The 144,179-nt window shown below is 41.1% G+C and overlaps 1 protein-coding gene and 2 pseudogenes across 4 annotated transcripts; 2 read left to right on the top strand and 1 right to left on the bottom strand.

Annotated features, from left to right (window-relative positions):
- The first annotated feature begins 28,046 nt into the window (after nucleotides 1-28,046).
- LOC100294792 (chromobox protein homolog 3-like) lies at nucleotides 28,047-29,830 on the top strand (annotated as a pseudogene).
- A 7,995-nt stretch (nucleotides 29,831-37,825) lies between these two features.
- Nucleotides 37,826-41,268, bottom strand: LOC100847585 (small ribosomal subunit protein uS5-like; annotated as a pseudogene).
- A 20,028-nt stretch (nucleotides 41,269-61,296) lies between these two features.
- AASS (aminoadipate-semialdehyde synthase) lies at nucleotides 61,297-143,412 on the top strand. Of its 4 annotated transcripts, none has more exons than XM_024990698.2 (24): nucleotides 61,297-61,381; nucleotides 69,074-69,298; nucleotides 73,761-73,937; nucleotides 76,686-76,770; nucleotides 79,892-79,959; nucleotides 80,070-80,216; nucleotides 81,994-82,072; nucleotides 82,206-82,333; nucleotides 83,710-83,858; nucleotides 87,199-87,321; nucleotides 87,711-87,822; nucleotides 97,380-97,439; nucleotides 97,621-97,688; nucleotides 108,421-108,542; nucleotides 108,730-108,856; nucleotides 114,259-114,369; nucleotides 114,458-114,566; nucleotides 116,990-117,130; nucleotides 126,055-126,222; nucleotides 133,182-133,277; nucleotides 135,446-135,561; nucleotides 136,196-136,284; nucleotides 136,809-136,985; nucleotides 138,561-143,412. In XM_024990698.2, exons 2-24 carry the CDS (start codon nucleotides 69,089-69,091, stop codon nucleotides 138,677-138,679), a joined length of 2,781 nt encoding a protein of 926 aa, XP_024846466.1. In that variant the 5' UTR covers nucleotides 61,297-61,381; nucleotides 69,074-69,088; the 3' UTR covers nucleotides 138,680-143,412. The 4 variants fall into 4 exon arrangements, with proteins under 4 accessions (XP_024846466.1, XP_059741589.1, NP_001103267.1 ...); XM_059885606.1 differs by having other exon boundaries at nucleotides 61,297-62,232; NM_001109797.1 differs by lacking the exon at nucleotides 61,297-61,381 and adding an exon at nucleotides 66,993-67,234 and having other exon boundaries at nucleotides 138,561-139,050.
- The last annotated feature ends 767 nt before the right edge of the window (nucleotides 143,413-144,179 follow it).

Raw genomic sequence — 144,179 nt, 5'->3', positions numbered from 1 at the left:
ATATGGTAGTTCTATCTGTGGTTTTTAAGGACCCTCCATACTGTTCTCCTTAGTGGCTGTATCAATTTACATTCCCACCAAAGGTACAGAAGGGTTCCCTTTTCTCCACACCCTCTCCAGCATTTATTGTTTGTAGATTTTTTCATGATGGCCATTCTCACTGGTAAGAGTTGATACCTCATTGTGATTTTGATTTGCATTTTTCTAACAATTACTACAGGGAGGCCTGGCATGCTGCAATTCATGGGGTCGCAAAGAGTTGGACACACTAAGCACTGAACTGAACTGAACCGAATAATTAGTGTTGTTGAGCATCTTTTCAACTGCCTCTTGGCCATCCTTTTCATTGTTTTAATTTCGTGGGTTTGTTTGTTCATTTTGGGAGCAGAAGGATGTCACCATCTTTTGATAAAGGCACTTTTTTTTTAAACTTTTCAATATTGTATTGGTTTTGCCATATATTATAAAGGCACCTTTTAATCCATTGTATTCAGGCAGCTAGATACTTGGTAAATAAAATTCCATTTATGAGCTCTCATGTATAGCACTGTTTTGAGTTCTACCTGGGGAATACAAATAATCATAGGATGTAGTCATTGCTCAATAAGCTTATGGTCTGATTAAGACACAGACACAGAAGGCATAGGAAACTTCATCCAACGTCTTTTCTTACTCTTCGAGGACTTGACTACCTGACTTTCAATTCATGTGTTGGCTTGGGGTTTATCTAGAAGTAGGAATATATGTCCCAGGCTTGGTCTTTGGGAGAGTTTCATTTTCCAACTACTATGATGGCTTCAAAACTGGGCTTGGAACCCAGGTTAGTTAGGTGAATTTTGAGACTTTTGAAAAGTAATTTTATTTATTAACTAATTTATTTCAATTTTTATTTTTGGCTGTGCAGGGTCTTCATTGCTGCACAGGCTTTTCTCTAGTTATGATGAGATGGGGCTGCTCTTTAGTTGCAGTTTGTGGGCTTCTCATTGCAGTGTCTTCTCTTGTTGCAGGCTCTTGGTGCCCATAGGCTTCAGTAGTTGATGTTCCTGGGCTCAATAGTTGTGGCTCACGGGCTGATCTTCCTGGACCAGGGATCAAACCTGTGTCTCCTGCATTAGCAAGAGGATTCTTTACCACAGAGGCACCAAGGAAGGCTGAATTCTGAGACTTTTGCTAGAGTTATTGCAAAAGAAAACCTTTGAATGAATTTTATATTAGCAAAATTTAAACCTGAGGCTGCCAATGGGTCATCTCATAGAAAGCAAACAAAAATTGCCTGAGAAGAAAGCCAGGGTAGAAGGTAGCAAAACTGAGAGATGGAGGGAAGAGACCAAGGTTGATGCCATCACTGGAGCCTCTGAATTTAGCTTTGTCTGTGTGTTCATCACTTGAACTTCCTAGTTATCTTTTTGGCTTGTGCTAGTTTGAGTTTTTTTTTTTTCTATTCATTTCAACTAAGATTTGTAACCATATAGGAATATTATACAGACATGGAAAACATGCAAGGAAGCTTACCAAGTAAAATAAACTATCAGCCAATTTATTGGGAAATCAAAAAGTCCATTCCTCTTTCTAGGCCTAACTGTTCCAGGTTTGATTCATGCAAACTAGGGAGGAGTTTGGGGAGGAAATGGTAGCCATTGGGATAAGTTTTAAAAGTATCCTTAGAAATTTAGGTTTCATTGTTGATAGTGGAGCCCAAGATTCAATGTGAAGAAATTTTCTTTCTTATGACAAACTTTATTGTGGATCTAGAGTTTCAGCATATTTCCTTGGGGAGAAGTCCTGAAAAGGACAACAAAAATAGAAAGAGAGAGAATTGGTTTATTGGAAGGATTGAGGCCTAGGTGGATAATGTTTAGGCATGTCAGGCCCTGGAGTAGAAAATAGCAGCCCACTCCAGTGTTCTTGCCTGGAAAATTCCATGGAAGAAGAGTCTGGAGGGCTATTGTCCATGGGGTTGCAAAGAATGGGACACAACTGAGCATGTAGGCACAGGCATGACAGGAAGTGCTCTGGAGTAGGATGGATCCACAGTGGAGGCTTCCTTCTGGTGCCCCCTGATGCTCCCTCCCTTTCACTGGGAATATCTTTTGGGCAAATCTAGAAATCTCTGCCTGCCCAGAATCTCCTTCCAGAGAGCTCAGCAACTCTTGCTTCAAGAAATAACATCTTTGAATTAAGGCAATTACATTAAGACATACTATTGTGTTTATTTTGTATTTTTAGGTCATGTCATTTTGAATATTATGGTCATGACATTTTATTTTATTTTGCTGCACCACACAGCATGTGGGATCTTAGCTCCCTAACAAGGAATCAAAACTGTGCCCCTGCAGTAGAAGTGTGGCGTCTTAACCGCTGGACCACCAGGGAAGTCCCTATAATAGTTTTTAAAATAGACACTAGAATCCATAAACCAAGAGCATTTTTGCCCTTGAGATTGGTTAATAAAATTTTCCAACCAAGATCTAAGGCACAGAACTGGCAAGTTCTAATCTGAGTAAAGTAGAAGGGGTGATGGAATGTGGAATCCAGAGGAGGATCAGTTATGGTGGCCTCTGGCTTGCTGCGACTACATAGGAGGCCTGTGAGAACAAGGGCGTGAAGAACCTGTCTGATCAACGTTTGAGTTGTGGCCCTATCGCTTCCCTTGGCAGTTCCTAGGAGCTCAGTGTCCTTTTCCTTAAGAAAGGGTAATAAAAATATCTACCTCCAATGACATTAAGAACATTTGATAAAAATGGGCCATAGACCATGGAGCCTGAGCGTATGCATAGATGCTCAATGTATGTTTGTTATTATCATGTCATCTTCACCACCATTGCTGTTGACTGGTTTTATTACAACAGGAAAGACAGATGCTTTAAGGAAGGTAGCATGACTTAATTCCCAGGTTTGCTTCAGGCAAGTATATTCTGTTAGAGCTGCACTGTCCACTGGAGAACCTGATGGGGACTTGACGAGGAATGGAAAAGCTACGTATGCTCTGGACCTCAGTAAGTCTAGAGAAGAGTAAAATGAGAGAATTGTACCAAAGGGAAACAGACATCTGCTACTGAAACGTGTTCCATACAATTCAAGGAAATTACCCACCTCATTCTTTTTTCCTTATCACTACAAGCATATACTGGTTTATAAATATCAATAATATCTGAGTGCTTTATCAGGTCCAAATAAATGAATGCTTTTATTGATAGCAGTTTTCCTCATTCCTTGAATCAGAAATGCTAAAATCATCAGAGCATCTCACTTTGAACACTGTATGTGCTTAATTGGATTCTGTTGGTCTCTATAGCCCCTAAATACCCAGACAAAATATAAAACATCCAGTCCATGTTGTAGTATTACCAAAACCCATGTCCAGAGAGCCGGAAGCATGGATGTGTGGTCCTGTGGAGTCAGAACATTTTGATGCCACATAATGTTTGATGAGTGGGGATTTCCCCCTCTCTTGCTGCTCAGAAAACAACACAGATCCAACCAGGGTCAAGATCCTGAGTCCTAGAAAATCCACTTAGCTTCCATATTCAGAATTTTTTGTATTTGTGTCAGGGTGCAGTATAGGAAAATGAACACAGCTTTGGAGTCATGCAGACTTAGGTTTGACTTTCATTTTATGTACTTACTAAACCTGTGGAATCTTATTAGAGCTCTTTGAGACTCATTTCTCGCATTTGCAAGGTGGAAATGATCATCTGTTCTGTGGCCAGGGGACATGAGGGTCATATCAAGGTACTGTGATCTCCATGTAGACCCCAAGAGAACTGGGGTTCTCCTAGAAGAAGCTCCTAGGAGCTTTTCCTCCTAGGAAAAGGTATATAGGGAAGTAGCAACTATGAGAAGCAAAGCTCTGACACCAATTTATGTCTCTCACACCCTGAAAGTGTGGAAGTGTTAGTTGCTCAGTCATGTCTGACTCTTTGTGACCCCATGGACTGTAGCCCACCAGGGTTCTCTGTCCATGGGATCCTCCAGGCAAGAATACTGGAGTGGGTAGCCATTCCCTACTCCAGGAGATCTTCCCAACCCAGGCGTCAAATCCAGGTCTCTTGCATTGCAGTCTTTACCATTTGAACCACCAGGGAAGCCCCTCTTCTACCCTATGACTCAGTAATTCCATTTCTAGGTCCTCTCTGGGTTGCACACTTCTCACTGTATCTTCACATGGCAGAATAAGTTAGGGAGCTTTGTGGATTTTGTTTTATTTCATGCATTTATTTTTTAAATATTTATTTATTCATTTGACTGCATTGGGTCTCAGTTGAACAGTATGTAGGATCTAGTTTCCTGATCAAGCATAGAGACCAGGCCCCCTGCACTGAGAATCTTAGCCACTGGCCCACCAGGAAAGTCTTTGTCTGATTTATAAAAGCACCGGTCCCATTCATAAGGGCTCTGCCCTCATGACTTCAGCACTTTTCTAAGACCCCACCTCCTAATATCATCACAACGGACATTTCAACATACAGATTTTAGGGAGACACAAACATTCAGACCACAGCAGACTTGTATGTGTTTTGAAGGTAGAGAATTGAATACACATTCAATGAGAAAAAGAGAGGAGTCAAGGATAATTCCAAGTATTTCTGGTTTGAGCAACTGGAAGGAAGGAATTGTCCTATAAGACTTTTTTCTTGTCTTTCAAGCACCATCCTTTTCTGGTTTTCCTCTTTCTTCTGTGCATATTATTTTCTTGGCGGTATGTGGGCATCTGCTTATGATATGCCCAATCAGTCAGTAGATAAAGTACCTTTTCCCCCCTGGCTTTCTTGAGCTATAATTAACATATAATACTGTGGAATTTTAAGGCATGATTTGATATTAATACATATTGCAAAGGGGCTTCCCAGGTGGCTCAGTGAGAAAGAATCTGCCTGCCAATGCAGAAGACACAAGAAATGTGAGTTTGATCTCTGGGTCAGGAAGATCCCCTGGAGGAGGAAATGGCAACCCACTCCAGTATCCTTGCCTGGGAAATCTCATGAACAGAGGAGCCTGGCAGCTACAGTCCATGGAGTAGCAAAGAGTAGGATACCACTGAGCATGCACGCACACACATGTGCATACATAGAAAAATGATTAAAGTACCATTGTGGATTAGATGTGTAAATTACCGTCAGAGGAAATTGGAAACATGAACCAAGAGCAACTTGAAGGTTCACTGCCTTTAAGAGAAGGTCACTTTGATGGGGACATCAAAGGATGACTTCATAGACCACAGCAAGATTGAGAAAATCCACCAAAGGAACGAAACACTGGAGTAAGCTCCTAGAGCAGACTGTTGGGAAAAATAGGTGGTTATCATAAGCTTTGGGTATTTCCCAACCTGAATTCTTGTTTCTGGAGCATATTTGCATTGCTTTCTGTGTCTGTATTGCAAGTTTCTTCAAGTTTGCTGTGACCTAGCTTGTTTGAACAGTTTTCTTTGGATTAATGTAATAGCAAGTTTAAACCCTCACTGGTGCTGTTACATACAATTTGCTTTGAGTCACCAAGTTTAAATTGTTATGTTCATTTGTACACGTATTTTGTTTCTTCAGTTACAAACATGTGGTGCAGAAATGTTAGTTTGTAGTGTTGACTAGAGGATTAGGGTATGATTTTACTTGATTGAAGTATTTAGTTTTTGATGAATATTTAAGTTCTGCAACTTAAATATTTACTGCTTGTGCATCAATTTCAACGGGAAAAAAAAGCAACTTTAAAAGATAAAATTTGGTGCCATCCAGTGGCAAAATTGTGAATTGCCACGTAAGAGCAATTGTGAGGAGAATTTCATGGTGAAACTAAATTGGTTCCTTAGTATATCCTGTAACCCACAGAGACATCAGCAACTATAAAAGAAAAACATGGCATAAGTTTGGAAGTACATTTAACTGCAATATGGCATAATATAGAAAAAACATTGAATTAAGAGAAGGTAAACATGTTCTGGAGTTGCTTCATTTATAAAATGGGAATATGTTCCTACACTATGGCTAAGAGCTGGAAAGCTTACATTTTTCAAAGATTTAACTTGCATATTATACTTTGGCACCAACTGTATTAGACAAATAAGATTTTTATATTGCACTGTTAAATAAAATCTTTATATTTGTGAATTTGAAAATCTTTCTAAAATGTTTAGTTCAAGTTACACGAGCCTTGCAGAAATCTGAAATTTTCGGTCATCCATAGGAAAAATATGAAACCCCTCTCCCCGGGTGCCAAAAATAAGAGTGAAAGTCCTCATCGTGTAGGAGACTCTGCCTGCTGACACGTGCATTCTGTTGAAGTACCAGGACCCGTTGAGTTATAGCCATATGTATTAAAAATCCTTTTTTTCAATGAGACATTCATTTATAGTACAATGACCTGGTTAGGACTTGTATTGTAGGTTCAGCTGTTGAAAAACATTCAGTAATAACTAGTTTAAACAAGACAGAGATACAGATCTCTCTCATGTTAAAGTCTGAGTAGGCATTTTAGAGCAGTCATTCTACAATCATCCAGGATCCTGACTCCATCTATCTCTGGCCTTAAACATGCAGCTTCCATCTCATAGTCTCTGATGGCTGCCCTTCTCCTCTTCTCATCCCTAGCTTTCTCTGCACTTGACCTTTGAAAGCAAATGAAGCAAACGAGGTAAATGGGTCTTACTCTGCTTCTGACTCTCTTATCTACTGAAAGTTCCGTTCCTGACGAAACATCTGGTGCAAAAATAATACCAATATACTCTTCTATAAACGGAACATACACAGTAAAATGAACTACCATTTTACACCTTTGGTTTCACATATATCCTAACAGTTTTCATTGTTAGCTGTCTTTCAATAACTTGGTTACATTGAAATGCCCAAACGTTTGCTTTTGTCATTTGAAGGTCTCAGGCAGAGACTGTTTTATTGTTGGACAGAAATCATAACTTCTTTCCTACCGTGGCCAACAGCTAGTATATTCTGGGCTGACTGGAAGTTCTATGTCCTCCCAAAGGGATTCTTTTCACCACTCACATTTGGAGGCAGCAGAAACAGATTTTATTTTCTTGGGCTCCAAAATCACTGTGGACAGTGACTGCAGCCATGAAATTAAAAGACACTTGCTCCTTGGAAGAAAGGCTGCAACAAACCCAGACAGTGTATTAAAAAAGCAGAGACATCACTTTGCTGACAAAGCTGCGTATAGGCAAAGCTATGGCTTTTCCAATAGTCACGTATGGATGTGAGAGTTGGACCACAAAGAAGGCAGAGCACCGAAGAATTGATGCTTTCAAACTATGGTGCTGGAGAACACTCTTGAGAATCCCTTGGACAGCAAGGAGGTCAAACCAGTCAATCCTAAAGGAAATCAACCCTGAATATTCACTGGAAGGACTGTTACTGAAGCTGAAGCTCCAATACTTTGACCACCTGATGCGAAGAGCTGACTCCTTGGGAAAGACCTTGATGCTGGGAAAGTTTGAAGGCAGGAGGAAAAGGGGACGATGGAGGATGAGATGGTTGGTTGGCATCACAGACTCACTGGACATGGATTTGAGCAAACTCCAGGAGGTAGTTGAGGACAGGGAAGCCTGGCGTGCTGCAGTCCATGGGGCTGCAAATAGTCGGACATGACTGAGTAACTGAACAAAACAGTAACAAATTCTTAATCCATTTTGGAATTGAATCTGCTTATCTCTGCCCTGTCACATTCTCTCTTTTTTAGATCTGCTTGTGCAAAAAGGAGCTGTGTCTTGGTCTTCTATCCACAGGGCGGCACACTAAGATCAACACTGTCCTTCACTTAGATCTGCTAAGCTCCAGTGCTTCCCAGTGTATAATCATAAGGGATTTGATTTAGGGCATACCTGAATGGTCTAATGGTTTTCCCTACTGCTGCTGCTACCCCATTTTCTTCAATTTAAGTCTGAATTTGGCAGTAAGGAGTTCATGATCTGAGCCACAGTCAGCTCCCAGTCTTGTTTTTGCTGACTGTATAGAGCTTCTCCATCTTTGGCTGCAGAGAATATAATCAGTCTGATTTCAGTATTGACCTCTGGTGATGTCCATATAGAGAGTCTTCTCTTGTGTTGTTGGAAGAGGGTGTTTGCTATGACTAGTGTGTTCTCTTGGCAAAAGTCTGTAAGTCCGTTAGCCTTTGACCTGCTTAATTTTGTACTCCAAGGTCAAATTTGCCTGTTACTCCAGGTATCTCTTGACTTCCTACTTTTGCATGCCAGTCCCCTATAATGAAAAAGACATCTTTTTGGGGTGTTAGTTCTAGAAGGTCTTGTAGGTTTTCATTAGAACCATTCAATTTTAGCTTCTTCAGCATTACAGGTCGGGGCATAGACTTGGATTACTGTGATATTGAATGGCTTGCCTTGGAAACAAACAGAGATCATTCTGTCATTTTTGAGATTGCATCCAGGTACTGCATTTCGGACTCTATTGTTGATTATGATGGCTACTCCATTTCTTCTAAGGGATTCTTGCCCATGGTAGTAGATATCATGGTCATCTGAGTTAAATTCACTCATTCCAGTTCATTTTAGTTCACTGATTCCTAAAGTGTCTATGTTCAGTCTTGCCATCTCCTGTTTGATTACTTCCAATTTGCCTTGATTCAAGGACCTAACATTCCAGGTTCTTATGCAATATCGCCCTTTACTGCATTGGACTTTACTTCTATCATCTGTTATATCCACACCTGGCTGTTGGTTTTGCTTTGGCTCTGTCTCTTCATTCTTTCTGGAGTTATTTCTCCACTGATCTCCAGTAACATACTGGGCACCTAGGGAATTCATTTTTCAGTGTCATATCTTTTTTGCCTTTTCATACTGTTCATGGGGTTCTCAAGGCAAGAACACTGAAGTGGTTTGCCATTGCCGTCTCCAGCAGACCACATTTTGTCAGAACTCTCCACTATGATGTGTCTGTCTTGAGTGGCCCCATACAGCATGCTTCATAGTTTGACTGAGTTAGACAAGGCTGTGGTTCATGTGATCAGTTTGGTTAGTTTTCTGTGATGGTGGTTTTCATTCTGTCTGCCCTCTGATGGATAAGCATAAAAGGCTTATCAAAGCTTTCTGATGGGAGAGACTGACTGAGGGGGAAACTGGGTCTTCTTCTGATGGGCAGGGCCATGCTCAGTAAATATTTAATCCAATTTTTTGTTGATGGGTGGGGCTGTGTTCCCTTCCTGTTGTTTGACCTGAGACCAAACTATGGTGGAGGTAATGAAGACAATGGTGATCTCCTTCAAAAGGTCCTGTGCACACACTGCTGCACTCAGTGCTCCCGACCCTGCAGCAGGCCACCGCTGACCCACGCCTCCACTGGAGACTCCTGGACACTCAAAGGCAAGTCTGCGTCAGTCTCTTGTGGGGTCACTGCTCCTTTCTCCTGGGTCCTGGTGTGCACAAGGTTTTTGTTTGTGCCCTCCAAGAGTCTGTTTCCCCAGTCCTATGTGGCTGGTGGCTCTATGGTGGGGTTAACGGCAACCTCCTCCAAGAGGGCTCATGGCATACCCAGGTCTTCCACAATTGAAGCAAGTAGGGAAAACCACAAGATAATTCAGCTATGACCTAAATCAAATTTCTTACTTTACAGTGGAAGTAACAAATAGATTCAAAGGATTAGATCTGATAGAGAGAGTGCCTGAAGAACTATGGACGGAGGCTCATGACATTGTACAGTAAGCAGTGATCAAGACCATCCCCAAGAAGAAGAAATGCAAAAAAGCAAAATGGTTGTCTGAGGAGGCCTTACAAATAGCTGAGAAAAGAAGAGAAGCAAAAGGCAAAGGAGAAAAGGAAAGATATACCCATTGGAATACAGAGTCCCAAAGAATAGCAAGGAGAGATAAACAAGACTGCCTCAGTGATCAGCACAAATAAATAGAGGAAAATAATATCATGGGAAAGACTAGAGATCTCTTTAAGAAAATTAGAGATACCAAGGGAACATTTCGTGCAAAGATGGGCACAATAAAGGACAGAAATGGTATGGACCTAACAGAAGCAGAAGATATTAATTAAGAAGAGGTGGCAACAATACACAAAAGAACTATACAAAAAATATCTTCATGATCCAGACAATCACAATGGTGTGATCACTCACCTAGAGCCAGACATCTTGGAATACGAAGTAAAGAGGGCCTTAGGAAGCATCACTATGAACAAAGCTAGTGGAGGTGATGGAATTCTAATTGAGATATTTCAAATCCTAAAAGATGATGCTGTGAAAGTGCTGTACAAAATATACCAGAAAACTTGGAAAACTCAGCAGTGGTCACTGGCCTGAAATGGTCAGTTTTCATTCCAATTCAAATAAAGGCAATGCCAAGTAATGTTCAAACTACTGCACAATTGTACTTATCTCACACGGTAGTAAAGTAATGCTCAAAATTCTCCAAGCCAGGCTTCAACAGTATGTGAACCATGAACTTCCAGATGTTCAAGCTGGATTTAGAAAGGCAGAGGAACCAGAGATCAAATTGCCAACATCCGTTGAATTATCAAGAAAGCAAGAGAGTTCCAGAAAAACATCTACTTCTGCTTTATTGACTATGCCAAAGCCTTTGACTGTGTAGATCACAACAAACTGGAAAATTCTTAAAGAGACCTACCTCCCGAGAAATCTGTATACAGGTAAAGAGGCAACAGTTGGAACTGGACATAGAAAGACAGACTGGCTCCAAATCGGGAAAGGAGTATGTCAAGGCTGTATATTGTCACCCTGCTTATTTAACTTATATGCAGAGTACATCATGAGAAACGCTGGGCAGGATGAAGCACAAGCTGGAATCAAGATTGCCGGGAGAAATATCAATATCCTCAAATATGCAGATGACACCACCCTTATGGCAGAAAGCAAAGAAGAACTAAAGAGCCTTTTGATGAAAGTGAAAGAGGAGAGTGAAAACCCAGCTTAAAACTCAGCATTCAGAAAATGAAGATCATGGCATCTGGTCCCATCACTTCATGGCAAATAAATGGGGAAACAATGGAAACAGCGAGAGACTTTATTTGTTTGGGCTCCCAAATCACTGCAGATGGTGACTACAGCCATGAAACTAAAGACACTTGCTCCTTGGAAGAAAAGCTATGACCCACATAGACAGCATATTAAAAAGCAGAGACATTACTTTGCCAACAAAGGTCCATCTAGTCAAAGCCATGGTTTTTCGAGCAGTCATGTATGGATGTGAGAGTTAACCTATAAATAAAGCTGAGCACCGAAGAATTGATGCTTTTGAACTGTGGTGTTGGAGAAGACTCTTGAGAGTCCCTTGGACTGCAAGGAGATCCAACTAGTTCATCCTAAAGGAAGTCAGCCCTGAATGTTCATTGGAAGGACTGAGGCTGAAGCTGAAGTTCTAATCCTTTGGCCACCTGAGGTGAAGAACTGACTTATTGGAAAAGACCCTGATGCTGGGAAAGATTGAAGACAGGAGGAGAAGGAGACAACAGAGGATGAGATGGTTGGATGGCATCACTGATTCAATGGACATGAGTTTGAGTAAACTCTGGGAGTTGGTGATGGACAGGGAGGCCTGGCATGCTGCAGTCCATGGGATCCCAGAGAGTGGGACATGACTGAGCGACTGAACTGACTGACCTGAGTGCTTCCCAGTGATTCTACCACATTTCTCTAGTCCTGTCACACTTCTACTCATTGGTGAACACTTCATTCTTCTCTATTATCAAATTTCCAAACTTTCCCTCCCCAAACTACATGATCAGTTAATGACCCTGCTTTATTCCTTGCTAAGAAAATGAGGTAATTAACAAAGGATTTACACAGGATCCCACTATCTAATCTACTAAAGCATCAATACCCAAACTCATGTGACTTTCTTCTACCCCTTGAAGGAGATGAACAGCTTATGGTCCCATTTGAGTCCATCTCTCCTCTTGTATCCTGAATTCCATTTCTTCTCACTTTCCCAAGGATATCACTATAGCAAGTCTCCCCTTCTCTTTTCATAATTATTATTCACATCAGTATATAACATATGGTAATATTTCTCATCTAAAATAAGTTTCTCTGGATCTCACATCTTCCACTGGCTTCTGCCATGTCTCTGCTCCTGTTGATAACAACATTTCTCGGAAAGGTAGTGAAACTGAGCAGGATGCTGTGGGCTCCGGGGTTCCAAAATCTTCCTGCATCCCCCATTTCTTGTCTGCAGGAAAAGGTTTTTACCTCCTAGACCTTCCCTGAGTTACAAAGGGCAGATTCAAACAGTTACTAATTAGGGAAGGGCCCTCCCTAAACAGAAACAAAGGAGGAACATTCAAGAGCAACAGTGCAGAGACAAAGCAGGGTCTTGGTTCCTCCTCAAGAGATATACCTTAACAATATATCATTGAGTTCCTTTGCAGAAACTAAGGCCCCCACCTGGGTGGAGGATGGTAACTTCAGGCAGAGCACAAGATTTCTGGAGTGCCACCCTGTTACCTCACCACCAACCAATCAGGAAAAAATTACACATCTTGCAGCCCTCACCTCAAATTTGCCTATAAAAACAGTTCCCCTAAAAACATTTAAGAATTTGTATTTCTTGAGCATGAGCTGCCCATTCTCTTTGTACGGCCCTTCAATAAACTTTTCTCTCCTCCAAACTCTGATGTTTGGTTTGTTTGGCTTCACTGTGTACCAGGCATGTGAACCTGTGCTTAATAGCCTTTACACTTACTTCCCCTCCTCCCATTCTCCCATGAATCTGTTCAAGGAGGAGACTCTTGAGATTCCCTTGGACAGTAAGGAGATCAAACCAATCAGTCTTAAAGGAAATCAATCCTGAATATTCCTTGGAAGGACTGATGCTGAAGCTGAAGCTCCAATACTTTGGCCACTTGATACAAAGAGCTGACTCACTAGAAAAGACCCTGATGCTAGAAAAGATTGAAGGCAGGAGGAGAAGGGGATGACAGAGGATGAGATGGTTGGATAGCATCACAGGCTCAGTAGACATGAGTTTGAGCAATCTCCAGGAGTTGGTGATGGACAGGGAAGCCTGATGTGCTACAGTCCATGGGGTCACAAAGAGTCAGACACGACTGAGCGAATGAACAACGATAACAGACTTTCATTCCCATCACTGTACTCAGAGTTGTTCCACTCAAAGTTAGAAATGATCCCCCCATTCCTAAATCTTTGTGCTGTGCCTAGTCTCTCAGTTGTGTCTGACTCTGTGACCCCAGGGATTGTAGTCCACCAGGCTCCTTTGTCCACGGGATTTCCCAGGCAAGAATGCTGGAATGGGTTGCTATTTCCTACTCCAGGGGATCTTCCCAACCTAGGGATCAAACCCAGGTCTCCCGCATTGCAGGCAAATTCTTTACTTCCTGAGCCACCAGGGAAACCCAAAAATACTGGATGGGTAGTCTATCCCTTCTCCAGAGGATCTTCCTGATCCAGGAATTGAGCAGCAGTCTCCTGCCTTCTTTACCAGCTGAGCTACCAGGGAAGAAGCATTCCTAAATCCTGTGGAATATTTAGGTCTTCATTTATCTTGATCTATCAGAAGCATTTGCCATCACTTTCTCTACCTCATTGGTTGCTCCTTCTTAATTTCCTTTGGTGGATCCTCTTCATTTTTCCAACTCTTTTTCCTCTGTCATTTTCCCATTCCCACATCACCTTTCTTCTTTAAATCCACTCCCTAGGTGTTTTTATCCATTTGCATGGGTTAAGTAATCTATGGTACTTAAAAACTGGATGACTTCCCAAAGAATTTTGTCTTCAGTGAAGCCCTCTTATCTCAGGGCTTCTCACCACTTCAGACTTGTAAATCCAGATGGTCACCTGACACTTCCATCTAGCTATCTAGAAGGCATTTCAAAAATAACATCACTAGAAACATAGTCTTGATTTTCTCCCTTAGGTCTGTTCAGTCTCAGCCTTCTCTTCCATAGTAACTGGCAGCTCCATTCTAAATTTCTGAGACCAAAACTTAGGAACCATTCCTGTTTCCTCTCTTCCTCTTGTAGTCTAAGCTCAGTATGTTCAGAAAATTCTGTTGATTCCATTGTTGAAATGTATCAGGATTCAGTTAGAAAGGCAGAACCCTACAAGGTCTGTATCTATACCTAAGAAGGATTTGTTGCAAGGAAGTGGCCTTATAAAACAATTGTGGAGCTGGTTAAGCAGTGTATACAAAATCATTGTCATCACATTTGATACAGAATCTGGAAGCCCACAGCTCAGGCAGTCAGGATGAGAAGATCTGTATCTATATTTATATATAGATTTATTTATAATAAATAACCATATACATATTTAAAGATTATATTTATAGATATCCATATACAGATAGATATATACATATATCATTCTGCTCTCATGTCTCTCACAGACTCTATTGGGACCCACCCTAATCAAAAACTTACACAAAAAAGAATTCTGGGATATATTATTCAACCTACCTAAGTGAACAAACCACCACAGTCCAATCCCTGTTTACTTGCATGCAAATACATTTCTTAAAGCAAAGTTAATCTCAAACTGTGACAATAAGAAAGTCATATTTCCACCTCACTTGCTGCAACTCTATCACATATAACCGAAAAACCATCTAACCCTTTTCTGAGGAGAGGCTGCAAGTCTCTTTTTTGTCTTTGGATCTTTATCCTTCTCCTATCTGATTTACACTCCCTCTTTCATAGCCTGTTAACTTAAACACTTAGTTTTCTACTATTCATACAACTTATGTTAGATAATAAAGGGTGAAAGAGGTAAGAAAACAAAAATATTCACATAAAAATAAGTAAAAACACTCATAGCTATTGTAGTCCTCTTTTCTGCAACAGGTCACATGATTGTAGCTAATATTTATGGTGACATCCATGCAGTACCCCTTCCATATTTCGTTTGTCCTGAGAATTTATCTTAACTTGTCATGAATCTTTGCCTGGTGAGGTGACCCCAAATTGCATTTCTGAGGGGTTTGAATCATTACAAGTTCTGCTTGAATTGATAGTTGCTGTTTTCCATGGACTTTACTTACAAGGTGTGTGCGTGTTCAGTGGCTCAGTCGTGTCTGGCTCTTTGTGGCCAGGCTCCTCTGCCCATGGGATTCTCCAGGCAAGAATACTGGAGTGGGTTCCCATTTCTACTCCAGGGGATGTTCCCAACCCAGGGATTAAACTTGTGTCTTCCTCATTGGCAGGCAGATTCTTTACCACTGAGCCACCTGGGAAGCCCCTTTTATTCACAGGATATGACAAAATAAAGAGGTGACTAGAGGATTTTGGCACCCCACTCCAGTACTCTTGCCGGAAAATCCCATGGATGGAGGAGCCTGGTGGGCTGCAGTCCATGGGGTGGCTGAGGGTCAGACACGACTGAGCGGCTTCACTTTCACTTTTTACTTTCATGCATTGGAGAAGGAAATGGCAACCCACTCCAGTGTTCTTGCCTGGAGAATCCCAGGGACAGGGGAGCCTGGTGGGCTGCCGTCTATGGGGTTGTACAGAGTCAGACACTACTGAAGCGACTCAGCTGCAGAGGATTTTTTCTCTCACTGTGTACTAATAATTTCAATTTCCCCCTCTTCTCTCAGCATGCATCAGCCTTTAGCACTACTTGCTGGAGTACCTTCTAGTCTTCTTGTTCTGCCTGTTGATTCAGTGTCATGAGGTGCTCAAAGTGTCCAGGTGCAGTCTCACCTCTCAGTACAATGGATCCTTTGTTGTGCTCTAGAGAATATCTTAAAAAAAAAAAAAAAAATTGGAGTAGAATTGGTTTAGAACATTCTATAAGTTTCATGTGTTCAACACTATATTTCTGCTTCCGTATACACTACAGTAGTCTTGAAGGAGGAAGCAGACAGAATAGGCTCCATCTTGAAAGCAGGACTCCATCTTGGGCCAAACTGTGGACTTTGAGCTATATGCCCAGTATCTATGAAAATGACATACCAACTGGAAAACCAGACCCCCCTGGATAGAAGAGCCCCAGGGCTCATACCTAGACTCTCTGTTGCCTAAAAGAATATCCTAATTATCTGTGTAACCGAATAGAATCATAAATTCTATTATGCTTATTGGGGTATGACCACAGGCCTATTGATAATTGTCCACTGTTAGCTACCAAGGCTTAAGGCATATGCATCATGGGTTAATTTTGATTGTATCTTTCTTTTCCTTTGTTCAGACTAGATTCAGGGAATTTGGGGAGGTGGGTTTGGGCACGTACACTTAGGGTATATAAGGTTTTCAGGAAAACTGGTCAGGGTCCTTGGCTAAGAGGAGACTCTGCCTTGGGCCCGCCAGTGTAATAAACTGCACTCCACTATCTGCATTGTCCTTCTGAGTGGGTTTGTTTCCCAGAACGAGTGGCTACAGCATTTGGTGCATGGGCGGGGAAACTCCTCACTTTGAGGAGACAAGTCCCATTTCGGACTACTCCGAGGCCTTGCAGCTTGAATCTCCTAGAGGGGGGAAGGCGCCTCACCCTTCTGGAAGGATTCTGCTTCTCAATGCCCGGACCTTTCATGTTAGCAGGTAGTGGACGGTAGCAGGGGAACTGAGTGCTCAGGTGAGGAGGAACCCACCCGGTAGGGTGGAAGAGGGGACCTGATCAGCCCCCTGGGAGTGATTAGAAGGGGCACAGACCCACAGGAGCCTGGAATAGACAGGTGGCAACAATCGCTTGGTACATAGGTTGACAAGCGTGTTAGGGCTTAGGAAGGAAATTTGTGAAGGTCATTTAGGAGGTGGTGTCCATGCCATCTTGGGGAAAATTATTACCAAGCAATTGCTACAGGATTTTTAGGAGAAGAAACTTGTGTTTTTTTTTTTGTGCTTGTATTCTGCCGTCCCCAAGGAGGTGTCCCGTCTGCTATGAAATTCTTGACCCCCTCGGAACTGTCAGGCTAGAAGGAGGGGGATACATAAATGAGTACGAATGGGCTTTTCTGGAGACAGCTGGGACGTGGGATATTTAACCCATCTGTATTTTCATCCACACCTGATCAAGCCCACCAAGGCAGAATGGACTTTAAAAGTTAAGGGAGAAACAGTCTTGGATCACGTGGTGTTCTGGTTCGGCTGTGCTGACGGGCAAGTGAAGACACGCTGACCCCCCTTATCCCTCTGGGATCTGGCAGGTAAGGCTCTTCTCACCCCAATTAGGAAGGAGGCAGAATGGCAATTTAAGTGTCATTGAGTGGAAATATCAGAAGTACATAGGGTACTGAGAACTTTGTAGACAGAACGAAAAGGAAAAGTAGAAGAAGGTCCGAGAAGGTAAGCAAGATGGGCGGAAGTGAATCTAAGGCAACTGTATTGGAGTGCATGATTAAACATTTAAAGAAGGGATTTGGAGGAGACTATGGGGTGAAGATGAAGTCTAACTGCCTCCACATACTCTGTGAGGTTGAATGGCCCCCTGTGGAAGTAGGATGGCCACCAGAGAACACCATGAACTTAAAAATAGTGGAAGCAGTCTAGACAGTAGTCACAGGAGAGCCAGGACACTTGGATCAATATCCATATATTGACTCATGGCTAGGGTTAGCTCAAGACCCTCCCACTTGGACAAGGTTCTTTATTCAGAAGAGAAAGAGAAAAATATTAATGGCACAAAAGTTGACTGATGATAAAAAGGGAAATTCTACAAGATTTGGACGGGGATGACCTGACCCCTCCCCCATACTGGATAATGATGCGCCTGCCTCCCAGTGATCCACCAGGACAGGAGGCCACCTTACTGCCCAATCCAGGGCCAGGTGAAGTTCCTGCAGCAGCCAATGCTCTTCCATCAGCTCTCCCAGAGTTCGTAGAGCTGCCGTTTCGGTAGTCTCCAATCCCAGCAGTGGAGACCTCTGGTCAATGTCCCCAGAATTCCACCTCAGCTGGACCTCCTAGATTGTATCCACCTCTCCCAGTGAGTACTGACGGGAAGGGGGAAGAAAACACAGCAGTTAGAGGCTGCGCTCTGCCAAGGAACAGGGGGAAAGAACCCCACAACAGATGCCCCTCAGAGAGCTACAACAGCCTCCAGTTCAGGACGCATGGGGCACTACCATCAGTCCCCTGTAGCCTGTTATTACCAGCCATTTTCCTCTATGGATATATTAAACTGGCAGAGACACCCTCCACCATACTCGGGGGAGCCACAAGCCATGATTAGGCTAATGGAGACTATTTTTCGAGCCTACCGCCCTACATAGGATGACATAATCCAACTACTAGTCTCCCTTCTCAGCACTGAGGAAAGACACAGGATCCTAACTGAGGCCAGAAAATGGTTAAGAGAAATGGCACCTGAGGGTACTACAAACCCGCAGCGGTGGGTAGAACTAGCCACCCCCAATGAGAGGCCCAGCTGGGACTGTAACGCAGAGGAAGGGAGGGGCCACCTGGAGAGATATCGGGTGACTATTTTACAAGGTCTCAAGAAGGGGGCCCGCAAACCTATGAGTATTGCAAAACCCTCCTAAGTGATTCAAAGGGAAAGCGAATCACCCTCTGAGTTCTGCGAAAGACTGTGCGAGGCCTATAGACTTTATACGCCAATAGACCCAGCCAGAGGCTGCTGGGTCTCAAATGGTGATAAATGCAGCCTTTGTGTCTCTAGCCTACCCTGAAAATGTCAGATGGGGGGACACCAAGTGACTCATGAATTTTTATACATCCCTGAATGCCCAGTACCTTTCTTAGGAAGAGACTTGCTGTCTAAATTGGGGTCACAAGTGACCTTTCCCCCCACGAAAGGCCCACTGTTCGTGTGGGCTCAACCACCTATTTACTCTTCCTCTCAGTAACCCCTCAAGATGAATGGAGGTTGCACAATCTCCCGGAAAGGAAACCAGACAGGCTAAACAGTCAAGAGAGAGAGTTAAGTCAACAATTCCCTGAGGTCTGGGCGGAAGACAACCACCCCCAGGCTTGCAAAACAAGTCCCACTGGTAATAGAACTCAAACCCGGTACAAGTATGTCAGCACCCACCTTGGGCCTGCCAGACCTTGCTTAGCTGTTTGCTCTTTATGTGACTGAAAAGAACAAGGTGGCTATGGGAGTGTTGTCCCAGACTATGGGGAGATGGGACAGACCAGTGACTTATCTCTAATCAGCTGGACAGTGTTGCCACTGGGTGGCTGGGATACTTACGGGCAGTTGCTGCAGTTGTCTTACTGGTCCGGGAGGCAACCAAGCTGACTGGGCCAAGATTTGTTCGTAAAAGTCCCGCATCAGATCAATACTCTCCTGCGAGGGGACCCCCATAAATGGCTGTCAACATCCCGGATTACTCAATACCAGGGACTGTTATGTGAGAACCCCCATGTTACTACTGAGCCTTGTCAGGCCCTGAATCTGGCCACTCTCTTTCTTGTGGGAGAAGGTGGGCCCTCACATTATTGCAAGATAATATGCCAGCAGACCTGACTTGAGAGACCAGCCAATCCCGGACCCAGATTTGCTCCTGTATACCAACGGCACCAGCCTGGTGAAACAAGGACAATGACTGTCGGGATATGCAGTAGTCATGGAAGAAACCATCGTTGAGGCTAGCTCCACTCAATGGCCGAACTATATGCTCTAACCCAGGCCCTCCAGCTGTCAAAAGGTAAGAAGACAAACATTTACACAGACTCCAGGTATGCTTTTGCCACACTACAGGGCTCTGTATAAGGAGAGAGGCCTTTGGCAGCTAGTGAAAAAGATATTAAAAATAAAGAAGAAATTAAGACCCTGTTAGATGCTGTCTGGTAACCAGAAAGGGTTGTAGTCATACACTCCTGAGGACATCAAAAAGAGGATTCCCCCCCACCCCTCCTGGGCTCAGGGAACAGACAGGCAGATAAGACTGCTAAACAAGCAGCTGAGGGCTTGGGGGTGACAAGTGAAGCCCCTGTTCAAGCTCTCATATTGGTGGAGCTACCTGAGCTAATGCTAGACTCTCCAAAATACACTGAAGCCCCAAACCAACTAGCCGAAGCAGAAGGGGCCATCCAGACTGAAAAGGGATGGTGGGAATTGCCAAGTGGCAAATTATTGGTACCAGAGGAGCTGGCATCCACTCTGGTAAGCCAAACACACCAAGTGACCCATCTAGGCCATGATAAACTGGAAGAGCTAATTTGAAAATATTTCTTGGTTCCCCACCTCTCTTCCCTAATGCAGGACAGAATTTCAGAACTGCACTGTCTGCTCACAGGTCAATACTGCCTCTCAGCACAGACAGAAAACTCCAGGGATTCAGGTAAAAGACAGGCTGCCCTTTGAACACCTGGAAGTGGACTTCACTGAAATGAAACCTCACCGACACTACCATTACCTGCTGGTCATAGTATGTACGTTCTCGGGATGGGTAGAAGCTTTTCCTACCCGGACTGAAAGAGCATCAGAAGTAGCCTGGTGCCTGCTTAGGGAGATAGTTCCCAGATTTGGATTTCCTACCAGCAGTGGATCAGACAATGGCCCAGCTTTTGTAGCTGATTTAGTACAACAAGTAAGCAAAACTTTAAACATCAAGTGGAAATTACATGCAACATATAGGCCCCAGAGTTCTGGGATGGTGGAAGGAACCAATCAGACACTTAAAAAGACATTCTCCAAGTGGAGCTTAGAGACTGACTGTTCCTGGGTAGACTTGTTTCCGATGGTTCTGCTCAGACTCAGGATGACCCCACAGTCCCATGGCTCTTCTCCATACAAAATTGTGTATGGGAGGCCTCCTCCCATAATAAAACAGGTGTCAACAAATTTGCCTCAGGTAAGGGGAGATGAGATTTCACAGCATATGGAACAACTGGGTAAGGTAATAAATCAGGTAACTAAGTTTGTACAAGAAAGGGTGCCATTCCCCTTTGGGGAACAGATTCATGAATTTGTGCCCAGGGATCAGGTGTGGTCAAGGCCATCACGACTCCTTGGCCCCTCATGGGAAGGGTCCATATACTGTTGTTCTAACCAGCCCTATGGCAGTTAAAGTTGCAAGTGTCACTCCCTGGATCCTCCACATGAGGGTGAAGAGGGTATACCATGCAGACCCAGGGGACGCTGAGCAGACTACATAAAAGGACCCCACTGATCCCTGTGAAACCAAGATCATCTTAAAGAAGAAAAAGAGATGAAGCTCTACAATCAACTGCTGCTTCAAGGACTTGTTGGTATCATCTTGCGACTAACCATAGTTTCAGTACAAAGAGGGACCTGTGCTGTAATTAAAGTTGAATGTTGTGTATATATTCCTGATTTATCTGGCTATATATCAGCCACCCTAGATGACATGAAAGGTCAGGTAAAAGTTATGTCTGAGGATAATCTTCCTTTTTGGACTTTGGTCCTATCTTGGGTGAGGGGTGATTGGTGGAAAACTACATTTACCATTGTTATAGTTGCCTTGCTAGTTCTGCTTTGTGGACCCTTTATTTTACAATGTATTATGAACTTTGTAACCCAAAGGTTGATGTCGTTCTCCCAAATTGGATGTCGGAGAGTCAGGGTGCAATAAATCCCTATGAATGATGCTCATACTATGAATTAACTATGGTGTTTCCAGTAGTCGTGTATGGATGTGAGAGTTGGACTGTGAAGAAAGCTGAGCACCGAAGAATTGATGCTTTTAAACTGTGGTGTTGGAGAAGACTCTTGAGAGTCCCTTGGACTGCAAGGAGATCCAACCAGTCAATCCTAAAGGAAATCAGTCCTGGGTGTTCTTTGGAAGGAATGATGCTAAAGCTGAAACTCCAGTACTTTGGCCACCTCATGCGAAGAGTTGACTCATTGGAAAAGATTCTGATGATGGGAGGGATTGGGGGCCGGAGGAGAAGGGGACGACAGAGGATGAGATGGCTGGATGGCATCACCAACTCGATGGACGTGAGTTTGAGTGAACTCCGGGAGTTGGTAATGGACAGGGAGGCCTGGTGTGCTGCAGTTCATGGGGTCGCAAAGAGTCGGACAGGACTGAGTGACTGAACTGAACTGAATGAGTTAAGAGCATCAAGAGGAGGGAATGAAGGAGGAAACAGACAGAACAGGCTCCATCTTGAAAGCAGGACTCCATCTTGGACCGAACTGTGGACTTTGAGCTATATGCCCAGTACTATGGAAATGACATACCAAATGGAAAACCAGGCCCCCTGGATAGAAGAGCCCCAGGGCTCATACCTAGACTTTCTGTTGCCTAAAAGAATACCCTAATTATGTGTGTAACCGAATAGAATCATAAATTCTATTATGCTTATTGGGGTGTGATCACAGGCCTATTGATAATTGTTCACTGTTAACTATGGAGGCTTAAGTCATATGAATCACGGGTTAACTTTGATTGTATCTTTCTTTTCCTTTGTTCAGACTAGATTCAGGGAATTTGGGGAGGTGGGTTTGGGCACGTACACTTAGGGTATATAAGGTTTTCAGGAAAACTGGTCAGGGTCCTTGGCTAAGAGGAGACTCTGCCTTGGGCCTGCCAGTGTAATAAACTGCACTCCACTATCTGCATTGTCCTTTTGAGTGAGTTTGTTTCCCAGAATGCGTGGCTACAACAGTCTCACCACCAAAAATTTAGTTTTGTGAAATGAAATTCACATTTTATGGCAAGACAAGAAAAATTTAAGCAAAACATTTTTTTCCTGCTCTTTGGCCTCTTCTCTCCCCTCTACCATGCACTGTGTATCTGCATTATACATCAACCAAACCTCCCCATCGGCAGAAATACCTGATCAACCATAAAGAGCGACATTCTCCGAGCATCAACAAGGTAACTCCTTAGAAGATAACATTCCTTCTTGATCTTGTAAGGAGTCACAGTGACCCACCACTTCATATTTACAGATCTGGGATTATGTAAACTTTCAAAAACACATCATTTAAAGTATAGCTCTCTGTCTTAAAAAACTTATATAAATGACTCTTGACTGCTAACGGGTGGGACAGTCCTCAGAACTTTCTGGGAGGCCATTTTCAGGTTATAACCCTCAGTTTGGCTTGAGTAACATTTCTCATTTCTTTCTTAGACTGACTGATTAATTTTTCTATTGACAGTTTCCACCCATCACCACAGAGGGTCTAAATTTAACATAGTGACAAAGCGTAAGGAAATGAATTGAGGTCGAACATTTAAGCCACATCCTCCTTCTTTTTTTTTTTTTTTTTTACATCCTCCTTCTATCTTTTATTGATAATAAGGATCATGGTTTGGTCTCTGTTAGATTGCTGCATCTCTTGGGGTAGGGAAGAGTGGAGTGATATTTTTTGGCTCTCTTAAGCTACAATCACAAGGCCTAGAGCATTGAAATAAATGTAAGTATTTCATTTTTAAGATTATATCCAATCCAGCCAGTGTAGACATTTAGGGAGCTGTCCTTTCAGAACTTATGCTGAACTCACTGAAGCTCTCAGTTTATAGGAACTGATTTGCACATGCCCATGTTTTACATTGAGAGGGTAACAGGCAGGAAGGCCTGGGGTCTCCAAATGGAAGAAATAGGCTGCAAGTGTCAGACTTTCTTTTATCTCTCTCTTAAGTGGAAACAAACTACAAGTGCCAGATTTTTCCCCCCTTCTCTGTACAAAGTTAAAAGGAGGTTTCCTTTAAAATTCTGTGTTGCCATGACAACACCTGGTTCCACCTGAACTTAACTTTTCTCAAACCTTGAGCTAACCAGTGTGGTTTTTCTTATGGAAGTGTCTTTCTTAAGCTATGTTAATGTATTTGCTTAGAAACCTGACTTTCTTCAAGATTCATGTCATTTGTTTCGTGGCCTGGAATGACTCACCTTGTGCCCATGTTATCTCAAAATGCATCTTGTGGGTGAGGGGTGTGGTGCCACTCTCTGAGTTTTGAGACATTTCCTTTCTCTAATTAGAAGCCTGCTAGCAGGTATATTGGAGAAGGAAATGGCAACCCACTCCAGTGTTCTTGCCTGGAGAATCCCAGGGATGGGGAAGCCTGGTGGGCTGCCGTCTATGGGGTCGCACAGAGTCGGACACGACTGAAGCAACTTAGCAGCAGCAGCAGTAGGTATATAGCTTCCTGCTAAAAACTAGCAGGGGGAGCACTCTTTCTGCCCCCTTCTGATGTCTATGTCAGAAGCTTTCTCTATCTCTTACACACTTCAATAAAACTTTATCACAGAAAAGCTCTGTGCAATCAAGCCTCGTCACTGGCCCCGGATTGAATTCCTCTCCTCCAGAGGCCAAGAATCCCCGTGTTGTTCAAGGCTCAGCAACAACTTTTCAATATGAGGTGTTCAGCTGGACTCTTACAAAGATATCGATGCTGAACCCTGGGAATCTCAGACCCTCAAAATTGCCAGAACTTAAGTTGCAATTGTTGTTCAGTTGCTAAGTTGTGTCCGACTCTTTGTGACTCCATGGACTGCAGCATGCCACGCTTCCCTGTCCTTCACCATCTTCTAGAGTTAGCTCAAATTCATGTCCATTGAGTCAATGATGCCATCCAACCATCTCATCCTCTGTCGTCCCCTTCTCCTCCTGACCTCAATCTTTCCCAGCATCAGGGTCTTTTCCAATGAGTCAGCTCTTTGCATCAGGTGGCCAAAATATTGGAGCTTCAGCTTCAGCATCAGCATTAGTCCTTCCAATAAATATTCAGGTTGATTTCCTTTAGGATTGACTGGTTTGATCTTCTTGCAGTTCAGGGGACTCTTAAGAGTCTCCTTCAGCACCAAAGTTCAAAAGCATCAATTCTTTGATGCTCAGCTTCTTTATGATCCAACTCTCACATGGTACATGGTATAACTCTCACATTGGTACATGACTGCTGGAAAAACGGTAGCTTTGACTGTAAAGACCTTTGTCAGCAAAGTGATGTCTCTGCTTTTTAATACACTGTCTAGATTTGTTATAGCTTTTCTTCCAAAGAAGAATAAACGTCTTGATTTCATCACTGCTGTCACTGTCAGAAGTGATTTTGGAGTGCAAGAAAATAAAATCTGTCACTGTTTCCATTTCCCCCCATCTATTTGCCGTGAAATGATTGTACCAGATACCATAATCTTCATTTTCTGAATGTTGAATTCTAAGCCAACTTTTTCACTTCCCTCTTTCACCTTCATCAAGAGGCTCTTTTGTTCCTCTTTGCTGTCTGCCCTATTCAATTTTCTCATGGTTGATAGGTATGCTGCTGCTGCTAAGTCGCTTCAGTCGTGTCCGACTCTGTGTGACCCCATAGATGACAGCCCACCAGGCTTCCCCATCCCTGGGATTCTCCAGGCAAGAACACTGGAGTGGGTTGCCATTTCCTTCTCCAATGCATGAAAGTGAAAAGTGAAAGTGAAAGTGAAGTTGTGTCAGACTCTTAGCGACCCCATGGACTGCAGCCTACCAGGCTCATCCATCCATGGGATTTTCCAGGCAAGAGCAGTGGATTGGGTGATAGGTAGAGTCTTTCCAAATTTTAATAGCTTATTGTAAAGTGTTTTCTGGTTTCACACAGTACAAAGGAGGTTGTCCCTGAAATACATTGTGCATAGAGAAAAGGGGATTGGTTTAAAAAAAAAAAAAAGTGCAGCAACAGTAGTCCTTTGAATTAAGCCGGTAAGACATTTATTATGTCTGAAATGTTTTGTACTTTTTTCCCAGATATGCACATTCTTTCTGCTTTCAGAATACTTTGACAGTTGTAACCAGAGAAACAGAAAGGATGGAAGTTTTAGAGTAAAACTGCATTTATAAAGCATTTGTATCACAATATAATAAATCTTCTTCAAAGTCACTTATCACCTACATTTTTCAAAACTAACTGCATAGTTAACTGCTAATAACATGCTATACAGCTGAAAAAAAAAATCACCTAATCCAATCTAAATCCCTTTCCAAGAGAATCACTCAGTGGTATTGTTAAAAAAAAAAAATGGAATAAAAAACACTGTTCACCTTGTAACCATTATTGCATGTTCATTGCTGAGACTTCTGGTTTGGTTGCCATTGAGGGATTTTTCTTTGAAAATGTGAAAATCAAGGTAACAGTTTATTTTCAGACTTTTGTTACTATGGAGGTATTCATTATCGTGGAACACTTAATGCAAAGGAAACAAATAGAATTATGGGAGGCATAAATGGATGTGAACTTGTGACCGCCTCCTCTGAAGCTAGAGCAAGTCTTTTTCCTTACCTTTCTCAATAGATGGTTTGAAACAGATCTGTGAGAATATGGGGAGGCTACAGAGGGAGTCCATTAAGCAAAGTCTGGGGGAGTTAACTAGGGCCCTACTACCATTAATGCTAATACAGGGTTTCACCTTAGGGAGTGGGGAGGCATAGAAACAAAACAGGTGAAAAGTTAGGGTGTTTTGCATGGCGTGGTTGATATGACGAGCTCAGCCACCGTGTCTTCAGGACTTCAAGTGGATGTCTAAGCCCCAGTTTTGGTCGTTTTCTAGGTTCTTTAAATGGATCAAGGCAACAAATGAGACGTATCATGAATGGAAGCCTGGTGGCTCTCTTTAGGGACTATCTCCTAAGTAATTCAGACAGCATCTTGTTCTTGCCTTCTATCTAACCAGAGGTTATCTCATCAATGACTCTGGGTCCTTGGCTCTCAATACCAAACTCACTACATCTTAGGTCTCATCTTTACTCCATACTTAGACTTCCCAGGAAGTTTGAAGTGAGTCCTCTGGCCTTTTTTTCCACCCCATAAGCATTCCTCTCCATAGTGGTGGTAGCGGTGGTAATGGTGCTAGGGCAGGGGCAGGTGGGGGTGGGGGTGGAAGGCTGATTTAGTGGAGCCTGAGTCACTGTGCTAAATTAATGCCCTTTGGTGGCACAGACTCAGCTTTCTGACACTCTGTTCAAAGAAAGTGAAAGTTTTAAGTCAATCGTGTCTGACTCTTTGTGACCCCATGGACTGTCCATGGAATTCTTCAGGCAACAATACTGGAGTGGGAAGCCACTCACTTCTCCAGGGGATCTTTTTGACTCAGGGATGGAACCTGGGTCTCCTAAATTGCAGGCTAATTCTTTACTGTCTGAGCTACTAGTTAAGCTTGATATGCTGTTGGATTTAAACAAAAATTAGATAAATTGGAGTGTCTTCACAACAAGCAGAAGACTGGGTAAATGAGGTAGGGCCACTTCTTCTCATCCATGCTGCTGGCTGTTCGATGGTCAGATGTATGCTCTGCACAACCACCCACCTTCTACCTGCCTTTTCTTCCCTTAACGTCCTCTCATGTAGAAGATCTCAAATCAACTTAAAGCTAAACTGGACTTTCTCATCCATCTTTTACCATGGAGATACAGAATACTTGCCCTCCTGTTAACAAAACTGGCAATAAATTCTTGCTTAGCTATTTGATTTTTCATAATGTCATCTCTCACCAGGCAGCCCCAGAAGGGAGGAGGGGCCAATTACAGGAACTAAAATGCTGCTGAAAACCCTCTAGTTTAGTTTTCACCACTTTGTCATCCTTATCCAGTTCAGTTTAATTGTTCTTGTGCCTCCTTCTCAGGCCTCCTTGAACTTCCCCCTGACAACAGCTCCTCTCTTCCTTTCAACTGATATTCTGTTGTCAACAAGCTCAGAAATACTCCAGACAATCCCTTTACCTCCCTTCTCAGCAAAATCTTGACTTTTGTCTGATGAAAGCACAGTTATGTTTTACAATACCCCAAGTGGAGACCATTTTAACCCGTTGTTATTGTTATTTAGTCACTTCAGTCATGTCCGATTCTTTGGCGACCCCATGCTCTGCAGGCTGTCAGGCTCCCCCGTCCATGGGATTCTCCAGGCAAGAATACTGCTGGAGTGGGTTGCCATTTTAACCTGAACATCACGGTATATGGAAAAAAGACTGTTACAAGTGTTTAGTAGTAAACCTTGGAAAAGTCTTCATGACTGGGGTTAAACAAAGAGTTCTGGACAAGGTATCAAAAGCACAGTCCACAAAAGAAAAATATTAACACATTAGACTTCATAAAAATTAAAACCTTTTTCTCTGTGGTAGACATTTTTCAGGAAAAAAAAAGAGAAGTTATAGATTTAAAGAAAATATTTGCACTCCAGATATTCTATAGAGGGCTTATAACCAGAATACATAAAGTATCTCAAAAGTGAAGAGAAAACAACCCAATTAAAAATGTGGAAATGCCCTCCCCCTCGGATGTGACTGGAGCTTGAGGCGCGCAGGGCCGGAGACGTCGCAGACCCGGGACCCGGAGCAGCTCAGAGGCCGTGAATAATAGCTCTTCAAGTCTGCAATAAAAAATGGCCTCCAATAAAACTACATTGCAAAAAATGGGAAAGAAGCAAAATGGAAAGAGTAAAAAAGTTGAAGAGGCAGAACCTGAAGAACGTGTAGTAGAAAAAGTGCTGGACCGCCGTGTAGTGAACGGGAAAGTGGAGTATTTCCTGAAGTGGAAGGGATTTACAGATGCAGACAATACTTGGGAACCTGAAGAAAATTTAGATTGTCCAGAGTTAATTGAAGCATTTCTTAATTCTCAAAAAGCTGGTAAAGAAAAAGATGGAACAAAAAGAAAATCTTTGTCTGACAGTGAATCTGATGATAGCAAATCAAAGAAGAAAAGAGATGCTGCTGATAAACCGAGAGGTTTTGCCCAGAGGTCTTGATCCAGAACGAATAATTGGTGCCACAGACAGCAGTGGAGAATTAATGTTCCTCATGAAATGGAAAGATTCTGATGAGGCAGACTTGGTACTGGCAAAAGAGGCAAATATGAAGTGTCCTCAAATTGTAATTGCTTTTTATGAAGAGAGACTAACTTGGCATTCTTGTCCGGAAGATGAGGCTCAATAATTGTTTGCATTGCCTTTTATATATATTTATATATATATATATAAAACATGGGTCTTGGTTTTTTGATTTATTAGTGTGAAGAAATAACTACATTCTAATGAAAATCAGGTTTGATTTGTTTGTTTTGAAGTAATATTGGGAAAGTTACATTGGGTTTTTTGTTTTTTTTTTCCATCTGTAGCACTGGTTACTTTGAACAAATAAAAAGCTTTCTGTAGTTGCCTTCTTCAGTAGGAAATAATTTGATACCATGGTATATTATTTCCTCAGCATTAGAGAACAGTTTTTCTAAATGTTGGAGGAAATCTCCATAGTCATTACTCAATCAGAATTTAGAATTTGCATTTAACTCATATATGCCTGAGGACCATTCTAAGTTTTTTATATGTATACATAAAAGACATATGTAAATGCTTTGGAAGTTAACTTTATTTGTTGTAGTTTTTGTTTTGGTAAATATATTTAAATCACAGCCTTTCATAACCATGGATAAGCCCATGTTCTGGAATTACATCATTTTGAGCAATATAAGAAATAACTTCAACTTAGACTAAAAATTTAAGTCTTAACCTTTCAAATTAAATAATTTTGTAATTAGACACATTAAGGAATTTAAATTGGGTAATTTTTTAAAGCATCCCTATCAGAATCTGCATATAAATGCAGTTTTATATGTAGAAACCCTGGAAGGAAAATTTTTATCACTATCAACCACCTTCCCAATCAAATGAAAAAAGTAGAAAAATTCTGGTATGTTTTAATATAGCAAAGCAAAACTTAATTAAATGGACACTTGATGATTCCTTCTGGTGAACCATTGTTTTACAAGAAATTGAAGTCTCTGTGCTGTATTTAGGAAAGGTTGTGATACATGGGATGTCTCAGATTTGTTCATGGAAACCTAATCAGATAGTTTTTAAATATTGGCAGTTTACAATCTACAGGAATAAATGAGTGAACAAACTTTTCTAATCTACGCTTGACCTACATGTATTTTCAGACTTGACTCCAATCCATTCCTTACATGAAGGCTCAATTTTCTCAGTATTTTGGGTTACTAGTTCAGCAGAAGCCAAGAAAAACAATAACTTTGTAGTAATCAGAATGTTATTCAACTGTATATTGTTTACTTTATTGTAAATACTGGTGAACAGTGGTCAATAAATAGTTTTATATTCCTTTAAAAAAATAAATAAAAATGTGGAAATGCTTGAAAAGACACTTCACTAAAGAGCTTATGTAGAAGGCAAGTAAATAGCACATAAAAAGATATCCAACACCATTTGCCACTAGAAAAACACAAATTAATACCATAATTTTAATACCACTATAGTATCTCAATCAGAATACCTAAAATTAAGATAAGTAAATATACCAAGTCCTAATGCTGATGCAGAGTAACTGGAACTCTTCTGGACTCCTGGTGATAATAAAACACAGTAGAGCCATTCTGGAAAACAGATGATCAGTTTCTTTTTTTTTTTTTCTTATTAAATTAAAAATTTTTTGTTTATTTTTCTTTCTGCTGGGTCTTTGCTGCTGCATGCAGGCTTTCTCTAGTTGCAGTAAACGGTGGCTACTCTGCATTTGCAGTTGATAGCTTCTCTTTGCGACGGCTTCTCTTGTTTCGAGCACAGGCTCTAGGGCACACAGGCTTCAGCAGCTGCAGCACTGGAGCTTCGTAGGTGCAGTGCACGTGCTTAGTTGCCCCACGGTATATGGAATCTTCCTGGACCAGGAATCAAAGACATATCCCCTACATTAGCTGGCAGATTCTTAATCACGAGACCACTAGGGAAGTCCTGGTAGTTTCTTAAAAAGTTAAATTTCCCTAAAACCTAGCAATCCCACTCCTAGGTAGTAAAATGAGAACATAAAAACCTCTACAGATATTTGCAACTCTATTCAAAATTGCCAGGAGTCAAAACACTAAAGTGGTCTTTAGTGAGTGAATGGATAAAGTGTAGTACATACATACCATGGAATATTATGCAACAATAAGATGGAATGAACTATTGATATACTCTACAACTTAGATGTTTTCTGAATATATAATGCTGACTAGAAGAAGGTTATCGCAAAATTGCATACAATATGATTCCATTTGTATGTCTTTTTTTGTTTTTGTTTTTTGCTACATTGCACAGCATGTGGGATCTTAGTTCCTCAACCAGGGATGGAACCCACACCTCCTGCATTGGAAGGGCAGAGTCTTAACTATTGGACTACTGGGGAAGACATTCTTGCAAAGATAAAAAAATAGCAACACAGAGCAAATCAGTGATTGCCTGGAGTTAGACACAGGAGCACAATGTTACTACAAAGGATGTTATGAACATGGAGGAAGTTCTGAGGATGATATAACTATTCTCTATACAACATGTATCCTCTCATTTTTGCTGTCTATATTTCAGTTCAGTTCAGTCACTCAGTTATGTCCAAATATGTTCAACTCTTTGCGACCTCATGAACTGTAGCAGACCAGGCCTCCCTGTCCATCACCAACTCCCGGAGCCTACTCAAACTCATTTCCATTGAGTCTGTGATGCCATCCTACCAACTCATCCTCTCTTGTCCCCTTCTCCTCCTGCCCTCAATCTTTCCCAGCATCAGGGTCTTTTCAAATGAGTCAGCTCTTTGCATCAGGTGACCAAAGGATTGGAGTTTCAGCTTCAACATCAGTCCTTTCAGTGAACATCCTGGACTGATCTCCTTTATGATGGACTGGTTGGATCTCCTTGCAGTCCAAGGGACTCTCAAGAGTCTTCTCCAACACCACGGTTCAAAAGCATCAATTCTTCAAGCGCTCAGCTTTCTTTAGAGTCCAACTCTCACATCCATACATGACTGCTGGAAAAACCATAGCTTTGACTAGATGGACCTTTGTTGACTAAGTAATGTCTCTGCTTTTGAATATGCTATCTAGGTTGGTCATAACTTTCCTTTCAAGGAGTAAGCGTCTTTTAATTTCATGGCTGCAATCACCATCTGCAGTGATTTTGGAGCCCCCCCAAAATAAAGTCAGCCACTGTTTTCACATCTATTTGCCAAGAAGTGCCAGGACCAGATGCCATGATCTTAATTTTCTGAATGTTGAGCTTTAAGCCAACTGTTTCTCCCTTCTCTTTCACTTTCATCAAGAGGCTTTTGAGTTCCTCTTCACTTTCTGCCATAAGGGTGGTGTCATCTGCATATCTGAGGTTATTGATATTTCTCCTGGCAATCTTGATTCCAGCTTGTGCTTCTTCCAGCCCAGCATTTCTCATGATGTACTCTGCATATAAGTTAAATAAGCAGGGTGACAATATACAGCCTTGACGTACTCCTTTTCCTATTTGGAACCAGTCTGTTGTTCCATGTCCAGTTCTAATTGTTGCTTCCTGACCTGCATATAGGTTTCTCAAGAGGCAGTTCAGGTGGTCTGGTATTCCCATCTCTTTCAGAATTTTCCACAGTTTATTGTGATCCACACAGTCCAAGGCTCTGGCATAGTCAATCAAACAGAAGTAGATGTTTTTCTGGAACTCTCTTGCTTTTTTGATGATCCAGTGAATGTTGGCAATTTGATCTCAGGTTCCTCTGCCTTTTCTAAAACCAGCTTGAACATCTGGAAGTTAACAGTTCACGTATTGCTGAAGCCTGGCTTGGAGAATTTTGAGCATTACTTTACTAGTGTGTGAGCTGAGTGCAATTGTGCAGTAGTTTGAGCATTCTTTGGCATTGCCTTTCTTTGGGATTGGAATGAAAACTGACCTTTTCCAGTCCTGTGGCCACTGCTGAGTTTTCCAAATTTGCTGGCATATTGAGTGCAGCACTTTCACAGCATCATTTTTCAGGATTTGAAATAGTTCCACTGGAATTCCATCACCTCCACTAGCTTTGTTCGTAGTGATGCTTTCTAAGGCCTACTTGACTTCACATTCCAAGATATCTGGCTCTAGGTCAGTGATCACACCATCCTGATTATCTGGGTTGTGAAGATCTTTTTGTTCAGTTCTTCTGTGTATTCTTGCCACCTCTTCTTAATACCTTCTGCTTCTGATAGGTCCATACCATTTCTGTCCTTTATCGAGCCCATCTTTGCATGAAATGTTCCCTTGGTATATCTAATTTTCTTGAAGAGATCTCTTGTCTTTCCCATTCTATTGTTTTCCTCTATTTCTTGCATTGATCACTGAAGAAGGTTTTCTTATCTTTCCTTGCTATTCTTTGGAACTCTGCATTCAAATGGGTATATCTTTCCTTTTCTCCTTTGCTTTTTGCTTCTCTTCTTTTAACAGCTATTTGTAATGCCTCCTCAGACAGCCATTTTGCTTTTTTGTCTTTCTTTTTCTTAGGGATGGTCTTGATCCCTGTCTCCTGTACAATGTCATGTACCTCTATTCATAGTTCATCAGGCACTCTGTCTATCAGATCTAGTCCCTTAAATCTATTTCTCACTTCCACTGTATAATCATAAGGGGTTTGATTTAGGTCATACCTGAATGGTTTAGTGGTTTCCCTCACTGTTTATACTTACTAATACCAAATCCTGTCTGAGCTTTAACCTAGTCTTTAACAACTCTAGTCTCTAACACGGAGAAGGCAATGGCACCCCACTCCAGTACTCCTGCCTGGAAAATCCCATGGATTGAGGAGCCTGGTAGGCTGCAGTCCATGGGGTCACTAGGAGTCAGACAGGACTGAGCAACTTCACTTTCACTTTTCACTTTCATGCGTTGGAGAAGGAAATGGCAACCCACTCCAGTGTTCTTGCCTAGAGAATCCCAGGGATGGGGGAGCCTGGTGGGCTGCCATCTCTGGGGTTGCACAGAGTCGGACACAACTGAAGTGACTTAGCAGCAGCAGCAGCAGCAGGCTCTAACAACTCTAGTCTTTAATTTCTAAGTTCCTACTATACACTGTCATTTAGAGATCTTGCTGGAATATTGCATTCAATTTATCTAACCCAACACTTCAACTCCACCTACTCTGTGTTAGTTACTATCCTTCTATTCTACTGTTTCCAGTTCTGCCATTTCTGGCTCCTCTCTTTTCCAAGCATTTTCAATGTTCTATTGATTCTACCTCTATACTATCTTTCTCATCAATGTAATCGTCCTTTCCATGTCTATGTACTTTTCTTCTGCTTCTGAAATGCCCCAGGTACATCCATGCTGGTGGTCATGAGAACTGAAAGAATACCTTTTCAGCTGTCTGTGTTTTGATTTGGAAACTTCTTCAGGCTCACTCTTACTTATCTTACTTCAAGCCTCCTCTTGTATTGGCTCCTATTAGTTTCAGATCACATGCTGCCCCTTTTTTCTTCTCTACTAGTCCAAGTGCCTCCCCCAGGGTTCTCTACCATCTACACGGTCAGAGTCTCATGCCAATAATTTTATGACTAGATGATTTCTGATAGGTATCAACATATCCCAAGAGAGTTCAGAAATTATATATTGTCACTAGCTACTTCATCACAAACTTTAACAATAACAAAAAAAACTTCTGTCAGTTAACTCTGAAAGTTTGCCAAGGAGGAGAAGGAAAGGAGATGTAACTATAGCCTGGCATTGAAACTGAGTTCCTCTGCCAACTTTATAATTAAACTCTCTGTCCAAAACATTATTTTCTTTCTTGTCTAATACCTGTTTCCCTCAAGACTGAGGATTATGAAAGAAAAGGAGGGACTGAAACTAAGTCAGACCCTGTGAGACCCTCCCAGGTACAAAAGCCTTCCGTGTCCACCATTTTTAGTTCATAGGAAAAAAGCTTCAGCCTCCCAGATCTTCCTTGAGTTCTAAAGGGCAGGTTCCAAAAGTTACTAATTAGGGAAGGGAGGAAATGGAAAAATGAAGAAGAAATGGTCAAGAAATAATAGTGTGGAAACAAACAACTCTCACCCCAAATTTTGTCTATAAAAACACCCCTTTGAAAACCAGTGTAGAGTTTGGGTTTTGTTTTGAGCACAAGCTACTCATTGTCATTGCTTGGCCCTGAAGTAAATCTTTCTCTGCTCCAAACTCGGACATTTAGATTTGTTTGGCCTCACGGTGTTGGGCTCACCAACTTACATTCTGTACAACTGACGTTACATTAAAAATATACCATCTTGTAGAGATTACTGGTGATAGAAGCAAGGTCCGATGCTGTAGAGAACAATATTGCATAGGAACCTGGAATGTTAGGTCCATGAATCAAGGCAAATTGGAAGTGGTCAAACAGCAAATGGCAAGAGTGAAGGTCGACATTCTAGGAATCAGTGAACTAAAATGGACTGGAATGGGTGAATTTAACTCAGATGACCATTATATCTACTACTGTGGGCAGGAATCTCTTAGAAGAAATGGAGTAGCCTTCATGGTCAACAAAAGAGTCCGAAATGCAGTACTTGGATGCAATCTCAAAAATGACAGAATGATCTCTGTTCGTTTCCAAGGCAAACCATTCAATATCACAGTAATCCAAGCCTATGCCCCAACGAGTAATGCTGAAGAAGCTGAAGTTGAACAGTTCTATGAAGACCTACAAGACCTTTTAGAACTAACACCCAAAAGAGATGTCCTTTTCATTATAGGGGACTGGAATGCAAAAGTAGGAAGTCAAGAAACACCTGGAGTAACAGGCAAATTTGGCCTTGGAGTACAGAATGAAGCAGGACAAAAGCTAATAGAGTTTTGCTAAAAGAACACACTCGTCGTAGCAAACACCCTCTTCCAACAACACAAGAGAAGACTCCACACATGGACATCACAAGATGGTCAACACCGAAATCAGATTGATTATATTCTTTGAGCCAAAGATGGAGAAGCTCTATACAGTCAGCAAAAACAAGACCAGGAGCTGACTGTGGCTCAGATTATGAACTCTTTATTGCCAAATTCAGACTTAAATTGAAGAAAGTAGGGAAAACCACTAGACCATTCAGGTATGACCTAAATCAAATCCCTTATGATTATACAGTGCAAGTGAGAAATAGATTTAAGGGCCTAGATCTGATAGAGAGAGTGCCTGATGAACTATGGAATGAGGTTCGTGACATTGTACAGGAGACAGGGATCAAGACCATTCCCATAGAAAAGAAATGCAAAAAAGCAAAATGGCTGTCTGAGGAGGCCTTACAAATAGCTGTGAAAAGAAAAGAAGTGAAAAGCAAAGAAGAAAAGGAAAGATATAAGCCTCTGAATGCAGAATTCCAAAGAATACCAGAGAGAGGTAAGAAAGCCTTCCTTAGGGATCAATGCAAAGAAATAGAGGAAAACAACAGAATGGGGAAGACTAGAGATCTCTCCAAGTAAATTAGAGATACCAAGGGAACATTTCATGCAAAGATGGGCTCAATAAAGGACAGAAATGGTATGGACCTAACAGAAGCAGAAGATATAAAGAAGAGGTGGCAAGAATACACAGAAGAACTGAACAAAAAAGATCTCCACAACCCAGATAATCAGGATGGTGGGATCACTGACCTAGAGCCAGACATCCTGGAATGTGAAGTCAAGTGGGCCTTAGAAAGCATCACTACGAACAAAGCTAGTGGAGGTGATGGAATTCCAGTTGAGCTATTTCAAATCCTGAAAGATGATGCTGTGAAAGTGCTGCACTCAATTTGCCAGCAAATATGGAAAACTCAGCAGTGGCCACAGGACTGGAAAAGGTCAGTTTTCATTCCAATCCCAAAGAAAGGCAATGCCAAAGAATGCTCAAACTACTGCACAATTGCACTCAGCTCACACACTAGTAAAGTAATGCTCAAAATTCTCCAAGCCAGGCTTTAGCAATATGTGAACCATGAATTTCCAGATGTTCAAGCTGGTTTTAGAAAAGGCAGAGGAACCAGAGGTCAAATTGTCAACATCCACTGGATCATTGAAAAAGCAAGACAATTCCAGAAAAACGTCTATTTCTGCTTTATTTCTATGCCAGAGCCTTGGACTGTGTGGATCACAATAAACTGTGGAAAATTCTTCAAGAGATGGGCATACCAGACCACCTGACCTGCCTCTTGAGAAACCTATATGCAGGTCAGGAAGCAACAGTTAGAACTGGACATGGAATAACAGACTGGTTCCAAATAGGAAAAGGAGTATGTCAAGACTGTATATTGTCACCCTGCTTATTTAACTTATATGCAGAGTACATCATGAGAAACGCCGGGCTAGAGGAAGCACAAGCTGGAATCAAGATTGCCAGGAGAAATATCAATAACCTCAGATATGCAGATAACACCACCCTTATGGCAGAAAGTGAAGAGGAACTCAAAAGCCTCTTGATGAAAGTGAAAGAGGAGAGTGAAAAAGTTGGCTTAAAGCTCAACATTCAGAAAACTAAGATCATGACATCTGATCCCATCACTTCATGGGAAATAGATGGGGAAACAGTGGCTGACTTTATTTTTGGGGGGCTCCAAAATCACTGCAGATGGTGATTGCAGCCATGAAATTAAAAGACACTTACTCCTTGGAAAGAAAGTTATGACCAACCTAGATAGCATATTCAAAAGCAGAGACATTACTTTGCCAATAAAGATCTGTCTAGTCAAGGTTATGGTTTTTCCTTTTCCATACATGACCGCATGACCATACATGTGGTCATGTATGGATGTGAGATTTGGACTGTGAAGAAAGTTGAGCACCAAAGAGTTGATACTTTTGAACTGTGGTGTTGGAGAACACTCCTTAGAGTCCCTTGGACTGCAAGGATATCCAATCAGTCCATTCTAAAGGAGATCAATCCTGGGGGTTCACTGGAAGGAATGATGCTAAAGCTGAAACTCCAATACTTTGGCCACCTCATGTGAAGAGTCGACTCATTGGAAAAGACTCTGATGCTGGGAGGGATTGGGGGCAGAAGGAGAAGGGGACGACAGAGGATGAGATGGCTGGATAACATCACTGTCTCGATGGATATGAGTTTGAGTAAACTCCAAGAGTTGGTGATGGACAGGAAGGCCTGGCGTGCTGCGATTCATGGGGTCGTCAGGAGTTAGACAGAACTGAGCGACTGAACTGAACTGGGAGGTTACTTTGTTCCCCCCTCAAAATTCATGTTGAAGCCCTTAACCCTTAAACTTCAGATGTGTCTAACTTTAAAGATTATTCAAAATGATAATTAAGTTAAAACGAGCTTGTGAAGTGGACCCTAATCTGAGGACGTGGTGAGAAGCTGGCCGTCTGGAAACCAAGGAAAGAGGCCTCAGGAGAAATCAAATGGGCTGACATTTTGATCTGGGATTTTCAGCCTCTAGAATTGTGAGAAAATTAATTTCTGGTTAAAATACCCAGTTTGTGTTGGTGGGAATGCAAACTAGTACAGCCACTGTGGAGAACAGTGTGGAGATTCCTTAAAAAACTGGAAATAGAACTGCCTTATGATCCAGCAATCCCACTGCTGGGCATACACACTGAGGAAACCAGAAGGGAAAGAGACACGTGTACCCCAATGTTCATCGCAACACTGTTTATAATAGCCAGGACATGGAAGCAACCTAGATGTCCATCGGCAGACGAATGGATAAGAAAGCTGTGGTACATATACACAATGGAGTATTACTCAGCCATTAAAAAGAATACATTTGAATCAGTTCTAATGAGGTGGATGAAACTGGAGCCTATTATACAGAGTGAAGTAAGCCAGAAGGAAAAACACCAATACAGTATACTAATGCATATATATGGAATTTAGAAATATGGTAACAATAACCCGGTGTACGAGACAGCAAAAGAGACACTGATGTATAGAACAGTCTTATGGACTCTGTGGGAGAGGGAGAGGGTGGGAAGATTTGGGAGAATGACATTGAAACATGTAAAATATCATGTAAGAAACGAGTTGCCAGTCCAGGTTCGATGCACGATACTGGATGCTTGGGGCTAGTGCACTGGGACGACCCAGAGGGATGGTATGGGGAGGGAGGAGGGAGGAGGGTTCAGGATGGGGAACACATGTATACCTGTGGCAGATTCATTTTGATATTTGGCAAAACTAATACAATTATGTAAAGTTTAAAAATAAAATAAAATTAAAAAAAAATACCCAGTTTGTGGTATTTTGTTATGGAAGCCCTAGCAAACTAGTACACCATCCACAAAGGCAGTGGAATGCATTCATTGTGTGAGCTGTAAACTAGTATAAGGGTTTCCTTGGTAGCTCAGCTGGTATAGAATCCGCCTGCAATGCAGGAAACCCTGATTCAATCCTTGGGTTGGGAAGATCCCCTAAAGGAGGAAATGGCAACCCACTCCAATATTCTTGCCTGGAGAATCTTTATGGACAGAGGGTCCTGGTGGGCTACAGTCCATGGGATCTCAGCGTTGGACATGACTGAGTGACTAAGCAGAGCACAGCACACACAAACTAGTATAAATACTAATGATCAGGCCTCAAGGGAAACATCAGGCCCTGGACAAATTGGATAATCATAATAAAGTAGAGCAAAAAGGAAATTCCATTTCTCCACTTTCATCTCTTTTTTCCCCCCATTTTTTGAGCTAATAATACATGTAATAGTTAGGCCATCTAATGTCATTTTAAATATACATATGTTGAAACGAATCTATCTATCTTTGTAGCAGCAGCAGTAGCCAGAACACAGGCCACCTCTTTCCTGCTTCCTCTCATTGATTCAGAATGGACAGTTATGGGGAACCAGAGAATTGATGCTTTGAAACTGTGGTGCTGAAGAAGACTCTTGAGAGTCCCTTGGACAGCAAGGAGATCAAACCAGTGAATCCTAAAGGAAGTCAATCCTGAATATTCTTTGGAAGGACTGATGCTGAAGCTGAAGCTCCAATACTTTGGCCACCTGATATGAAGAGCTGACTCACTAGGAAAGACCCTGATGCTGAGAAAGATTGAAGGCAGGAGGAGAAGGGGACGACATAGGGTGAGATGGTTGGATGGCATCACAGACTCAATGGATGTAAGTTTGAGCAAACTCTGGGAGAATGTGAAGGACAGGGAAGCCTGGCATGCTGCAGTCCATGGGATCGCAAAGAGTCAGACAAGACTGAGTGACTGAACAACAGGAATGGGCAACAGTAGAGATGCAAGAGATGAAGCATTTGCCCACTATTCTTCACATTCTTCTCTGGCTCTGTGAGATGGATATGAATGGCTGGGAAGAAAACCATCCTTGCTGAGTGATGGGACTCCTCTGCAAATCCCTCAAAATGATTTTTAATGCTTTCAGGTTAAATGTGTGAGAACCTGGCAGCCAAGAGCTACAACATACCTTGGGATGACTTGTCCCATCCTTTATTTCTGAACTGTCTCAATCAAACCTCTGAATTTGAATCTAGTGATGTTTCTTTTCCTTTTTCTTCTCCTCCTTCCCCCTTTCCCCTTTCTATTTTGATAAGTGCTGCAGATACTCCTTCTGATGGGGATGTCAGATTTGGCGGGGGTGAAGGGGTATGGAGAAGTCCATGAGCAGTGAGTACTTTATTCTATTTTACACACATCTCATCTTGATTATGTTCATTTAGGCAAAATTAAAGTATTGGTTTGCTTTTGCCCAACTTCTCCAACCACTTTACTGCTCCCCAATCTCCTTCTTCTCAAGTATTTCATCTCTTCACCATTTCATATTTGATCTGTCTGAAGTATGACCCAAACTGTTACTTGATCTGAGCTTTACGATCCACCTCCCCACCCCTTTTGCCTCTTAAAACTCTAATTTTACTTTCATTTGTGCACTACTGGCAATCTTCAAATCTCTTTCTCTCTCTCTCTCTCTATTTTCTTACAAGCTTCATTCACTTTATTTTTTTTTCCATTTACTTATTTTTTTAAAATTTTAATTGGAGGCTAATTACTTTACAATATTGTATTGCTTTTGCCATACATCAACATGAATCCGCCACGGGTGTACACTTTATTTTTCTCATAGAAAAGTATGCGGTGGCTACAGTTGGAGCCTGGGTCCTCTGCATGGAAACTCTGGTGGAGGTCTCTGCAAGATGGTCAGTGAATTCCTAATACCAAGACTGGGTGAACACTGTCTCTTTCCAGAGATAGAAGTGAGATAACTATAGATCGGAAATGGCATCAAAAGTGGCCTTGGCCAAGTTTCCCAGAATGGTGGAGCAGCCCCTGTCAAAGGTATAGCACTCTGTCAATTCCGACCATCAGTAGAAGCTTTTTGGGCACAGGGGCTGAGACCAGGCCGGAGCCCCTGGACGCAGGCAGGGAGTGGGTGCTCCAGCACACAGCTCCAGTGACCAGTTACCTTGGAAGGGACAATATGGGGCTTGCAGATCTTATTCCCCAGTAACCTCATCGCACACTGACAATGGAGAACTTGGCCAGAATGCTGACCCCACAGATGTTAGTGGTTACCTCCTTGGGAACTTGACACCAAACCTGACATGTCCCTTGTAATTCCCGATGGCAACAAATGCCTTGAACTTGGTCTACTGGCTAGCATAGGGCTGCTTTTGCACAGGCATATTCTTCAAAACCTTCTTCTTGAGGGATGTCCTGGGGAAAAAAGTCAGTGATCTCAGATCCCTTGATCGGCAGAGAGAAGAGATAGATCTCCTCCAGGGACTTGATCTTCATGTCGTGACCAGGTGGCCCAGCTTGGTGACGTGGCAGGAGGGGGGTGGCTGGGTGAGGGAGTGGGTGGGTGTGGGGAGCGGCAAGGCCAGTCCATGTCCTTGGCCTTGCTTCTGCCAGCTTTGCAGCGTTGGCCTCAGCTGTGACCCAGGCATGGACACAGGTGCCCAAGCCTCCCAGAAGCCACTACAGGAGGGTTTAAAACACACACTGTGCACACCACACTGTGTAAAAGACAGGAATGTGCTCTAGGGCCCTGGGGCTTCCAGGTACTGCCGTGGCATCAGGGGCGTCATCCGCCATTTGCTGTTTTTACACAGAAGAAGCCAAACACCTCTGCTTTTTTCCCTACATTTTCTCCAAAGATCCTTACTGACAACACTGAATTTCTCTGTTGGTCCATCTATAAATAATTCCTTGAGGCTATTGCAAACACAGCTTCTTCTTCTCCCCTACCCTGTATCTATCCATTTCTTTCCGTTCAGACACCATGACGTCTAGAGCCTTGGAAATAAATAGATCATCTTGTATAGTCAGATTATATTTTCTATTGATTTTGAAGGTGAGAGAGGCTGCCACCCAGAGAAGATAAAAGCTTTCATGCTTCAGGACCTTATAGCAGGCAAGTTCTGGGATAGAAAATTGTATAGAAAGGCAGTCATCTTACTAAAATTAATCACTAATCCAGGTTCAAATTCACAAATTATTCTTTCTGAAAATAACAGCATCGTGGTTAAGAGCTTGAGCTTTGGAGTCCGCCAGGAAATGAACCTAAGCTTAGTTTCTCAGCAGGGATCTGTGTGTCTTCATTTAACTTTTCTGAGTCTCAGTTTTCTCAAATTGATTGTGACTATTAATATCTACCTCACGGGATAGTGTATGGCTTGCATGGGCTGTCATAGATTTAACACTTTTCACAATATCTGGCATGTAGGTGTTCAAAGATGGTACTTTTCTGATTACCATTTTATTACCATATAATTACCACATTGTTTGCATTTTACCCCTGTATACATTTGTATTTTAAATGTATTTCTTGTGTCAATAAAAATTTAATTGGTTGATCTAAAAAAGAAGAGGAAAATTTTATTCGAGCCAAATTGAAGATTATAACCCAGGAACTGTGGGAAGCCCCAGTGATTCAAGAGCTAAAGAATCTGCCTGCAGTGCAAGAGAAATGGATTTGATCCTGGTATCCAGAAGATCCCTAGAGAAGGAAATGGCAATCCAGTCCAGTATTCTTGCCTGGAAAACCCCATGGACAGAGGAGGCTGGTGGGCTATAGTTCATAATGTTGCAAGGAGTTGGACAGAACAGAGCACAAACTCAGGTACAGCATCAGAGCACTCTGAGAACTGTCCTGTCCATTAGAGGTCAAAGCACAGTAATATAAGTTTTTTGAGAAGAGAGCTGTATTTTAAATGGTATATTCTTGACAGCTGACACAATCCTAGATCTGTAAGTACACAGTGGTGGGTCATTGTGACCCCTTATAAGATGAAGAAGGAATGTTATCTTTTAAGGGATCATCTTATTGGTGCTAGGAGAATGCTGCTGTTCATGGTTGAGCAGGTATTTCTGCCTTTGGGGAGGTTTTGCTGATGTGTAACGGAGATACAGTGCACAGTAGATGCGGGGAGAGGAGGCCAATGGACCAAGAAAAAATTTTTATGTTCAAATTTTTCTTGTCATAAAATATGACTTGTATTTCTCTTTTAAGACTTTCTAAAATATATATTATATTCTTAGATTCTGACCTCTACTTTCACTACTCTGTTGTTCATATTTGTTTTTTTTTTTTTTTTTGATGGAAACCTTTCAGGTTATGGTTTTCATGTACTTTAGGATCATTTGCTGCATATTTTTCACTGATATCCTATAGAAAATATTTAGGAACTCATTGATTTCATGTAAGAATTAACTATCTGTGTTTATGTAAATAGTTTTCTTATATTCCTGCTTTAAATACATCAGCACAGGAATCAGTCTTCTCCACGGAATGAAAGTAACATAAGCCAACCATCAAAATATTGTTAGGAATACTATGACAGGAATTAAAGTAAAAGAGCTCAAATCCCTAGAAGTTTATATTGGGGTATTTATACAAATCTACATGCTTTCCATTATATCTGAGTCTGGAGATCTTAAGGTTAAACCAAGTTCACATTCGATTATACAGATAAAATCATTTCAATGGAAACGATGGTTCTTCAGCCAGGATGCTGAGACTTTTTTTTTTAATTCCCGATTTCATTATTTATTTCTTTTTGGCTCTGCTGGGTCTTTTTTGCTGTGAGAGTTTTCCCTCCAGTTGCTGCAAGTGGGGGCCACTTTCTTGTTTAGTGTGGGGGCTTTTTATTGCTGCGGCTTCCCTTGTTGTAGAGCACAGGATTTATGGTGTGTGGGCTTCAGTAGCTGCAACACGTGGGCTCAGTAATTACGGCTCTCAGGCTTTAGAGCACAGGTTCAGTAGTCATGCATGGGCTTACTTGCTCTGTAGAATCTGGGATCTTCCTGACCCAGGGATTGAACTTGTGTATCCTGCATCGGCAGGCAGACCCTTTACCACTGAGCCACCAGGGGAGCCTGATGCTGAGTCTTAATAAGATTTTATTCTGGTGATTCTTTAGCTCCTCCAATTACATATCTTTCTCCTTTCCCAATATTACTTTTTCCAATCTCTCTACTTCCCCACTTCTCTGCTCCATTTTAAGGCTAAGTATAATCAGTACTGTTAAACTGAATTTCCATTCATCAGTAACAGAGCTCTACAAATTCTCCAACTGAAACTCATTAGCAACTGTGAATATTCCTTAGTGTTTACATTACACTGTATTGTAACCTTATTTACATGGATAACTCACACCTATCATTCCCAACTTTATAAGCCATCATAACAGGTCACACGGAGAAGGCAATGGCACCCCACTTTGGTACTCTTGCCTGGGAAAATCCCATGGACGGAGGAGCCAGGAAGGCTGCAGTCCGTCAGGTCGCTGAGGGTCAGACACGACTGAGCGACTTCACTTTCCCTTTTCACTTTCATGCATTGGAGAAGGAAATGGCAACCCACTCCAGCGTTCTTGCCTGGAGAATCCCAGGGACAGGGGAGCCTGGTGGGCTGCCCTCTCTGGGGTAGCACAGAGTCAGACACGACTGAAGCGACTTAGCAGCAGCAGCAGCAGCAGCAGCAGCAGCAGCAGCAACAGGTCACAAAAATTCAACAAAGAGAATGTCAGTTCCAAGGACTGTTAGTATCATAAGGATAAGAGTTGAATATTCATTAGTGCCAGGAAATTTTAAAAAATGTCCAGATATACTCTGGTAATTTTGTTTGCTCCAAATGACATTGGCAAACATGTAGAGTATTATTGAAGAATATTTCCAGTTATAATTATATCAAATATAATTTTAATAAATTATTTCTAAAATTGATAGATTCTAACAAAATTGCATCAGCATGTTATTCAAAGTCATTAAACCTCAAAAGGAAAATATAATCAAAGCAAAATAATTATAAGACACGTTGGGATTTGCTAAGTAATCTTTCCATTTAGAAGTGGATTTAGACAGTAGGGTACCAAGCCTCTATAACAGAGAGTCTTACATACACACGTTCATTTAGTCTTTCATGTTAATTGATTTAGAGGGACAAATATTGATGTTTGCTTCATAAAGAAGCTTTAAAAACTCTTCTCAACCTTAAATTTTATAATTCAAGTGTTATAACTTAAAAAAATGGTTTTTTTTTCTTTTTAATGTCGATGTGACCAAGATGCTGATTATTATCTGAGTGCTACATCACATCCATTCTCCAGGTTTCTAACTTGATCTGGGCCCAGGAGGCTGACCTCTATGGATTTCATTCCCAGGGTTTGCCCTAAGATCTCCTGTTGAGTTGGGTTGATGAGCTGCTCTGGCCAAAGTTTGGAGTACAGGAAAAATATGGCAAGGGACTATGAGTTAGAGTCCCTGGCTGAGACCCTGACTTATGTTGGTCTCAAGAGTGATCCTCAAAATGGAATTCTCAGGTTGCAACATTCACATACTTGAATGCATAGATATCCTCGTTGGGAGGACACGGGATACAATAACATCACATTACTCAAATTATCATTAAAGGTGGCATGGGATGGAATATGGAGCTTCACCAGTGGCTCAGCAGTAAAGAATCAGTCTGCAATGCAGGAGACTTAGAAGACTCTGGTTCGATCCCTGGGTTGGGAAGATACCCTGGAAGAGGGCATGGCAACCCACTCCAGTATTCTTGCCTGGAGAATCCCATGGACAGGGGAGACTGGCCAGCTACAGTTAATGGGGTCACAAAGAGAAGAACATGACTGAAGTAACTTAGCACACATGTATGTAACAGAGTACAGGGAGTGAACAAAGTAGTGAGGGACCAAATAGTCTTCCACTTAGTTGATATGGTAACCATGGGGTGGATTGTGGAATGGACTGGACAATTCTGGGTACTCTGGAGAGTGTACATTAAAAGATAAAGTCTAGAATTCCCAGTTCAAAACACTAATCGGTGGAAAATTCCAATAGCTCAATAAACCTGAAACACCAAGGACTCAGATTTTGCAGGCAAAAATGTTTGGGTAACTCCACCAGATAAAGAATTCTGTTCAGCCAAGATGCTGGTAGAAAGTAGAGGAATGAGTGGTAAAATACATAAGCTGTTGTTATTGGTTTTGTAGCCAACTACAAAAAGCTTTCCCAGCAGTTTTAAATGAATCGCTGTCCTCTTTTTCCTTCTTACATTTTATGAAGAGTGTCAGTGGTGGCTAACATCACAGTCTAGACTCCAGGGGTGGGAAGTATGACAGAACTGATATCACTCAACCACGACACTACGGCTGATGAGATTTTGTGTTTCTCCTGTGCAGGGTTCACAAGGTCTTCATTTAGGCAAAGGTCAAGGGTAAAAGCTGAGCAGCAAAATGAATGGACCGTATGCTTTATTCTCTGTTTGCATACCCCCACCTCACACTTTGATCCATACCATGCTCTTTACCCTCTGTGTGTCAGACACTGACCTCTATTGGATTCCATTATCAGGCTTTCCTTGTCCTTTGACCTCTATCTGGATTTGGCCAAAGGGAGACAATAATAGGGTATTGGGAGGTGAAAGGGAAAGCATGTTGGGTTACTTATCCCCTTTGCACCTTCACTTTTGCTTGGCCAAAGTTGTGGCAGTGGCTGTGTTCTACAGCTACAGCTTTGGTCCTTCAGTTCCTCTTCTACGGTCCCAAATATTTTCTAGGTTATGGAGACACTATTCCCATTCTTGTCCCTTTGGTTGTGAAGTAGCAATGATCTGCCACTCTTGCTGATGATCCCTGAGTGTTTCAGTAAGCCTTGCCCATACTTCTTTCATGGAACTCTTTCAGTTACAGTCTTTGTGTTTGCCATTTCTTTCCTGCTAGTACAGCAATATCGGAGAAGGCAATGGCACCCCACTCCAGTACTCTTGCCTGGAAAATCCCATGGATGGAGGAGCGTGGTTGGCTCCAGTCCATGGGGTCGCTAAGAGTCGGGCACGACTGAGCGACTTCACTTTCACTTTTCACTTTCATGCATTGGAGAAGGAAATGGCAACCCACTCCAGCGTTCTTGCCTGGAGAATCCCAGGGACGGGGGGACCCTAGTGGGCTGCCCTCTATGGGGTCGCACAGAGTCGGACACGACTGAGGCGACTTAGCAGCAGCAGCAGCAGTACAACAATATACCATTGAAGGAAGAAAAAAAATTGAGAGGGACTTGATAAGGATAGCCATTGGCAGTGGGATACATCTACAAGTGATGGAGAAAATGTGTCTAGGAGAGCAGAGCTGAGAACGCAGAGAATATGGACACAGACAACAGTCGGTATTCTAGATGAATAGCAGTCAGCATTATAGATCATAGCAATAAGTAGTGGTGTTAACTGATAGGCATGTGGGGTAAAGGAGGTGAGAATCCAAGTGAAGTTAGTCTCTGGAAGAACCTGCTAGCCAAGTGGACAAAGTAAATGAATCAGGATTTTCAGGTGTCAGGGCTTCAGGCATCAGAATTCTCATTTCTGTTTGGGACTTGGCAAGTGCACAGAAAAGCTTTGGTTTTGATGACAGTTTTTGACAGATTACCAAACACTGTTCATTTACTTCATACACTAGCTTGTTTTTTCATCCATTCATCAAATATGTATTGAATTCCTTTTATACTGCAGGTCCTGAGTTGGACACCAAGGCTATAAATAAATGTGTGTAAGATATATTATCTTACTTCATGGGATTCACAACTTACCAGGAGCTGAAGACATGTATGAATGTAACTAGTACTTGGTTACTAAACTTCTTTTTCTGGGTATATCCTGTAGGTACCTCATACTAGATATGCATTCAACCTTACTCCCTATTTTCTAAAAAGCACAACTCTCTTCCACTCTCCATTTCATGAACGGCAGCATGGCTATGACCTTGTTTCAGAGTTGACCCCTTGGCCCATTGGAGTCAGTCATTCTTTTTTTTCCTAAAATCTGTTTTGTATACATTCTTATTAGAGGATTTTTCTTATTTATGCATCTGATGAGCAGCCAAGGTTGAGAAACTACTGTATTAGGTATAAATTCTTCCTAAACTGCGCTCATAATTGGTCCATAGAGAAAGGAGTCAGCTGTATCTTGTGGGGGGAGTGTATGTGTGTTTGTGTATATCCAGGAAGGAGAAGAGTCCAGTATTTCTTGCTAAGTTGTATATATAGAGCTGGTGGTGCTTGTTGGAGATGTCAGACACATAGTGTGTGATTAGTTGCTCAACCACGGATTCTCAGGATGATATTATTTGTAAGAATCTCCACATTCAAGCCGTCATCATTGTTATCAGCACTCTGGGATCTTAGGGACTGACTCGTACAGATTGAACTCTAAAGCCAAAAATGTCAATTTATTATTATTTTTTTATAAGATACACATGTCATTGCCTGACAGTGTATTCTGTCCTGTGCAGGGAAGTCTGATTATAGCTGGACACAACCCTCTCTACAGAATTGAATGTAGCATAAAGAAAATAGGTTTCAGCTTCGGCCCCTCCCTTACTTGAGCCCTGTGAGTGCTGGGCTTGACTGGGAACTGTAGATTATTCCCAGTAGAGAAGGGAAGCCAGAGTTGAAACCAGGAAGTATTTCTATGTAAACATTTTTGGTACATTGCCTGAAGAAATCTCAGAAGAATGGGACCTGAATTTTCAAGCCCCTAATAATTCATCATGAATTCTTTTCTTAGTATAAATAAGAATTCATTATTGTACTTAATTTTAAATTTATAATTTTGTCTTTTTTATTGAAGAAGTTCCAACAGATGGTATCTCAGGTTTCCCTCAAATCTGGATCTGTCCCTGTGTCTCTAACACGGGGATCTGGGCACTGCTGGCCTGACCAGATGATTATCTTTCATGGGCAAGATTCTGTTTACCTTTTTGATTCCATGCATCTCACAGTTCTGGGGTTATCGTTTCATTGCTTCAGGCAGAAAACAAGCAATTAAGTTACAGCTTGTTTACATGATTGTATCCCATAGAGATCTTGAGAGGAAAACAGGTTCTCCTGAAAGGGACCTGGAAAATCCCTTCAGTGATTCATTTAAAAACAGTTCCTACGCCTTAGCTGGTGGTCTTGTAGTTAAGAATTTACCTGTCAAAGTAGGGGACATGGGTTCGATCCTGGTCCAGGAATATTCCACATTCCCAGGAGCCACTAGGCCCAGGCGCCACAACTACTGAGCCAGAGCGCCTAGGGCATGTGCTCCACAAGAGCAGCCACCACAGTGAGAAGCGCACGTCCTGCAATGAAGACCTCCATTTTGGTGCTAGTCATCTGTTTCATTGGAGGGTGATACTTGTCTTTTTATTCACGTTGTCAGGCTAGTGTGCCCAGTATACCATATGTAATAATAGCAACATTACCATTTTCAAGATAGTACTCACCAGTGAAAACTTTGATATGCTTTTTGTCAATCTACCTCATGAAGAAGCATGGGTTACAGAAGACTTGTCAGAGATGAGTGATTAAAAATGTTTGTTTCCACCATTCTCTTTTTGTAAGGAGCTGCATCAGGCATTACTGACAAAATAGAGGCATGGCCCTAAACCCCCTCCCTTTGTTCCGTAGGCATGGACCGGACCTGGAATGAAGGAGTTAGTCTTTGTGATTCTGACTTGTTTTTCCCTTTCCTCGGGCTGAGTTGACTGAAGAGAATATTAAGGTGCTTATTGTTTTTGAGAGGAGCATGAGAAGGCATAAAGCCTTCTGCAGCTGTGCTCAAAGAATAATTCATAAAGTTAATCACTGACATTTGTTCAAGGACTTTTACAAAAAAGTGTTCCAGGGTGAGCACACAGGCCACAGCTTGAGGCCATGGGAGGGATTGCTATCTGAAGCCCATTTGTGAGAAAAGTTTATGGCAAAGGAATTTGCTGAAGTTAGGGCTTAGGAATAATTAAAATAGTTAGGAGCTAAAGATTTAAGGATTGCTGTAATGTTAGCATATTCTACTATAGCTTATAAAAATTAGGGACTTTAGAGATATTATTAGGTAGAAGCCCTTTCTAAGAAATAGTGAGCTTGGGATACAAGGGCAAACAGGACTTAGAAAGATAAGAATTAAACTGAGGAATGTGGTAGGCAGCCCAGACATTAGCATGAGTTACAGTGTATTCACAAGGACACATGAGAAAAAGTAGATAAGAGAATCACTGAGGAAGGAACTCGTTTTGAGGGGCAACAATGATTTTTGGAGAAAAATAAATCTGGGTCCATGGGAACTAAAAATATCAAACCTCTGACCTAATGCTTTTGTAAAAGTATAAAAGAGAATCATAAGCTTGAAATAAACAGGCAGTCCAAGAAAACTGAGAGGCTGCCTCAGTTTCTCTCTCGCCGACACCACTCACCCCTTCAGGTTGAATCCCTGGCTGCAGGAGCTGGACTCCGGCATCTTTTCATATAGGCATTTTTGTAAGCAAAATACTTTTGCTAATGAGTCTGTAGAAAATGCAGGTATAAGGGCGTTTCTTCAAAATCCATAGGCGTAGGTCTTCTAAAAGTAGAATCAACCAGTCTCAGTGTACCTGTATTTCAGGTTGATTTTAGAGCTCACAATGAAGCTGTAGCTCAATTTCATTTTCTTTAGATATTTAGAGCAAACAACCTTTGAAAGATCAATCTAAAGAAGTGATCTTGATTTAAATTCCTGCCGATACAGTTACTGTATGTTTCCATCTTCTTCATTCATTGCATGATTTTACTTTTTTGTGTGGGTCCTCAGTGATACATGAGCAATCACCATAATATTGGGGGACAATCTGGCTGTTTGATGAATTAAGTCTGTGCTAGGTTCCCAAGGCCCTCTGTAACAGAGTGGCAATGACTAGGGTTGTTGTTGTTCAGTCACTAAGTCGTGTCTGTTTGTGACCCATGAACTACAGTGTGCCAGGCTTCCCTGTCCTTCACTATCTCCCTGAGTTTGCTCAAGCTCATGTCCATCGAGTTGATGATGCTATCCAACCATCTAATCCTCTGTCGCCCCCTTCTCCTCTTGCCCTCAATCTTTTCCAGCATCAGGGTCTTTTCCAATGAGTCAGTTCTTCACATCAGGTGGCCAAAGTATTGGAGTTTCAGCTTCAGCATCAGTCCTTCCAATGAATATTCAAAGTTGATTTCCTTTAGGATTGACTGGTTTGATCTCCTTGCTGACCAAGAGACTCTCAAGAGTCTTCTCCAACACCACAGTTCAAAAGCATCAATTCTTCGGTGTGCAGCCTTCTTTATGGTTCAACTCTCACATCTGTACATGACTATTGGAAAATTATAGCTTTGCCTATACAGATCTTTGTTGGCAAAGTAATGTCTCTGCTTTTTAATACGTTGTCTAGATTTCTTATAGCTTTCCTTCCAAGGAGCAAGCATCTTTTAATTTCATGGCTGCAGTCACTAGCCACAGTGATTTTGGAGCCCCCAAAAATAAGATCTGCCACTGTTTCCACATTTTCCCCAACTATTTGCCATGTAGTGATGGGACAAGGGGACTTAGAGCAACATAAATTTATTGCTTCACAGCTCTAGAGACCGGAAGTCTGCTATCAAGGTGTTGACCAGGCTGTGGTCCCTCTGTAGGCACTATGGGAGAATCCTTCCTTGCTTCTTCAAGTTCCTGGTAGTTTCTGGGGTTCCTTGGCTTGCAGTACTAGAACTTCACCTCTGTTTGTCATGGCTTCTTCCCTTAGTGTGTCCTTTTTTTCTTTTTAATTTCTTTGGTTGTTCCAGGTCTTAGTTGTGGCACATGAGGTTTTTTTTAAGTTGTGAGATGTGAGATCTAGTTTCCTGACCAGGGATCAAACTTGGGCCTCCTTGCATTGGGAGCCAGAGTCTTAGCCACTAGACCACCAGGAAAGTCCCCTGTGCCCTTTTCTTTTAAAGGCATATTGTGATGGATTTAAGCCATCTGAATCAGGTATGATCTTGTTTTGATTCTTTCCTTCTTTTTATCTGTAAAGACTCTATTTCCAGATAAGGTCACATTTCAAGGTTCTGGGTGGACATAAATTTTGGGGCAGGAGGGTGCCATTCAATCCACTAGAAATCCTCTGAATTCCATTAGGTGCTAGGAATGCAGTTCCCTCCCTGACAAGAGAGACGGTATTTCCCTGTTGTGGGATCAGCAGGTGGCACAGCCAGGCATCTGCTAGCCATGGAGCTTTCATGGCAGCCAAGAAGCTGAGTATGTAAGCAGGCCAGGTAGCCTGTGCCCTAGACAGAGGCAGGAAAAAGCAGAAGTGGTTTCTAGTAGTGAAAGTTTTCTTGAACTTAATTCCTTCTTAAAATTCAACAGAGGTGTTCTAAGATGTGGGTATCATCCCCCAGCCTTTGCTATCTTTGTTGTTCCTGAAACCCCTTTCTTTTCTGTTCTCTATGGCAACTCATTCTCTGGTCTCCCTCACATTGGACTTGTGCCCAATGAGTAAATTTTGCCTTAAGCCTTCTGCTCCTGGGTCTCACTTTCTACCCACTTCATTCTTTATCCTTATTTTCTCCACTCTTCCTCATTTTGTTCCTATTTCATCCTTGGTCTAAATCTATTTCTTTCACAAAACTACACAGATCCCTCAGACCCAAGTGGGTGTAGAGCCGGCAGTGGACACCAGAAGTTTCCAAAGACAGAGCACAGGTCTTAGACTCCTAAGAGTTTATTCATTCCTGTGGTATTTGTCTTGACACAACTTCGACACTGGGCATTTAGCCTCTTAGGGTAGGGATTGTGTTTATTTAAACTATGTTTACAAAATAGCTAAGAAATATTTGGAGTTAGCCCGCATATATGGGCCCAGGAAATAATCTCTTTATGGAGCAAATTCTTGTCTTTCACGCTTTTGCCTTGGTTTTGTTTTAGGTCGTTCAATGATAAATGAGAATGATGGACAAGCCTGTGCCTATCATGGGCAATGTCCACATTACACCATTCAATGACAGCACCTTCCTTTGATGTTCTTTCTTCTTTTCAAATTTTATTGTGTTTGTTTCTGGGGAGCTATACAGATGGCAATGATCATGAGAGTCAGTTCAATGTCAGGGATACATTCTCCACCTGACTTCCTGCTTCCTGATGTGACCTTGTCTATGCTGAGTTTCTTTTTCCTAGCTGCTGCTTCTTACACTGCAGAAAACAATATGTATATTCTTGTCTTCTTCCTGTCTCTAGAGTGAGATGACTACAGTAAAGGATTGGTTTCATTCTTTCCCTAACCCAAACCAGGACTAGAATGAGAAAACCTTCACCCTCTTACCTTCTCATCTTGGCCTTCTGTTTATCTCCAGCTCAATTACACTGACGATGACTCCAGAAAAACTGCACTTGTATTTTATTTTTGCTTTAAATTCTTCCTCCTTTCTCCAATCTTTTCTCAGTCCTTTAAGAGATCTTCTCTTCAGAGATTTTCATCCAAACAAGGCTGAGAGGAGGAACACTGGTTTTTCTTCCTTGATTTGAATATGTTTTAGTTACATTTGAATATATTAGATTCATTATTTTCCAAGGAGATATATTCCAAAATATATTCCAAAATTTGCATTTCCCCGATTTGCTTGTATTCAGTTCAGTTCAGTTCAGTCGCTCAGTCGTGTCCAACTCTTTGCAACCACATGAATCGCAGTACACCAGGCCTACCTGTCCATCACCAACTCCTGGAGTTCACTCAGACTCACGTCCATCGAGTCAGTGATGCCATCCAGCCATCTCATCCTCTGTCGTCCCCTTCTCTGCCTGCCCCCAATCCCTCCCAGCATCAGAGTCTTTTCCAATGAGTCAACTCTTCCCATCAGGTGGCCAAAGTTCTGGAGTTTCAGCTTTAGCATCATTCCTTCCAAAGAAATCCCAGGGCTGATCTCCTTCAGAATGCACTGGTTGGATCTTCTTGCAGTCCAAGGGACTCTCAAGAGTCTTCTCCAACACCACAGTTCAAAAGCATCAATTCTTCAGCACTCAGCCTTCTTCACAGTCCAACTTTCACATCCATACATGACCACAGGAAAAACCATAGCCTTGACTAGACGGACCTTTGTTTGCAAAGTAATGTCTCTGCTTTTTATGCTATCTAGGATGGTCATAACTTTCCTTCCAAGGAGTAAGCATCTTTTAATTTTATGGCTGCAGTCATCATCTGCAGTGATTTTGGAGCCCCCAAAAATAAAGTTTGACACTGTTTCCACTGTTTCCCCATCTATTTCCCATAAAGTGATGGGACCAGATGCCATGATCTTCGTTTTCTGAATGTTGAACTTTAAGCCAACTTTTTCACTCTCCACTTTCACTTTCATCAAGAGGCTTCTTAGTTCCCCTTCACTTTCTGCCATAAGGGTGGTGTCATCTGCATATCTGAGGTTATTGATATTGCTTCCTCCAGCCCAGCGTTTCTCATGATGTACTCTGCATAGACGTTATATAAGCGGGGTGACAATATACAGCTTTGACGTACTCCTTTTCCTATTTGGAACCAGTCTGTTGTTCCATGTCCAGTTCTAACTGTTGCTTCCTGACCTGCATACAGATTTCTCAAGAGGCAGGTCAGGTGGTCTGGTATTCCCATCACTTTCAGAATGGCTCTGGCATAGTCAATAAAGCAGAAATAGATGTTTTTCTGGAACTTTCTTGCTTTTTCAATGATCCAGCGGATGTTGGCAATTTCGTCTCTGGTTCCTCTGCTTTTTCTAAAACCAGCTTGAACATCTGGAAGTTCACGGTTCATGTATTGCTGAAGCCTGGCTTGGAGAATTTTGAGCATTACTTTACTAGCGTGTGAGATGAGTGCAATTGTGCGGTAGTTTGAGCATTCTTTGGCATTGCCTTTCTTTGGGATTGGAATGAAAACTGACCTTTTCCAGTCCTGTGGCCACTGCTGAGTTTTCCAAATTTGCTGACACATTGAGTGCAGCACTTTTACAGCATCATCTTTCAGGATTTGAAATAACTCAACTGGAATTCCATCACCTCTACTAGCTTTGTTCGTAGTGATGCTTTCTAAGGCCCACTTGACTTCACATTCCAGGATGTCTGGCTCTAGGTCAGTGATCACACCACCGTGATTATCTGGGTTGTGAAGATCTTTTTTGTACAGTTCTTCTGCGTATTCTTGCCACCTCTTCTTAATATCTTCTGCTTCTGTTAGGTCCATACCATTTCTCTCCTTTATCGAGCCCATCTTTGCATGAAATATTCCCTTGGTATTTCTAATTTTTTTGAAGAGATCTCTAGTCTTTCCCATTGTGTTGTTTTCCTCTACTTCTTTGCATTGATTGCTGAGGAAGGCTTTCTTATCTGTCCTTGCTATTCTTTGGAACTCTGCATTCAGATGCTTTTATTTTTCCTTTTCTCCTTTGCTTTTTGCTTCTCTTCTTTTCACAGCTATTTGTAAGGCCTCCCCCGACAGCCATTTTGCTTTCTTGCATTTCTTTTCCATGGGATGGTCTTGATCCTGTACAATGTCACGAACCTCTTTCCATAGTTCATCAGGCACTCTGTCTATCAGATCTAGTCCCTTAAATCTATTTCTCACTTCCACTGTATAATCATAAGGGATTTGATTTAGGTCATACCTGAATGGTCTAGTGGTTTTCCCTACTTTCTTCAATTTAAGTAATTTGGTAATAAAGAGTTCATGATCTGAGCCACAGTGAGCTCCCGGTCTTGTTTTTGTTGACTGTATAGAGCTTCTCCATCTTTGGCTGCAAAGAATATAATCAATCTGATTTTGGTGTTGACCATCTTGTGATGTCCATGTATAGAGTCTTCTCTTGTGTTGTTGGAAGAGGGTGTTTGCTATGACCAGTGCATTTTCTTGGAAAAACTCTATTAGTCTTTGCCCTGCTTCATTCCGTATTCCAAGGCTAAATTTGCCTGTTACTCCAGGTGTTTCTTGACTTCCTACTTTTGCATTCCAGTCCCCTATAATGAAAAGGACATATTTTTTGGGTGTAAGTTCTAAAAGGTCTTGTAGGTCTTCATAGAACTGTTCAACTTCAGCTTCTTCAGCATTACTGGTTGGGGCATAGGCTTGGATTACTGTGATATTGAATGGTTTGCCTTGGAAACAAACAGAGATCATTCTGTCCTTTTTGAGATTGCGACCAGCACACTTATCATGGCTGAGAAGAGCTACCCCAGTCAGAGGCCAGGGGCAGTGGCCGTGAAGAGCTACCCCACGTCTGAGGAGTGGTGGCTGCGTGGGCGCAGGAGGGCCTAGAGGAGCTATTCCACGTTGAAGGTCAGGAGGGGTGGCAGTGAGGAGATATCCCTCATCCAAGGTAAGGTGCAGCAGCTGCGCTTTGCTGGAGCAGCCGTGAAGAGATACCCCATGTCCAAGGTAAGAGGAACCCAAGTAAGATGGTAGGTGTTGCAAGTGGGCATCAGAGGGCAGACGCACTGAAACCATACTCACAGAAAACTAGTCAATCTAATCACACTAGGACCACAGCCTTGTCTAACTCAATGAAACTAAGCCATGCCCATGGGGCCACCCAAGACGGGTGGGTCATGGTGGAGAGATCTGACAGAATGTGGTCCACTGGAGAAGGGAATGGCAAACCACTTCAGTATTCTTGCCTTGAGAACCCCATGAACAGTATGAAAAGACAAAAATGATAGGATACTGAAAGAGAAACTCCCCAGGTCAGTAGGTGCCCAATATGCTACTGGAGATCAGTGGAGAAATAACTCCAGAAAGAATGAAGGGATGGAGCCAAAGCAAAAACAATACCCAGCTGTGGATGTGACTGGTGATAGAAGCAAGGTCCGATGCTGTAAAGAGCAATATTGCATAGGGACCTGGAATGTCAGGTCCATGAATCAAGGCAAATTGGAAGTGGTCAAACAAGAGATGGCAAGAGTGAACGTTGACATTCTAGGAATCAGGGAACTAAGATGGACTGGAATGGGTGAATTTAACTCAGATGACCATTATATCCACTACTGCGGGCAGGAATCCCTCAGAAGAAATGGAGTAGCCATCATGGTCACCAAAATAGTCCGAAATGCAGTACTTGCTTGTATTACCATAGCATATAATTGTTACTCAATTTATAAAATGCAGAGATGTGGAACTGGAAATCTAGAGATCCTGGTAGACTTATAATAACAATTACTAAGCAGATGATGGTGAGCAGCAAACCTGTCCAGTGAGTTAAGCCTTGATGCATAACTCTTGAGGGATGTTGTGAACTCTTGGGGATTTTGTGAAACCAACAAATGTTGATCCTGGGCCTTGGAATTTTCTTAAAAATTCTTTTTTTCAGGAAGGCTCCTGAAATAATGATACTTGTAACGGCAGAGGAGGGGAAATAAAAAGTAGTTTTATCTGCTTTATTCATCTAAGGTGGAGGCAAATATAATCCCCCAGGACATCACTGTTTCCACCCAGAAACTGTTGCAGGAATTGTGATTTTTCTGTGGATGGTTCCTGCTCTTACCTTACCTAATCAGATTTTTAGATTCCTTGGTGGTAAATGAGGTACATTTCCTTCCCAAGATAATTTGGGAGTTAGGCAACAATAGTAATTGTCACTTAGATGTTTTTCTTTCCTAAACTACTTCTTATTTTAAACAACATAAGACTTGGTACTTCCTGTCAGTAAGACATTTATTTATAATAAGTTGAATATCTTATTAGGGTGAGTAATATAGGTGATACTGTGAAATTTACTGTTCATGTGAGAAATATAGAGTCTTGAGAGATCAATAGATCAAATGTCCACCTCTTTTCTTTTTATGGCAAAATTCACATAAGATTGAGAATGAGTTCTGAATACAAAGAAAGGAGTGCATGAAACAGAGTAAAATAGTAAATCTCAATAATAGTTCATGCATATTGAGTATGTCCGTCACTTAAACTTCTTGAGAACATTATGATGTTTCCCAATGTCCTGATGGGAAAATGACTTGCTAGAGAGTTGGTGAAGGAGGGATGAAGTCTAGTCTGGCTCACTGCAATGCTCATGTGCCTAACTACTACCCTTATGGCCTCTCAGGAAGAACAGAACCAAAGTAAGGAACAAGGGAACAAAGTCAAAGAATGTGGAGAAAGAGAGGCAACTTGAGTGGCCTAGACCCAACTTTCCAATTTCAAGAGTATTGACCTAGCACCCTACATGGTTAGAAGGGTTCTCCCCTATTGAAGGAGTCTAAAGGATTGACTGCAGAAGTCCTCTGAAAGCACTTTAGGTGTATCCAAGCTTTGTTTTTCTTGCATTTATTGTCTCTCAATTGTGAAGAAATTTCTGATACCTGTCACACTTATTACAACAATCACTATGATGAAAAACCTTCGAATTCTCCCATTTTAAGGATGAGTATTTATCATGTGCCTATTTTGCAAAATCCTTGAACACCATAAACATCTGAGTGATGGTTTGGAATTCAAAGGAAGGATTTTTTTTTTCGGCCAGGTTAATATTTCATTACCAGGTCAGAAGTGCACAGGATTTCAAAATAAAGTAAAGAGAGAGCTAACGGAGCATCACAGGCTCCAGAGTCACCACAATCCAGGAGCCTTTCCAGGCTGTGCCCATTGAGGGATGCAGTTTTGATAGTGTTCCCATAAGTGTTCCACCATTTGCAGGGTAATTCATGGTGATCAATCATTCATTTCAACAAGCATGTCTTGAATACCTTTTGTGTTGAATATGCTCCTTTGAACCTTCTAGAACTCTTGTCTCCTCTGTACTTGCTCTGTCCCTGAAGGGTTGACCTTTATGGACTGTACCAGCCCTCTGGCTTTCCTTGTGTCAAATTTGTAGAAAGCACTAGCAAGAGGTGGGAGGGCAGGAGAAGGAAGTCAGGTTATTCATTCTATGGGCTGGGGTTCTGCAAACTATGACCCTGGGTCCAAATCTAGCCTGCAGTTAATTTTTACAAATAATGTTTTATTGGCACACAGCCATGCTCATCCATTTAAGTATTGTCTGTGGCTGCTTTTAGTCTCCAAATGTCAGAATTGGTGAATTGTGACAGAGATTTAATGGCTTGCAAAGCCTAAAATATTAATTTTCTGGTCCTTTACAGAAAAAAAAGAGTTTATTGACCCTTGCTTTAGATAAATCCCTCTCTGGGCAGGCTTATTGATTCCTTAGGCATCTCCATTCCTGTCAAAAGTCATCACTGTCTGGTGGCTTTCCCTATAGCTTCTGCCACAGCCCAGGGAGAGCTCTTTCTGTGTTCTGGTAACTGTCTCTTCCTCTGGACCTATTAAGGCCTACAGGTGTCTCACTGTTTCTAGTCCTGGAGAGCAAGTGGGCATCACCATCTTTTATCTGTTGCCCTCCTTTATCCCTGCATACACTTCCTTCATGTCTCCTAATTTACCTAATTGAAATGACAGAAAACTGCAGATAAATAGACAACAAGAGACTTTGGGAAAATAAATAATAATTGTCTGTTTCTTAGCTAGATGCTTGGCAGAGCACTTTGGACATCATCTCATTTTATATCCCCACAATAACCCCTGAAGTAGTCCCTATTATTTTCCTATTAATAGATAAGGAAACCTAGGTTTTTTTGAAAACTAAGTAGCTTATTCATGATTTATACTTCGAGGAGGAAAAGTAAGGATTCTGATCCAGGCTCTTAATCCTTAGGAGATAACAAAGGACAGATTGTGGTTCACTATTCTTTTCAGGCTGGTGTTGTTGTCGAATAAAGCTGAGATGGCTGATTTTGGCCATATTTTGAAGGAACTCAAACATTGTATGAAGGACTATGGGCAAAAGAGTCTGGGCATGACACACTAAACAGACGGGTGTATCTCCTGGAAAAAAGCTTTGAACTCATGACTATGACATTTGTTTAGTGATATGCACTTTCCAAAGTATTTTCACAGCCTCATAACAAGCCTGTGAAGCCAGATGACAATTCTTAGAACAGTTATAGAGTTCAGCAAACTGAGACTGAAAGATTAACAGCCAATGAGTATTAAGAATTCATGAATATGTGACAAAGTCCAGTGTTCTTTAAAAGGCCTGACTAGGGCTTCCCTGGTGGCTCAATGATAAAGAATCTGCCAGCCAGTGTAGGAGACATGGGTTTGATCCCTAGTCTGAGAAGATCCCACATGCCGCAGAGCAATTAAGCCTGTGTGCCACAGCTATTGAGCCTGTGCTCCAGAGTCCGGGAGCCACAACTTATGAGCCCTTGTGCCTCAACTACTGAAGTCTGAAAGCCCTAGGGCCCATGCTTACAACAAGAGAAACTACTGCAGTGAGAAGCCCATGTACCTCAACGACAGAGTAGGCCCCACTCTCCTTAACTAGAGAAAAGCCTGTGGGCATCAAAGACCCAGCACAGACAAAAAAAGAAAAGAAAAGAAAGTCCTGGATAATTGGCCCTGGAAGACAGGAGAATATCCGTTTTGTGAATACTAGCTGCAGCTCTAGAAGCTGAAAAACGAAGTCCATCTGTAGTCTTCCTAGGGTGTCAGTGGCCAGAGGGTAATATTTACTTCTGTTTTGAAAATTTTCTCCAACATGTACTTTTCTCATACCTGCCACAGCTGGGTTTAAACGCTCATGTCAACAATATTGAACCTAGAACATTTTTATAAACTCCACTCATATCTCCAATTACAAAGAAAATTAGAGCCTTCTCTGGAAGTTGAGTTTTCCCTCTGCATCTTTAGCTTTACATAGCCAAGATCATATTCCTAATCATTCCTCTAAAGCCTTTCCTTCCTGCTATGTTTCTCTGCACTGTTCTCAGTATCATCCACTTCCTAATCACCACTTAGCCAAGCTTGAAACACCAAATTTGCTTCAGTTCTTCCTCTAACCTGTCATATTTACCCATAGTGTTGACTGTCCTTTTAAAGTTTTCACTATCATTTTTACTCAAATCCCTTCTATACACTACCTAGGCCATATTCCCTTAAGCACGCAACTCTGATCATCTCATTGATTTGAGCGAAAAACCTCTGGGCCTACACACTATTTATAAGAATAAAGTTCAATGTAAAATTATTAAATTCATTAATGAAAATTAATGTTCATTGGATGTGGACACACAACACTTAATTTTTCAGTCTCCGTTTGCTGGACTCTAAAACTGCTCTAAGAACGGTCACCAGGCTTCGCAGTTTTGTTGTGAGGCTGTGAAAATGTTTTGGGAAGTGCATATTGCTAAACGAGCGTGATATACACGAGTTTGAACCCCCCCCCCCCCCCCCCGGAGATATATCCATCTGTTGAACGTGTAATGTTCGGACTATTTCCTTCACCGTCTCCGCTTGTCCCCTGCTGCGGACAGTTACAAACTTGGTCAATAACCATCCTGGAAGGACGTGAGGTCCCCGGCTACGGACGTAGGTCAGAGATCTAAAAAGGCAGAAAGATTTTCTGGGTGGAGCTGGGGCAGGGTATGACTAGTACCTGGCAGCGCCGCCGATTGGAGGAGAAGAAGGTTGTTCCCTCAGGGCGGGTGCTGATTGGCTGTGGAGGAGGAGTCATGACGTCCTAAGAAGTTGAGCAAACACCTCCTCCTCACCGCCTGCATCCCAATTTCGGCTGGAAATTTGGAGCCTCCCCTCCCAGGGCCCGGGAGCTCACAGGCGGCGGGGACCGGACGAGGTGAGGGCGGGTTGGGTGCCAGGAGGAGCTGAGCTGATGGGCAGTGGGCTCAGCCTGTGAGATGAGTTTGGAGACCGCTGGCGGGGCTCTGCCTATCAGCCGGGAGGTGCGGGCGAGTGTTCTGCCTACTCCTCCCTGCGGCGCTGGGGACCCGGGAACTCTGCGGACGCCGGCCGTTGCCGGGACAAGAGTGGGGAAGAGCTTGAAGAGCGTTCGGGCCTCCTCTCCAGGCCTCTCCCCGAGCGTTTCCCTGCGGACGAGGGGTGGGAAGTCGGGGGCAGTGGGCGTAGCCCCGGAATTGCTGTATATGCAGGAGAAGGAATGGCAATGTGGATTTCTTTTTTGGCCAGGGCTGAGGTGGGGGGCGGTTGCTGGGGAGTAAAGAATTGGTATTGAAGTTGTAGAACAAAGCCTCTGTTAACTCTTGGACTGTGTGCTTATTTAGATAGGCGGCTGCGGCGGGTGGCTGACGGATGGCGGCGGGCACCGCCCCTCCCGCCCAGTACGCTTGCACCCCCAGGCTTTCTTTCAGCGCAGTTACTGGTTGACCTTTTCAGCCCCTGGCCTGCTTAAACAAATTCGGATCACAGACTTATTCACACTGCCCATGTGGACCTGACCTTTCTCTGGGATGGGGGCCATCCCCCTCCATCCTCTGACAGACAGGAAAAGTGCGGAAGTTGAATGTTTGGGTATCTGCGTTTCCTGAATTTCTGAGACTCCGCAGGCGCCGTGCAGGCCAGTGGGAGAGTTCGCCCGTGGAGGGGGCGCGGTTAGAAGCAGTTAAATACCCTGTATAACTCAATGGGGCTAAATGCCCTGGCTACTTCTGGAAGAAATATGCTTTCCAGGTACGGATTTTAGGAGAGTGGAAGTGGCTTGTGGCGTGGGGAGAGGGAGAGAGTGTGTTTAATAACTCGAACGAAGACGAGCATTTTTTGATGTTGTGGGTCGTCAGTTATTCGGACGTGAAAATGTAATTGATTAGGGCGACCTAGCTGTGCACAGGAGTGAACGCTCATCGGCTTTGACATATGGCTTTCATATACTCTATATTGAAACAACAACAACAGCAACAAAAACCAACCATGACACTGGGTGTGGGCTGCTTCTATATATGTGTGTTGTGAACTCCTCTCACTCCTCCTCCCCCTTTTTTGCTATACAGAGGAGTGAACCTGTGGGCCACAGAATGTTCTAGCTGTGTAACCTGGTGGCCCCTTCTGCAAAATGAGCTAGGAGGACAAAGGTTTAAGTCAATGTCCCCAAGTGACTTTCCCACTCTCCAGAAAATCCTATTTGTTATCAGCCTCGCTTGTTATTGGTGACAGCATCATCAGAACTCTGATTTATTTGTAATTGAAAATGTATCCCGTAACTAACCAGTCCTCAAGCATTAGCAGGATTTTGAAAATGATCTTGGTGGGTAACCAATCCCATTTAACACAAAATTTTCATTTTTCCCACATATTCTTGTATTAATTTTCTCATAGAGATAACACTACAAACAGTGGCAAGTTTCTGTGGTGAGGCCACAAAAAATTCTATGGAATTTCTGGAATCACAGAAATGCTGTATATCTGGAATGGAAAGTAACCAACAATGTTATTACCATATTCATAGAATTAAGATACAGTCGATTATTAGATGTATCCTCCTTTCAAGGATGCTAAAATGTGAAAAAAAAGTAATTTAAATTTGATGAATTATAGTATTAAAATGATAACTTATTATCTTGAACCCTCATGCCTGAAGGGTGAAGGTAAAGAGAAGGCTTACTGGGCTTTTTAAATTTTTTTTTCTAAAGAAGTAAGAAGAGGGAGGGATGAACATAGAGTCATTGTGAAGGCCTCCCCATAGTGTGACCCAGAGGAAGGGAAAGTGATGTTCTACTGTCAGGGGTGATGGATGGCTGTGTTTACCTTTGAGGAGAGGGCAGCTTTGCAGCCTTTTGCTTAGCATTTACTGAGTGTTTATGACATGCTCAGCACTTTATGCCTATAAATGCAAATAAATTTCTCAATAACCCTATGCTGCTGCTACTGCTCAGTCGCTTCAGTCGTGTCCAACTCTGTGCAACCCCACAGACGGCAGCCCACCAGGCTCCCCAATCCCTGGGATTCTCCAGGCAAAAACACTGGAGTGGGTTGCCGTTTCCTTCTCCAATGCAGGAAAGTGAAAAGTGAAAGTGAAGTTGCTCAGTCGTGTCCGACTTTTAGTGACCCCATGGACTGCAGCCTAGCAGGCTCCTCCATCCATGGGATTTTCCAGGCAAGAGTACTGGAGTGGAGTGCCATTGCCTTCTCCGCAATAACCCTATGAAGTAGGTATAAATCCCATTTTGCAGGTGAAGTACAGACAGATACTCACCAAGGTCTTTGAGTAAGTGGGAAGCTGAGGAACCCAGGCCGTTTATGGGGGAGAGTAGTCAGAATTTTTTGTGAGGTATCCCCCTCCTATTTTTGGCTCCTGGTCACTGCGGTTAATGCAGGTAACTTAGGTGAATATCCTGTCTTTCTTCATAGTGCTTTTGGTATTTTGTTTCCCTGTTTGTGTACTTTGGCTATATCTTCATGAGTGAGAGTGCCTGTTTATGTTCTAAAATTTCAATGCCTTTGTAATCCACAGTGTCCAGTCACTACTATACTTAATGTCGTTGTTGTTCAGCTGCTAAGTCGTGTCCGACTCTTTGCGACCCCATGGACTGTCCTTTACTATCTCTGGGAGTTTGCTCAAATTCATGTCCACGGAATCAGTGATGCCATCTAACCATCTCATCCTCTATATACTGTACTGAATAGAATCAGCATATTAAAGCTGAAAAGGATGTTAGCATTATATTCCAGCCTGAATTATGAAACTGAAGTCAAGGAAGGAGTCCCATATCTAGTTATATGTCTCAGCAACCAGATCTGGATTTTAATACCATTTTTATTTGTATTTCATAATATTCATTGATCTATGAGATCTTGACAAGAGATTAGATCTTTTGTGAGCCTTGTTGGGCCAGTGGTAAACATGAAATCCTGTTCTTATTCATGAGTCTATTTTGTTTGCTTTGCTGGTCTTTATTACATTCATTTAAATCTGCTCATTTATTTATTCATTCTTTCGCCAAATATTTAAGTTCTCCTGTAGGGAAGTCACTAGAAATATAGAGATGAGGAAAACAGTTCATTTCTTCAAAGAATTTATAGAGTTTAACAAAGAAAGAAATTAAGCAAATAAACATTGTGGATAAGACTCCAATTCAGAACTAACTTTGCATTCCATCTCAGTGAAGCTACATTTGTAGGCTAGAGACCAGGAGACTGGTAGGTGGTATTATCTTTGGATGACTTTGAGTAGTTGATGGACTTGAGAACACATGATAATCTTAGATCAGGTTAATTAACACTAACAGATACGCCTCTCCCTCCAAGTCTACTTGTTTTTCAGATCAGATCAGATCAGATCAGTCAATCAGTCGTGTCCGACTCTTTGCGACCCCATGAATCGCAGCACGCCAGGCCTCCCTATCCATCACCAACTCCCTGGACTCCCCTGGTGGCTCAGACAGTAAAAGCGTCCGCCTACAATATGGGACACCGGGTTCGATCCCTGGATCAGGAAGATCCCCCTGGAGAAGGAAATGGCAACCCACTCCAGTACTCTTGCCTGGAAAATCCCATGGATGAATGGAGGAGCCTGCAGGCTATATTCCATGTGGTCCCAAAGAGTCCTACATGACTGAGAGACTTCACTTTCACTTTCACTTTGTAACCAGTTTAACATTAAAAGAATATAGCTATGCAACAGGAAATAGAAGTATATGGAGGACGGTGTTCAAGCCTCATGGTCATGCCTCGTTCAAGCCTTGTTCATGTTCATGTTCAAGTCTTGTTCTAACAAGCCTTGGGGGAGTTCTAGGCTATCACTAGGTGTTCTGTTAATTAGGAACTCTTATGAACCTCTTCAGGATCATTATGGTCTGGATGCCAAATATGTAGTGTGGGCTAAGACTCATGGTCATGAAGTTGCTTGCCTTTATTGCATCAGGGGTTCCTGGGAAACTACGGCTTTTATTTTTTTAATTTAAAAAATATATTTATATATTTGGCTGGGCCAGGTCTTAGTTGCAGCACACGGGATCTACCATCTTCTTTGAGGCATGTGGGATCCTTAGTTGCGGCATGTGGGGTCTAGTTCCCTGACCAGGGGTTAGACCTGGGCCCCCTGCAGTAGGAGCTTGGAGTCTTAGCCAATGAACCACCAGGGAAGTCCCATCGTGGCTTTTTAAATATACTTGCATGTTTTGAATAAACTGGAAGTGAGGGTATAAATCATTTGCATTTCTCACCCTTTATTTATTTTAGTCAACTGAAGGCTACTCCATCCTTAGTCACTCTGAATTTAACCAAAATGTATGCCTGATTGTATGCAAACAACTTGACATTGAGAAATCTCCCCCTGTGATTTGGTGGTTTTAGTGTGAGTCACTGGATTGTATTCTAGTGGAATTATTTCAAAGATCTAAAATATATGGACAAAGAGCACATTTCTGATTGGGGGCTAGAGAGAGATGATATGGCCTTAAATTTTCTTTAATAAAGAGTGTCTAATCCTTTTTACATATCCCAATGAAAGCAACAGAAATTAGAAGGGGCCAAGCCTAACTCTGTTTTGTATTTTATTGTTGAGTTCAGTCCTGTCCGACTCTTTGCGACCCCACGGACTGCAGCATGCCAGGCTTCCCTGTTCTTCGCTATTTCCCGGAGTTTGCTCAAACTCATGTCCATAAAGTCAGTGATGCTATCCAACCATCTCATCCTCTGTTGTCCCCTTCTCCTCCTGCCTTCAATCTTTCCCAGCATCAGGGTCTTTTCTAATGATTCATAATACCCTCAGTTCAGTTCAGTTGCTCAATCATGTCCGACTCTGTGCATATTCTATCTTGGAGCAATTCAGAAATTCTCACTGTTACATATTTCTTGATGACCTGAGAATGAAATGAATGGTGGTCCCAGGAAGTTTTATACTTGAGAGCAAGGTTCAAGGCTCAAGCAGTTACTGATATAATCAGACTCTTCTATAATTATCTCCTTACTAAGCATCCAGAAACTTAAAATTTACCTTGGCCGGGGCTCAGGATGGATTTTTGGTGACATGTAGGATGGACGCACCCCATGCTGTGGGAGAACTGGTCATATAGCCAATACCATATGGATCTGATTTCTTTCTGAATTGAGCTGGCAAGAGTAACATGTGTCGGATATGAGAGGTGTGGATTTGCAGGCTTCGGCAAAGAATCCCTAGCATTAACTGTTAACCTAGCTAGTCGGATTTCACTTCAGTTGCTTCATCTGTAAAATGACGAGAATAATAGTATCTGCTTAATTAGATTGCCACAAGAAGGAAATGAAATACTGTCTATAAAGTGCTAAGCATAGTGCTTGACATATAATGTTAAATCAGTGGTAACTGTTGTTCTATTTCTTTAGAAACAAAGTGTTAGGAATTGGGATTCAAGGATTCTCTCCAAAAAGTGAAAGTGAAAGTAGTTTCCTAAACAAAACAGAGAAGGTCAGCCTGTGCTACTTTACTTTCCTCTTCCCCAGGAAAGTCTGCCTCTGCAAACACGTACGTGAGTGTATGTGTCTATGTCTCTCCTCCCACACCATACCCCCGACTCCAAACAAAGGAGGTATGGAGGAAGAGGAGAAGGCAGAAGAGTGTTTCTGAGAAAGGGGAAGCTGTGATTTTAAATCAAACTTGGGCTGAGGAGAGAGACTGAATTACTTGGATAGGTTTCCAAATCTTTGTGCCAAGAACTGCTACTAAGTATAGAAGATTAGGATCACTTGGTCACCCATGGTATGTGAGATAAAACCCCTGCTGGGAAGATGGGACTGTTGGTGGGCTCGTCAGTATGTTGAGAAAAATCACTTGTCTTTGGAACTGATTTCATTCGTAAACATATGGTTGCAAGTTCTATGAAATATTGCAGATTTTCCTTTGGCTTGAGGGAGAATAAATGTTATGGGCTTGGAGTTAACATAGTCTGTTTAAAAATAAAGCTATATATATATATAAATCAAAGCCTTAGATAGAGTATGTAAGTCTTACTGAAATGTTGATCATCTGTATTTGGCCTGAGTAAAAGTTAGCCTGAACTCCTCATGATCAGACTGTTTACTTGCTGTGTGCTGTGTTTTCTCTCCCTGCCCTTCTTCTTCTAAAGCCTTCTTAGCTGGACTCCTTGCTGTTTGCTTTATTCTTTTACTCTGTGTTGTGAGTTATCCTACAAATTTTCTATCTAGGGTGATAAGTAGTTCGCCTCTAGGAAATTACTTGTATGTTCCATTGTTTGGACAAAGCTTCCCTCTCTTTAAGGTGGGCCTGGTTTAGAGATTGCAGTCTGATGTAACAGAAATGTGTTCCATAAGAATTTTGCTATATGCTAGGGAATTTCCAGAAGATATAAGATCATTTAGTATCTATATTTTGATGCCAACCTTAAACATAGAAAAGCAAGGTTTAGCATCCAAATGATCTGAAATAACCTCCGACTAAGTTTATGTTCCCATTTGAAAACTGTTTAGTATTTATGCTTTAAAATTTTTTGTACAATTTACTCTGTGCTGACACATAGTAAGCCTAGAAGATGTAAGATCATTTGGTATCTATATTTTGATGCCAACCTTAAACATAGAAAAGCAAGGTTTAGTATTCAAATGATCTGAAATAACCTCTAACTAAGTTTATGTTCCCATTTGAAAACTGTTTAGTATTTATGCTTTAAAATTTTTTGTACAATTTACTCTGTGCTGACACATAGTAAGCCTCTTGTAAATATTTCTTAACTGAACAAATGAATAGAGTTATATAATCTGGGACAGCAGTTAGAGAACTGATTAAGACAGGTCTGGGTTTAATGTAATAGCAGGGAGGGGTGGTAGGGTAGAGGACAGGTTGGAAAGGTGAAAAGCAACAACAGGGTCAGCAAAGTGAGGCTGAGGGGTGTCGGGAGGGGCAGGGGTTTAGGGACATGCTTTCCAGCTTCTAACACCTGTGGTAAAAACATGTTTGTTTTGTTTTCCAATCTGCCAGAACCAATGCTTTTATAAAATTCAATACCAATGAATTACTAGAAAAAATGATCCTGTCATATAAAGATTTCTAAGTGCCTACTTTCTATTTCTGTACACATCTCATCCTGGACCAGTAAAAAGCAGTTCAGTGACCGACAACAGGCTGTAAAACACACTGAGCAGATTAAACTGGAAAGAGGTTGGAGCTAGATTGTCAAGGATCTTGTACATTATGAAAGGATTCTAAATTTTTCATCGTTAAAATTGGTATGAATGATCTTCCTGTATTTGTAGATTAACTTGCTTAAAACCTTTGTGCTAAATGTATGGTTTGGTAAAACATATATTTTAAAAACATGATTTTGACACAGCGAATATTGATTAGTGTCCTGTCAGTGCTTGGGACTCTTTTTAATTTTGGATTTACCTTTGTTTGTGAAAGTTCAGTTTTGGTTGGGTAAAGGAACACTGTAATGTCATCCAGGTTTTCCCTCTCCCTTCTCCACCTTGAATCTGTTACCACCCGGGTTGGTTAGATTTTACAACAGATTTCTCAGGAGACCAGAACTGACCTGTGAGCCCTCCTGCCTTTCATTGCCCTGCTCGTACAATGTCTTTACAGTCACCAGGTTTCAAGATGCTGCGAGTGTCCAGAACCAAACTGGGCAGGCTGAGCCCCAGCCTCTCCAGAGGGCTTCACCACAAGGCGGTGATGGCCTTGAGGCGGGAGGATGTGAATGCCTGGGAAAGGCGGGCTCCTCTGGCTCCCCGGCACGTCAAAGGGATCACCAACCTGGGATACAAGGTCTTAATACAGCCTTCCAATCGGCGAGCCATTCACGATAAGGTAATATTTCCAATTTGTAAAGATATGTGAAAGTGAAATGACTCTATGTATGAAAATTACAGAGCATCTGAGTGAACCTAAAATGTTAGCTGTGCTGTGCTGTGCTTAGTCGCTCAGTTGTGTCCAACTCTGTGACCCATCAGGCTCCTCTGTCCATGAGGATTCTCCAGGCAAGTATACTGGGGTGGGTTGCCGTGCCCTCCTCCAGGGGATCTTCCCAACGCAGGGGACAAACCCAGGTCTCCCATATTGCAGGCAGATTTTTTACCGTCTGAGCCACTAGGGAAGCTCAAAACATTTGCTAGTGTCAGTTAAGGACCACACAACAGTATTTCTTTACTTCAGTTGTAGTGAGATTATATAGTTAGGAGACTTTTTTCTTGAGCCCAGAATTTAGCCAGTAAGTATTGTTTTCACTTATTCCATGCTTTCTCCAGTTTAGGGATGACATCCCATCATTCTTTCATGCGCGACCCTGGTTCTAGGACTGGGAAGACCGACGTCTCCAGGAAATGCTTTACTACGTAGAGTTTGTTCACGAGTCCTAACCTTGCCAGTCACCTCACATTCATCATTCATTCTTCACCATAATCTTATGACACAGATTTAACTTTTATTTTTACTTCAGAGACATGCACGTGGTTTTTCTTCTGTGAGCCATTTGAAAATATGTTGCAGACAATGACACTTTATCTCTAAATGCTTCAGTATGCATTTCCTAGGAATAAATAGTCTTTCTACATAACCATAATTGTCGTTTCATTTTCACACCTGAGAAATTAATAATCCCACAAGATCATCACATATACCCATTTCAAATTTCCCCTTGTCCCTAATGTCTTTTAGGGTTTTTATTTTAAGCAAGGTTTAAATAAGGTTCATTGAATTTATTATTATGTATCTTTAGTTCTTTTAATCTAGAACAGTACTAGGTTTATTGTTAACTAGGCTTATTGTGGTGATCCTTTTGCAATGTATACACCTGAAACTAACTTTGGTATATACCTGAAACGAATATAATGTTCAGTTCAGTCATATCCGACTCTTTGTGACCCCGTGGACTGCAGCACACTAGGCTTCCCTGTCCATCACCAACTCAAATTCATGTTCATTGAGTCAGTGATGCCATCCAACCATGTCATCCTCTGTCCTCAGTAAGAGGACACTGAATGGAATTTAATATTTCTTAGGAGAATGGTTTTTTTGTCTTTAGACTGCATCTCACAAAGAATATTCAGAATGCTGTGTTCAAAACATATCTGAAGTAGTTTTTCTGTGTGGCTACATGTCAATGTGATATCCAGTTGGATTTATTTGTTTTTGTTTCTATTAAATTTTAACATTTGCTTTTAAATCCTTTTTGATTTAGTTTTATTTTTTAAATAAGTTAAATATTTATAAGTTTTAAAGATGTTGTTCCTGTTTTTCAGTCATTAAATTGTATCTGACTTTTTGCGACCCCATGGACTGTAGCCCTCTAGCTGCTCTGTCTATGGGATTTCCTAGGCAAGAATACAAGGTTGGGTTGCCAGTTCCTTCTCCAGGGGATCTTCCCCACCCAGGGATCGAACTCACATCTCCTGCATTGCAGGTGAATTCTTTAGTCTCACTTTAGTGAAAGTGAAAGTCGCTCAGTCGTGTCCTACTCTTTGCGACTCCATGGGCTATACAGTCCATGGAACTCTCTAGGCCAGAGTACTGGAGTGGGTAGCCTTTCCCTTCTCCAGGAGATCTTCCCAACTCAGGGATCAAATCTGGGTCTTCTGCATTGCAGGGGATTTCTTTACCAGCTGAGCCACAAGGGAAGCCCCTTTAAAGATTGCTGCTGCTGCTGCTGCTAAGTCACTTCAGTCGTGTCTGACTCTGTGCGATCCCATAGATGGCAGCCCACCAGGCTCCGCCGACCCTGGGATTCTCCCGGCAAGAACACTGGAGTGGGTTGCCATTTCCTTCTCCAGTGCATGAAAGTGAAAAGTGAAAGTGAAGTCGCTCAGTCGTGTCCGACTCCCAGCGACCCCATGGACTGCAGCCTACCAGGCTCCTCCGCCCATGGGATTTTCCAGGCAAGAGTACTGGAGTGGGCTGCCATCACCTTCTCCGTAAATATTAAAACCATATAAAAAGATGCAACACAGAGAAGTCTTGCTGTTATCTTTATCCCCTCCATCCCATTCCTATCTACCTTGTAGGCTACTGTTTTCATTAGTTTCTGATCTATCATTCCTGTTTCTTCTTACAAAAATGTGTGTTATGTGTTTTCTTATTTTCCTTTTAATCTTATGCAGAACCTTGTGTACTGCATATACTCTTTCACACCTTGCTTTGTTCTTTGGCATATTCCCTGATGCTGGGAAAGATTGAAGGCAGGAGGAGAAGGGGATGACAGAGCATGAGGTGGTTTGACGGCATCACCGACTTGATGGATGGAGTTTGAGCAACTCTGGGAGAGGGTGATGGACAGTGAAACCTGGTGTGCTGCAGTCCGTGGGGTCACAAAGAATTGGACATGACTGAGTGACTGAACCGAACTGAACTGAAGGCATATCCTGGAAATCTATCTATGTCAGTTCATAGAAATCAGCTTCATTCTATTTAATGTCTATGTAGTAATTACTCTGTTATTATTGCTCTCTGATTTATCATGATGTATTTAACCAGTCTACTATAAATGGGCAGATTGTTTTCAGAGAAACCAGACATGAACATGTTTATTACTTTTACTGTCTCTTCTCTAGATTTATGCTTTCCTTTCAAGTAGATTCCTAACTAGATTTATCTTCCTTTTATTTAACTGCCACCTCTGATGCCTTAAAAATTCTGCCTGGATCATGCTGCTGCTAAGTCACTTCAGTCGTGTCCGACTCTGTGCAACCCCATAGATGGCAACCCAGGCTCCCCCATCCCTGGGATTATGCTACCCTTTTATTTAAAAATCTGAAATAATTCTTTGTGGCCTCTATGTACTAGTTATGAAATCTCAGTTTAATGTGTAAAGCTCGGGTTTCCCATTGATAAAATGGGGATAATAATAGCATCTACCTCATGGGAGTTTTGAGAATTAAATAATTCACCCAAAGAGCTTAGCAAAGCATACAGTAATTTATTAATAAATATCAATGATTATAATTTTTATTTAACAAAGATCATATTCACAATGATGATATTCAATCTACTTTTCTAAATTGATTCACTTATTATGCCCTAAACATCTCCTTACTTTCCCATCTCAATATTTGTATGTGTTTCTTCAATACCTCTTACTGGTATTAGCACCTTGTATTTCCTATCTCTGTTCCTCCAAATCCAACTCAGCCTTTTAGATTAACTTAAATTTCTGTATTTCCATTGAGAGTTATCTCAATATCTGTTAAATTAATATATCATTTAGATTATTAATAATCATACTAATTATCATTAAGTAATGATTATTCATATTAAGAATAATCATACTATTCTTTTGAATTCAACCTAATATATTGTGCCTCTGATTCTTTCTACAATATTTTGTGAGCTCCTTTACAGGAGGAAGCTTGTTTGTCTTTCTTTGGGTTTTATCTCATCTCTATCACAATCCACTGTACAGAGTAGGACAATAGTAAATACTAATTGAACCCCACTCCCCAAAAAAGAAAGAAAAGAAAATGTTGCAGATTTATGTCTTTCTTTTAAAAATATACTAAAGAAATAAATTACTGGGCTTCCCTGGTGGCTCAGTGATAAAGAATCCACCTGCCAATGCAGGAGACATGGGTTCAATCCCTGTATCAAGAGGATCCCCTGGAGAAGAAAATGGCAACCCACTCCAGTATGCTTGCCTAGGAAATTCTGCAGACAGAGGAGCCTGCCAGACTCCTGTCTGTGGGATTGCAAAGAGTCAAACACAACTTAGTGACTAAACAACAATAACAACAATAAATTACTATTACCATTTCATGTTTCACAGCATTGTTGAAAAACATATATTTTACAAGAATATTTAAATCACGTGTTCTAGTGTGTTAGTGGCTATTCAGTTCAGTTCAGTTGCTCAGTCGTGTCCGACTCTTTGTGACCCCATGAATCGCAGCACGCCAGGCCTCCCTGTCCATCACCAACTCCCAGAGTTCACTCAGACTCACGTCCATCGAGTTAGTGATGCCATCCAGCCATCTCATCCTCTGCCGTCCCCTTCTCCTCCTGCCCCCAATCCCTCCCAGCATCAGAGTCTTTTCCAATGAGTCAACTGTTCTCAAATAAAATTATGTGCTGAATTTTCTGATTTTTGTTTTTGCTGCAAAAGTCAAACATGTTAAATTCATCTTTAGTCAGCAAGTAAGAATTTTAGAAGTCGTTTTCCCATTATTTGTTCCTTATGTTTTATTCTTTCAAAAGTTTGTGTCTTTAACTGCTAAATTTATTTGGTAAAGAAAATATGAATACAACAAATCAGGGGAATAACTTTCAATCAAAATTGCATTCCCAGGAATATGTCAAAGCTGGTGGCATTCTCCAAGAGGATATTTCTGAAGCTTGTCTAATTTTGGGAGTTAAAAGACCGCCAGAGGAAAAATTAATGCCCAAGAAGACTTATGCATTCTTCTCCCACACAATAAAGGCTCAGGAGGCCAATATGGGTTTGCTGGATGAGATCCTAAAACAGGTATTTAGTGGGCAATATTCATAAACGTTAACACTGAAACTTTTTTTTTTTTTTTGCTTTTAACTGTCAAGCGGAGTTTTAGTTTTCTTTTAGCATCTAGGAAATACATCATGTTATTCACCTCAACAGGAAAGATGATCTGTAAGATAGTGCTTGAATAGTTCTGCTGCTGTTAGGGCTCCTCTGCAGGGCAGGGTCATAAAAAGAAGAATCAAACATATTTCATTCCTTTTGTATTCTAAAATGGAAAGAATGATAGAAGCATTTGTCCCAAATGATCATTAATTTATAAGGTTAGTTGGTCAAATATAGCCGAGTAGAATTTAAGAGCTGAAAAGAACCTTAGGGATCATACAACCCACGACCCTAATTTTTCAGATGGAGCCCAGAGAGGTGAAGCAAATTGACTGAGGATGCTCTGTAGTACCAGAACTGGACTGGAGACTATTTTTACATTTATTTTTACATATTCATAAGGGAAAAAAAACTTTTTTGAGATTATTAGTACTGTGGAAAAACTAGCATCTATTTAAATTACAGAGTATTCACTCAGCAAGTATTTACCAAGTGCCTACACTGTGTCTGACACTGATTACTGCAATGAACAGAGCTTATATTTGAGTGGAAGGAGACAAATGATAAATAAATGACACCTCATACATTGCTTGGTGATATATGTAATGGAGGTAAATATGATACAGTAGAAAAAAGGAGTGCTGGGCACTGGGGGAGATGACAATGCTAGTTTAAATAGGATGGCTAGAGAGAGCCTCATCGCTAAGTTGGAACTGAGCAAACCTTTGGCGATGAAGGGTCAAGCCATATCCATCTGGGCAAAGTCTGCTAAGCTAAGAGAATAGTAATACAAAGCCCTGACAGTCTTTTTGAGTAGAGGATTAGAGAAAATCATATTCTAAGATGCTTTTTCTGCCCTGCTGTGTGAATAACAGTTGGAAGTGAGAGGAGGAGAACAAAATTAATAAGACTGTTAGTCTGGACTAGTCCAGATGCTAGGCTGCCAATGATGGTGGCTTGCACGGAGGTGGCAGAAGCAGAGGTTGTGACACATGGACAAAACCTGCGTATATTTTAGAGGTCTGAGCCCACAGGAGTCACTGATGAAGTGAGTGTGGACTATGAGAGAAAGAGAGGAGTCAGAGCTGACTCTTAACGGATTTTGGTTTCAGTAACTTAAAGGAGTTGCCTTAGATTGAGATGATGCCACTGCCAGAGGAACGGGCTTGTTTGGAAGGATCGAGAGTTGGGTTTAGGGCCTGTTGAGTTTAATTTGTCTATTAGACATTGAAGGGGAGAAGCTGAGTGGGCCACTGAATGTGGTCTGTAGTTCAGGAAGCCAGCTCCTCCTGATACACAGTTGTCAGAGACTAGAAGGTATCTAAAGCCATGAGATTGGATGAGGACAGGGAGTAAGTGTGGATGGAGAAGTCCAAGGTCTAAGTCCTAGAGTAAAGATATTAGGCCCTTAGAAACTAGACTAGCATTTGACAGTAGGCAGAGGACAGGAGAATTTCATGAACAGTAAAAGCAGTAGAGGAAAATGTATTTTATATTTTTTCAAATTCTTACTTTTCAAATTCTTACTCTTTTCAAATTCACTAAACAGAGACTACAGTTAATTTGCAGTGTTTCAAAAGAACAAATTCAAAAACTAATTAATGAAAATAATAAGAATGTTTCACGTTAAGCAGATAAACTCCTCAAAAAGTACTTCAGAAACTTTTTTTTGGGGTTGTATGAACTTTTGTTCATTTCAAGAAAATTAATGAAAACAGACCCAGCAGGGCTGCTTTTGGGCAACATTTTTGTAACAAATGACTTGGAGTTGGATGAACATTAAATATTCTTAAATACATGGACATGGTAAAAATTATATTATCTTTGAGGAAATAGAGTATTTAAGACATTCTATAATTACAATGTGTTAGTAGCTTTTAAGTATGAATTAATAGAGGATTTCCAAGAGAAAGGGAAGATTCCCTTTTCTTGGAAGGAAAGGAAAGGGGAAGGATATGATTTTAGTGAAAATGAGGAAGTGAAAAACAAGCAGCTTGTTTTATTTTTTAAGTAAAGCTTGCTTGTGAAAGCCTGGAGAGAGAAAACAGAGAGAAAGAGAAAGAGATACTAAGAGAGTCAGAAAGAGAGAGAAGAAGAGGAAGAGAGAGAATGAGATAGATTTGCGTGTATGGACTTGAGAGGGTGTTTTGTTGTCGTTTTTAAGGTATAAGGGAGACTTGGGCATATTTAGAATGGCTGAGGGGAAGGAGCATAGTAAAGAGAGACAATGCAGTAAAGAGAATAAGTTCAAGAGTGGTCTTGGAAGACACAGAAAAAAGTTGGGATCTAGCTCACAGGGATTAGTCTCAGGAAGGACTTGTTTTTGAGACTAGAGGGAAGGATGTGAGGATGAGTGGGGCATTATGTAGAAATATTGGTTGATGGTGCTGGGCTAAAAGTTAAAAGATATCATGCCTTTGTTTTTATTGCCTGCCATCAAGGGGCATTAGCATCCTGCTAGGAGCATTCTTTCATTTCTCATCACAAACCTATCCTTGGTTTGTGACCCAGCATTTTCTAAATGTTTCATGGTGCACCTCATGGTAACTTCTGTTAGCAAGTCAAGATATATTTTATAAGAGGGAAAAATGTGAAATACCCACTTGCTCATATATGTGTTCTACCCACTGAAATTAAGCTGGATGATTTAGAAATTTTCTATCATTTCTTCAGGAAATCCGACTTATTGATTATGAGAAAATGGTGGATCATAGAGGAATACGGGTGGTGGCATTCGGACAGTGGGCAGGTGTGGCAGGTAGGTATCCAAGGCTGTTACATCGCTCACTTTCTAAATTTTCCTGAAAAGTAACTGTTTTTTCTGTGGCAAGGGGATGGGAGTGTTCATTTCCACCAACAAAAATAAATATGGGAGAGTGTGAGTAAGGATGATGAATATCAGGGGAATAAAATGAGGCACTACATTTATTACAGAGATAAAGAAAAGGAACAGAGAGAAGGACAACACCTATGGATAGGCTTGGAATTTTTCTGTTTGGGAGCTGGAAAGAGAGGTCAGTTTGGTGATGAGAAATTTGAAGGATGGAAGAAAGGGTGGAATGGGAGAGGTAAGATGTGGAGATCGGAGAAGGCAATGGCACCCCACTCCAATACTCTTGTCTGGAAAATCCCATGGACGGAGGAGCCTGGTAGGCTGCAGTTCATGGGGTCACTAGGAGTCGAACACAACTTCACTTTCACTTTTCACTTTCATTCATTGGAGAAGGAAATGGTAATCCGCTATAGTGCTCTTGCCTGGAGAATCCCAGGGACGGAGGAGCCTGGTGGGCTGCCATCTACGGGGTCGCACAGAGTCGGACACGACTGAAGCGACTTAGCAGCAGCAGCAGACTACTTGAAGGTCTGTGATTGTCAGAATAAGTAGACGGAAAATTTGTAAGGAACAGAACACACAGCACTATCAACCACCATGACATCAGTGACAGTTCTTGAGCACCCAGCATTCCACCTAGCAACCTGCAGAACAGAATAAACATTCCTTTCAGGTCATGTGGAACATCTACCTAGATGGGCCATATGCTGGGTCACAAAACAATCCTCAATAAATTCAAAAGTTTAAAAACCATAGAGTATGTGCTCTGACTATAATAAAATTGACTTAGGTATTATAATGCAAAGATATCTAGAAAATTTCCAATATTTGGAAGATAAACCATGTTTTTAAAAATAATTCATGAGTGCAGAAGATCTCACAGGAAAAATTAGGAAATATTTTTAATTGAATGAAGAATTAAAACAGCACACAAAAATTTGTTGAAGGCAGGTAAAATGCTGTTTAGAAGGAAATTTATAGCATTTAATGCTTTTATTAGAAAAGAAGAAAGCAAAAACTAAAAGCTGGTTATTTTTTAAAAAATCAGTAAATTTTATAAACTTCCAGTTAGATTAATTTTTAAGAAAAGAGGCAGAGAAGCCACATTTCAAAAAAGCAATATTAGGAATACAACAGAAATTATCACTATATACGTCACAGATTTTAAAAGGATAAGGGAATATTATGGATAGGCCAATAAATAGGACAATGTTGACAAAATAGGCAAATCCTTGCAAGACACAACTCACGAAGAAATAAAATTCTTGAATATCAATGTACAAAGTAAATTATAGGCATTTGTCAAGAGAAGCAAATTATTATTTGTAAAGAATTATTTGTAGTAGCTTCATTCGTAATAGCCCAGGCAATCAGCAGAGGAATGGATAAATAAATTGCAGTATAGCCATAGAATGGAACACTCCTCAGCAATAAAAAGAAGCAAACTTCTTATACACACAAAGTATGCATGAATCTCAAAAGCATTATTCTGAGTAAGAGTAAGACAGACGAAAGAATAATAAATATTTAAAATTTCATTTGTGTGCAACTATAGAAGAAACTATGCTACACAGACAGAAATAGAATCAGTTGTTCGGAACCAAAGCTTGGGGAGGATTGACTGGTTGATGGGAGTAGCCTATATCTTAATTAGGTTGGTGGGAAGATGGGTGTGTACATTTGTTAACAGTTAACAAAGTTTAGACTTTAAATTGGTGTGATCTATAGTATATAAATTATTCCTTAAAAGTAAACATCAGAAAAAAGATCAAAGAAAATTTGTCAGAGATATGGAGAGGGAAAGTTCTCTTCCGAGAAAGAAGAAGGGGAGAACGGATGCTGAGGTCCTCACTACGGGCATGCTAAGTTTTTGCTATTTGAAGGACATCCAAAATGAGAAATCCATGAGGTAGTTGACTGGGTCTTGAAATAAAATATCTGTGTTAGAGATACAGACTTGTAGTCATCAGCATACAGAGAATACCTGAAATTTAGGAATGAATAAGTTTAGCTCAGGAAAATAAAAATGTAGAGGTTGAAGAGAAGAGAGCCTAGAACAAAATCCTGGGGGTGACAGTGTTAAGCAAGGGGCAGGGGACACTAATATACAAAGAATAGGCATGCAAAGAGGAGCATGAAGAAATTTAGGGTGATGGTGTGTTCAAGCCAGGCACGCTGAGGGAAGAGAGTTCCAACAAAAAGAAGCTCTACAATCTGCCTGCAGTACAAGAGACCCCAGTATGATTCCTCGGTCTGGAAGTTCCCCTGGAGAAGGGATAGTCTACATACTCCAGCATTCTTGGGCTTCCCTGGTGGCTCAGACTAAAGAATCCGCCTGCAATGCAGGAGACCTGGGTTCAATCCCTGGGTTGGGAAGATCCCCTGGAGAAGGGAAAGGCTACCCACTGCAGTATTCTGGTCTGGAGAATCCCCATGGACAGAGGAGCCTGGCTGGGTACAGTCCATGGGGTCACAAAGAGTCAGACACAACTGAGTGACTAAGTACACATTGCCAAATGCCTCTGACAAGTAAGTCAAGGTCTGCAAAGTGTCCACCGAGTTTAGCTGTGTAGGTCACTGAAATAGCTGAGGTGGGCAGAGGGGTCATAAGGTTAATGGTGACTTTGTTTTCCACATGTTCATTTGTTTTTGGTACCTGAGAAATGGAGGTGTGTTTAAATGTTAAGAATTAACCAATAGAGAGGGTTAGAAAGAGGACATAATTCCAGAGTAAATTCCTGAGTGAGACAGGAAGGATGGGATCTGGAGCAAAGGTGGAAAGATTAACCTTAGAGAAGAAGAGGCACACTCTTTCCATTTTAGCAGGATTGGAAGTGGAGGGGACAGGAGGCGGGTGCAGCTGGGTTAATACTTTTGATGGCAGAAATTTGAGGGAATGGATAGATAACTTCCAGGGCCCCTTCCAAACCTGAGATGCTGTGGTCCGTGCTTCCTCAGGGCATGGAGCAGGTTGGAGAACTGGCGGAGAGAAGAGTTTCCAGTTCTCCTAACTAACCGTCTTTCTGTCGGTCTGATTCTGCAACAGGAATAATCAACATTCTTCATGGGATGGGTTTAAGGCTCCTTGCTTTGGGACATCACACACCTTTTATGGTGAGATGTTTATTGTGTCTCATTTTTTTTTTTTTAAGCATGTCACATTTTAAACATAGAAATGTGTCATGGGTGGTCAACTAATGTGAATCACATATGCTTGTTTGCAGCACATTGGCATGGCTCATAACTACAGGAACAGTGGTCAGGCTGTGCAAGCTGTCCGCGATGCTGGCTATGAAATATCTTTGGGTTTGATGCCGAAGTCAATAGGGCCCTTAACATTTGTGTTCACAGGGACTGGTAATGTATCTAAGGTAAATTCCAATTGTCTTCTTTCCGTAAAGCAGTCTGGAACTCGGGCACTAACCTGAAGGATGTGGGCATTTTGTTGATGTTTCAGAGCCTTTCTTTTCCATGACTGGGCAGTCTATTCTTGGTACTTTTCTTACCTATGAACTTTTCCTGTAGTAAAGAACAGTACTGGTCCAAACTTACTCTCTTTGCTTTTAGTTGATTCCAAGCTGTCAGGGGCTTTGAATGCTTTTTCTTTTCTTTTTAGACAGATAATTCTTTGCAGTGAAAAGTTCTGTTCTTAGGGTGCTCTATTTTACCTCAGTCACTGAGATGTCCCAAAATTTAGAGGTAACCCCAAGATGAGATGCTAAGAAACTTAATTCAAGACTAGAATAGGTCTTATAGCTATAATTATGTCATAATTAATAAGTCTTATAACCTATAACTATAGTTATAAGTCTTATAATTAATAAGACTATGCTGTGCTATGCTATGCTAAGTCACTTCAGTCGTGTCCGACTCTGTGCGACCCTAGAGACGGCAGCCCACAAGGCTCCCCCGTCCCTGGGATTCTCCAGGCAAGGACACTGGAGTGGGTTGCCATTTCCTTCTCCAATGCATGAAAGTGAAAAGGGAAAGTGAAGTCGCTCAGTCGTGTCCAACTCTAGCGACCCCATGGACTGCAGCCCACCAGGCTCCTCCATCCATGGGGTTTTCCAGGCAAGAGTTCTGGAGTGGGGTGCCATTGCCTTCTTCAAACTAATAAGACTAGAACTGTTATTTTCTTCCTTCTGGGGTAGTTTTGAGAATGCATTTGTGATCCCCTAGAGAAACTTATCGGAGAAGGCAATGGCACCCCACTCCAGTACTCTCGCCTGGAAAATCCCATGGATGGAGGAGCCTGGTAGGCTTCGGTCCTTGGGGTCACTAAGAGTCGGACACAACTGAGTGACTTCACTTTCACTTTTCACTTTCATGCATTGGAGAAGGAAATGGCAACCCACTCCAGTGTTCTTGCCTGGAGAATCCCAGGGACAGGGGAGCCTGGTGGGCTGCCGTCTATGGGGCCGCACAGAGTCAGACACGACTGAAGCGACCTAGCAGCAGCAGCAGCAGAGAAACTTATAATTGTAAAATAGATCTTTCTTCCATGAGACTGTTTTACAAACAGGACATCGCTATAGTATACTGTGAGATAGTCATGTGATTTTTTTTTTGGGTAGGAAATACAGTTTCCCCACTTCAAATAATTTCTGCAATGGAACAAAAGTTAAATAGAAATATTTTTATTGTACTCTCAATTCTAAACACTTTTGTGTCTGTGCTGAATAACTTTAAGTAAAAAATTAAAGCCCAACATGCATTCGTGCGTGCTCAGTCCCTTCAATTGTGTCCAGCTCTTTGTGAGCCGATGGACCATAGCCTGCCAGCCTTCTCTGTCTGTGAGATTCTCCAGGCAAGAATACTGGAGTGAGTTGCCTCCAGTTGCCTCCTTCAGGTGATCTTCCCGACCCAGGGAGTGGACCCACATCTCCCGTGTCTCCTGTACTGCAGTGTTTTCTCTTACCCAGTGAGCCACCTGGGAATCCCCCCCTCCAATGAGTGGTGTTTAAATGGTTTGCAGGCTGTATGCAAGAAGCTCCTCCGTACTTTCCTGTTGTGGTCCCAGCTGCAAGGCAGGGCAGGTAGAGCTTGTAATTGTGGGGAAAGTGAGTTGGAGCCTTTTGAGGAAGTGAGGAAAACATATTGGCTCTTTTCCAATTGATTTTTAAATGTTTACTCATGCATTATTTACAGGGAGCCCAAGAAATCTTCAATGAATTACCTTGTGAGTATGTGGAGCCACATGAATTAAAAGAAGTTTCCCAAAATGGAGGTGAGGAGGGGGGAAGAGAGAGTGACTATATGTATCTTTGACTGTTTTTAACAGTTTGTGCATTATAATATTTTATCATCATAAACCTATATCACTTGTGACCCACTTTACTAATTTCTTTCTCCTCTGCAAGACCTGAGAAAAGTGTACGGGACAGTGTTAAGTCGCCATCATCATCTTGTCAGGAAAACAGATGGTGTATATGACCCTGTAGAGTATGACAAATACCCCGAGCGCTACATTAGCCGTTTTAATACTGATGTGAGTATCAGACCTAGCTTTTGAGTTACTTGCTCATGATAGACTATAGTTAGGGCTGTTTTTAAGGCGAGAAATTGTGAATGTGTACCTTGATTTTCAGTTCCCTGTGTTGATTTGTTGTGAGTCCTTTGGGTATTATGAGTTGTTCTTAGGAATTGTTGGCTTTTATTGATGTTTGGAGTGGCCTTTGCCTGGTAACTTTGTGGCTTCTGTGGGTGTGCCCTTTTCTTCACTGACTCTCTTTCTACTTGAGGTCTGCACATGCTTAAGAGCTCTACACCATTTCCTGTGGGTTACTGTTTTCTGTATTTATCGTGAGTTAGTACTTGGACAAAGCACAATGTGGATGAGTTTTGATTTCAACATTGGTCCATCATTTCTATGACCACAAGTTGCAATCATAATCTTGGCCAGCCATCTTGAAATACATTTTGATTACAGGGAACCAGCGTGAAATAGTATGGTCTCCACTGTACAAAAGTTACTTCCAATTCACATCCTTCTGCTGGGGACACGATGGTCTCATCTTGTAAAAGGGATAATATATGTGTGCTCTGTAGTCATTGGTTATGCATTCATCCTCCTCAAAATTAGCCAACAAAAATGCATGCACCTATTGTGGAAAGGCAGGTTTTAAATAATTTTAAATGTTTGAACAAATATAGCATTTATAGATTTTGGTATGAAATTCAGTGTTATAACATGTAAAGCATGTTATAGAAGAAGGACCTTTACCTGCACCTTGAGAATGCTTGAGATGCTTGAGAAACAGGAATTATAAAAACTAGTTTCAAATTGAAAAATTTTGAACCTAGTAAATTTCCATCCCTTCTCTTCCCCAATCACAGAAGTATTGGTGATTGGATGCATCCTAAAACTTATAATGACCTAGTTAGCATGTATGCATGCATGTTGCACATTTGTCCATGGAGCTTACAGATGTTATCTGATTTAATCTTCACAGCATTCCGTTGAGGAATGGGGTACATATTATCCCCATCTGGCAGGTAAGGAAAACAGAACCCAGGGAAGTTGAGGTAGAATGCTTTAGATCATACTCTACTAGAGGCTGAGCTGGAAATAGAACACTTGGTTGCTTAAATTTCTATTTCTCTTTTATCGGCTATGCAGTATATTGTAGGACACTGATATTGATTATATTTATGTTCATATGCTTTTCTATGAGGTAGTTCTCCACCAAAATCTGGGTGGATATTTATTGCCTTTCCTTCAAAATGTAGCCACTGACTTGGCAAATAACAAAGTCAGTTAGAGGTAATGTTGTTTCTCATGAATTTTACTGATAGTTCTCTTTCAACACACTGCACTGAAAAGGGCTATTTCCTATCTTGTTGAACTTAGAATTTCCTTTCCAGATTGCACCCTATACAACTTGTTTAATTAACGGGATCTACTGGGAACAGAACACCCCTCGTCTACTCACCCGCCAAGATGCTCAGAGTCTCCTGGCTCCAGGCAAGTCCCCAGTTGCTGGTGTTGAAGGCTGCCCTGCATTGCCACACAAGTAAGGACTTCAGCAATGACATCAGTGTTCAGCAGCAGGCCCACTGGGAGAGTATCACACACAGGGATCCAAATAGCACAGGACTTGACTGTTAGTAACTGGTTGTCTGCCTTCAGTTCAGTTCAGTTCAGTCGCTCAGTCGTGTCAGACTCTTTGTGACCCCCATGAATTGCAGCACGCCAGGCCTCCCTGTCCATCACCAACTCCCGGAGTTCACCCAAACCCATGTCCATCGAGTTGGTGATGCCATCCAGCCATCTCATCCTCTGTCGTCCCCTTCTCCTCCTGCCCCCAATCCCTCCCAGCATCAGAGTCTTTTCCAGTGAGTCAACTCTTCTCATGAGGTGGCCAAAGTACTGGAGTTTCAGCTTTAGCATCAGTCCTTCCAATGAATACCCAGGACTGATCTCCTTTAGAATGGACTGGTTGGATCTCCTTGCAGTCCAAGGGACTCTCAAGAGTCTTCTCCAACACCACAGTTCAAAAGCATCAATTCTTCTGTGCTCAGCTTTCTTCACAGTTCAACTCTCACATCCATACATGACTACTGGGAAAACCATAGCCTTGACTAGACGGACCTTTGTTGACAAAATAATGTCTCTGCTTTTGAATATGCTATCTAGGTTGGTCATAACTTTCCTTCCAAGCAGCAAGCGTCTTTTAATTTCATGGCTGCAATCACCATCTGCAGTGATTTTGGAGCCCCCCAAAAATAAAGTCTGCCACTGTTTCCACTGTTTCCCCATCTATTTGCCATGAAGTGATGGGACCAGATGCCATGATCTTAGTTTTCTGAATGTTGAGCTTTAAGCCAACTTTTTCAGTCTCCTCTTTCACTTTCATCATGAGGCTTTTTAGTTCCTCTTCACTTTCTGCCATAAGAGTGGTGTCATCTGCATATCTGAGGTTATTGATATTTCTCCTGGCAATCTTGATTCCAGCTTGTACTTCTTCCACCTTACTTAATATCCTGGCAATATTTGACAGTTAACCTTCTCTCTCTCTGTCTCTTATTTTTAAATTGAAGTATAATGATTTACAATGTTGTTAGTTTCAAGTGTACAGCAAAGTAATTCAGTTATACATATGTATAAAGCAACATCCCCAAAGTTAGAAAAAGTGTTCTGGGCTTAAGTGATCTGTGTTAAGTGTTCTGTGTTAAGTGATCACTGAACTCTGTGATAACATGTTAGGGAGAACTGATATAACAAGGTTTCTTTTTCTTTCTTTCTTTCTTTCTTTTTGCCCTAGGCAGCCAGTTTATTTTTTATTGAAGCATAGTTGATTTACAATGCCATGTTAGTTTCAGGTGTAAGCACAGTAATTCAGTTTATATATATATATATATATATATATATATATATATATATTCTATTTCAGAATCTTTTCCATTATAGGTTATAATAAGATACTAAATATAGTTCCCTGTGCTATACAGTAGGTCCTTTTAAAAAATCTATTCTATATATAGTAGTGTGTATCTATTAATCCCAAACTCCTAATTTATCCCTCCCTCACCTGCTGTGCCCATTGGTAACCCTAAATTTGTTTTCTGTGTCTATGAGTCTATTTCCTTCCCTCCTTCTTGGAATTCTCTTCTCTTAACTTCTATGAATCCACATGTAGCTCAAAATTAAACTCCTCAGAGAGGTCTGTACTTGCTTCCCCATTCCCATCTCTCATCAGTTTGTTACTGTTTTTTCCCCTGAAATTCTTTTGTTTATGATTTTAAATTTTCTTGTATTTATGATTTCTCCTGCCTTACTAGAACTTAATCTCCTTAAGGATAAGGGCCCTATTTGTCTTGACCACAGATATCCAGTATGTTGTTTGAAGTACAAAGTTCATTCAATTAATAACTAATGTTGAATAAATTAAGTAATCCATACATATTTGTGGAGCACCTGGTCTTCCTGGCACTGTGCTAAGCTGAGTGATAAAGAAAAAATATGACTGTTACCCTCATGCATGTAACTGGCATCAGGTAAATGCCACGGTAATGCTGGGAGCAGTCAACATCAGAGGAGTTTAGAAGAAAGTAGGAGGGGGTATGGGCTTGGCAAAGTCTTTAGAGAGGAGTAAGAACAAGGATTTCAAGTCACAGGCTTGGTGTTTGATAAATATGGAAACACCAAAGCACAATTTAAGACAGTGAGTGGGATAGTCTAGCCCTAGGATACGGTTTATATGGGCAGTTGGAAACTAGAGACTGGGCAGGAAAATTGTGGCCAACCTCTAAAAGATTTCTAATCCTGGGCTGAAACTTTTGTTCATAATTTCAGAGATTTCCATGTATTAACATGTAAAATTATACACTAGTAAGCAGGGTGGAGGTAGTGCAATTGAAAAATCTAAGTTGTTTAAAGTTAACTAAGGAGTTCAGCTTTAGGCTGTTGTCAGTGATTTCTCCAGGAAAGCTTTTTAAAAAAAATCTTTTTATTGAGTATAGTTGATCCGCCTGCAATGCAGGATACAGGAGACATGGGTTCTATCCCTGGGTCGAGAAAATCCCCTGGAGGAGGAAATGGCAGCCCACTCCAGTATTCTTGCCTGGAAAAAAAAAATTGCATGGACAGAGGAGCCTGGTGGGCTACAGTCCATGGGGTTGCAAAGAGTCATATATGACTGAGTGACTAAGCATAGCTGATTTACAATGTTGTGTTGGCGTCAGGTGTACAGCAAGTGAACCAATTATACAATACATATGTGTGCATACGTGCTAAGTCACTTCAGTCCTGTCCAACTCTTTGTGACTCTGGACTATAGCCCTTCAGGCTCCTCTGTCCATGGGATTCTCCAGGCAAGAATACTGGAGTGGGCTGCCATGCCCTCCTCTAGGGGATCTTCCTGACCCAGGGATTGGACCCATGTCTCCTGTGGTTCCTGCATTGCAGGCAGGTTCTCTGTTGCTGAGCCACCAGGGAAGCCCACATATATCTATATCCACTCATTTTTAGGTTCTTTTCCCTGTAGGCCATTACAGAGTAATAAGTAGAGTTCCCATGGTACAATAAGTCCTTACTAGTTATCTATTTTATATATAGCAGTGTTTATGGGGAAGGGATTTTTCCTTTTTGTTTCATCTCTTTTCGTTTCCTGTCTTCCTCTTCCTCTTTTTCTTTTTGCTTGTGGTGACTAAAACTCCTATCAGGAAGATTCTCTGTATCCCAGAAGATCTGTTTCCTGAACAGTGAGCCATAGGAAAAAGAGCTAAGAGCCTTAGAAATATTTGCCACCTACTTTAAAAAATTTCTAAGCACTTTTCATTTTTATTCATTTTTAATTCTGTTGGAAACTCCAGAGATCCATGCTCTCATCTAAGTATTGATGTTATTTACAGACTTGTGGCAATATGTGACATTTCAGCGGACACAGGAGGATCCATTGAGTTTATGACTGAGTGTACGACCATAGAGCGTCCCTTTTGCATGTATGATGCAGATCAGCATATTATTCATGACAGGTGAGTTTGCTAAAGCTGTTAGATGGGGAGAGATACATAACAATATATCATTTACTTCCTTTTATACGCTACTCTAAAATACCCACACTGAGTGACTGAGCACAACAACAACAATGCAAGTTTCCAGAGATATGCTCCAATATATTTAAAAACTTGGTGGAAAAACCACATACAAATTTGAGCACTTAAATGCACACACACACATATATATGTACTGCATTTCAAAATGGGTTGCTGAAGAAGGGAAGGCCTTTTATTTGAAAAGGCTTGTTTATTTTCTTATAAACCATGGCACAAAATTACAAATATATAATAAAGCAGACATCTGGAAAAGTTAGAACTTACACATAAATTTTGTCCATCTGAATGAAACATGTTGCTTCTCCTAGTGTGGAAGGCTCTGGGATTCTGATGTGTTCCATTGACAATTTGCCAGCACAGCTTCCAATTGAATCTACAGAATACTTTGGAGACATGCTTTACCCTTATGTTGAAGAAATGGTAAGTGGACTGGTAGCATCAGCAACATCTCTGTGGCTATAAGTAGAACTTTGGAGTGATCTTATGAATGTTCTGGTCTTCTGTATCTAAGAAATCTGTTGTAAAATGAAATGCCAGCCCTTCCCCAAAGCACTTACTGACACTCTTATTTCACCCATTCTGCTTACTTGTTTCATGGGAAATGTTATTTTGTAACTGCCATCATGCTTCATTACAATTGCATTTGCCTCTCATTATGCATACTTTATTAAGAATGTTCCTGACATTGGAGATGAGGTTTACTTTATTTCCACTTTTCTTCTGCTTTCTAGATCAGTTCATATTGGGGCGTTCTTACTGTACTGTGACTGGATGTGTGTGTGTGTATGTGTGTGCTCAGTCACTCAGTTGTGTCCGACTCTTTTTGACCCTATGGATTGTAGCCCACCAGAGTCTTCTGTCCATGGGATTTTCCTGGCAAGAATACTGGGGTGGGTTGCCATTTCCTGCTCCAGAAGATCTTCCTGACCCAGGGATTGAAGCCATGTCTCCTGTATCTCCTGCACTGGCAGGAGGATTCTTTACCACTGCGCCATGGATTTGAAAAATCAGAAATGGAATATTTTGTTGGAGTTTAATCAGTAATGCTTAGTTAAATGACAGCCTATGTTCTAGTCATGTATTATTCACTGTGATCAGTGATTGTTGAAATACTGGGTTTATCTATTTTTTAAAAAAGAATTTACCTTTATTATTTATTTATTGGGCTCTGCCAGGTCTTAGTTGTGGCATGCAGGATCTTTAGCTGCAGGCATGTGGGATCTAGTTCTCTGAGCAGGGATTGAATCCTGGCCCCTGCTTTGGGAGCAGAGTCTTAGTCATGGGACTACCAGTAAGTCCCAGTATTGTGTTATCTAAATTCCACTTTCTCTGTTAGAAAAAGGCTTTCTTGTTTCATTATTTATCCTAAACATTCACACCCATCATGCTTTATTTCTGTTGCTGATGGCTGTCTGCCTCTGGCAAGGTTCCAAAGGTCTGAAGAGTGGCTCTCGTGCTTTTCATCCAGTTTCACCCAGGAGCTCTCAAACTAAGATGGGGCAGTAGGTAATGTGGCCTGAATACGTGCAGCTTCCAGTCTATCTTCTTTCACTTACTATTCTATTTTGACCCTTTATTTTTCCTCCTGGAATATGTCAGCAGGGAGATATAACAGGCTTTAGAAAATGCAGGTAGCGGGCATTATTATGGTTGGAAACAATATTATACAGCACTTACTATGTTCTAGACAGTGTTCAGGTTGTTTATTTGGCTGCATCGGGTCTTGGGTGCATCACGGGAATCCTTTGGTGCAGCGCATCAGCCTTCTAGTTGCTCTGGAGCGCCCAGGCTCAGCACTTGCAGCACGCGAGCTGTCTAGCTGCAGCTCAAGGGCCTAGTTGCTGTGTGGCATGTGAGATCTTAGTTTCCCAACTAAGGATCGAACCCACATCCCCTGTATTGCAAGGTGGACTCTTAACCACTGGGCCACCAGGGATGTCCCCAGATTACTTAATATATTTTAATTTTTAAATACTCATGATCACCCTCTCAGATAGGTACCATTATCAACCTATTTTACTGATTAGAGAACTGAGGCACACGAAGAAGTGAAGGCTGAGAAGGGTTGCTGACGCATCTGGTGCTGGACCTGAGCTGTGTCTGGAATTGACTCTGAGTTCAAGTAGCTTGAGAAAGACAGTACAAATGTCAAATTTTACTGGAGATGTCAACTTGTTTTATGGCCTTGAGCCAGGCACTCACTTGCTTTCTGCACCTCGGATATTTTACCTATAAAATGATATTTAATTTTTAAAAATATTTTTAAAAATTTATTTGCCATTATTCTTTTTCCTTTTTGGCTCTTCATCGCTGTGTCCGGCTTTCTCTGGCTGTAGTGAGCAGGGGCCACTCTCTAGTCGCAGTGCTCCGGTTTGTCACTGCAGGGGTTTCTCTCGTTGCAGAGCACAGGATTTAGGGCATGTGGGCTTCTCTAGTTGTGGCGCTCGGGCTTAGTTGCTCTGTGGCATGTGGGATCTTCCCTGACCAGGGATTAAACCCCCGTCTTCCTCATTGGCAGGCGGATTCTTAACCACTGGACCATAGGGAAGTCCTGATAATACATAATCTTAATGGTCCCTCCAGTTCTAACATTCTGTAACTGTAAATGTCTAAGTGGCTGAAAGGCACATATATATATATTTTAAAAGTAATTTACCCAGACGTTTACTATTTGCAGTGATGCTCATTCATTTCCCTCTGGGATCATTTCCCTGAAGAATCAATAACTTTCGTTAGCCCTTTACATGAGTTTTTTATTTCAGATTTTCTTTTTTGCAGTTCTAAAATTTCTTTTTTTTTTCTCCTGAGAATTTCTTTTGATTTATCTTGAGTGTAGTTTTCCTTATCACATGGAGCAGAGTTGTAAAAGCCACTCTACGGTCTACCTGTTATTTCCAAAATTCTGGGTAAACTTCAGCTTGAAATATAGTGATTGTCTTTTCCCCTGAGAATGAGTCGGGTCATAGTTTTCTGATTTTCTTAAGCTGAATGATTTTGAAGTACATTGTGGATCCAGTGAAGACTCATGCTGTGGAAATTCCAGATTGTTACATTTCTCTGTAAAGTTTTGATTTTGTTTGGTTTATTTGGCTTTTTTTTTTTTTTAAGCAGGCAATTAATGAGGCTAGACTTAAACTGAAAACTCTGTCTCACCTGAGACAAGTATCTCATCTCAAGTAAAAGTTCAGCTTTTTCATCCTTTCTGGGCTGCTTGTCGTCTGACCTGCGCATGCTCAGTCCTTCCAGACTCGACCCAGAGCTGACATGGAAGCTGGGCTTCACTTTTATCTGAGTCTGTCATTTCTGGCATTTCCCGCTCACATTCTGGAGCAGGCTGTGGTGCCCAGGGTTTCGTTCCTGTTCCCTTAGACCAGAAAGTCAGTAAGCTTGCTGCCTGTTTCTACTTCCTCACAGCACACGGCCCCTCCTCCGGGCAATACCAAAAGGACAGCACACTCAATTTCAGCACTGATTATTTCTTCCGAGTTTTGACACTCTCCCCAAACCGCCTGCTCTTCTTCATTCTCTGAAACTGTCATGTAGTTAGTTTTGCTTGTATTTTGTCCAGCGTTTATAGCTGTGATGTATAGAAGGGATAGTTAGCACTTTGTCCCTACCTGAAATAGAACCCCTCAGTCATAATGCATTGATTAGATCAACTTGACTCCAGCAGAGTCTTGGAGTAGCTAGAAGAGCTGTTGCTGAGCCTTTGGCTTTCTTTCCTTTTTTAAAAAATATAATTTTATTTATTTTTGGCTGTGCTGGGTCTTGGTTGCTGTGAGGGCTTTTCTCTAGTTGCCGCAAGCAGGGGCTCCTCTTCATTGCAGTGTGAAGGCTTCTTATTGCTGTGGCTTCTCTCGTGGAGCATGCGTCTGAGGGCACATGGGTTCAATAGTTGCTGTTCCCTGGCTCTAGAGCACAGGCTCAATAACCGTGGTGCATGGGCTCAGTTGCTCCACGGCATGTGGGATCTTCCCAGACCAGTGATTAAACTCATGTCTTTTGTATTGGCAGATGGTTTCTCTACCACTGAGCCACCAGGCAAGCTCTGAGCTTTTGACTTTAATTCATTTTTTCGAATCCTTCAGGTATGCATTTTAGTGCAATGCTTAGCTTATAAGGCCAAATTATGGAAAATGTTGCATACTAATTTGCCTTTATGAAAGCATTTGACTATTATTTCTTGAAATGTCATTTTGTTTGGCTGCTCTGACACCATTTACCATCTAAGAAGTTGCTACTAGCCATTTTCAATTCACAAATGATCATGCTTCAAAATTTCAACTACAAGTTTAGTTTTCTTGGACCTTAGACCACAGTTTTTCATTGTCCTTAGTCAAAATTGCCTTTCATTGAGTACAGTTGATCTCATACAGATGTTAGGAGAAAAACAAGCCAATTCAATGAAATTCTTAGTAAAGTGTGTTTGAGAGTTAGCCCATGTAACTGATGAGGGCTAAGTAAATTTGAATGAAATTTTCTTTTATTTTGTTTTGGCTGCACCCACAGCATGTTCTATGCTAGTTTCCTGACTAGGGATCGAACTCAGACCCTTTTCATTGGGAGCATGGAGTCTTAGCCACTGGACCACTGGGGAAGTCCTTAAATAAAAAAAAATTTTTGTTAAAGAACAAATACAATTTTTTTACATTATATGATAGTATACAATATTAAAGGGTCACAGATAAGTGATACTTAAGTATATAGCATGATAAATTATCACAAAGACATGCAGGTGAACGCTACAAGGTGAAAACTAGAACAAGGTTGCTGCTAAGTCCTTCAGTCGTGTCCGACTCTGTGCGACCCCATAGACGGCAGCCCACCAGACTCCTCCGTCCATGGGATTTTCCAGGCAAGAGTACTGGTGTGGGGTGCCATCGCCTTCTCCGAGAACAAGGTTAACATCCCAGAAATCCCCTGTGCCTCTCCCAGCACTATCCCGACTCTCCTTCCTAAAGGGACCTAGTGTCTTGACTTATAACTGTGGATTAGTTGTGCCTTTTATGGGAAAATTTTATTTTATGAACATATTAATCAGAGTTTAAAAACACTTCTGATACTTCTAATGAACTTCTTGGGTCTGTTTAATGTTCTTTGTTTTACTTTTTCTTGGTTTTTAGTCCGTTCTTATTGTTTAATATGCCTGTTTATTTTTGATTGAATAGGCTCTGGATGGTGTGTGTGTGTGTCATAGAGAAGATTTTCTTTGTTTCCGGCAAGGAGGCTAGGAGAAAATCACCTCCGTTTAGTTAAGAATGGAAGTGATTCCAAAGCTGAGTCTTGGTCCTTTGGAGAACTACATTTTTCAGTTGACCCTTTATTTAGAATATAATCTTCAGGATCCCAAATGGAAATCTGGCCTTTATTAGGATCCCCTTCAGCTGAACTTAAACTCCAGTGTTTTTTTTTTTTTTTCCCCTGTGGTCAGCCACAAGCTCTTCTCAGTTTCTCTCTGCTTAGCATCCCAGCCACTGCTTCCACATTGGCAGCTACATCTAAGAAAAGTGCTTAGATTTGTTGACACAACCAACTTCTCTAAATTTTAACACCTTCTTCCTTCTATATGTCCCTGCTGCCAAGTTGCTTCAGTCGTGTCCGACTCTTTGCAACCACATGGACTGTAGCCTGCCAGGCTACTCTGTCCATGGGATTCTCCAGGCAAGAATGCTGGAGTGGGTGGCCATTTCTTTCTCTGGAAGATCGGTCTTCCAAATAGGGTGGTGGGATTGTCTTGGAGGCATCAGTCTCAGCACTGGACATATGTAAAAACTGATGACTGTCTCTATGTAGTCTTGATAATATGTGTACCTGCTTGACACTAAAAAATTAAGTATATTATCTATGTTCTTTTGATAACAGTATGAAGCTATATTTAAAGTACCTTGGATATATCTGGGGTTTAGTTTCAGGCCACTGCAATAAAATGAATATCACAATAAAATGAGTAACACAAATTTTTTGGTTTCCCAGTGCATATATGTTATGTTTAAACTATACTATAGTCTGTTAAGTGTACAATAACCATAGGTCTAAAGATGACATATGTACCTTAATTAAGAAATACAGTATTATATATCAACTATGTGTGTGTATTAAGTTGCTTCTGCTGCTGCTGCTACTGCTAAGTCACGTCAGTCGTGTCCGACTCTGTGCGACCCCATAGACGGCAGCCCACCAGTCTCCCCTGTCCCTGGGATTCTCCAGGCAAGAACACTGAAGTGGGTTGTCATTTCCTTCTCCAATGCATGAAAGTGAAAAGTGAAAGTGAAGTCGCTCAGTCGTGTCTGACTCTTAGCGACCCCATGGACTGCAGCCCACCAGGCTCCTCCGTGGACTGCAGCCCACTAGGCTCCTCTGTCCATGGGAGTTTCCAGGCAAGAGTACTGGATTGGGTTGCCAGTGCCTTCTCCAATTAAGTTGCTTCAGTTGTATCCAATTCTTTGTGACCCCATGGACTGTAGCCCACCAGGCTTCTCTGTCCATGGAATTCTCCAGGTAAGAATACTGAAGTGGGTTGCCATGCCCTCCTCCAGGAGATCTTCCAGACCCTGGGATCGAACATGCATCTCCTGCATTTGAGGCAGATTCTTTATCACTGAGCCACCAGGGAAGCCCGTATCAACTATAGTTCAATTTTAAAAAAGAAAAAGAATATTGCTAAAATATGTTAACCATCATCTGAGCCTTCAGTCAGTCATAATCTTTTTGGCAATAGTAATGTCAAAGATTATTGATCACAGATCAGCATAACAAAAGTAAAAATAATGAAAAATTTTGAAATATTGTGAGAATTACCAAAATGTGAGACAAAGACACAGAGTGAGCAAATCTGTTGGAAAAAGAGCACCAATAGACTTGCTCAATACAAAGTTGCCACAAATCTTCAATGAAGAAAAAAATCAATATCTGTAAATGACAGTAAGTTGAACCACAATAAAACAAGATATAGCTGTATATGCACTGTCCTGTTTCCCCCTGATTTTCTTTTTTGATGGGACAGACCCTATAGCATTCCAGGGCATAGGATATCCTTTTGAACCAATATGGAAGTTTTGTTTCAGTTGAATTCAATAGATATTTATTGTCTATTGGAACAAGGCAGACATCTAAATGAAGAGAATTTAAACACAGCTGCTGACCTATAGATGCATGAGGTCCAAGAAGGGCATAAGACACGTGTGCAATTCTACTGAAAGATGGAATGTGATAGTCACAGGAAGATGCTAATGACATTGTGGAGGGAAAGGATCTGTCCAGTTCAGGAAGTCGGGAAAGTGGAAGTAGGAGGCATACTGTGCGATGTAGATGGGGGAGCAAAGGTGGGAGCTAATTTAACATAAGATTTCTGTGTACTGTCAGATCAGATGGAATTAAGGTAAATATATTGGTTCCATGTTAAATGGGGTCTTAACACTGGGAAAATAGCTTGAAATTAATTTAGAAAAGAGTGATGAGCCTCAAAAGTGTTATATGTGAAAGTGACAAGACCTACCATATGCTTCAGGAGGCTGTGCTTGCAGTTTTGTATTGGATGAATTCTAGCAAGGGAGACAGTTAAATGCGGTAATTTAGCAGCCTTTTTAAAAGAAAAAATTTATTTATTTGGCTGTCTCAGGTCTTAGTTATGACACAAGGGATCTCGATCTTTGTTGCGGCATGCTGGATCTTTAGTTGTGGCAGGTGAACTGTTAGTTACAGCATGTGGGATCTAGTTCCCTGAGCAGGGATCGAACCCAGGCCCCCTGCATTGGGAGAGGGGGAGTCTTAGCCACTGGACCACCAGGGAAGTCCCAGAGCAACCTTTTGTCTTTGTTTGATATTTGCCTCTCTTTAGGTGGACTCGTGACAATTATTATTTTCTTGGGGAAAAAAATGCTCTGAATTTTCAATAATGACTGCATGTATCCACTAATATATTTATTGAATATTTGCCATCTTACAATTAGTAGCCTTACAGCAAGATGCCAAGTGCAGTTCCTAATTTCCAGGTCTGTTTGGGGGCAGGTTTTGATAAGCTTCCCTTGTGGCTCAACTGGTAAAAAATCCGCCTGTAATGTGGGAGACCTGGGTTCAATCCCTAGGTTGGGAATTCCCCTGGAGAAGGGAAAGGCTACCCACTCCAGTATCCTGGGCTGGAGAATTCCGTGGACTGTATTGTCCATTGGGTCACAAAGAGGTGGACACAACTGAGCGACTTTCACTTTGATAAAGGCTTCTCTTCACAGAGAAGGCAGTTCTTCAGCTGCATCTCGGAGAACAAAGCGAAGGAGTTGGAAGCAGCAGAGTAACATGTGAGTTGGCTACATGGTGTGGCCAAGAGGCAGGTGAGGACGTGATGTGGGTACCCAGCTCCAGGCTGTTCACATGATTGGAGTGTTGGGTGTGAGGCCAATGTGGGGGTTGAGGCAGGAGAGGCAGAGCCAGACTACAGAGGGAGCTTGAGATTAACTCGAAGGCAATGGAAATCTACTGAATTATTTTAAACAAGCACAGGAGCCTGTTTAAATACAAACAATCAGATTTGTTTTTCAGATTGGAGATAAATGGAGGGAAGAGATGTGGGAGGTAGTTCCCATGGTCCCAGTAAGGCCTACATAAGGCTATAGAATTAGAGATGAAGAGCAGAGAGAGAGAGTGAAAAGATACATAGGAGTTGAGTGATTTAACCATATACTGAGTGAGATGTGAACTCATTTTATTATCTATAAATGGCTCTTGCCTCGTTGACAGGGTTGGTAGGTGGAGGAGTCAGCTTGAGAAGGAAATACTCCAAAGGTAGCTGGGAGAAAGAGGCAGTGGGAAGACCCCAAGTGTCAGTTTCATCCATTCCCCTAAGAATGCCTGGCTTATAAATATGTATACCTGTCTTTTTTTTTTTTTTTTAATGCTGTTTTCCCAGGAATAGTGAGCCTAGGTATCTGTTTTAGATACATGAAAGTAGTTTTGTATTTCATTTAATACAGTAAATAAATACTGTTCTGCCAGCATCTGGTAGGTACATTTAACACTTTCTTAGTTGGGTGAGTACTGTAGGGTCTTGACTGTCTCATTGGCCTTAAGGCCCCACCCCTTAGAAGCAGTCATACTTATCGGATCTTTATCCTTTGGCATCTATTCAAAGGTTGGATCCCTTGGAGGAAATGAGAAGGATTGGAATGCTGGGGTGTCAGTATGAGGTGTGGCTTTTGTTGTTGGCCATCGACTCATACTTTTGTGAGATAATGGGAAGGGTATGAAGGATTTTTTGAGTCTACTGGGTCAAGTCATTTTCCTTGATGCTTCTGAAATGCTGATGTGTCTATATATGGAACCATTGCTGACCTGAGGGAGACTCCCTATGGTAGCATACCCCATTTTCTATTGCTAATAGAACAGGCTGAGCCTTTGGGATGGGATGGAGGTCCTCAGAGTGAGGACTGTGGTGATAAAGCTTGTGGTGATATTTGCCAGCATGCTCAACTTGACACAGGCTTCCCTGGTATCTCAGGGGTTAAAGAATCTACCTGCAATGCAGGAGACACAGGGTTTGTGGGTTTGATCCCTGGGTCAGGAAGATTCCCTGGAGAATGAAATGGCAACCCACTCCAGTATTCTTGCCTGAAAACTCCCACGGACAGAGGAGCCTGGAGGGTTTCAGTTCAAAGAGTAGCAAGGAGTTGGACATGACTGAGCAACTAAACATACACTCAATGTGACACATCTAACTGGTGGGGAAGTCTAAGTTTTTTGTGTTTCCAGTAAGCAAATGTGATTAAGGTTTTGGAATTGGAAATTGTACTGAATAAACATGTTTTGGGGAGCAGAATTCATTGCTTGCAGAAGACTCCTTTTGCCAATTAATTATACAATTCAGTGATTTTCAAAAAACTTTTCTAAACCTTTTTTCCTTTGACTAATATTTTAATATAGATAAAATTGCAAGATGCCTTCTTTGCAACATCATTTATCTTTTTCCAATTTCATTTCCTTTTCAGATACTATCAGATGCGACACAGCCTCTTGAAAGTCAGAATTTTTCTCCTGTGGTGCGAGATGTAAGTTATGAAAAGTATTTCTTTTCACTGTATTTTTTCCGCACTTTCCTTGATCCCTTTTCCTCTTTCCCTCCCTGTCTTTCTCCCTCTCTGTCACTCTCTCTTTTCTCTGTTAGTCATGAGCCCGATTGTGGGACTAAATGTGCTGACTAAAGAATTGTCTTGTATCATATATATTCAGGCAGTGATTGCATCTAATGGCATGCTGTCTAACAAGTATAAATATATCCAGAAACTCCGAGAGAACAGGTAAGCATCATTTACAACCTCTTGTTTAATACATTTATTCTTGGATCTCATGAGTATTTTTTAAATGCTTCCATATGAGTTCTTGATGCTAGGATTATGCAATATGTATTTTTTTAATGTCTGTAAATATTAGGAATTTTAAATGAAGTGACTGGCTGAAACCAATGTGAAATATTTTCCTTTGAACAGTATTGTAGCATCATTTTGGCTTTCTAATATCCATGTAGACTTGTGTGTAGGTAAGCAAAACTTCAAAAGCTCTGTCCCTGTTCTTTCTCTAGCATTTTGCATATTGTAATGTCTCAACTATTATCTCAAAGGAAAATCAGCAAGCTAACCCTTTCCTTGGCACGTTCAGATTGATTTCTAGTTGAGGATTTGGATTCTTTTTTGCTTAGGATAATATTTAGCAAACTGGACTCTTGGTTAGCAATTAAGAAAAGTACTGAAAAAAGAAAATGGTGAGAGGTCAGTTTTCCTTGGGGTTCTTATTAGGAGGAAAGTGTCAAAAAGTAATGAGACAAATCCACTGGAGAGAACAGTTCTCTTAGGAAGATACTTAGCTAAGACCTTGGTTTCCATAATTGGCGTTACTACTCAAAATTGGAAACACAGACATTGACATTGGAATGTTCTGGTCTCCAACTGGTTGTACTTGGTCTGTGTTTATGCCTGCTCTATTGGTCCATTCACATTTAACAAAATAACCCATGCATTGAATTCTCAGGAGAAGCCAGAGTGGGAAAATTAGAAACTAACTGCCTGATCTTCTCTCTGTTATTCCACCTATAAGAAGTAAATAAAAGATCAAGTATTATTGTTATGCCTTTTCCATGTGTGTTTGTTAGCTTATACTTACTTTTGTGTGTTAGTGAAATATTCTGGCATGAAACCAGGGGTATATATATATTTTTTTAATGAAAAAGCAATTGGTTTATAGAACTCCATAGGTGAGTGTCTTCTAGGGGAAACTTCATATGTTTGTTTTTCATAGTTTTGTTTATCTTTGGATTTTCATTCTGATGATCTCTTTCTTGCATGACTAATCTCAATGACATGTCTAACATGACTAGTCCCTCTTTATACACCATATTCCATGTAGCAGCAGGTGTGACTGCTAGGACTTCCCGCCTTCCTTCCCAGGTAGAATCTTGTGCCAAGAGATTGAAAATGAAGATTGCATTTTGGAAGGAAATTAGAATTTCCTTGAATCCCTGCCTTATTGTTTTGTTCTCTTTATTCCTTGTCCTGTGCTTAGTCGCTCAGTTGTGTCTGATTCTTTACAACCCCATGGACTGTACCTTGCCAGGCTTCTCCATTCATGGGGATTCTCCAAGCAAGAATGCCGGAATGGGTTGCCATGCACTCCTCCAAGGGATCTTCCTGACCCAGGTCTCCCACATTGCAGGCAATTCTTTTACCGTCTGAGCCACCAGGGAAGCCCCTTTATTTAGCACAGTAATTATTAACCAGGAGTGTGGGGTTGCTGATGGGGCAGATAATATTAATATCTAGAAATAAGTTTTTAAAAATGTATTTTGAACATTTTATTTTTAGAGATCAAAATAATGTGTTTCATATACCCAAACTACAGAAGATGTTATTAGAAAGGATCTATAATAGCCAATAATAGTGCTTCCTTCTGGGAGATGAAATGGGATAGAGGTGGAAGTTAAATGAAAGCTCCCATCATCAGTGATAGGAGTGTTGGGGGTGAAGAGGGGTGGGAGAATTTTATATTTACATTTATTTTTATTTACTTATAATTAATGAAATTAAGTGAAATTAAATTAAGGTTAAAGCTTGAGAGACATCCTAGCCTAAAAGATTCCAGCAACAGAACCTTCTGCTTAAGTCTCTGGCACCAAACCATTTCCATGGTTTTGTATTGATATCTGGGAATTTGATTCAGAAGACTTCTAATGAGTATCTTTAAGACAGAATTCAATGAGCAATAGTGGGCTTATAAAGATGGAGAAGACTTAGTCACTATCTTGGAGGTCAGAGTTTGTACGAAAGACAAATCATTAACTGTCAGGCAAGTACAAATTTCAACAACAGAGAAATTCAAGAATTAGAGTTCTGCCTAGTGACTCATCTTAGGTTTCTACACTTAACCCATTCCATTTGTGATTTCAAGATTATAGTTTTAGAAAGAGACTCACAAACTTAGAAAATGAACATTCAGTTTCCCAAAGGGAAGGGATAGTTAGGGAATTTGGGAAGGTCATGTACACATTGATATATTCAAAAGGGATAACCAACAAAACCAACAAAGACCTACTGTGTAGTACATGGAACTCTGCTCAATGTTATGTGGCAGCCTGGATGGGAGAAGGGTTTGGGGGAGAATGGATACATGTATATGTATAGCTGAGTTTCTTCATTGTTCACCTGAAACTATCACAACATTGGTTTTTCTTTTTCTTTTTTTTTATCACAACGTTGTTAATCAGCTATATCCCAATACAAAATAAAAAGTTTAGAGTTTGAAAAAAAAAAAAGAGAAACAAAATAATGGTTTTCACTGGTTTCAAGTGACCTGAAAGATAAATCACAAGACTGTGTCTAATATGGATAATAACTTCTTGCTCAGATTGTAGTATCCTCAGATTGTTGTGAGGGGTAAATAGGTTTCTGATAAAAGGCCCCTAGCATGATTTTGAATCAATGTCCTCCCCCAGAAGGATAAAGTGTGAGACCAAGTGACTCAGTTATGAACAGCCAGGCATTGGCCTAGCACTTCTACCTCACTAGTGGTACTGGGAATTCACACCTATCAAAGATGTCTGGATCTATTGTTCATTATATGGGATATAAAATAATTAATGTAAAATGTTGGTATTGGGAACTCCTGATGAGATTCTTATTGTAAGAAATGTGGGGGGAAAATGATTGCTTCACAGTCTAAGTTTTATTTATTTAATATAAATTTATTTATTTTAGTTGGAGGCTAATTACTTTACAGCATTGTATTGGTTTTGCCATATACATTGACATGAATCTGTCACGGGTGTACATGTGTTCCCCATCCTGAAACCCCCTCCCACCTCCCTCCCCGTACCATCCCTCTGCGTCATCCCAGTGCACCAGCTCCGAGCATCCTGTATCATGCATCAAACCTGGACTGGTAATTCATTTCACATATGATAATATACATGTTTCAATGCCATTCTCCCAAACCATCCCACCCTCGCCCTCTCCCACAGAGTCCAAAAGACTGTTCTATACATCTGTGTCTCTTTTGCTGTCTTGCATACCATGGTTATCATTACCATCTTTCTAAATTCCATATATATGCATTAGTATACTGTATTGGTGTTTTTCTTTCTGGCTTACTTCACTCTGTATAATAGGCTCCAGTTTCATCCACCTCATTAGAACTGATTCAAATGTATTCTTTTTAATGGCTGAGTAATACTCCATTGTGTATATGTACCACAGCTTTCTTATCCATTCATCTGCTGATGGACATCTAGGTTGCTTCCATGTCCTGGCTATTATAAACAGTGTTGTGATGAACATTGGGGTACACGTGTCTCTTTCAATTCTGGTTTCCTCAGTGTGTATACCCAGAAGTGGGATTGCTGGGCTGTATGGCAGTTCTATTTGCAGTTTTCAAAGGAATCTCCACACTGTTATCCATAGTGGTTATACTAGTTTGCATTCCCACCAACAGTGTAAGAGGGTTCCCTTTTCTCCACACCCTCTCCAGCATTTATTGCTTGTAGACTTTTGGATAGCAGCCATTCTGACTGGCGTGAAATGGTACCTCACTGTGGTTTTGATCTGCATTTCTCCGATAATGAGTGATGTTGAGCATCTTTTCATGTGTTTGTTAGCCATCTGTTTGTCTTCTTTGGAGAAATATCTGTTTAGTTCTTTGACGCATTTTTTTGATTGGGTCATTTATTTTTCTGGAGTTGAGCTGCAGGAGTTGCTTGTATATTTTTGAGATTAATTCTTTGTCAGTTGCTTCATTTGCTGTTATTTTCTCCCATTCTGAAGGCTGTCTTTTCACCTTGCTTACAGTTTCCTTTGTTGTACAGAAGCTTTTAATTTTAATTTTGGCCCCATTTGTTTATTTTTGCTTTTATTTCCAATATTCTGGGAGGTGGGTCATAGAGGATCTTGCTGTGATTTATGTCGGAGAGTGTTTTGCCTATGTTCTCCTCTAGGAGTGTTATAGTTTCTGGTCTATCATTTAGACCTTCAATCCATTTTGAGTTTATTTTTGTGTATGGTGTTAGAAAGTGTTCTAGTTTCATTCCTTTACAAGTGGTTGACCAGTTTTCCAAGCACCACTTGTTAAAGAGATTGTCTTTTCTCCATTGTATATTCTTGCCTCCTTTGTCAAAGATAAGGTGTCCATAGGTAGGTGGATTTATCTCTGGGCTTTCTATTTTGTTCCATTGATCTGTATTTCTGTCTTTGTGCCAGTACCACACTGTCTTGATGACTGTGGCTTTGTAGTAGAGCCTGAAGTAAGGCAGGTTGATTCCTCCAATTCCATTCTTCTTTCTCAAGATTGCTTTGCTTCTTCAAGTTTTTTTTGTATTTCCATATAAATCGTGAAATTATTTGTTCTAGCTCTGTGAAAAATACTGTTGGTAGCTTGATAGGGATTGCATTGAATCTATAGATTACTTTGGGTAGTGTACTCATTTTCACTATATTGATTCTTCCGATCCATGAACACGGTGTATCTCTCCATCTATTAGTGTCCTCTTTGATTTCTTTCACCAGTGTTTTATAGTTTTCTATATATAGGTCTTTAGTTTCTTTAGGTAGATATATTCCTAAGTATTTTATTCTTTTCGTTGCAATGGTGAATGGAATTGTTTCCTTAATTTCTCTTTCTATTTTCTCATTATTAGTGTATAGGAATGCAAGGGATTTCTGTGCATTGATTTTATATCCTGCAACTTTACTATATTCATTGATTAACTCTAGTAATTTCCTGGTGGAGTCTTTAGGGTTTCCTATATGGCAGAAAGTGAAGAGGAACTAAAAGCCTCTTGATGAAAGTGAAAGAGGAGACTGAAAAAGTTGGCTTAAAGCTCAACATTCAGAAAACTAAGATCATGGCATCTGGTCCCATCACTTCTTGGCAAATAGTTGGGGAAATAGTGTAAACAGTGTCAGACTTTATTTTTTGGGGTTCCAAAATCACTGCAGATGGTGATTGCAGCCATGAAATTAAAAGACTCTTACTCCTTGGAAGGAAAGTTATGACCAACCTAGATAGCATATTCAAAAGCAAAGACATTATTTTGCCAACAAAGGTCTATCTATTCAAGGCTTTGGTTTTTCCAGTAGTCATGTACAGATGTGAGAGTTGGACTGTGAAGAAAGCTGAGTGCCGAAGAATTGATGCTTTTCAACTGTGGTGTTGGAGAAGACTCTTGAGAGTCCCTTGGACTGCAAGGAGATCCAACCAGTGCATTCTAAAGGAGATCAGTCCTGGGTGTCCTTTGGAAGGACTGATGCTAAAGCTGAAACTCCAATACTTTGGCCACCTCATGCAAAGAGTTGACTCACCGGAAAAGACTCTGATGCTGGGTGGGATTGGGAGCAGGAGGAGAAGGGGACGACAGAGGATGAGAATGGCTGGATGGCATCACCGACTCAATGGATGTGAGTTTGAGTCAACTCCAGGAGTTGGTGATGAACAGGGAGGCCTGGCGTGCTGCAGTTCATGGGGTTGCAAAGAGTTGGACATGACTGAGTGACTGAACTGAACTGAACTGATATAGAGGATCACATCATCTGCAAACAGTGAGAGTTTTACTTCTTCTTTTCCAATTTGGATTCCTTTTATTTCCTTTTCTGCTCTGATTGCTGTGGCCAAAACTTCCAAAACTATGTTGAATAGTAGTGGTGAGAGGAGGCACCCTTGTCTTGTTCCTGACTTTAGGGGAAATGCTTTCAATTTTTCACCATTAAGGATAATGTTTGCTGTGGGTTTGTCATGTACAGCTTTTATTATGTTGAGGTATGTTCCTTCTATTCCTGCTTTCTGGAGGGGTATTTTTTTTTTTTATCATAAATGGATGTTGAATTTTGTCATAGGCTTTCTCTGCATCTATTGAGATGATCATATAGCTTTTATTTTTCAATTTGTTAATGTGGTGTATTACATTGATTGATTTGCAGATATTGAAGAATCCTTGCCCACTTGGTCATGATGTATGATCTTTTTAATGTGTTGGCTTCTGATTGCTAGAATTTCGTTAAGGATTTTTGCATCTATGTTCATCAGTGATATTGGCCTGTTGTTTTCTTTTTTTGTGACATCTTTGTCAGGTTTTGGTATTAGGGTAATGGTGGCCTCATAGAATGAGTTTGGAAGTTTACCTTCCTCTGCAATTTTCTGGAAGAGTTTGAGTAGGATAGGTGTTAGCTCTTCCCTAAATTTTTGGTATAATTTAGCTGTTAAGCCGTCTGAACCTGGGCTTTTGTTTGCTGGAAGATTTCTGATTACAATTTCAATTTCCATGCTTGTGATGGATCTGTTAAGATTTTCTACTTCTTCCTGGTTCAGTTTTGGAAAGTTGTACTTTTCTAAGAATTTGTCCATTTCTTCCACGTTGTCCATTTTATTGGCATATAATTGCTGACAGTAATTTCTTATGATCCTTTGTATTTCTGTGTTGTCTGTTGTGATCTCTCCATTTTCATTTCTAGTTTTATTGACTTGATTTTTCTTCCTTTGTTTCTTGATGAGTCTGGCTAATGGTTTGCCAATTTTATTTATCCTGTCAAAGAACCAGCTTTTGGCTTTGTTGATTTTTACTATGGTCTCTTTTGTTTCTTTTGCATTTATATCTGCCCTAAGTTTTAATATTTATTTCCTTCTACTAACCCTGGGGTTCTTCATTTCTTCCTTTTCTAGTTGCTTTAGGTGTAGAGTTAAGTTATTTATTTGACTTTTTTCTTGTTTCTTGAGGGATGCCTGTATTGCTATGAACCTTCCCTTTAGCACTGCTTTTACAGTGTCCCACAGGTTTTGGGTTGTTGTGTTTTCATTTTCATTCATTTCTATGCATATTTTGATTTATTTTTTGATTTCTTCTGTGATTTGTTGGTTATTCAGCAGTGTGTTGTTCAGCCTCCATATGTTGGAATTTTTACTAGTTTTTCTCTTGTAATTGAGATCTAATCTTACTGCATTATGGTCAGAAAAGATGCTTGGAATGATTTCAAATTTTTTTTAATTTACCAAGGCTAGATTTATGGCCCAGGATGTGATCTATCCTGGAGAAGGTTCTGTGTGCACTTGAGAAAAAGGTGAAATTCATTGTTTTGGGGTGAAACGTCCTATAGATATCAATTAGGTCTCACTGGTCTACTGTATCATTTAAAGTTTGTGTTTCCTTGTTAATTTTCTGTTTAGTTCATCTATCCATAGGTGTGAGTGGGGTATTAAAGTCTCCCACTATTATTGTGTTATTGTTAATTTCCCCTTTCATACTTTTAGCATTTGTCTTACATATTGCGGTGCTCCTATGTTGGATGCATATATAATTATAATTGTTATATCCTCTTGGATTGATCCTTTGATCATTATGTAGTGTCCTTCTTTGTCTCTTTTCATAGCCTTTGTTTTAAAGCCTATTTTATCTGATATGAGTATTACTACTCCTGCTTTCTTTTGGTCTCTATTTGCATGGAATATCTTTTTCCAGCCCTTCACTTTCAGTCTGTATGTGTCCCTTGTTTCGAGGAGGGTCTCTTGTAGACAACATATATAGGGGTCTTGTTTTTGTGTCCATTCAGCCAGTCTTTGTCTTTTGGTTGGGGAATTCAACCTATTTACGTTTAAGGTAATTATTGATAAGTATGATCCCGTTGCCATTTACTTTATTGTTTGGGTTCGAGTTTATATACCCTTTCTGTGTTCCCTGTCTAGAGAAGATCCTTTAGCATTTGTTGGAGAGTTGGTTTGGTGGTGCTGAATTCTCTCAGCTTTTGCTTGTCTGTAATGCTCTTGATTTCTTCTTCATATTTGAATGAGATCCTTCTAGGTACAGTAATCTGGGCTGTAGGTTATTTTCTTTCATCACTTTAAGTATGTCCTGCCATTCCCTTCTGGCCTGAAGAGTTTCTACTGAAAGATCAGCTGTTATCCTTATGGGAATCCCCTTGTGTGTTATTTGTTGTCTTTCCCTTGTTGCTTTTAATATTTGTTCTTTGTGTTTGATCTTTGTTAATTTGATTAATATGTGTCTTGTGGTGTTTTGGCTTGGGTTTATCCTGTTTGGGACTCTCTGGGTTTCTTGGACTTGGGTGATTATTTCCTTCCCCATTTTAGGGAAGTTTTCAACTATTATCTCCTCAAGTATTTTGTCATGGTCTTTCTTTTTGTCTTCTTCTTCTGGGACTCCTCTGATTCGAATGTTGGGGTGTTTAACATTGTCCCAGAGGTCTCTGAGATTGTCCTCATTTCTTTTAATTCATTTTTCTTTTTTACTCTCTATTTCATTTATTTCTACCATTCTATCTTCTACCTCACTTATCCTATCTTCTGCCTCTGTTATTCTACTGTTGGTTCCCTCCAGAGTGTTTTTGATCTCATTTATTGCATTATTCATTATATATTTACTCTTTTTGATTTCTTCTAGGCCCTTGTTAAACCTTTCTTGCATCTTCTCAACCCTTGTCTCTAATCTATTTGTCTGTAACTCCATTTTGTTTTCAAGATTTTGGATCATTTTCACTATCATTATTTGGAATTCTTTATCAGGTAGATTCCCTATCTCTTCTTCTTTTGCTTGCTTTGGTGGGCATTTATCCTGTTCCTTTACCTGCTGGGTATTTCTCTGCCTCGTCATCTTGTTTATATTGCTGCGTTTGGGATGGCCTTTCAGTATTCTGGCAGTTTGTGGAGTTCTCTTTTTTGTGGAGTTTCCTCTTGGTGGGTGGGCTTGGATGGGTGGCTTGTCAAGGTTTCCTGGTTAGGGAAGCTTGTGTCAGTGTTCTGGTGGGTGGAGCTGGATATCTTCTTTCTGGAGTGCAATGAAGTGTCCAGTAATGAGCTATGAGATGTCAATGGGTTTGGAGTGACTTTGGGCAGCCTGTATATTGAAGCTCAGGGCTAGGTTCCTGTGTTGCTGGAGAATTTGTGTGGTATGTCTTGCTCTTGTTGGCCCTTGGGTGGTGCTTGGTTTCAGTGTAGGTATGGAGGCATTTGATGAGCTCCTATTGATTAATGTTCCCTGGAGTCAGGAGTTCTCTGGTGTTCTCAGGATTTGGACTTAACCCTCCTGCCTCTGGTTTTCAGTCTTATTCTTACAATAGCCTCAAGACTTCTCCATCTGTCACTTCCAAGGTGGTTCCCTCTGATTTAGCTTCTTCTGTTTGCTGGTCTCTTCAGTGTTTAATTTCCGTCCTGACACAAGGGGGCGGTGGTAGACACTTTTTTAGGCTCACTTGTTCAGTCGTGCTGTGGGGAGGGAGGGATGCTGCAAACAAATAACACTGGTATGTGTGGGGAGTGCTCTTCCAGTCTCGGCCACACTGGGTCTGCCCCCACTCACGGTGTCTATGCTTTCCCTGTCTACACTGCTTAGGCTCTAGGTTGCTCTGCCGGGAACTGTCTGAGGCTGGCCCTGGGTTGTATGCACTTCCCAGGTCTAAGCTGCTCAGGTTCAGGAACTCGGGTAGTCCTCAAAGGCGCAGACGTGGTTGGGCCTGAGTTTTGTGCCCTTCCCAGGTCCGAGCAGCTCAGGTGAACAGGTGTTTGGCGAGTGCGGTTGCTGCGACTTATTGCCTCTCCTGTCCCTGCCGCTCGGTTTTCTGGGTGTACAACTGGTGCACCTTCTCAGGTGAATGTCGACTGTCCAGAATCCCAAGAAGTCTTGATTAGCAATGAAGACTGCTTGCAGTTTGGTAAATGATGCCTCTCTGGGGCCGCAATTGCCCCCTTCTGGCTCTGGCTGCCCTTGCCTGCCTGTCTCCAGTGGGGGATGGGCCGGTCCGCAGCCGGCTAGCTCTGCTCAGTCCTTTGTTCTGTGAGCGGGCCTGACAGTGTCTTAGGTTAGGGCTTTTCCCGGATTAGCTATCCCACAGTCTGGTTTGCTATCTCAAGTTAGTTCCCTCAGATTGCCCTTGGGGCATTCAGGCCCAGTCCTTACTCTAAGCAATGCAGCCCGCACCTCCCTGCCCAGCCCCCACTTGCTAGTGGCGGATGCGGGCATCTGCGCTGCTTCTCTGCTGGAGAAGAGCAGTAACTTCTCTGGAGTTACTGTTGGGCACATAATCTGTGGGTTTTAATTATTTATCTATTTTTCCTCCTGGTTATGTTGCCCTTTGCGGTTCCAAGGCTCGCCACAGACTCACCAGTGAGAGTGTTTCCTGGTGTTTGGAAACTTCTCTCTTTTTTAAGACTCCCTTCCCAGGACGGATCTCCGTCCCTACCTTTTTTGTCTCTCTTTTTATCACTTATATTTTTTCCTACCTCCTTTTGAAGACAATGGGCTGTGTTTCTGGGTGCTTGATGTCCTCTGCTGGCATTCAGAAGTTGTTTTGTGGAATTTACTCAGTGTTCAAATGTTCTTTTGATGAATTTATGGGGCAGAAAGTGGTCTCCACGTCCTATTCCTCCGCCACCTTAGGACCGCCTCTGGACCGCCTCCTGCTTCACAGTCTAAGTTTTAGTTTGGTTTGGGGACAACAATGTTTTATTTAAAACTTTTTTTGTTAATATTTTCTCCCCTCCTTTTATTTATAGGGAACATGCTCAGTCACTTTCAATGGGCACCAAGAAAAAGGTCTTGGTTCTTGGATCTGGTTACGTTTCTGAGCCTGTATTGGAATACCTGTTGAGAGATGACAGTATTGAAATAACAGTAGGTAAATAAGCCCTGATTTTTAAAGAAGAAGAAGTAAAACTGATTTCAAAACATGTTACTCCGTGAATTTTAAATCACAGTCTTGTTTCTAAACTTCAAAAAATTATTTTTGGAGGTGTTAAAGTGTGTTTTACTCTCTGATTATTGAAAGGAAATCTAAAGCTTGGATTTTTTAATTCTTGAAACAGGTTCTGACATGAAGAATCAAATTGAACAATTAGGCAAGAAATATAATATTAATCCTGTTAGCCTGCACGTTGGTAAACAAGAAGAGAAGTTGAGCTCCTTGGTGGCAACACAGGATCTTGTCATCAGGTTAGTATGTAGCAAGAAATGATTGACATATGTTTCGTTGTTATTTTTTAGTTTCTCTCCTCTTCTGTCTTCTCCTTTCCCCTTCTCCCCCTATCTTTCCTTCCTGTCTCTTCTCCTTTTCTCTTCTCTCAGTAAACTTTTAAATTGAAGTGTGCATCTGGGAAAGTGCATAAATCAGAGCTAGGTAGTTTAATAAATTTTCACAAAGTGAACACATCATGTAACCATCACTCACATCAGAAACAGAATATAATAGCAGCCAAGAAGCTCTCCTTGTGCCTCTATTTATTACTAGTCCCATCCTTCAAGGGTAAGCACTGTCCTGGCTTCTAACATAGAGATGCATTTCTGCTACTTTTCATTCTGTACCATCAAAATCTTTCAGTGTGCCCCCTTTTGTGGCTGCCTTCTTTCATTCAGTATTGTGACTGTGAGAGTCCTCTGTGGTGTTGTCTGTAACTGTAGTTTATTCTCTTTGCTGTGTAATGTTCCATTATGTGAATATACTATAATTATCCATTTGACTAGTGATGGATGTTTAGGTTGTTCCCAGAATTTGGCTATTATGAATTGTGCTGCTATGAACACTTTAGTCCTTGTCTTTTGGTTACCATATATATGCATTTCTGTTGGATATTTACCTAGAAGTGGAATTGCTGGGTCATGAGGCACTCATGAGTCATATTTTGGTGGCTATTTTAACCTTTGGACTTACAAAGCTTAAATTAGAGTGAGTAGATTCTTTAGCCCTGTGACCATTTTTAGCCTTAACGGAGAAACAGACCTTGAAATATATAATTTATTACTATCTAATACAAATACAGATCTAACTTCTAGATATAGGGCTACGGATATTAGATACTTCATTTTGAAATTACCAAAGTGATGAGAATAAGCTGTTTATTCCTAGAATATATTTTTTTCCTAGAAGACAGAAGGAACTTAAGCTGCTCTTTCATAATTATATCACTTTCATAGTTCCAACTCAAATGATATCTTTGGGAGAAGTTCTATGATGTCCTCCTTAAAAAAGATAGGCGGGCTTAGAAAACAGGCACAATGAAAGGTAATACTAAGTGGAACTTTCACATTATGTCTTCATATAGGATCACTCTGAACACTCAAAAACATTATTCAATTTATAAAAATTTAATGTGCATTAATTATTTTTCAGTAAAAACTTATTAATAACCAATAGAACTTGTCTTTCAGGATATGATTATGAAAGCAAGCCCTTATTCAAAATGGAATATTGTAGCCTACTCATAAAGAGAATTTGTTTTGCCACACATAGGTACCTAAATATAAAATTGTTGTTTGATTAAAAAAAGAAAAGATAATAAAACACATTTTGAACAAAATTGAAAGCAAAATATGACAAAATCCTGGACACAGACAATAAGCTAATAGGTATAAATTTTAAAATTCATTGAACTTGTGACCTTTAATAAGATTTAACATTAGCAAAATCTGTTTTATATTTAATTTTTCTTAGTTGATTGAGTTTCTATGCTGAATAGTGGAAATGCTGTTAAACATTGCTATCCTGTAGTGTTTCTTAAATACCTTTTTATTTTTTAATTTGGAAAAAGAATGTTTCGATGTAAAATGTTAGGGGCTATCAAAGTAAAATGTATGGAGAATGTTTCACAAGATTTTGTAATAATATGTCAAATTCTCATGGTTGTATTTTGCAATTTTAGTTTTTAATGAGCTAATGAAAAGTCATAATTGAGTTTGATATATTACTTTGAGAATTAGATTTATATTTTGTCTATGTTTGCACAAGTGGTGGCATTTCCAACTATTTGGATTGAGTTATGTGCTGGTGAATAGATGCTCTCTTACATACATAACGAATTATGAATTCTAATCCCTTTGTCTTATATAGGCACCACCAAAGTCCTATCATTCTAGTTCTCAGCATGTTATTAGATTAGTGCTGATAATGCCAAAACTTTCCTTAGATCTTGATAAAATTTTGATCAGGCAAGTTTTCATTGTGAAGAATGTGACCAAAAAAAAAAAAAAAATCTTCACTTAACCTTTAAGATGATGCCATGGAACATTTTCCGTTAATACTTTTCCAACAGAGTTTTGCAGATATTTGGTACATTGGCTTTTGAAGGGCTACTATATCAGTAACAATTATTTTTGATTAAAAAAGCTGAAATACAGAGATAAAGAGTTTTCATATTGTCACTGGCAAGATATGTACATAATTCTGTTCTGCATGGTAATAAATCTAAGTAACAGTACTCTGTTCTGTTAACCTGAGGAGAGATAAGTGCCTGAGAGGTGATTTTATTGTCTGATTTTATGTGAAATACAGAAAATCTGAAATAAACAGGATGAATGTAACAAGAACAGCAATACACTATAATAATGTTTATAAGTTTGTATTTATATTTTCATTATACTGTGTAGATAGCTTTACCAAATAGGTAATAAGCTAGTAGAACTTATTGTTATGTGACTGATAGGATGCTTATTAGTCCTTGGATAGAATATGAATGGAGAAGGCAGTGGCACCCCACTCCAGTACTCTTGCCTGGAAAATCCCATGGACGGAGGAGCCTGGGAGGCTGCAGTCCATGGGGTGGCTAAGAGTCGGACATGACTGAGCAACTTCACTTTCACTTTTCACTTTCCTGCATTGGAGAAGGAAATGGCAACCCACTCCAGTGTTCTTGCCTGGAGAATCCCAGGGACGGCGGAGCCTGGTGAGCTGCCGTCTATGGGGTCGCACAGAGTCGGACACGACTGAAGTGACTTAACAGCAGCAGCAGCAGAATATGAATATACTAATATATATCAATATTTGTGGAAAGTCATTTTTTTGTGATTGTGTAGTCCCAGCACCAAAGTAAAATATCTGAGCGAGATGCTTAGAAAACTTAAAGTTGAGTTTTGAGTACAGTTTCAGTTTTTGCTCACCATATAGATTTTTAGGGCTTCTTAGGTGGTAAAGAACCCACCTGCCAATGCAGGAGACATAAGAGATGTGGGTGTCATCCCTGGGTGTGGAAGATCCCCTGGAGGAGGGCATGGCAACCCACTCCAGCATTCTTTTTTTTTTTTTTTTTTAATTTATCTATTTTTTAAATTGAAGGATAATTGCTTTACAGAATTTTGTTGATTTCTGCCAAACATCATACTCCAGCATTCTTGCCTGGAGAGTCCTATGGACAAAGGAGCCTGGTGGGCTACAGTCCATAGCGTTGAAAGGAGTCAGACACGACTGAAGCAACGTAGCACGCGTGCATAAACTTTTAGCTGTTTTGATAGCTTTTACAACAATTAATACCCTTAAAACTCATTTCCTCCTCTGGCCTTGCTTGCTGCTGCTGCTGATGCTAAGACGCTTCAGTCGTGTCTGACTCTGTGCGACCCCATAGACAGAAGCCCGCCGGGCTCTGCAGTCCCTGGGATTCTCCAGGCAAGAACACTGGAGTGGGTTGCCATTTCCTTCTCCAATGCATGAAAGTGAAAAGTGAAAGTGAAGTTGCTCAGTCGTGTCCGACTCTTAGTGACCCCATGGACTGCAGCCTCCCAGGCTCCTCCGTCCATGGGATTTTCCAGGCAAGAGGACCGGAGTGGGTTGCCATCGCCTTCTCCTCTGGCTTTGCCTAGACTCTCCTTTTTAATGTAGCATATATGCAGAGTACATCATGAGAAACACTGGACTGGAAGAAACACAAGCTGGAATCAAGATTGCTGGGAGAAATATCAATAACCTCAGATATGCAGATGACACCACCCTTATGGCAGAAAGTGAAGAGGAACTCAAAAGCCTCTTGATGAAAATGAAAGTGGAGAGTGAAAAAGTTGGCTTAAAGCTCAACATTCAGAAAACTAAGATCATGGCATCCGGTCCCATCACTTCATGGGAAATAGATGGGGAAACAGTGGAAACAGTGTCAGACTTTATTTTTCTGGGCTCCAAAATCACTGCAGATGGTGACTGCAGCCATGAAATTAAAAGATGCTTACTCCTTGGAAGGAAAGTTATGACCAACCTAGATAGCATATTCAAAAGCAGAGACATTACTTTGCCAACAAAGGTTCATCTAGTCAAGGCTATGGTTTTTCCAGTGGTCATGTTGGATGTGAGAGTGGGACTGTGAAGAAGGCTGAGTGCTGAAGAATTGATGTTTTTGAACTGTGGTGTTGGAGAAGACTCTTGAGAGTCCCTTGGACTGCAAGGAGATCCAACAGTCCATTCTGAAGGAGATCAGCCCTGGGTATTCATTGGAAGGACTGATGCTAAAGCTGAAACTCCAGTACTTTGGCCACCTCACTCCAAGAGTTGACTCATTGGAAAAGCCTCTGATGCTGGGAGGGATTGGGGGCAAGAGGAGAAGGGGACGACAGAAGATGAGATGGCTGGATGGCATCACTGACTCGATGCATGTGAGTCTGAGTGAACTCCGGGAGTTGGTGATGGACAGGGAGGCCTGGCGTGCTTCTATTAATGGGGTCTCAAAGAGTCGGACATGACTGAGTGACTGATCTGATCTGATCTGATGGATTACCTTCAGAGAAGGCAATGGCAACCCACTCCAGTACTCTTGCCTGGAAAATCCCATGGATGGAGGAGCCTGGAAGGCTGAAGTCCATGGGGTAGCTAAGAGTCGGACATGACTGAGTGACTTCACTTTCACTTTTCCCTTTCATGCATTGGAGAAGGAAATGGCAACCCACTCCAGTGTTCTTGCCTGGAGAATCCCAGGGATGGCGGAGCCTGGTGAGCTGCTGGGGTCGCCTAGAGTCGGACACGACTGAAGCAACTTAGTAGTAGTAGTAGTATGGATTACCTTGACTTAGTTTAATGACAGCCATTTGGAATACTTGGAGGTAAAAAGAATAGCAACCTTATCTTTTACTAGGGAACTCAAGACAGAAAATCATAGAAATATAAGGATAAGTAAAATAAATTCTATTAAATGTTATAAAGGCATAGCTGAGTCCATACAGAGGAAGATCTGGATTTGGGAAAATCTGGGAGAGTTTCCTGGAGGTTGTATCTTTTCAGACTTTTCTTTAAGGAAGGTTTGACCTGGATGGGAGTGGACAGGTGAGGGACAATTTTAAGTGGAAGATATAGTGAAAGTAAAGTTTAAGAAATGGAAAAGTAAAGGCTGTGAGTGGAGAATTATAATAGCTTCTATAGTTTATAAAGGAGATATAGGGAGGAAAAATGGAAAGGTGAACTGAATATCATATTGAGAAGAGTTTTAAATACAAAAACAGGATGAATTTATTCTATAGTCTTCAAGGAGTAATTGATCATCTCTGAGAGAATTATCAACGTGATGTCTTCACTTCAGTGCAGGTCAAGGTGTTTTGGAAGGAGAGTTGGAAAAGAAAGTTTCTGATCAGTTTCTCCCTCTGTTTTTAAGCTTATTGCCTTATGTATTGCATCCTCTTGTGGCCAAGGCATGCATCGCAAGCAAAGTTAACATGATCACTGCAAGCTACATCACCCCAGCGCTAAAAGAATTAGAAAAGAGGTAAGTGTCAGTCAGTTTTCAGCAGCTCCATGGAATTTTTAAATTTTTCTATCCGAAGTTTCCTTCTTTCTCTTTCTACCTCTTTTAGTGTGGAAGATGCTGGCATCACAGTCATTGGTGAATTGGGATTGGACCCTGGTCTTGATCATATGTTGGCAATGGAAACAATAGATAAGGCCAAAGAAGTGGGAGCCACGGTGAGCCCAACTGACATCCAAAGTTCCATTTAGGAAATCATTAAGAGGTCTAGATTTTTGTGTACAGAAATAATTTTTCTACAATTTTGATTAAAGAAACTGCTATATTTTTTAAAGGTTATATTCCACTTATAATTATTATAAAATGTTGGCTATGTTCCCTCTGTTGTACAATATTTCCTTATAGCTTTTTTTTTTCAGGCACTTTCAAGATCATAGTTTATTACTTCAGATAAAAAGATAGCATACATATTAGGGAATCCCTTAAAACTCAACTCTAGAGTTATACACCATCTAGTACTTTTGCACTGAATATTAACAAACAAAAAAAAAATCTCTAAACCCCTGAAAACCCCACTAGTAATATGAACTATGGTAATAAAAAATTTGACATTTAATTTGTTCAATATATAGTATTTACATTATGAAACCAATGGTGATCTAATAAACAGTGCTATGCATTATTTATGTGTAATAGTTTGTACCTCTTAATACCCTGCCCCTCTACTGCACCTCCCCACTTCCCTTTCCCCACTGGTAACCACTGGTTGGTTCTCTTTTATCTGTGACTCTGCTGCTTTTTTGTTATATTTGCTGATTTTTTTAGATTCCACATATAAGTGATATCATGCAGTCTTTCTCCGTCTGCTTATTTCACTTAGCATCATACCCTACAAGTCCATCCATGTTGTTGCAAATGGCAAGATTTAATTGTTTTTATCACTGAGTAGTATTCCATTGTATACATATACCCCATCTTCTTTATCCATTCATCTGCTGATGGACACTTAGGTGCTTCTGTATCTTGGCAACTATAAATAATGCTGTGATGAACATTAGGATGCATGCATCTTTTTAAATTAGTATTTTTTTCAGATATATACCCAGGAGTGATATATATGGTATGTAATATGGTAATTCTATTTTTAGTTTTTTGAGAAATATCCATGCTGTTTTCCACAGCAGCTGTTCCAATATACTTTCCCACCAATAGTGTATATGGTTCCCTTTTCTTCACATCCTCTCCAGCATTTGTTATTTCTGTTCTTACTGATGATAGTTACTCTGACATGTGTGAGGTGATATTTCTGATTGTGATTTAATTTGCATTTTCCTGATGATTAGCAATGTTGAGCATCTTTCCATGTGCCTGTTGGCCATCTGCATTTCCTCTTTGGAAAAATGCCTGTTCAGGCCTTCTGCCCATTTTTAAATCAGGTTGTTTGTTTTTTTTGATGTTAGGTTGAATGAGCTGTTTATATATTTTAAGTATTAACGTGTTATTAGTCATATCATTTACAAATACTTTCTCCCATGCAGTAGGTTGTCATTTGTTTTGTCAATGGTTTTCTCTACTGTGCAAAAGCTTTAAACTTTAATTAGGTCTCATTTGTTTATTTTTGCTTTTATTTCCTTTGCACTGGCAGATGGGTCCAAATATATATATATATATATATATATATATATATATATATATCTATATATATCTAATTTGTGTCAAAGTGTGTTCTGCCTGTGTTTCCTTTAGGAGTTTCATGGTTTCTGGTTTCACACTTGGGTCTTTAGTCTATTTTGAGAAAAAGCTGCTGCATTCTAACTCATACTGTGACTAGAAATTTCAAGTATAATTTTGAAACTGCAGAAATATTTGTGTGGTTAAAAACAGTCCAAGTCTTAGCATAAATTTTTAGAGAAATAGATGCTATTATAATATTTTGGTTTGATAAAAGACTTAGACTGCTACTTCATCCAAAATAGACTAGAGACCTAAGTGTAAGACCAGAAACCATGAAACTTCTAAAGGAAAACATCAGCAGAATACTCTTTGACATTAATTACAGCAAAAAATATTTTGTTTTTTGATCTTTAGACTGCTTTGAAAATTCTGTAGTATGGTTTGACTTTTAAAAGTGAGAAAAATTCTTTATAATATTATCAATCTGTTGGTATATAAAGTATCTTTTATACATAAGAAGGAACTATTGGACATAAAGTGTGATGAATCAGATTATATATAACCTAAAATAGATTATAATCAAATAAAAATTCTAATTAAACTGTATCATACAATTAACAATATTTTATATTAACATATTAATCAGTATGAATAATTATGCACACATAACCAAATTATAATCAAATATATAATTTGAATTAAAAGGAGGCAATGATCAAGCAGAATTGAACTAACAGTTGGAGTTTTAATAGAGCAAAATGTTAGTCACAGTATCTAGAGGATTAAAAAAATATATATATATATAAATATAATGGACTTAAGTGGTGTTTGGCTTTAAGGATGTATTTTTGAAAGCCTTTGTAACTTTAAGAAAGGAGAAACTCTAACAAGTTTACTTTATTTGTGTCATTGTACTTAATTATTTGGATAGATTATTCTATCTTATTGCTGATTCTTTGTTTTACAGATTGAATCTTATGTTTCCTACTGCGGTGGCCTTCCAGCTCCTGAATGTTCAGACAATCCTTTGAGATACAAATTTAGCTGGAGTCCAGTGGGAGTTCTGATGAACATAATGCAGCCCGCTACCTACCTGCTCAACGGAAAGGTGAGGGAGGGTCATAAAGCTTTAGAGATATAAACCCAAAATAACTGCCTAAAAAATCCAAAATCCTTTTCCCTGATTCCAAGGCCCTTCAGTGCTGGCTGTGCTGCTTGTCCTCCTTTCCTCCTTCTGCAGTGTTTCCCGGCGTGCATTTTCTGTTCTTTTCAGTGTGCTCTCCCCACCATCCCCAGCAAAGCTCATTCTTTCCTCTTTGCCTTCTTGCAAGTTGTTTCTGCAGTTTAAACACTCGGCTTCTCTGCATGTGTATCTGCTGGTCATCTTGCAGTTTATTTCAGCATGACAAATGTTTACTGAGTCCCTGTTATGTGCTAGACTTGGGCCAAGGCACTAAAGGTTATCATGCTGAATGAAGTTCCTGATCTCAGAGAACTCATGACTGGAATGGGGTGGCTCTTGGGATGGAGAATTTGGTGGGTGAGGGAAAGAAACTAACATTTCTTTCCCAGCTACTGTGTGGCAGAATGTAAGAGCTCTCTGAGTTTAGTATTGTTTTCATCATTTTACTATAAGGAAACTGTGGCTCAAAGAGAATGTTCACAGCCATTTAGCTGGGATTCAAATCCAGGTCTAAGCCTTTTTACCCTCTCTTTTACCAGATAGCTTCATGGCAGGAAAGGCAGACACTGGAAAAATTGGTATAATTCAATGATAAAAGTTCCAAAGTATGCTAACATGTCACAGTGATGCAGATGAAAGAGGAATTGACTTGATTTTGGTGAGGAGGTTGGGGAGAGGAAAATTAGCAGGAAGAGACGTACTCAGCTTTGAGGGTTAAGAAGGTGCCAGCCTGGCAGAGACACTGCCACTCATGACTGTGCTGAGTGTCAATTTCATCCAATTCTTACAACAACACTATAAGGTTACCTTTTCATACTGTTCATGGGGTTCTCAAGGCAAGAATACTGAAGTGGCTTAAATACTGAATACTGAAGTTGGCTTAAAGCTCAACATTCAGAAAACTAAGATCATGGCATCCGGTCCCATCACTTCATACAAATAGATGGGGAAACAGTGGAAACAGTGTCAGACTTTATTTTGGGGGCTCCAAAATCACCATAGATGGTGACTGCAGCCATGAAATTAATAGATGCTTACTCCTTGGAAGGAAAGTTATAACCAACCTAGACTGCATATTAAAAAGCAGAAACATTACTTTTTCAACAAAGGTCTGTCTAGTCAAGGGTATGGTTTTTCCAGTAGTCATGTATGGATGTGAGAGTTGGACTATAAAGAAAGCTGAGCACCGAAGAATTGATGCTTTTGAACTGTGGTGTTGGAGAAGACTCTTGAGAGTCCCTTGGACTGCAAGAAGATCCAACCAGTCCATCCTAAAGGAAATCAGTCCTGAGTGTTCATTGGAAGGATTGGTGTTGAAGTTGAAACTCCAATATTCTGGCCACCTGATGCAAAGACCTGACTCATTTGAAAAGACCCTGATGTTGGGAAAGATTGAAGGCAGGAGGAGAGGGAATGACAAAGGATGAGATGGTTAGATGTTATTACTGACTCAATGGACATGAGTTTGGGTAAACTGCTGGAGTTGGTGATGGACAGGAAGGCCTGGCGTGCTGCAGTTCATGGGGTTGCAAAGAGTTGGACACAAATGAGTGAATGAACTGATGAGGTTTCCAAGATAGAAACAAGCATAAGAAGTGCTAACTCAGCCTCAGTTAGAGATGGCAGTTGGCATTAGTGAAAGTTGCTCAGTTGTGTCCAACTCTTTGTGACCCCATGGACTGTAGCCTGGCATGGACTGTAGCTTCCCAGGCTCCTCTGTCCATGGAGCTCTCCAGGCCAGAATGCTGGAGTGGGTAGCCATTCTCTTCTCCAGGGGATCTTCCCAACCCAGGGATCGAACCCAGGTCTCCTGCATTGCAACCAGATTCTTTACCATCTGAGCCACCAGGGATTGCCAGTGTCCAAATCACATTGATCTGCTTTGATACTTTATGCTCTTGACTGTAAGGAAAAGACTCACAGTTGGGAACAAATATAACTGGACCAAGGGTTCCTCTTTATGTTTTTTGCCCCAAGCACCTCACTCACCTCATGCTAGTCCTACCTCTACAGGGAGTGATAAATTATGTGATCAGACGTGGGTCTTAAAAAAGATTATTCTGGCAGCAGTATTATAAGTTCTCAGTGTATCTGTGATCTAAATGTGTTTCATGTGAAAAAAGTAAATTGAAAGAATTTCTTAGGGTGAATGTTATTATCAACCACTAGGTTCTGTACCTATGATGAGTGTGGCTCCCAGCCTTGCCTACAAACTGGAATTGCCAAGGCACTTTAAAAATACAGATGTCTGGGCTACATTCCCCAGAGATTCTGATTTGCCTGGGCTTGAGGATCTTTAAAAACCTCCCAAATGATTCAGCTAATGTGCAGCTGAAATTGAGGTGAACTGATTTAATGACCAGAGGACCAGAGCTGAACTTAAAACATAACAGAGCAAGCAGGACACTTTATGCTGATTCTGGAAAGACACATTCACATGTTTCAGGATATGAAACAGGACCCCTAGGTTCTGGTCCAAGTGCTGATATTCCTAAGTGTCACCAAAGACCATGCAGTTGTAAAGGTCAACTGGGCATCAGTGTCCTGATGGTGGGCACTAAGTTTCCATCTAGTTCTTCAGGTCTACAAATCATGAAGGTTTGGGCCCCAGTCTGAGGTTCTACCAGGCACACAATCCTTTTCTACACCACTGCCGATCTCCTATTGTATGTCAACAGCCCCTTCCACCTGCTGCTGTGTGGATCAGAGACTGACCCACACTTGGTATAAACTTACATATGAATGCAAGAAGAATTCTTGCTACAGTCATGCAAAATGCTTATTCTCAGGAAGCCATATGAAGATTATATGGCCAGATAAAGATTATAGCAAGGAGGTCAGTGGAGAGCAATATGTGCAACAGAAAGAGCAGGGAGCCTGATGCCACGGGGCCTGGCATGGTGCTCTAGCTCTGCCATTTGCTGGCTGGTCAGTACTCAAGCCATCATTTCATCTCTCGGAGCTTTGGGTTCCCTGCCATAATCATACCAGCCTTGCAGGGTTCTTGCAGTCGGGCTCTGTGAGGTCATATAGATTACACTCTGCTTAACAGCAGATTGTCAGGCATGTCTTAAGTCCCCAGCAAATATTAGCTGCATAAAGACATAAATGGTGATGAGAACTCAGGGAAAGCAAGAAGTTGTTTTCAGGCAGTAGAAGTTGTATTTGTTGAATTTGAAGTTTTTCCCTTTCATCCTGAACTCCTTGTGTAAAAGAGGAGTGCTTTTTGCATCTCCCTGACACTGTGGAGGACACCAAGAGAAAACACGATGCCTTTCTTTTCTTTGCTAAAATGATACTTTTCTCAAGGTCTCCTCTTGTGACTGCAGCTTGTCCTGACCACTCCAGCCCCTGTTAGCTATTCTTTTGTCTGAACTCCCACACTTTGATTGTCTGTGTCTAAGAACTTTCCGGATGCTGTATTATTCACTCAGCAATTCAAGTGCATCAGTCTATCTCCTAACCTGGATTGTTAGACTTCTCAAAGCCTCTCTTGTCCCTCCATCCTCTCTGTCACCATCACCTTTTGCCATGGAGCAGGCCTTACATAATTTACAGAGTCATCACGGCAGAGTCAGGTGGCTTCTCTGGCTTCTGCTTGAAATCAAAACCTTAAAGTTTTCCAGCAACTCAGGCAGCAGCCTAGGATTTAGGATGTTTCTCACTGGAAATTACCACAGGGATGTAGGACCATGAGCTCTATTACCAGTACTATTGTTCACTTCTAACTTCTAATCCTGTTTCCAACACATCTGATTTCCTTGCACACGTTTGGAGACAGTGATTGTGTCTTCTCTGATTTGTCTTCTCTCCATGGGTGGTGGAACATTGATGGCATCTGGTGGTGACATGGCAGACCTTTGCCACCATCTCCTTCAGCCTCCTCTCCAAGTCACTCACAAGCAAAACACATACTATAAGTAAGGATTGTGTTTGTTCTGCAAACACAGCTTCAAGATGGGTTTTCTGCCTCTTTTTCCTTTGCCTGCCACTCTCTTGACTTCAGCACCCAGCCTCCCCATTGTAGTTGCTGCTCTCCACTGCCTGCAGCCATTCTTAATGCAATTTTCAGGTGCATCACCAGTGGCATGATCAGGAATGCTGTACCTGGTTCATCAATATCCTTCTCAAAACACTGATCCACAAATGAGCACCATTAAGGGGACAGTATGGTATAGTAACCCACTCCAGTGTTCTTGCCTGGAGAATCCCAGGGACAGAGGAGCCTGATGGGTTGCTGTCTATGGGGTCGCACAGAGTCGGCCATGACTGAAGCAACTTAGCAGCAGCAGCAGCAGCAGCACAGTATAGTAGGGGTATAGAATCCCTATAGAATCCCTCAGTGGTAAAGAATCCATCTGCCAGTGTAGGACATATGGATTTAATCCCTGGGTCGGGAAGATGCCCTGGAGAAGGAAATGGAAACCTTTCTACTCCACTTTCTTGTCTGGAGAATTCCATGGACAAAGGAGCCTGGTGGGCTATAGCCCATTAGGTCACAAAAGAGATGGACACAATTTAGTGACTAAATAACAGCAACAAATGGTATAGTAGAAAGAACACGGATGTTGGATTCAAATACTTCAGTTTAGTTCAGTTGCTCAGTCATATCCAACTCTTTGCAACCCCATGGACTGCAGCACGCCAGGCTTCACTGTCCATCACCAACTCCTGAAGTTTATCCAAACTCATGCCCATCGAGTCAGTAATGCCATCCAACCATCTCAGCCTTTGCCATCCCCTTCTCCTTCTGCCTTCAATCTTTCCCAGCATCAGAGTCTTTTCCAATGAGTCAGTTCTTCACATCAGGTGGTCAAAGGATTGGAGTTTCAGCTTCAGCATCAGTCCTTCCAATGAACACCCAGGACTGATCTCCTTTAGGATGGACTGGTTGGATCTCCTTGCAGTCCAAGGGACTCTCAAGAGTCTTCTCCAACACCACAACTCAAAAGCATCAGTTTTTCAGCACTCACCTTTCTTTGTGTCCAACTGTCACATACATACATGAGTATGGAAAAAACCATAGCTTTGACTAGATGGACCTTTGTTGGTAAAGTACTGTCTCTGCTTTTTAATAATGCTAAGTTGGTCATAGGTTTTCTTCCAAGCAACAAGCATCTTTTAATTTCATGGCTGCAGTCACCATCTGCAGTGATTTTGGAGCCCCCCCAAATAAAGTCTGTCACTTTTTCCATTGTTTCCCCATCTATTTGCCATGAAGTGATGGGACCGGATGCCATGATCTTAGTTTTTTGAATGTTGAGTTTTAAGTCAGCTTTTTCACTCTCCTCTTTCACTTTCATTGAGAGACTCTGGTTCATCTTTGCTTTCTGCCATAAGGGTGGTGTCATCTGCATATCTGAGGTTATTGATACTTCTCCTGGCAATCTTGATTCCAGTTTGTGTTTCATCCAGCCTGGCATTTCACATGATGATCTCTGCATATAAGTTAAATAAGCAAGGTGACAATATAACCATTGATGTACTCCTTTCCAGATTTGGAACCAGTCTGTTGTTCCATGTCCAGTTCTAACTGTTGCTTTCTGACCTTCATACAGATTTCTCAGGAGGGAGGTCAGGTAGTCTTGTATTCCCATCTCTTTAAAAATTTTCCAGTTTGTTTTGACCTACACAGTCAAAGGCTTTGGCATAGTCAATAAAGCAGATGTTTTTCTGGAATTCTCTCGGTTTTTCAATGATCCAACAAATGTTTGCAGTTTGATCTCTGGTTTCTCTGCCTTTTCTAAATCCAGCTTGGACATCTGGAAGTTCACAGTTCAAGTACTATTGAAGCCTAGCTTGGAGAATTTTGAGCATTACTTTGCTAGCATGTTAGATCAGTGCAGTTGTGCAGTAGTTTGAACATTCTTTGGCATTGCCTTTCTTTGGGATTAGAATGAAAACAGACCTTTTCCAATCCTGTGGTCACTGCTGAGTTTCCAGATTTGGTTGCATATTGAGTGTAGCACTTTCACAGCATCATCTTTTAGGATTTGAAATAGCTCAACTGGAATGCCATGACCTCCACTAGCTTTGTTCGTAGTGATGCTTCCTAAGGCCCACTTGACTTTGTATTCCAGGATGTCTGGCTCTAGATGAGTGATCACACCATCATGTTTGTCTGGGTCATGAAGATCTTTTTTGTATAGTTCTTCTGTGTATTCTTGCCACCTCATTTTAATATCTTCTACTTCTGTTAGGTCCCTACCATTTCTGTCCTTTATTGTGCCCATCTTTGCATGAAATGAAATTCAAATAGACCTGTGTTTAAATCTGCCTCTGAGTGACTGTCTCAGCCTCAGTTTTTACCTCTGAAAAATGGGTTATTGTGTGGATTAAAGGTTATGTATATAAGGCACCTGGCACACAGTGGGCCCTGCATAAATGCTTGTCTGTGTACTGCTCATGTTAAATGTATTGTTGGTTTAGCAGTCAAGCTTATTGTCAGTGGTCCTCTGTGGCCTGGAGACATGTCAGTGTGGGCGACATGTGGGGAAGTCTTGCACTTAGAGCAGCCTACACCAGCAGTGAGTAATGAGCCAGTGTCTCTGCTGGAAGTGGATCTTGGATGTAATTGTTGTCGAGTCAGAAAAAAATTCATATTCTCTGCCAAATAGATAAGTATGTCTTTCTTTCTTGTCCAAGTCATACAGGACAGGGCTTCTGAATGAATCCCATGATAGGTCACTAGAAATGCAACTCTGAATTGATACCAAATTACCCAGTAATGTTGGGGTCCAGTTGCTTCCATTTCAATCAATAAATGGATCATTACCATTCAGCTTATATTTCCTTATTTTCCTTATAAGGATCTCATGATGGTTTTAGGAACCAGCTGATTTATTTCTGACTAGTACAGTGCTGGAATATAGTGCTCTTTATTGACTTTTTCTTAAAAATCCCTAACCTTCAAACACATAACCAAATTTTAGAATTGCCATAGGTTGTAGAAGAGAGACAGGTGAGAAGACTCTAAAAGTTAACATTTGCCTATTTATTAGACTTTAAAAAAAATTTAGAATCCTGATGGAAGAAGTTTGCTTTAAAGAAAAGTGCATTTGGGAAATGTTTACTGTGAAGTTCAGAAAAGTTTCACAAGAAAATTAAACTAAAAGCATTCCTCACTTCCTTCTGATTCTCCCTCTTGGAATTTTTGATGGTGCTTGATGCTCTTTAAAGTGAGGCTTTAAAAAAAAATTTTTTTAATAGCCATGCCTCATGGCATGTGGAATCTTAGTTCCCCAACCAGGGATCAAACCCTTGCCCCCTGAACTGGCAGAGCAGAGTCTTAACTACAGGACCACCAGGGAAGTCCCTAAAGTGAGCATTTGACAGCAGAGACCCCACCAGGCCTGACTCTGAGGTCAGCACTGCCTTTCCTCCTGGGACTCCAGTTCTATATACATATGTTTCCATTTTCCCCTTCATACCAAGACACATGTCAAACTTTCCTATAGATAAACCCCATGAAGCATTAAGTTTAGCCAAAGGTTCCTTTGAGCAAATTCCCCAGACTCCATCCAAAGATCCATCGCCAGCTCCCTCAAAGTGTTGTTTTGTGAAGCTCTCAGACATGGTCAGATATTGTTTCCAGGGGTGGGAGCAGGACTGAGTCTAGTTCCACCAGGATGCTCAGTTCTGACTGTATTCCTCCAGAATGTTTTCCATGACCTCAGGGATGATCATCTGCCTCACAAGTTGAAAGAAGAATTTAGCCCCTTATTCAAGATGAAAGGGAAAAAAAATCCTTCACTGCATCTTGATTGTGTATGATGCAGGGAGAGGTGTAGGAAAGGGGATTCCTGAGACACCAGAAGAGCTTGGGATCTGTGTTGTGATTTCTTACCAGCAGTAAGATCAGGAGGTAGCATTTTTATTTATTTATTTAGTCATTCATTTATTTTCTTTGGAGTCTCACTGTGTGTTCGTTGCATTGTCCTTGTGAGAGGGCGTCTCCCCGACTCCCTCTCCCGACATCCACAGGCTGGTTGACTGGTCTAGGCTGTGAGTGTCTTATTGCTGCTCTAGTGCTGCTCCCGGGTCTTGGTGGACATTAAGTAAAGGTTTCTTCAGTGAAGAAAGCAGTGCATGGAGGCAGGAGCTGAGTCTTATTCATCACTGTCCTATTCCCAGGTGCCATCCTGGCACACACACAGCAGGTGCTCTGTAAATGCCAGGTGTGAATGGATGTGAATGGCACCTGACGTAGCATTCAAGACAGGGGATGGGAGTGAAGAGAAAGAACAGAGTGAGAATGTGGCCATTTCTATGTGAACACAGAAGGCACCTTGAGTATCTATTCTTATAGTGTGTTGCCTATTTAAAAACAGAACTCTAGGGGACATAATTCAGTGTCATCTTATCCAGGGGCTAGGGGAAATCAGAAACAAGATCTTAGTAAAAAGTGAAATGCTTTAAGTCAGATTTTAAAGCTTGGGAGAACAATGGCCTTGTGAACTAAGCTATTAGTGGAACAGGTTGAGCTTGGGATGTTGACCAGGGTGAGTGTTAGTTCCTCAGTCGTGTCTGACTCTTTGCAATCCCATGGACTGTGTAACCCACAAGGCTCCTCTGTCCATGGGATTCTCCAGGCAAGAATACTGGAGTGGACTGCATGCCCTCCTCCAGGGGATCTTCCCAACCCAGGGATTGAACCCAGGTCTCTTGCATCCTTACCAACTGAGCCACCAGGGAAGCCATTAAAATATTTTTTTCAAATCACCTATTGCTTTTTTTTTTTTTTTTTTAGTAAAAGCTGATTTTTTTTTTTATATATATGAAGGTTGAAGATAAGTCCAAAGAGAGAATCCACTGTTTTAACTCCACACGTGATTTTTCAATGTTCCCAGGTTGTGAATGCTGTAGGAGGTGTCTCCTTTCTGGATTCAGTCACTCCCATGGATTATTTCCCTGGATTAAATTTGGAAGGTTATCCTAACAGAGACAGTACGAAGTATGCTGAGATTTATGGCATTCCATCTGCTCACACTTTATTACGAGGGACACTGAGGTACAAGGTAAGTGGCTCTATTTGAGATGAACAGGTTGCCCGTTTTGATGTAAGTAATGCAAGCATGTAATTTTTCTTCGTAATCAAAATAATTAAGATGATAAACCAGATTGGAGTCTGTTCTGAGAACTCTTTGGATTGAATATTTCAGGAGATAACACGGCTGGAGCAAAAATGGAGTTTTTGACTCATGAGAATTGTGGGGGAAGGTGAAGGGCCAGCTTCAGATGTACTCAGGTTTGGGGGTCCAGTGACCTCACGGGGACTTGGTTTCTCTCCACCTCTCAGCTCTTCCTTCAAGCTTTGGTTGTGTCCCCTGCCTCACAGAATGGCAGGATGGTAGCAGGATCTTGGGTTCACATCCATTGAGAATGAAAAACTACATCTTCACAGTCAAAAATAGAGTTTTAATCTCATGGGCCCCTGAGATCAGTGCAAAAAAAGGTGCCAATCAGCTTTGGCCCCTGTTTTTCATACCCAGAGCTGATAATGTGGTCAGTGTCACCTTCCCCAAAGCAAATCGTAAATGTTTTTTAACCACAAAATAGAGTGTAGATACTAGGACCATAAATACAAATGTCCAGTACACATTTTTGAATCACAGAAGAATAGTTACAAGTGTGACCAGATTAAGACAACCAATATAATGGTTTCCTAGGGCTGTATAATGAATTACTATGAAAGTTTTAACAACAGAAATGTATCCTCTCAACAGAGTGTGTGTAGGGTTTGTGTCTTCTGGAGGTTTCCAGGGAGAAACCTTCTCGTGCCACTCTCACCTGACTACCAGTGATTGCGGGCAGTTCTTGGTGTTCTTTAACTTGTAGACGTATTGGTCCCATCTCTGCCTCCATCTTCATATCATCTTCTCCTGCTTATGTCACTGTGTCCTGTCCTCTTCTTGCCAGGACACCAGTCACTGTATTTAGGACCCACCCTAAATACTGAGATCCTTAACTAATTACATTTGCAAAGATTCACATGAGGTCTTTGAGGTCCTGAGTGGTCATGAATTATGACAGGTACATATTCAACCCTCTATTACTAGCATACCTAATATACATAGACCTCTAAAAATTAGGGATCTGATTTCAGATCTCACTGCCCTATGAGATTTCCTGGTACCTGTGCTCTCATGAATGTGATTTCCTCACTGGGAACTAAATGAATTGTCAGTGATAACATCTTAAGTAGATAGAAGAACCATGGATGTTTCATAAGCCTTTAGGCACAGGACAAATACTAGTGGAAACTGAAGTCATGCCCTCCCCAGATCTGGCAGATTCTTGATTCTGTTTTCTTCTTGTTCTAAGACGGTAAGTAGGAACTATTTTTTTCAGGGGATTCAGAAGTTAGGACTTTATGATCAGTTAGTCAGTTCAGTCAGCTCAGTTGCTCAGTCATGTCTGACTCTCTGTGACCCCATGAACTGCAGCACACAAGGCCTCCCTGTCAATCACCAACTCCCAGAGTTTACCCAAACTCATATCCATCCAGTCGGTGATGCCATCCAGCCATCTCATCCTCTGTCGTCTCCTTCACCTCCTGCCCCCAATCCCTCCCAACATCAGGGTCTTTTCCAAAGAGTCAACTCTTTGCATGAGGTGGCCAAAGTATTGGGGTTTGAGTTTCAACATCAGTCCTTCCAATGAACACCCAGGACTGATCTCCTTTAGAATGGACTGGTTGGATCTTCTTACAGTCCAAGGGACTCTCGAGTCTTCTCCAATACTACAGTTCAAAAGCATCAATTCTTCGGCACTCAGCTTTCTTCACAGTCCAACTCTCACATCCATACATGACCACTGGAAAAAACATAGCCTTGACTAGACAGACCTTTGTTGGCAAAGTAATGTCTCTGCTTTTCAATATGCTATCTAGGTTGGTCATAACTTTTCTTCCAAGGAGTAAGCGTCTTTTAATTTCATGGCTGCAGTCACCATCTGCAGTGATTTTGGAGCCCCCCCAAAATAAAACCTGACACTGTTTCCACTGTTTCCCCATCTATATGCCATGAAGTGATGGGACCAGATGCCATGATCTTCGTTTTCTGAATGTTGAGCTTTAAGTCAACTTTTTCACTCTCCTCTTTCACTTTCATCAAGAGGCTTTTTAGTTCCTCTTCACTTTCTGCCATAAGGGTGGTGTCATCTGCATATCTGAGGTTATTGATATTTCTCCCAGCAATCTTGATTCCAACTTGTGTTTCTTCCAGTCCAGCATTTCTCATGATGTACTCTGCATGGAAGTTAAATAAGCAGGGTCACAATATACAGCCTTGAGTGCTCCTATTCCAACCAATCTGTTGTTCCATTTCCAGTTCTAACTGTTGCCTCCTGACCTGCATATGGGTTTCTCAAGAGGCAGGTCAGGTGGTCTGGTATTCCCATTTCTTTCAGAATTTTCCAGTTTGTTGTGATCCACACAGTCAAAGGCTTTGGCATAGTCAATAAAGCAGAAATAGATGTTTTTCTGGAACTCTCTTGCTTTTTCGATGATCCAGCGAATGTTGGCAGTTTGATCTCTGGTTCCTCTGCCTTTTCTAAAACCAGCTTGAACATCTGGAAGTTCACGGTTCACATATTGCTGAAGCCTGGCTTGGAGAATTTTGAGCATTACTTTACTAGCATGTGAAATGAGTACAATTGTGCGGTAGTTTGAGCATTCTTTGGCATTGCCTTTCTTTGGGATTGGAATGAAAACTGACCTTTTCCAGTCCTGTGGCCACTGCTGAGTTTTCCAAATTTGCTGGCATATTGAGTGCAGCACTTTCACAGCATAATCTTCCAGGATTAATTCTATCACCTCCACTAGCTTTGTTCATAGTGATGCTTTCTAAGGCCCACTTGACTTCACATTCCACGATGTCTGGCTCTAGGTGAGTGATCACACCATCGTGATTATCTGGGTCATGAAGATCTTTTTTGTACAGTTCTTCTGTGTATTCTTGCCACCTCTTCTTAATATCTTCTGCTTCTGTTAGGTCCATACCATTTCTGTCCTTTATCGAGCCCATCTTCGCATGAAATGTTCCCTTGGTATTTCTAATTTTCTTGAAGAGATCTCTAGTCTTTCCCATTCTATTGTGTTCCTCTATTTCTTTGCATTGATCTCTGAGGAAGGCTTTCTTATCTCTCCTTGCTATTCTTTGGAACTCTGCATTCAGATGCTTATATCTTTCCTTTCCTCCTTTGCTTTTTGCTTCTCTTCTTTTCACAGCTATTTGTAAGGCCTCCTCAGACAGCCATTTTGCTTTTTTGCATTTCTTTTCCATGGGGATGTTCTTGATCCCTGTCTCCTGTAGAATGTCATGAACCTCATTCCATAGTTCATCAGGCACTCTCTCTATCAGATCTAGGCCCTTAAATCTATTTCTCACTTCCAGTGTATAATCATAAGGGATTTGATTTAGGTCATACCTGAAAGGTCTAGTGGTTTTCCCTACTTTCTTCAATTTAAATCTGAATTTGGCTATAAGTTCATGATCTAGGCTACAGTCAGCTCCCAGTCTTGTTTTTGCTGACTGTATGGAGCTTCTCCATCTTTGACTGCAAAGAATATAATCAATCTGATTTCGATGTTGACCATCTGGTGATGTCCATGTGTAGAGTCTTGTCTTGTGTTGTTGGAAGAGGGTGTTTGCTATGACCAGTGCGTTCTCTTGGCAAAACTCTATTAGCCTTTGCCCTGCTTCATTCCATACTCGAAGACCAAATTTGCCTGTTACTCCAGGTGTTTCTTGACTTCCTACTTTTTGCATTCCAGTCCCCTATAATGAAAAGGACATCTTTTTTCGGTGTTAGTTCTAAAAGGTCTTGTAGGTCTGCATAGAACCATTCAAGTTCAGCTTCTTCAGCATTTCTGCTTGGGGCATAGGCTTGGATTACCGTGATATTGAATGGTTTACTTTGGAAACGAACAGAGATCATCCTGTCATTTTTGAGATTGTATCCAAGTACTGCATTTCAGACTCTTTTGTTGACCATGATGGCTGCTCCATTTCTTCTAAGGGATTCCTGCCCGCAGTAGTAGATATAATGGTCATCTGAGTTAAATTCACATTTAACTCAGATTTTAGTCCATTTTAGTTCGCTGATTCCTAGAATGTCGTCATTCACTCTTGCTATCTCCTGTTTGACTACTTCCAATTTGCCTTGATTCACAGACCTAACATTCCAGGTTCCTATGCAATATTGCTCTTTACAGCTTCGGACCTTGCTTCTATCATCAGTCACATCCACAACTGGGTGTTGTTTTTGCTTTGGCTGCATCCCTTCATTCTTTCTGGAGTTATCTCTCCACTGATCACCAGTAGCATATTGGGCACCTACCGACCTGGGGAGTTCCTCTTTCAGTATCCTATCATTTTGCCTTTTCATGCTGTCATGGGGTTCTCAAGGCAAGAATACTGCAGTGGTTTGCCATTCCCTTCTCCAGTGGACCACATTCTGTCAGACCTCTCCACCATGACCCATCCTTCTTGGGTGGCCCCACACGGCATGGCTTAGTTTCATTGAGTTAGACAAGGCTGTGGTCCGTGTGATCAGATTGGCTAGTTTTCTGTGATTATGGTTTCAGTGTGTCTGCCCTCTGATGCCCTCTGGCAACACCTACCATCTTACTTGGGTTTATCTTTCCTTGGACGTGGGGTATCTCTTCACGGCTGCTCTAGCAAAGTGCAGCCGCTGCTCTTACCTTGGATGAGGTCAGCCCCTCCTGACCTTGAACATGGAGTAGCTTCTCTCAGCCCTCCTGCACTGGTGCAGCCACAGCTCCTTGGACGTGGGGTAGCTCCTCTTGGCCGCCGCACCTGACCTCGGACGTGGGGTAGCTCATCTGGCCACCGCCCCGACTTTGGATGTGGGCTAGCTCTTCTCGGCTGCTCCTGCGCCATTGCAGCCTGGTGCTGTAGGTCACCGCTCCTAAGCTTCTGATAACTTTAGGTATATAATCTCTGGCCAAATGTATAGACCCCAAAAAAGAGGTTTTTAAGATATTTAAGAATGAACTAAAGCTCTCAAGAATGTGTAGGGGTGAGAACCATCCCACCGAACCTGAGAGAATGGATGTCAACAGAGTTCATATTCATGAGGGCCACCACCCTGAGCAATGTCAGTAACCCTTCAAGTAGCCAGAATGTTCTTTTCAGTGTTAGAGATGAGACCCTGTCACCCAAGTATGATTGGGAGACTTTGACTTTTTCCCTGCACCTGCTTATCACATGAGTCCTTCTAGACCCAGCTTAATATCACCTTCTCATGGGATCTTAACTCCTCTCCTTGACTCCCCTCCCCCACATCTGTGTGAGTTCTCCTTGGTGCTCCCACAGCTATGATAGCCCACTCTAGGGCAGTCCTCAGTGGTCGTGGTTTTGCTCTCTAAGGACCAGGCTTTATTCATTTGTCTTATCTGAGCCTTCTCCTGGACTATAGTGTCTTCATGGGTGGGGAATGCATATTTCATCTCTGTGGCCTCAGCCCTAAGCACAGCAATTTGCTAAGGACTTACTGATAAAGGAATACACATAATAAATTCATCTCAAGAGGTCACCATAAAAATATATTTCTGAGATTGAGAAATAGCTCAGACATGTCTCAGTATCTGAGATTTTGGAAGAAAAGCACTCCAGCATTTATCAGATCCTAGAAGCAAGCTGGAAATACTGCTGTTTTGTTTCTCCTCTTTGAACTGTATTTACATTGGGTTAGAGCAAATGAGTGTGAATTCTTTAATTAGTAACCTTTGAACAGTTTCGGTGGTACAGCTTTTCAGAAATGTGAAAATCCACACATTAAATGATGAAATATCCAATGGCAACAGAAACTATATCTTAATAACTTTATTGCTTTCTGAAATAATTTCCTGCCTTTCTCTTCTTCCTCCTCTTCCTTCTATTCTCTCTCTGTTTCTCTCTCTCTAACTGCAGTGGCTATAAAGCCCCTTATTTTGACTTTCTCATTGCACCCTCCCCCCACCATGATTTGCTCACAAGAGAACATACATTATGATCTTCCTTCACTTTATTATCACTCAGAATCCATGCATCCTGTCATTTGTTTTTAGCATACTGGATGATGGATAATGGGGCGAGTGCGTGGGGATGAAGGACACACATACTTTCTATGCCTGCAGTTCAGCAGCTGAATAGACAGTGAATTACAGTTTGTGTTAAGTGCCATTGTAGAGGTATGCACAAAATACTGCAGGAACCCAGGGAAGGGAGTGCCCACTTACCTAGTGGTGAGCTCAGATGCACTGAACTGGGCCTTAAGAGTAAACATTTCATAGGTGAGAAAGAGGTGTTACCACATTCCAGGCACAGGCAGTGTGCACCAAGGCCCATGTCTCTGGAAGAGCCCAGCAGCTTATTTAGGGAATGTGAGTGGTGGAGAAGACCATTAGTGAGTCAGGCTGGAGGGGTTGATTGGCATGGGTTTCATGCCAAGAACTTTGGCCTGTCCTACAAGAATTAAGGACCCATGAGGAATTTTTATCAGTGGTGACATTTTAGAAATTTCGAATTCTTACCTTTTCCCCTGCTCCTTATTTGCATTAGAATAATGACTCAAGGAGTGGAATGGATTTTCTGCTTTGGGGGATATTCTTACATGCTCCTTCTTCCATTATAAAAGAGAGGACAACTATTCTGTTAAATATAATTCTGCTGACTTGAGTGTGTAACACAAGAGGAAATTTGCTTGTATGCTGTCAGAAAAGCACCACTCACATGTTACCAAGAAAAAGTAAAGACCCTGTTTCGCAAGTTCTCTTAAGTAAACCAGTGGAATGGCTGTTACACTACTGATTTTGGTTTGAACCAAAGGGTGGCTGCATCAATGCTAGCAATACAAATGGCTATCTTCTGCCAGTTTTCTAAATGAATTATGAAGATAGATTCTTCTTTTAAAAAGAATTAAAAGACAATTGTAGACATTTTCATGTGTTGCTTACCAAATCTTGTTACAGGGGTATGCCAAAGCTTTGAGTGGATTTGTGAAGTTGGGTCTCATAAACAGAGATGCGTTTCCTGCCCTTCAACCTGATGCCAATCCGCTCACCTGGGTGAGTGACTCTGGAATTACACATTGTCTGCTGCTCTTCAGAAATGCCTTCTGAAATGGTCAGGTTTGAACCTGGGTTTTAACCAGCAAAGAACCCACCCTATGGTATATGTGCAGGAAGTTAAATCCTAGTTCCAAAGTCCCCTTTCCCTTCACTGTTTTGGGAGGATGGAGGGGACATGGAGGCTGACCCATGGGGCCTATTTCCTGTGGCAGCTTGTACCACTTGATTGCCCCCTCAGCCCTGAGCAGAAATGGGCTTGCCCTCTGCGTTGGGCTCTGAGCTTTGCCGCTTGTCTAAGTGCTGGCCCCATTGACGAGAGTTAAACTAGGGCCTCCTGAACCTGGGAAGGCAGGAGAGCTCCTGGTGGTATTCCAGAACTGATTCCCAACGCCCGAATTAGGTCAACCATTTGTAACCATGAGGAGTTTGAGTTTTTAAGTACTTAGTTTATGCACATATCTGTATTGTATTTAAATCCTACAGTCTCAGGGTTAGAAGGAACTTTGGAGACTTGGAGTGAGTGAGTGAAAGTCGTTTAGTCGTGTCCGACTCTTTGCAACCCTGTAGACTATATGGTCCATGGAATTCTCCAGGCTAGAATACTGGAGTGGGTAGCCTTTCCCTTCTCCAGGAGATCTTCCCAACGGAGGAATCGAACCCAGGTCTCCTGCATTGCGGGCAGATTCTTTACCAGCTGAGCTATCAGGGAAGTCCTGGAGACTTGGAACTGAATGTAAATAAAGCTTCCACTAACTGCCAAGAATTAATTTGTTACCAACTGGTTGTCCAACTTAAATTAACATGCCCATATTTCAATAGAGATGCCAGAAATCTGTCCCAAGGAGATAAGAATCTGTACTGCTAATCCCATAAGTCTCCCAGTGAAGCTGTGGTATTCTTGTTAGCTGGTTGCTTTTAAATTCTCATTTTTTGTGTATATAAGAGTTTTTTCAATCTAAGTTTCAGCTTCATAAATTAACTTGTTGGACAGAAGTGAATAAATATCCATGGAATGAATCTAATATTGAGGCAATTTGATTGGGAAGGTTGGTACAAGCATTCTTGGGGCTGGTCCCCTTATCTTGGCAGCTACAGTCTAGAACAGGGGCTGGCAAACTGTTTTTTTGGTAAAAGACCAGATTGTAACTTTTTTAGGCTTTTGTGGGTCACATGGTCTCTGTCAGACTCCTCAGTTCAGACTGCTTATAAAAAAAAGAGCATGACCATGTTTCAATAAAAGTTTTTATTTACAAAACCAGGTGGTGAGCTCAATTTGGTCTGTGAACTAGTGTTTTTTTTTTTCCTCTTTGTGGGAAGGTTTTTGATTTTTAATTGGAGGATAATTGCCTTACAGTGTTGTGTTAGTTTCCGCTGTACAACAAAGTAAATCAGCTACATGTATACATATATCCTCTCCCTCTTGTCCCTCCCTACCAACCCCCATCCCCCCACCCAGGTCATCACAGAGCACCAAACTGAGCTCCCTGTGCTATATAGTAACTTCCCACTAGGTATATTTTACACATGGTAGAGTATATATAGTGTGTGTGTGTGTATGTGTGTGTGTATATATATATATCCATTCTCCCCATTTTTCACCTTCTTCTTCCCTTGCCGAGCAAGCTTGTTGATCTTTAATCTAGAGCACAGCCTGGAGAAAGTCTTGTTTAGAAAATGGAAAAAGCTATGAACACCGTTTAACTGTTCTTCCTTTGAGATTTTATTATCTGCACAATCTCCCTCATTTCCTGAACTTACAAAAGAATCGTGGTTGCTACTAGCAACCACAGCAAAGATCCTTTTACTCTATCCTGGCCAAAACAAGAATACCAAATCCTAGACTTCTGGAGGGCAAGGGATAATGGGTGAAAGGTGATGAAGAGGATCTGCAAAGGCAGGCAAAGTGATCACAAATATGATATTACTCTTTTGGTTGATTTGGTGCTATGACTCATTTTTATTGCTGAAATATCATGCTAAAATACCACCCATTTATTGATGTGTAGGTGTGCAGACATATGTATGCACATGTGTATGCCACAATTTACTGTTTCTAATTATCTCTAATTTACAATTTGAGGTCCAGTGTCTTCCTAGGATAATCTCTAAACTTATTTTTTATTCTATTTGGAACTTAGAAGCTGTATCTTTGTTTTTCTAACCAGAAAGAACTCCTCTGTGATCTAGTTGGGATTTCATCCTCTTCCAAATGTGATGTGCTTAAGGAAGCTGTCTTTAAGAAACTGGGAGGAGACACAACCCAGTTGGAGGCTCTCGAATGGTAAGCACGCACCAGTCAACCTAGAGCAAAACACTGGATCAATGATCACTTAGTTCTTTCTAGTCGAAGAAAGGTCAAGATAGAAACAGACATTTCACATTGTCTAATGTTGGCCCGTTGTAGAGAGATTACCACACACTATGTACATAAGGGGATTAAAAAGTAGGTACAGAGAGGAATTCAATGGCAATTATAACTTGAGAAATACTTATTTTTGAGAAACATCATTACTCAGTTTTCGAGAAAGGTAGGGTATTTTTTCTCTCCTGTAGGAGATTCTCCCACTCTTCTTTACTTTAAAATACTTATTCACCTGGCCGTGACACATTCTGCTGGTATCCTTCACATGGGACAACCAACCTGTAAGTTAATCTCAGGAGAAGCTTGGCAACAGTGTGCACTGACTCTGTCAGGTCTGGCTCCAGGCAGCACTCATGGGAGAGTCTGGGGATGATTCTAAAGGTGAAAACATTACTGTTATTATTTAACAGGAACTTGGGAGTCCTATAACTTGAGCTGTCATCTTATGATTCTGCCCTTTCAAGACGAAATCCAATGAGTGTTCCCTTCTGCTTCCCAAGTGAGCGTGTATGTAGGACTTGGAATTAACGCAGCCATCTCTTATTTTTCTCAGGTTAGGGCTACTCGGGGATGAACAAGTCCCTCAGGCCGAGTCTCTCGTGGATGCCCTCTCCAAGCATCTGGCCGTGAAACTTTCCTATGGTAGGCCATGGGCTATGAGCTGAACATCTCAGAAGGATCTTAAGAGCCAGTGAATTAGATTGGAGAGCAGGAGTCACACAGTGGGAATGGACAAATGTGATGTGAGGGAAAGAGCACTAGGGCTATTTCTCCAGAGGGAAGACTAAGAGAACTACTAAGTAAGAGTGAACTGGAAAATATGGCAAAGGAAACCATAATTAGTTTTACTTTTAATTTTTGACACATTAAGGGAGTGCTGAAGCAGCATTCTGGGGAGAATAGAGGATGGCCTCTCCAGCAGTACTCTAGTGTCTGTAACTGGGTTAGAGTGAGACCAGTCTGGACAGAGGAATCTGGTCAGAGTTATCATTTCCTTGAATTTTTAATTTGTCCTTTGGGCTTCAAAGCAGTATATCTAATTATTTAAGGATATACATAATGGGAAGGAAAACTTGAAAGAAGAAGGGGAGGAGCAGGGGGATGAAATATGGTATTGGAGTTGTAATGATAATGACATTTTCAAATGTATATTTGTTAATTTTAAGGTCCTGGAGAGAAAGATATGATTGTGATGAGAGACAGCTTTGGAATCAGACATCCTTCTGGACATTTGGAAAATAAAACTATTGATCTTGTGGTTTATGGGGATGTCAATGGTTTTTCAGCCATGGCTAAAACTGTGGGGTTACCCACTGCTATGGCAGCCAAGATGTTACTTGATGGTAAGTTCTTTCATTGAAGGACCAAGTCTGTCTCCATATTATCTTGAAGTCATTCAACACCTGGATGACAACAAGACTAATCAAATAGTCTTCAGTATGACACTGGCTTTCACTAAAAGTGAGCCAGTTCAGAGATCCAAGTTCTGGCTGACTGGGAGATCACCTTGTGATGAGTAAAAATTATGGGCTTTGGAGTTAGACCTGATTTCTGTTCCAGGTAAGCCCCAAGACGGCTGAGTGATGGAATGCCAGTTACTTAGAATCTCTGCATCAGAGTTCCTTCATCTGTAAAGTGGGGAAATTGTCATCACTAATCTGTGGGGTTGTATGACATTGAAGTGAAATAATACATAAACCTCCTATCACATAGAAGGGGTCCCCAGGGAATATTAACTGCCTTCTTTTCTTTCCTTTTTTTTTTTTTCTTTTTTTTTGTATTTTTGGGTGGTAACACTGAAATAGTAGAGGGTAGTCACTTCCAGATTTTCAAAAATATAAGCCATATTTTATTAATCCTCATATCACAACATACTATCAATGCTCAGTATATGTTTTGAACGAAAAGAATTCAAATTTCAACTTTCCTTAAGGTCATATATGCTTTCAGTAAGCATGATCTCTGAATATAACACCTCATTTTGTCCTTGTAAAGGTGTGAAGGGAATAAAAAACATCAAAGCACATAAATGTGAAATAAACAAGATATATCTATAGTAGCATATTGTTGTTGTTTAGTTGCTAAGTTGTGTCCAACTCTTCGTGACCCTATGGACTGCAGCCCACCCCCCTCACCTGTCTGTAGAATTTTCCAGGCAAGAATACTGGAGTGGTTTGTTATATCCTTCTCCAGGGGATCTTCCAGGCCAGGGATCAAACCTGTGTCTCCTGCGCTGGTAGGCAGATTCTCTAACACTGAGCCACCAGGGAATGTTAGTCTATATCCAGTGAAACTACCTACTAGTCAGTGAGGAACTATAGTGAAGAAGTGATGTGGGATGAGGTCATCATGGCCTTTAAGGAAAGTACCTGAATTTATTCTTTCAGCCATCCTAACAGATGCCAGTGCCCAAGTTACCACATTGGTTTCTTTTTTTTTTTTTGGTCACACCGTGCAGCATGTAGGATCTAAGTTCCCAGACTGGGAATTGAACCTATGCCTCCTGCAGTGGAAGTGTGGATGGAGTCTTAACCACTGAACTGCCAGGGAATTCCCTCAGATTGGGGTAATTTCATTGTGTTGGTGTTCAAAGATGATATCAGCAAATCATACCAGTTAGGTTTACAAGTTTTCTTTCTTATACTTTTTTCTCTGATCTGGTAGTTAATGCAGTTAAGTGTATAAATTCAGACTCAGCCCCTAAGTTCAGCTGTGCTACCCATGAACCCCTTTTCCTTACAGTGTGTTGATTATGTAATAATTTAGTAGGAGATATTTAAGCTGCTATTAAAAAAAAAATCCCTAGGCTGCCAACAATTCATTAACTTGGAGTTTACTGCTATATGGTGATTCTTGCTGTAGAAATTAACTGTTCTTAACACCTTTAAAATGGTAACTTCAAACTTATTTTCTTCTAGGTGAAATTCAAGCTAAAGGCCTGATGGGACCCTTTTCAAAGGAGATCTATGGACCAATATTGGAGCGAATTAAAGCAGAAGGCATTATGTATACTACACAGAGCACAATCAAACTATAATTGAGAATTATATTTTGTTTTGATCTTCCCAGCCAACACAGCTCTGAACTTCTGTGCAGCAAGCATGCTTGTTAATGTGATATTTTAAAACATAAAGCATGATATGTTTTGATATGTCAATACAATGGTGTTTTTGAAATATAAATCTCTATTTTAATACGAAAACATTTGTTATAAGAGATGCCAGTAATTATCAGAGAACTTTAATAATTCTATCATGTATTTTTTTCATGTGTATGTAAAAATGATAATGCTTGTACTACTTGTTAACTTATTATGCAACTTTTTTTCTTACAAGAATATATTTTCCTATAATTAGCAGGGGAAGTTTTATCTTTTTAGTAAGAAGAAAATTTCTTCACACAGCTTTATTTTTGTTTTGCTCTTGTTTTTCAGGCTGATTCAGCTGGATGTTTCTAGATTACCTGTCTACAAGCTTTTGCAATAATGCTATTTTGTGCCTTTTTGTAAAATTATGATTTAAGAAAGTGACATTTCTGATAGTTTCCTCTTTAATGTTTAGAAAAGGAATAGGTAAGATTAAATCAAAATCTACAGGATCAGCCCATTAGGCACAGGAAAAGAATCTAACAAATCTAAGATTCTTTTGTGATAAAAAGCACTCAACAAACTAGGAATAGAAGGGAATTCTTTGACCTGATAAAGCGTACCTATGAAAAACCCAGAGCTAATATCATACTCAATGATGAAAGACTGACGGATTCTCCCCTGAAATCAGGGACAAGACAGAGATGTACACTCATGCCATTTCTATTCAGCTTGTACTGGAAAGTCTAGATGGGGCAGTTAGGCAAGAAAATGAAATAAAAGACATCCAGATTAGAAAGAAAGATGTAAAACTATCTCTGTTTGCAGATGATATAATCTTATACATAGAAAATGCAAAAGAATAATCTAAGAAAACATTAGATCTAATACATGAGTTCATCAGTTGCAGGATACAAGATTAACATTCAAAAATTGATTGTACTGGTACACAGTATCAATGAATAAAGCAAAAATGATATTAAGAAAACAATTCTTAAAAAAGTGTAGAATAGGAATAGAATGAGAGTTCAGAAATAATGCTTATTGACTTTTGAAAAAGGTGCTAAGACAATTCAGTTGAGAAAAATAGTCTTTTCATCAAATGGTGCTGAAACAACTGGATATCCACATGCAAAAGAATAAAGTTGGACTCCCTACCTCACAGCACATATAAAACTTATCTCAAATTGGACCAAATACCCAAATATAAGAGCAAACACTGTAACACTTTTAGATGAAATCACAGGTGTAAATCTTCCTGACCTTGGATTAGGCAATGGTTTCTGAAATAAATGACACCAAAGCACGAGCAACAAAAGGAAGAAAATAGATAAATTGGATATCATCATGATTAAAACCTTCTGTGCTTTTAAGAATACCATCAAGAAGGCAAAAGACAACCCACAGAATGAGAAAATGTTGCAAATTATATATCAGGTAAGAGAAGAACTTGAATAGATAGAGAACTATTGTATTCAATAAAAAGTCAAACAGCCTAATTTAAAAAAAAAAAGGATAAAGGATCGGAATTGACAGTTCTCAAAAGAAGATATACAAAAGGCATATGAGCACATGAAAAGATGCTTAACACACGTTAGCTATCAGGGAAATAGAAGTCAAATCTACAATGAGATAGCACTTCAACGTCACCTGGATAGCTACTGTGAAAAAATAGTAAGTGTTGGTGAAAATGTGGAGAAATTGGAACCCTCATAAACTGCTGGTGGAAATATACAATGGTATGGCTGCTTGGAGAAACAGTTTGGCAGTTCCTCAAATGGTTAAACATAGAATTACCATATTATCCCTGGTGAAGGGTGAGGCTTCCCTGGTGGCTCAGACAGCACAGTGTCTGCCTGCAATGTGGGAGACCTGGGTTCCATCCCTGAGTCAGAAAGATCCTCTGGAGAAGGAAATGGCAACCCACTCCAGTACCTTTGCCTGGAAAATCCCATGGACGGAGGAGCCTGGTATGCTACAGTGGGGTTGCAAAAAGTTGGACATGTCTGAGTGACTTCACTTTCACTATATTATCCAGTAATTCCACTCTTAGCTATAGGAAAAAATGAAAATGCATCCACACAACTTGTAAACAGATGTTTATAGTGGCATTATTCATAACAGCCAGAAATAAAAACAAGTCAAATACCCATCAAATAAACAAAATGTGGCATATCCAGACAATGGAATATTATTCAGCAATTAAAAAGAAACTGGGTACTAATACATGCCACGACATGGATAAACTTCAAGTGAAAGAAGCCAGGCAGGAAAAGCCACATATTGTGTGATTTGATTTGTATGAAATGTCCAGAATTGTTAAATCCCTATATGGAGAAAGTAGGTTATTGGTTGCCTAGGACTGGGGGATGTTGGGGAGGAGTGGGAGTGACTGCTAATGAATTTGGGGTTTTGGGGAGGGAGATGAAAATGTTATAGAATTGATTTTGTGGTAATGGAGGTACTACTCTATGACTATACTAAAAACTACTGAACTGTGCACTTTGTGTGAATTGTATGGGGTGAGAATTATTTATCAAGTTGTACAAATTAAACTTTATTTTTCTCCTTGAAGGAAAAATGCTTATGTTGAGGGATATAAATTAAACCTTCTGTGAGACTGTGCTCATATTCTGGCATATGAAACTAATTCTGCTGTCAAAATAAGCAGGTATGATACTTGGGACATATGGCAGTTGAGAAAATATCTATGCTATTTGAAAAGGATCGAAGCTGATTAAGGCCTGGTCCCACTTGTCAAAAATAATTATGTAGAGATCAATAATCTATAAGTAAGTAAAGACATATCTGTTATGGCAGTTTTTTTTTTTAATTACAACATTGATTTTAATATAATCAGTTAGGAGATAATGCTTGTGTTGAATATTCATTGGAAGGACTGATGCTGAAGCTGAAGCTTCAATACTTTGGCCACCTGATGTGAAGAGCTGACTCACTGGAAAAGACTGTGGTGCTGGGAAAGACAGGAAGAGAAGGAGACAACAGAGGAAGAGATGATTGGATGGCATCACCAACTCAATGAGTTTGAGCAAGCTCAGGCAGATGGTGAAGGACAGGGAAGCCTGGCATGCTGCAGTCCATGGGGTCACAGAGAGTCGGACACGACTGAGCAATGAACATCAACAACGGTTGTGTTGCATTGGTTCCACTTGCAGTCTGGAAGAGCACGCAGGTGACACGGGATCCAGGGAACTAGGGTGGGAGGGGGAACCCACTAAGATAACATAGCAACTGGTTTGGCTTTAAGTGATAAAGGGGTAGGATTGAAGAGGGGGATCTAGCGCTAGAAAAGGAAACGTCAGTAAGCTTGAGTAAAGGAAGACAGAAATGCTGCACTGGCTCGCAATAACAAGTCATAAACTAAAGCATACAGGTGGAATCTAGGAAAATGGTACTGATGAACCTATCTGCAAGACAGGAATAGAGACACAATGTAGAGAACAGCTGTGGGCACACAGCGGGGGAGGAGAGGCTGGGACAAACTGAGAGAGTAATACTGACATATATATGTGTGTGTAAAATAGCTGGTGGGAAGTTGCTTGTAGCACAGGGAGTCAGCTCAGTGCTCTGTGATGACTTAGAGGCGGAATGGGGGGAGGTTCAAGAGGGAGGGGATATACATATATATATATATATATACACACACACACATATATAGTTATGACTGATCTGTGTTGTACAGCAGAAACCAACACAACATTGTAAAGCAATTATCCTCCAATTAAAGCTGTCCAGCAAGGATTTCAGTAGTAAAGGTGGTGGTGGTAGGATCTGGGTATGGATGGATAGATTACAATTATGAGCATTTAGCCCTTGAGCTACATTTGTGAATCCCTGGTCTAAAGCTTTTGATAGGCTTAATGCTCACATCTTCTGGATTTTTCTATCTTTTTTGGCCTCCTCCAGATAAAACTGGTATTTATATTTCCCATTTTCCTTGTCCTAGACTCATGAGACACTAGAAGTCCCTCTGAGAAGCAATGTGATTGTTTCTACCACATACTAGCTCTTTCCTTTTCCACAAACTGAGGACAACAATAACCCACAGCATGGTTATAAAGGGTCTGAGAGAATGTAAAAGCCTGATGTCTAGTAGATGTTCAAAAACACTAGTTTTTCTTTTTTTTTGCAATACTCTTTTCAGTAACAATTTGCTTGAAATTTACGTTAAAGATAATGATATTTTAGCTCTAAGATATTTTTCAATGTTTTGGATACATTCGGAAGACTCAAGGATCCATGCCTCTCAGGCAAGTCATGGATGTATCTGCTCCATAAGGAGAGTCGTAAAGTGGTTATAGAGAAGAGACCAAAATTATCATTAGGCCAGCTCTGACTTTACAGAAGAGAAAATATGTCTCACAAAGTTAAATGACTTGCCTAAAGTGATAAGACGTACTACTGAAGTTTGATCAGCATTCAAAAACCCAGGATACTTTTATAAAATTTGGGAAGAACTCTGATTTATAAAACCACCTTACCATGGGTTGTTAGGGTCACCACTAGCCCAAATGAGGCCTTTTTGAGAATTAGAGAAAAGTACTCCTTCTAGGTACTTTTGTCAAAAAATTGTCATCAAATATGTAAATTAGAACAATACACTTATTGTCTAACGGAAAAAGTCATATTAATCATAATGTTATAATAAATATTAATTGTATTAAGTACTGCTGCTGCTGCTAAGTCATTTCAGTCGTGTCCGACTCTGTGCGACCCCATAGACGGCAGCCCACCAGGCTCCCCCGTCCCTGGGATTCTCCAGGCAAGAATACTGGAGTGGGTTGCCATTTCCTTCTCCAATGCATGAAAGTGAAAAGTGAAAGTGAAGTCGCTCAGTCGTGTCTGACTCTTAGCGACCCCATGGACTGCAGCCTACCAGGCTCCTCTGTCTATGGGATTTTCCAGGCAAGAGTACTGGAGTGGGTTGCCACTGCCTTCTCCACATCCTAATCAATATTCAATATCTGTGGTCATGTATGGATGTGAGTGTTGGACTATAAAGAAAGCTGAGCACCGAAGAATTGATGCTTTTGAACTGTGGTGTCGGAGAAGACTATTGAGAGTCCCTTGGACTGCAAGAAGACCCAACCAGTCCATCCTAAAGGAGATCAGTCCTGGGTGTTCATTGGAAGGACTGATGCTGAAGGTGAAACTCAAATACTTTGGCCACCTCATGCAAAGAGTTGACTCATTGGAAAAGACCCTGATGCTGGGAGGGATTGAGGGCAGGAGGAGAAGGGGATGACAGAGGATGCGATGGCTGGATGGCATCACTGACTCGATAGACATGAGTTTGAATGAACTCTGGGAGTTGGTGATGGACAGGGAGGCCTGGCGTGCTGTGATTCATGGGGTCGCAAAGAGTCGGACACGACTGAGCGACTGAACTGAAATGTGCTTTGATTGGCTCCCCAGTAGATGCAATGCACAA

Source organism: Bos taurus, chromosome 4, assembly GCF_002263795.3.
Source record: "Bos taurus isolate L1 Dominette 01449 registration number 42190680 breed Hereford chromosome 4, ARS-UCD2.0, whole genome shotgun sequence".
Lineage (NCBI taxonomy): Eukaryota > Metazoa > Chordata > Mammalia > Artiodactyla > Bovidae > Bos > Bos taurus.
Note: the sequence above shows the minus strand (reverse complement) of the source record. Positions and strands in the feature narration are given on the sequence as shown.

Excerpts from the sequence above, each read along its gene's own strand:
- AASS (XM_059885605.1), top strand. The coding sequence starts at position 69,062 with ATGTCTTTACAGTCACCAGGTTTCAAGATGCTGCGAGTGTCCAGAACC. Across the intron at positions 80,217-81,993 it reads GGACTGGTAATGTATCTAAG|GGAGCCCAAGAAATCTTCAA; the intron begins GTAAATTCCAAT and ends CATTATTTACAG. Across the intron at positions 114,370-114,457 it reads CTAAAAGAATTAGAAAAGAG|TGTGGAAGATGCTGGCATCA; the intron begins GTAAGTGTCAGT and ends TACCTCTTTTAG.